This window comes from Sander lucioperca, chromosome 8 (genome assembly GCF_008315115.2).
Source record: "Sander lucioperca isolate FBNREF2018 chromosome 8, SLUC_FBN_1.2, whole genome shotgun sequence".
NCBI lineage: Eukaryota > Metazoa > Chordata > Actinopteri > Perciformes > Percidae > Sander > Sander lucioperca.
In genome coordinates, this window is record NC_050180.1 from 16,675,232 (window position 1) to 16,804,282 (window position 129,051).

General features: G+C 40.2%; 4 protein-coding genes and 1 long non-coding RNA gene across 9 annotated transcripts; 3 read left to right on the forward strand and 2 right to left on the reverse strand.

The window, feature by feature from the left end:
- The first annotated feature begins 13,760 nt into the window (after positions 1-13,760).
- On the forward strand, positions 13,761-34,419 carry dcbld2 (discoidin, CUB and LCCL domain containing 2). Its single transcript, XM_031293664.2, has 15 exons — positions 13,761-14,143; positions 16,378-16,602; positions 18,095-18,232; positions 24,780-24,831; positions 24,901-24,973; positions 27,108-27,241; positions 27,473-27,513; positions 27,872-28,087; positions 28,800-28,924; positions 29,409-29,556; positions 29,661-29,807; positions 29,899-29,992; positions 30,070-30,119; positions 30,208-30,342; positions 32,343-34,419. Exons 1-15 carry the CDS (start codon positions 14,041-14,043, stop codon positions 32,759-32,761), a joined length of 2,100 nt encoding a protein of 699 aa, XP_031149524.1. The 5' UTR covers positions 13,761-14,040; the 3' UTR covers positions 32,762-34,419.
- Positions 34,403-37,941, reverse strand: tmem30c (transmembrane protein 30C). 2 transcript variants are annotated; one of them, XR_004104008.2, is made up of 8 exons: positions 37,597-37,940; positions 37,215-37,331; positions 36,797-36,904; positions 36,064-36,154; positions 35,820-35,966; positions 35,517-35,729; positions 35,048-35,317; positions 34,403-35,015 (listed from the first exon to the last, which is right to left on the reverse strand). XR_004104008.2 is itself a non-coding variant. In XM_031293681.2 (7 exons), exons 1-7 carry the CDS (start codon positions 37,792-37,794, stop codon positions 35,130-35,132), a joined length of 1,062 nt encoding a protein of 353 aa, XP_031149541.1. In that variant the 5' UTR covers positions 37,795-37,941; the 3' UTR covers positions 34,403-35,129. The 2 variants fall into 2 exon arrangements, 1 of the variants encoding a protein (XP_031149541.1); XM_031293681.2 differs by having other exon boundaries at positions 34,403-35,317; positions 37,597-37,941.
- A 386-nt stretch (positions 37,942-38,327) lies between these two features.
- cmss1 (cms1 ribosomal small subunit homolog) lies at positions 38,328-79,988 on the reverse strand. 4 transcript variants are annotated; one of them, XM_036003987.1, is made up of 10 exons: positions 79,791-79,988; positions 41,591-41,727; positions 40,837-40,908; positions 40,147-40,276; positions 39,993-40,052; positions 39,804-39,906; positions 39,655-39,715; positions 39,459-39,546; positions 39,281-39,369; positions 38,328-38,651 (listed from the first exon to the last, which is right to left on the reverse strand). In XM_036003987.1, exons 1-10 carry the CDS (start codon positions 79,828-79,830, stop codon positions 38,568-38,570), a joined length of 864 nt encoding a protein of 287 aa, XP_035859880.1. In that variant the 5' UTR covers positions 79,831-79,988; the 3' UTR covers positions 38,328-38,567. The 4 variants fall into 4 exon arrangements, with proteins under 4 accessions (XP_035859880.1, XP_031149572.1, XP_031149563.1 ...); XM_031293712.2 differs by having other exon boundaries at positions 40,147-40,279; positions 79,791-79,986; XM_031293703.2 differs by having other exon boundaries at positions 41,591-41,732; positions 79,787-79,928.
- LOC118495540 lies at positions 64,550-74,610 on the forward strand. The gene is made up of 3 exons (XR_004897993.1): positions 64,550-64,608; positions 71,512-71,517; positions 74,600-74,610. It is a non-coding gene; the product is annotated as an uncharacterized LOC118495540 (long non-coding RNA).
- On the forward strand, positions 67,286-71,857 carry LOC116045789 (filamin A-interacting protein 1-like). The gene is made up of 3 exons (XM_036003985.1): positions 67,286-67,454; positions 68,945-71,519; positions 71,605-71,857. The coding sequence occupies exon 2, from the start codon at positions 69,247-69,249 to the stop codon at positions 71,482-71,484; it is 2,238 nt and encodes a 745-aa protein (XP_035859878.1). The 5' UTR covers positions 67,286-67,454; positions 68,945-69,246; the 3' UTR covers positions 71,485-71,519; positions 71,605-71,857.
- Positions 79,989-129,051: the final 49,063 nt, after the last annotated feature.

Sequence of the window (129,051 nt, forward strand, 5' to 3'; positions counted from 1 at the left end):
TGTTATTTTCTTTGATTTGGGCTCACCAAGAACTTTTTTCATGATGACCTTGGTATGAGTAATAGTTTTCATAGCTTTGTTCCAAATCTTGCACACTGTGTGCAGGTGAGAATTGATTTTAACTCTAACAATCTACACTCTGATTTATGAACTGTTTGCCTAAGTGTATCTCTTGTCCTGTCGAAGGAGAATTTAAAGGCTGGAGGATGTTCCAACATAGAGATGAGCCTCCCAGGCAACACTTCCTGTGTACAAATCCCACCTTCTCTCTAGGATTAACAGACGCTCCCTAACCCAAACCATGGTCCTGATCTTAAGTCAGTGGTACAGTCAAACTGAACACAGAGAGCCGGCTGCCATCTCCCATTTATTTCTATGAGCAGCAACATATCACTCAGCTTATAAGTGATCAGTGACCTAGAATTGTTGGAAGCTTACAGAACAGTAACCAATTGCACCCAAAATCTGTCATATTTCTATTGTAAAAACATGAATATCGCAGCCGTTTTCTTGCTAAAATCAACTCCAAACTATTGATTGCATGGGAAATGTAGGATCCATTATTTTTGGAGCTTAATCCTAAAAGACAGGATAGCTCAGCCCCTGATGCTTTGATTTTTACAATTCTATAGCTTCCTTCTATATTAAGTGCACATTTGAACCGAATTCGCAAAAACCTGGCAAAAGAAAATGTGAATAAATGCGCATTTCCACCCATTACTGTTATGAGAATATTAGGAGTTGGTTGCTCTAGTTCTCAAGTTGGTTGCCATTAAACCACAGCTGAAGAAAAGGGTGTAACAAGATGAAGTAATTAAAAGAGTGGTAAACACTCCTGTGAGTCCTTCAACTTTAAGGAGGAAAAGTTCGACATTTTGGGAAATATGCTTGTTTTTTTTGCTGAGAGTTAGATGAGAAGATTGATACTACTCTAATTGTGTTTGTCTGTTCAATATTAAGCTACAGTCAGCACCTGGTTAGCTTAGCTTAGCATTAAGACTAGAAACAGCTAGACTGGCTCTGTCTGATGGTAACATTGGACTGCAGCTCCTCATCTTATCCCTTTAAACAATGACGAGGCTCTGCAGCTCTGAAGAGTTGTCTCTCACTGTATTTTCAGTCACACTATCATTGTCACTGATTTGAGCTAATTCCATAGGTTGATGTCAATCATATTGATAGTGGTTTTGGGAGGAGCGGGAAGGTCAGGGTAAATGCATGCTGTCAGAGCACATAGCAAACACGATGCACAAGCATTCCAGAATTTAGGTACTGAAAGGTCAGAGGTCAAAAGACAATTTTGACTTGCCATATAGCATATGTTAGAGATGTAGCTGTGCACAAAATGTATACATCTCCACATACATGTTCGGGTCTTGTAAACATGTTGAAGCACTTTCAGTTTGGTCTTAAGATACATGCTATTCTTATCATGCTGACTCTTTTAACTAAAATATATATTCCTATATTTCCCACAGGGTAAAAGGGTAAGGTATTGGGCCATAAACACAGGTGCTTGCTGAAATGCATTATGGGTAGGGTATTCTGCAGTGAGGTGTTAGTATGTGTGGAATGCTCAAGGGACTCAGTGTTGACCTGAGACAAACAGATAGCATGCTGGGATGCAGCATATTGGGACAGGACAATTTTTGCTTCAGCAGTTTGTCTTCCTATGTGGTACTCACCGGCCAATTTAAGCCAGAAACCATTCCGTTTTTAAAGAGAGTGGGGTCACTACATAAAGAAAAAACAAGCATTTATGCATTTAGTACACTCTAAAGACGAGAAACATCATGTGACAAATTCATGGAAAATAACACATACAATCTTTGATGTATGATACAAACATCAAAGTAACTGAAGTGTGTGCTTGCCGTATCATCGATCTTACGTTTAATACTTAATGGCAATGACAAATGACTTAATCGATATGATAGATCCAAGTGAAATTCTGTCCCCAAAAACAAAAAGTATTCCACTGTTGACTTTTACTCTGCAAACTTACAGCCAGAAAGAGTGCCACATGCTGACAACATAACCAAACTGCACACAAAAAGTGAATTTACAGTCTGCTTCACTTTATTTTATACTCTGAAACCAACCCACCCTTCATGGTTTCTGTCAACCAGTAGGCTTACACAAAAGCACTATTTAATGTCTGCCTTGTGACTGAAAGCACACTGAAACAATCTGTATAATGACTGTAAATGTTGGCACTCCTGGTAGCTGGGGAGAACAGTTAATGTACAGTCCATAGTCCCAAATGGCCCATATATTAGGCAGGCCTCTGCACTACACTCTTTTGTTCCACCCTACACACACTGTTGCCATCATTAAATGTCAAACTAAGGGCTCCGACATGGCAGGCAACACATGCCAGGTATAATGTGTTTGAAAGAAACGCAGCTCCAAACTGTATTTTCAAAATTGTGACATGGAACAATTGTTTTTGTTCATGCCAATTTGTTTGTTTGCATTTTATGCACACAAACTTTACATGACATTTCATGACAGAGGTCTGTATGAAGGAAAAGGATGGCCAATGAGTTTAAAGATGATAGTAACTTAGATTGTCTGTACATTTTAAAAACAGAGAATAAGTTGATATTTGTTTGGTTTCATTGTACTAGATCTAAAACAGGGTGGCAACAACAGCAATAAACTATCAATAATATGTTAGTCAGATGACTAAGTTGTTGAGCAAAAAGACACCTCAGGATTTTCAGTTGAGTGCATGTGCATCCGTTTTAGACTTTTTGAAATATTTGTGGTGTTGGTTATTATAACAAAAGAACACATTGAACAAAAAAAGGTTTTGGGAAAACCAAACCAAGCCCAACTGTGCTGATGTCTATGCCAAAACCTCTCTAGTCCCCAGGTTCTGTAAACAGTTGTAACTGTCCTCTTCTCAGTTAGAGTGCAATCTCACCACCAAAACCAAACTATCTCTACGGTCTGACTCTGCTTCTCATGGAGAGGTATCAACAGATGAACCACTACATTCATACAGAGGTAAACCACATTACTACGATACATGATGGATAGATTAAGTTGGACAACATGAGGCCTGATTTATTTTCTATAAACTATTTAGCTTGGAGAAACCAAGTTAGAAAAGATGGATAGTTGTGATAGTATAGTTTCACATATAGTGAAACATAACTAAGTACATTTACTCAAGTACTGTACTTAAGTATAATTTTAGGTACTTGTACTTGTTTTCTGCTTCCTTCTACTGCCCACTACATTTCAGAGGCAAATATTGCACTTGTTACTACACTAAATGTATTTGATAACTTTAATTACTTTGCATGTTTAGAGTGATAATACAAAATACGATCAACAAATAACGAATGAAGTAACATTATAGATTAATATAAAAGGCTTTACCAGCTTCAACATTAAAATAATATGATATACATTATTCTGAAATTGGCCATTTAGCATTTTTTTTTCTTTAAGTATATATTCAGTTCAATTCAATTCAATTTTATTTATAGTATCAAATCATAACAAGAGGTATCTCAAGACACTTTACAGTTAGAGTAGGTCTAGACCACACTCTATAATTTACAAAGACCCAACAATTCCAGTAACTCCCCCAAGGAAAAACTCCCTTTTAGGCAGAAACCTCAAGTGGTGAGGAAAACTGCCTTTTAGGGAGAAACCTCGGACAAACCCAGGCTCTTGGTAGGCAGTGTCTGATGGTGCCGGTTGGGGGTGTGATGAACAGTGGCAATTATAGTCATACTAAAGATAATTGAACTATGACTAGAAATAGTAGTTGTAGTAGTTCATGGCGTAGCAGGGCACTGCAGGGTGTTACAGGGTGTAGCAGGGTGTAACAGGGCAATGCAGGGCATTACATGACTGCTAAATTCGCTGTAAGTTATTTATAGAGAACTATGTATAGATGAGTTATGTTATTGGGCAAAATATACCACTATACCAGGAGGAGCAGGCTACTTTCTGACTTCTCGCCACAATTTATCTGTCTGTTTTGTCATTCTCTATCAATCACTTATGTATTCTTGGACTGCTATTTGCTACTTGGGATACTTTACAATATAATCTGCTTTGTAAACAATGTGTAGTAGAGCTTCTGTGAAATACATATGCAAACATTAGACCACACACACATACACATGCAAACATGTTCCATATATACAGTAGAAGGGAGTCAAGTGTGGCCAGACGGACCTCCTACAAGTTGACCTTTGAACCTCAGAAAAGTATAGATATTGCAGTTTATTTGCTCTGTCTTGGAAGATGAAACACCCAAAAACAATGTTTCTCTTCCCCCATTAAAAACTGGTACCAGAACAAATAATAACACCTCAAAATGTTAGCTGTGTTTGTCTGTAAATTAAATATGACCAGCTACCTTTTTCATAGGAAAACTGTTTCTTATTATTTGCGTTAAGATTTTTGAAAAAATTGATTTATTCTGTTCTTCTTCTAAAGCTGGTTAAATGGAGTTAGACCAGCTTTTTAAGTAGTCTTGGGCTGCTTGCCAGGGAGATGAAACCTTTTATTGTGTGTTTGAATAATGAGTGAATTTGGCCTGGAAAAGTTTATATGGGGTGCTCATGCAGAATGAAAAAGAAAATACACAGCACCTGGACAAGGAATGTGTCCAAAAAGCCAATATGTCAGACAGAGCTAGGCCACCAGAAAAAGCACTGGGGCTTAAACAAAGACTAGATATTGCACAACACTTTTAGCCCCAGTTTTAGAAGCTTCAAACTCAACTCACCTCCTGGATCCAAACCAGAACCACAGCTTTTAAAACGATAACACAATCACATACTGTAAATCTACGCATTACTGTAAACCTAGTGACCCCAAGAATAGGGTAACAGTAGTAATAGGTACAGTGTAATGTAATTTAATCTATTACAACAACACAAACTACAGCTTCAAAGATTACCATTAAGTTGAATCAACACCTCTCACAATGCGAACAACAAATAAAACATATACGCTTTACAAAAGATGTATAAATGACAGGACTGTTGGATTGTTGTGTTTTTCTGGCTGCTTATTGCACAACAATAATTTCACACAAAATAAGCTCCTACTAATTGATTTGAAGGGACTAATCTCTACATTTTACCATCAACACCCCCTAAAGTTAAAACAGGGTGCAGGTATAAGAAACACAGAAAAGCCGATTAAAGCATATTCATTCTATGCACACTGTTAGTTACAGTGACATTTACATATTAATAGTTGGATGCTAAGGGGGGACTAAAAACATTTATAAAATAATCTTTAAAAAAATGTTTTCATTATTGATTAATCTATGGATCCTTTCTTTGATTAATTGATTACTTGTTTGTCAGAAAGTAGTCTAAAACATATAGTCCATAAAGTCCAAGTTACTGTGATATTTAATTAGCAATAATATATATCAGAGAAAAGCCACACATCCTCACATTTGAGAAGCAGGAACTAGAGAATGTATGGTTGATAATTGACTGAAGTGATTCATTGATTATCAAAATTGTTTCCAATTAATTACTATTACTAATGACTAATCGATTAAACAAAGCCACATGCTTGAGTGCTTATGACACGTGTGTGTGTGTGTGTGTGTGTGTGTGTGTGTGTGTGTGTGTGTGTTTGTGTGTGACATGTGGCACTGCCAACGCAAAAAAGGAGCACAGAACAGAAACACATTCCTCTTCCATTGGAATAAACACTGAGCCACATAAGAGGTCAGGGCTACAATTTAACAAGTCTACAAACTGCTCCTTTAGAAACATTGTATTTTTTTACATGTTAAAAGAAAGGTGTTTTAAGATCCATTTTCTAACTTTAGAAAGTTTTCAGAAAGCTATTCAGAGTGACATTTTTACCCTGTATGTTGTGGATTGAGCAACTGATTTGTGAGTTTTGGTCCTGTAGTGACTCTGAATGGCTGACGTACATTCTTTGGTATTTCTCTGCTGAAAAGGCACCAGTGTGTATAACCCTAACCCGGATGGACAAACACAATTCCACTGAGCTCACAATAAATACTAGAGGACAATCAGAGGTCAGAAAAGCAATTAAACAAGGAGAGAAATAGGAGGAAGAAAGATGGACTGAAGAGACGAGGGACTTTGAGTTAAACATGTTCCACGTGTGATTAAACCAGTGTAAACGAACAGTACTACTTCGTTCGGCAAATAATTCATTAATGTAGATTTAAATAAGTAAACAGATGCTTTTGTTTTTTCTTCAATTTGACATGTGATTGAGACCACAAGTTGTTTTTGTGAATGTTCTCACTGTCTGTGCACACTTGTATTAGCATGTGTGTGGCCTCTCTGTAAGAGTTTATAGAAGTTGGTTCTCTTCCACCTCCTCAAACTGTATGTTTTGTTTGAAGGCTGATTGGCACATTTAGTGAACGTACGCTCTATTACAAAACAAACCACAGAAATAAATGCAGATTAAACCTACACATGAACAAATAAACATCAAGATTATGTCAATGTGCGTCATGGAAGCCTGAAAGCAATACCAGAGGGACAATTACAAATAAATGTATTTCTGTGAATTGGTCATGTCTGGCTAATAACCAGATTCTATATTTGTATGTTAAACTATTCCTTTAATGCAAACAGTGGAACAGGAGACTTCTAAACCTGTTTAGATTTTAACATATTTTCTTACCAGGTTTATGGTACTTACATTTATCATTCTATAATGTCTTCTTTGTGTTTTTGCATGTGTTTGCGTCAGCATATAACATTGAATGGGCTCTTTGTTTCAGCTGTTTATTAGTGAGTATTCCCAGTGAAGATGAGATCCCAGTTGAGGCAAAATGACACCCATCATTTACAGTCACCCCTTGTTTGAAAGGGTCTGCTGCTGATTATTTAGTCTTCAGATAAAAAGAGCTTGTTCCCAAAGCTCCCATTAAAACTACAGCAATTTTTTTCAAGTTAAAAGACAACCATCTGTGCGCCTGGTCTGATTACTGCTGCATGTCTTCCATAAACTGTCTATTTGTGTGAGGAGGTATGTAGGAAGCTGAGTGTGTGATGTATGTATGTCGACTGTCCCACTGGAGGGTGCTGTAGTGTGGACAGACACTGTGGTTCATGGTTATACAGCGGTGGACCACCAGCCATGATCTCCCATAAGGCCATGCGCAGGAATGAGACTGACTCATCAAGTCACACATGTTTATTAAATGGAAAAAATATATATATGGAACAAACCGGTAGGTAGAAAACCATGTTTCCTTTCACATCACTAAGACCACAGACAACCGCAGACCCTTAGATACTTAAACTGTACTGTTCCTCTGTCTTACCTGTGTGATGATGGATGGAGGATGACACAAAACTCACATGCTGTCGTCTACTCAAACACATGCACACAAACAAAGGTACATGCATGGAAAACACTTGCTGATTTAGTCACTGGCTGAATCGAACACACGCACACACACTACTGTCTGAACTAAAGCTACATTGATTACGTTGAAAATAAATCTGAGGGGGGAAACAACCATGTGGCTCACACACATTGTGCTAACACATTTTTTACTTTTTTCTAAATTGTTTGTTTAATCTTTAGGAAATGCCTCATATTTATTAGTTTATCATAGAATATGAGGCTTTATATGTAAATCTTTCAGCTGCAGTAAGTAACACATACCTTTAAGAAGTATATCTGAAATAGAGATAGTATGTATATACTGGAAATGTATACACACACACACACACACACACACACACACACACACACACACACACACACACACACACACACACACACACAGACACACACACACACACACACACACACACACACACACACACACACACACACACACTGAAAAACTCTAATACTTTGAAGGCTCTTAACCTGACCTGTAACCCTGAGATATCCTCAAATTAACTGTATCAAAGAAATGACAGAAATGCCTATAGTGTTTTACTCTCAACCTGCTGCTGTTGGAAAGACAACTGGTTCTCACTTTGGTGACTGAAGGCCTTACTCTGACCAGAACACTGATATGAAACATTTACATATTGGCATATTAAATTCCAAACAGGAGGTTTGTCTCCTATTTTAAAAGGGCAAAGAAATCTAAGTCGCAACCTAAGGTTATTTTGCACATATTTGGGGACACATTTCTGGTGAGAAAGCTGGAGACAATAGTATTTTCTTTTTACAGTAAGAGAAGGGAAACAATGATTAACAGGTGACTGACGTGCACTTATCTGTGCCCTATACTGACTCCCAGTGGAGATAGTATTAAGTGCACAAATGTACTTCCAGGAACAGAACAGATAGTCTGTTAATAGACAACAATAATTATCATAGCAACACGATTTTTCAAATGTATTCCTAGTCACCGACTTTGTCAAATACTGCATGTCCAGATCATCCGATTTTGAGATTACTTTATTTGGATTAAACCAGTGAGAGTCCTGCGTTCACACAGCAGCCTCATGTTGGAGTCACCATGGAAACTCTTGACCCTGCGGTTACTGTCAGGACCTTGGCTGAATTTTTTTAAAGTCCAATCCTTTCTTTACAACTGAGTGTGTTAGAATACCAATCAGGTTTCCCCTGCATCTGTTGACCTTCTCAAGCTGACTGGTCAAGAACAAATGTTTGCAGGAAATTCCATTAATTTCCATGAACCATAGACCAATAATCTTTTATAACCTTGTGCCACATGATCTTTTGTTTATGTCCTTCAAAGGTGGCCATAATGTGTCCATTTCTAGAGGGAAGACCAGAGGTGTGATTGATTCTTGAAATATGTAATATTACATCTTGTATTTGCTGCTCAAACACAATGGTTATTTTTCAAGTGTTATCTAATCCCATCAGTGAGAAATAATGTTGTGATTAAATGGTCTGGACGAAATCAAAGAGAAACATTTATTTAGTTCCACAGAAATGTCTTTAAAAAGGCTAAAAAGTCTTAACATGAGAGAGGAAAAAGAGGAAAGTGCGAACACTCCTCTATGATCGTAGTTTTGAAGTATGTCATTGTACAAGGGGGTGGACTGATCAATACCTAAAGTATCAATACTACCTATATTAAGACTTGTTTTGAGTACCGATAGCAGTGTAAACTTGATAAATACAAAAATCTAGATCTGTTCAATCATATTCTGGGCACATGAATACTATGCTTAGTAGGGGTGGGGGAAAAAATCGATACAGCATAGTATTGCGATATTTTCCGTGGCAATACTGTATCGATACACAGACGCCAAGTATCGATCTATCATATTATTATTATTATTATTATTATTATATTATATATGTGTTGGTCAGTTTGTCTGCTTGACAATTCCATTTTGCAGCAATAAAATTGAAGTGAGATGAACAAACAGAGAAATTTATCTTTTTAGATAAAACAGATGTTAAAGTTTTCCTTTGGGGAAATAATTTGAAAAATTTGAAGGTGGAAAAAAGGTAATACATTGCAATACTATTGCAATATCTTTCAAATCGCAATAATATTGTATCATAAGGTAAGTATCGTGATAATATCATATCGTGAAGCCTCTGGTGATTCCCACCCCTATAGTGCATGCATTATTTGCTTCTCTGCTGCTGTTTTGCAGTGCAAGAGATTTAGTTGAGCAACACTGAGAAAGGAGAGAGCAGGCTCTGTTTCTTGAGGAAGCTCAGATCTTTAATGTGTGTAGCAACATGTTGCAAAGCCTTCTGTTGTTGTGGTAAGTGCCATATTCTTTGCTGAAAGAGGTGGTTTTCTTTTGCACTTCAGACCCTCAGTTAATGATCTACATTGTGTAAATGATTAATACATTTATATTATATGTTTAATAAACAGTGAATTTAGTTTGATATTAAAAGGAAAAATCTACATATTACTACACAGCTTTTAGCAAGACCTACTTGCCTTACACTAATGTACATTATATTACAGTATTTCTATTGTACAGTGCATATTCAGTACCAGTGACCAGTGGTGTAGTATACGTGATTCGCAGGTATATGCACTATATCCACTAAGAAAGATCCAGGATTTCCATATACCCACTTAAAAATGCCCAATGACACACAACAACATAGTTTCCATTATATTTTTGATGTACTTTGAATTGTCATCTGTGTTTTTCTTCTTTGCATAGGCTAAATAAAGGTATTTCCACCATAAATTGGCATAAAAGTCTATCCGAATGCAGTAAATGAAGTCTTTGACGCTCAAACTTTCCCTGGAGGAGGACACCCAGACCCCCTACTATGATATGCCCCATATCTCCTATTGACTATTTTTCTCAAAAGGCTTTGCCAAGCTTTTATCAAATCATCTAACAAGGGAAATGAAAGAAAACGTCTATTTATAGGCCTACTTAACTAACTGTCACTATTAGTTGAATTGAATTGATTAAACCCACACATTTTTAACTCATGCATAGTGTCAAGCGAGGCTTTGGCTTGCATTAAAATAAATACATGATATTAATTATGAGTTGCACTCAGTTGAGGTACAATATGGATTGTATATGCTGATGAAGGTGACATATTGTGAAATAAAGGCAATAACAATGGGTAGTGTGTAGTGTGAGTGTTAGACTATGAGGGAGTGATAATTTCAGATCTAAGTGTGCTCCTGTCACTGCTGTTGCCAACATGTTAATTTGTGACCAGCAAGTGGCACAATCTAGTTTCAGAAGTACTTTCTCACAAAAAATGCAGCTTCCCAGCAGAGGTCCTCACTGTAACAATTTATCACAATCTTAATAATGACAACCAGTTAATAATATGAATGTTTAATAGCTCTTTAGTATCTTTGGTATCATAAATTAACCACTTCAGAAATCCCCTGTGTAGCTCCAAAACACAGTCTTTGTAATGCCAAGGCTGAAAATGATGGCATCATTATAACAAAGTTACTGTAAGTGTGTGAAGAAGATAAAGCTGAAGATGTCTGAAGTAACAGATGAATTCTGACCACATCTATCCATCTGTTATTCCTCAATGTAATGCAATATAGTACAGTTGCCTTGTGACTATTTGTCTATGTGACTATTTTTGTTTATTTATTTTAACTTCTAAGCTTATAATGTTGAATATTTGCTGAGAAAGGTGCTGAGTAACTTCTGATTTTTACATTATAGAGTGATTGAGTCCAATACAAATACAATCATAAACTAAGGCCACATAAATTACCACATGTAAAGTTAGTTATATTGTAGTCCAGTATAACACCACCTTTAACTATGACCTCATATAAATTAATTTACACATTTCCATCAATGTCAACAAAATCTGAACATCATAAACTTTGTGAAGGTAGAATTTATGGCAGTTGCCAGTTGTTGCACTAAATTGCAACCGATTGTACAGGTGTACCTAATAAAGTCCAAGCACAGTCCATATAACATACAGAACGTGAAATATTTCCCTTATTTGGTGTAACAACAATACTTTATGCCTTATGCATTTGCACCTTCTTTAAATGTGCAAGCCAATTTGTCACCACTTCTATGTAGAAATATTTCAACAAAACAAAAAGTATCTTTAGAAGTATACAATTTGCTGCAGGCGTATTCCACTGGATTCCATTAGATTCAATGTGTATTTACCGTATATTGTCTTTCCAAACCTACATAATGGTATGTTATCAATATTGGACTTCCCTCAGGGGGGCATCCTGAAAAGCCTGCTGCTGTGGATATACTGTATTGGAGTTCCCCTTGTGCCCTGTTCAAATGTGTCATACAATTACAGATAGGGAATGTAAAAACAGGCAGAGGGTGTGTATGGGAGAGAAAGTAAAAGTGGACAATTTCAGCATGAGTGACTATTTGGCTGCTCCTCTGAACATTACACTTTCTTACACCCTCGTGAACATCAGCCCACAGTCGGCACACAGAGATGTAGAAACAGTCTCTCTCACACACACACTCTCACACACACACACACACACGCACACGCACACGCACACGCACACTCACACACACACACACACACACACACACACACACACACACACACACACACACACACACACACACACACACACACACACACACACACACACACACGAAAAACTCTGAATCATCCGGCATATTACTCACAGGTTACAGGCTAAAAACGGTGTTTGTTGCTACATGTTACTATTGGTTACTCTGGCAGTTGCATCACATTCAAGCTCTTTGGCAAGTGAGGGTATTGCAGAACAATAATAAGTGTCTATAATGCACTGCTTAGCTATCAAGGAATGTGCAGTTGAAGCCTGGGCATAATGATGATGTGTGCCACCCAGTTGTTAATCAGACAAAATCAACTTATTTCTGCACAACATCACTTAAATAACTACAGATTGGGTTGCCTTTTAACATCCCAGTATTTGTAGATTATCTTGTGCCAGATTTGGGTGTACAGCTCACAGCTGAAAGGACAACACATTAATGGAATAATAATAAAGGGTGCGTAGGACAATAAGTTTATTAGCTCACAGGGATCTTTATAAAACAGCTGCGTTCCAGGAACCAACAGGAGTCCTTACATAAGTCCCAGTGAACAACCTACAACACACTGGTTATGTTGATTTTACTGCTATGTTATTCACCAGAGATGAAAAGTAGCAACGCATATTTAAACAAGCACTGTACTTCGATTTTATAAGACTATATACTTTTACTTGTCTACTTTTGCTCCTTTGCATTTATCTGATGGCTGGATTCACTATTTATTTTGCAGATTTTATATACTGCATTGTAAGATTTCTATTGTAAGGAGCTCAAAGTACGCAGATAAGAAGAGAAAGCATAGGAACATATTGCATTGCAAATGCTCATTGTCTGTACACAATAAAATAACGATACTTTAGTATAAATATATACTATATAATATGATATATCTATGCAATATAGGTCTACCATATACTATTTATATATTTCATATGTCACATAATTGGTTTTAGAACATCTCAGCCTCTGTCTTGTGTGATTAAGATTGGTCCTCTCTATGAGTCCTACCTTTTAAAACTCAAGTACTCTCTGCAGGACTTTTACTTGTATTGGTGTATTTTCAATTACTTTCCAGGACTGGTATTAATAAGAATCTATCTATCTATCTATCTATCTAAGGCAGTGAATTGAAGACTTTTTTTAATATATGTAAGTACAAAACATTGCAACAAGTATTTAAGCAGTGGTACATATACTCAAGTAATGTACTTAAGTACAATTTGTGTGAGAGTGTTTCCATTTCCTGCTACTTTATACTTCTACTTCACCACAATTCAGAGGTAAATATTGTACTTTTTACTCCACTACATTTATTTGATACCTTCAGTTAGGCTACTTTGCAGATCCAGATTAATAATACAAAATTCTATCAACAAATAAATGATGATGTATTATTATGACTTTATTGATCTATTCACAAGCTACCTGTCAGTATAAGCTAGTGAAAAGCTGCAACAATAAAGTAATGTGTATTTCAATGCATCAATAATTATAATTCAATAATATAATTACAATATTTTGAAACGTGCCATTCTGCATCAGGAATAATTTGGTACTTTAAATTTGGATGCTAGTACTTTTGTACTTTTACTAAAGTAAAATTGTACTTGTAACAGAGTATTTCTACACTGTAGTGGTATTGCTACTTTTATTTAAGTAAAAATCTGAGTACTTCTTCCACCACTGTTTAAAAGTGACTTTGAATGGGGTGTAGGCATGGATGTATTAAGAGAAGGAGAAGAAGGGTGTAGGTGGATCTGGGATCATTCAGACCACTTGGGGGACTCGGGTATCCCAGTCCCAGATCAGGAGGAGGAGCCTCGGCGGAGGAAGTAGCTCCACAGCTTGGCTGTGCGTGTGTGTGTATATGCATGTGTGTGGAGCACTTCCATAGTGAGTGTCGCCAACCACTGGATTGTTAAAACGACAACCAAAAGACATCCTCGGGAGGAAACCACACGCGGACTCGCTCTCGAGGATTATTTTTTTGTATTTCTCCCACCATCGGTACAGGTTAAAGCCGTGCAACCGGTCCAGAAGCGAGCATTATGCATTCAGACTGCAGGCTGCTATGGGCAGAGCGGTAATGGTGGGCAGGGGACCGACAGGGGCCGGGGTTCTCGTCCTGTCGATTCTCATCATTCTCACCACGGAAGGCTGTCGAGCACAGAAAGGTTGGTGCCACACAGCTGCGGTGACAACTGGAGGAGCAGAGTGTGTAACAACCGCAGCGACATGCGGCCATGCTGGTTTTTAAAGCGTGAACACGGATGTTTTAAGTGTTTAGAGATGATCGTAAGGCAACGGTACATTGTTATTGTCCTCCAAACTTAAAACCTACCTTACATGGCCGTGTGTACGTGGAGTTCCGCTTAGTTTACACCGAAACGCCGCCGCCCGTCACTTTGAAAGACGGGTGTAGTAATACCAGACAAACCGGTTCTAAAAAAAATTTAGCTTGTGAAGGAATAACGGCTGCTTGGTTAATCAGTTGCCTGCTGAATTAACGTGTGGCTTTAAGTGATTTGTTAAACGTTTAAAGTCACAGTCTATCACTTATTTGCGTTTCCCGATAAGATAGCTACCTTTTAAATTGCCTGTTTTTTTTAATGGAGTCTGGGTTTAAGAGACAACAGCACACTTAGGAGCTTTAGGCCTTTTTTTCTCCTTCCAGGTAGCCCATGTATACCCAATATACCGTGAACGTACTACTACAATCACGGCAAGCTCAATGTGTTTGGTTGTTGTCGGTTTATTTTACACCACGTTGCACCTAAATACGAATATTTAGTAGTTTTTTTGGAGCCCACAGCCAACCTCAGGTGGTGAGAGATTGGGGGTTGGGGTAGCAGTGGGGGTATGACTGTAAACACGTGGACACAGTAACTAAATTCTACATGAATTATTACTGTTTTTCACATGAAGAATCTTGTGGTATTTTGTGTGATGACATAAATCTTTTGAGTAGGTCTGATTGATGATGAAACAGTAGGGTAGATTTTAGTTGTATTCTGGTTTGTTTTTCAACAACAACATCAGGAAGGTAATCTGAACTCCTGTGAATGCCATAAAGTTGCTCAGTATTTGTGAGTCAGAGTTGAGGGAAGCAGCTTTGTTTTTGTCCTGTCCATCTGGATAGTGTCCACTGAGAGGCTCTTGCATAACTCCAGGCCCACAGAACATCCACTTAGCACCATGAAGCGTGACTGAGTGTTATCTTCCACAGCATCAACACACACAATGTCTCAACTTTCTGACAGCTCAGAGGACACAAAAGCAAACGTAGCCTTTAAAAATGTCTGTGGTCATACTTTTTTTTGGTAAAATTGAATTTAAGATGCGTTCAATCATCTTAAACTTTAAGTATGTGGTATGACCATAGGTATGACTAATTATTTCAGCTCCAATCCAAAGCAATTTACAGTTGTCTCCCACCACATTCACAGTCAATTGGGGGTTGTGTCTTGCTCAAGGACTGCAAAACAAGAGTTGAACCACCAACTCCGATTTATGGCTGAAATCACTCTGATCATCATAATTATTTGTTGTATTAAGAAACATAAACAAATCTGCAAATATACAAAACTGTGTCAAAGAAAAGAAAGTAATGTTTGGATTTATTACACTGCCTAATCCCTGGCTGTGTGTGCTAAAGGAAACTAGTGTTGCTGATGTAACATTTATAGATGCACTAGGACAGGCACTGTTCTCTTAGATAGATCCCTCTTAACAGATGGTAGTCTTAGTGGAAAAATACAAGAACCTTATAGATATAGGTGGTGTTATTCTATATTTTTCTTAATTGTCAGCTAAACTTGCATGACAATAGTCTGTGTCTGGTATTCAGTATTGAAGACATACATCTTTTAAAATGTAACAAAAAAAAGGCTAAGTAATTTCTTAAAACAGCTTCATTGTATTATTAAGAACTTATTTGTTGGAGACTATTTTCAGCTGTGGATTACTACACATTTACCATAGCGGGACTGTGTATTTGGGATTCACTCAAAATAAACTACAGTGCCTACTGTATGTGTAGTTTGTTGTAATGAAGGAACATGTCCCCTAGTGTGACAGTGTGGCTCAGTGGTTGTTTTTGACAACAATGGAGGTCTGTGGCTACACATGGATCAATTAATTGTTGGTTTTGGTCTTTTCATGGGATCTGTTGACAATAAGAACAGCTCCAGCGGCATACTCAAACCGTCTGCTAGTAGACACACTAGGACACACACAGGCTAATGAACAGTGTTTCAATTTGCATATTTTTGGTGATTATTTGTCTCATAAATCTTGAGTCAAATGAAACTCTTCTGGTTCGTCTTTCCTGTTTCCACCCTGTGTGTGCATTTATTAGCGGTATCCTTTCCCCCCTCCCCTGAAACTCAGTGTTTGTGTTGTCCTGCAGGTGATGGCTGTGGCCCCAGTGTACTTGGCCCCAGCAGTGGGACTCTGTCCTCTCTGGGTTACCCGGGGACATACCCGAATAACACAGTGTGTGAGTGGGAGATCAGCGTGCCCCGTGGCAACAGGGTCCACTTTCACTTCGCCGAGCTGGACATAGAAGACAGTGACTGCCAGGTCAACTACCTCCGCCTCTACAATGGCATCGGACCCGAGAGGAGTGAGATTGGTGAGAGTGACGACCAGATACTAGACTGGACTTGAACTGAGGGGGGGGGTGCATTTCTTTCCAAAACTGACAAAATTCAACATTCACACTCTTCTTTTTTTTTATTTATTCTTTACACAAATACCAATTGCAACCCTCTCTAGGATGACTTACCTTTCACTCGGCCTTCAAGCATGGGCGCTCAGAACAACTATACACACAACCACAACCAACCTGGCCCATAGCCATCTCCCAATCTGTATGCATATCATTAGCTTCTTCACTGTCTATGTTTACATGCACAGAAGGAATTCGGTTATGTCAGGACGTATTACGATTTACTATTATACGTATTTACTGTGAAACCTGCATTACGTAGAGGCGTAAACAGACTTCCTCCATGACCCCAAACATGCTTTTGAACCAAGGTTGTAATATTTATAATTTTATTAAAGATATATGACTGTGCAGCCTGAAGAGATACTTAACAGATCTTAACAAATGGCTCCAGTTAAGCTGTGGAAGCAGACTTCCAGGAAGAGTTTATTATTATAATTTTCAGCATTAGTCCGACTGCATTTTTGAGTTAACCTAATTAATTGAGTTTCATAAGCTTATATTGCTTGCATAATTTTCAGATGCCATTGAGCAGGATGTGTGTTTTTTCTTTTTTAATTTACACTAAACATTGAAATATTTTGGATACAAGGGCAAAGAGAAAATCATCGCTTTCACCCCTTTGCACTGTTTTCACTGTAATACTTTCTCTGTCCAAAGTATTTGTTTACACAGTGATTTAAAAAAAAAATCAAGCGGCTGCAGAAAGTTGACAATACCGGGTTACTTGAGTGCATGTAAACGCAGTGAAAGACATAGGCCACATGATTAAGCCTACAGTCACAATTGGTCTCATGCCAGAGTGCTGCAGGGCACACTTCCAATAAGAGGTGCCCGTAATAAAGATTAAGCTAAATATTAGACCTACAGATGCACAGTTAATACAAAACAAGCTGTGGATGAGGAATTTACCTGGCCAGTTTAAAATTTGTATGGTGGAAAAAGATGTCCGCTTAAATAAATTGGGGAAAATGTTTGATCTGATTTCTTTTAGTTTGTTTCAGGTGATTTGAATGAATAAAATGGGACATGAGTCCAAAATTATTTCTTGAAATGCTCTAGGGGTAAAAGTACACTCTAGGGTATCTGCAGGATTTGAAAATTGAAAAAAACATTGAATTTAGGAATTAGTTTCCTCAAGAAAAGGCCTTACAAGGTATTAAAAAGTCATGCATTGGGACAAAAGTCTTGTAAATGTACTCTTGCCTGCCATTAGCCCAGTTAGTTACACCAACCACTAAACAAGGATTCTTTAGACACTAAAACCTAATATAGCGTTTTGTTTTGTTCGATTTGTTGTTGTTTATGTTAATAGGCTTAAACTAAATAGGCTTGTATAACCAGACGCTCTTCTCTGTCCTGTACTTCCTGTGTCTCATCCTGTGCTTTTTAATAGTGAAGTACTGCGGTTTGGGTCTGAAGGTAAAGGAGCTGATTGAGTCCACTGGCAACCAGGTCACTGTCCAGTTCATGAGTGGGACCCACCACACTGGACGTGGATTTTACCTGTCCTACTCCACCACCGAACACGCAGGTAACAAGTTCTTAGCTCACTCCACCTGTCTGTGTGTTTACTGTAGGTCCCAGCCTGCAGGGCCAGGGTAATGGTGAGCTTATTTACGTTTCTGTTTTGGCCCTTGGTATAAGAGCTGCTTTGGAAACTGTTTGTTTCATTCTGCACCACCTCCATAGTTTTGTCTCTCCATACGTCAGCTTTGGATTCAGTAAAAAACACTCTTGTCTGTAGCTTGCCCACTGTGCAGTTGGGGGTTTTCTGAAGGTTCATAGTCGAAGGATTTGTAGAAGTTCCTGCATCCATGTTTCAACCTGTGCTAGGATGTTTTTTTCAAGTTGAAACCTCTACCATGTGCGCTTATTTGGTAACATAAGTGTACTTTAGGTCTTAGTTCTTATATGTGTGGTGGTATTACAGTGGCCTGAGGTGAAACATAAAAGAAATCATGCTGACATGTAGCAGGTATTGTTTATAATCCTGACAGAAATGTGTTTTTTTTTTTAGGTGAGATGGAGAGTGAAAACTGTAAACTACTCTCTCTGTTTGGGATCTGTTTGTGTTGACTGCATCTTGGATCAGGTCTAGTTATTCTTGGGTAAATTAGGATCAGGTCTGACTGTCCTCAAGTTCCCTTTAGATGAATTCAATGCAATTCCATTCAATGCAACTTTATTAATCACAAAGGCAATTTGATTTAGGCATCTTTTTTTTCATTTAGGCAATTACTTAATGCATGTTGGTTTTAAGTAAGTTTTCCATTGGTCCGTTTTGACCCCTGAGAATTTCTAACCCACATTTCAGGAAACGCAGCATGATGTGTTTTAATAAAATGCTTTTGTATTTTTGTTTAGTTAATGTTTTGTCCAGTGTTGCTGTTCTTACATGCCGGGGCCAACATAAACTACTGGAGCCAAGATGATATACATTTCCAATTATCTTGTTAGCAAACAGTGTCTGCAGCTCATAAAAAAGAGTAACAGTTTTTAAAGATTACTTAAAAATGGAGAATTGTGTCTGCAGCTCTGTGATAACAGTGCTTGTGGCCAAATAAGAGGAGCATTTACAACGTGGTGTCTGCTCACCATTGCAGAGTGTATTTAAACACAGAAGAGATAAAGAGCTGGTCTGATGTGAATGGTATTTTCTAATCAGTCTCATATCTGGAAGTCCAGCTGCAGTGTGCAGGGTCGTCATGCGAGTGGGCATCGGCCATCCTCTCAAATTATCGTTTCCCCCCCTTTTAATGTGGGAACAGATGGTATTAAATACAGACGGGTGGCACCAGCAGATGTGTTTATATAACCTTGACTCAACCGTCAATGTGTCTGAGTCTGAGTTTTGTCACATTGCAGTTTTACAGTTCTACATGTCTAGGTGAAAATGGTGAATTGTTGTTTTATTGTTACTGTATTTGTGGTTTTAGTAGTTTTTTTTACTTTTGGTAAAAGATAGCAGAGAGGGATAGAGGAGAACAAGGACAGCATGAAGCCATTTGAAAGGAACAGTAACAAGAAGAAGTGAAAGTAATTGAGAGAAATGGAAAGTAATAATATTTTGTGGTTTTATATTAAGACTAGAAACTGTTAACCTTTCTTTATTGTGATATCATAGTATCGAAGGAGTGTGTGATGAAGCCCCTTTCAGACACACATCCCCCTGTTGATCTGATGGCAAATGAACTTGTTTGTCTCGTCTGTATCAGCGCCTTTTACCTAGAAGTCACAATGGCAATCTTACCAGTTCGGTAGAAACATTTCCCTATCACTTTCAACACGTCTTAAGTCTGAATTGAATGTCGTCAGATTAACACCTTGTTGCGCCTTCTAAGATCACTGTAGTACATTTATTATCTCACTCACTATCTCTTATGCACAAAGAAAATAAAACAATACATTTTGATAAACTAACAGTGAATGAGACAATTTAAAGTTCTTTAGGAGGAAATTCTCATATCAGATCAGTCCTATAATAAAAAGCAGTGTTTCCTTTAGGATTTTATTTAGCAGTGGGGGCAGGTCTGTCCGAACAACAACCCAACTGGACGGGCCCAATAACCTCTGAATAGTTATACTTGTTATTAAATTGCAATGTGAGCGGCAGGATCATTTAAAAGGCAACCGCGGCTACATTTTTTTGTACAGCCCTATTTCTGATACCGTGGTGGCAGAAATTTTGCCATGGTGGGCCGCCACTACAAAATCAACATAGAGGACACACTGAAAAGATATTACATTTACAAAAAAATAGACCAGAGAAAAGCAGCAAATTTTCACGTTTTGATATGCTGGACCGAGAAAATCTGGGCATTTGTTTTCTTGAGTAATCACTGGAATGAATAATCAGCCATCAAACTGGGACATACAGTACAGATGACACAGAGATCTCTCTGAAGCCACAATACACTGTGCCAATGCATCATCTGAGTTTTGGTACGTTTTACAAAGACAAACGGCAGACTTCTCTAATCAGTGTTTCATGTCTTTACACAGATGACCTCAGAGGACCTTTGCATAAATAAAACACAGTGGAGAAAATGGTTGATGTCAGATATGATCAAACTATAAGTCAAGTCTCTTTCTTGTCGCCACCAAACTTTTGTACATGGCAGCTTCATAATTGATGTTTAGACATAAATCCGCAGGCACAAGAATATTGTAGCTACTGTATGTTATAGTCTGAACCAGATTCTTGAATGCATTTTATCTTAAATAAGAATGTTGTTGTAACTGTGTGATTGTAATTTTAGAAGGACGTGCTTTGTCATGTGGAACATTTTCAGATAAACAGATAATTGAAGCCACAAGAAGAGGGAGGGCAGTGACGTGTGTGCAGGAGAGTAATATTTCTGTCTGTGTGGTCATCTCAGTATGACTGAATTACATTGAAAACAACAAACAACTGATGTGTGTTTTTTGACGAGCGTAGGAGGACAGTTTGCACAGCTAAGTAAATCCGTCACCATGGCGACATGCGGTGGTTAGGGGGGTATTAGTCAGTTTGACTCACTGGTTGGTTTCCTAGATAAATGGGCCTTTTGATAATGTGGCGGAGACTCACCGAGACTGACCACCACCGCAGGGGTTACATAGAGTTTCCAGCAGTCCACATCATCCTGTTGGACATATGTGGTGTGTCTCATCACTGACTACGTTTACATGCACATAATATTCCGGTTTTTGCCCTTACTCCAAAAAAGACGATATTCCGACTAAGCTTTAGATGCCTAATGAAAATGAATATTCCACTAATATTTCCTGTTTATGTGCGGGCGTGCAAAATAGAATTATTTCAGATTTTTAAAACTGGCAGCGGACACATTTGAACTGTGCGAACACAGGCTCCCTCTTTCATTTCTTTAAAGGAACACGCCGACTTATTTGGACTTTAGCTTATTCACTGTAACCCCCAGAGTTAGACAAGTCGATACATACCCTTCTCATCTCCGTGCGTGCTGTAACGCTGTCTGACGCCCCCAGCATTAGCTTAGCCTAGCACAGATCATGCAGGTAACTGGTTCCAACTAGCCGACTGCTCCGAATAAGTGACAAAATAACGCAAACATGTTCCTATTTACATGTTGTGATTTGTATAGTCACAGGGTGTACAAATAATGCCATGATCACCAGTCACGTTCGCTACTAACTAGCTATTCACATTGGTTTTGTTGACTGAAGTAACTGTGCTTTTCGGTGTTGCGCTAATCACACCGCCCAAGTAGCAGTGCTTCCACTTTCTGAGAATATAGTTCCCACTTAGTATACGGTTAGAATATGGCTGTGTCTCATGTGACCTTATTATTTGTACACCCTGTGACTATACAAATCACAACATGTAAATAGGAACATGTTTGCGTTATTTTGTCACTTATTCGGAGCAGTCGGCTAGTTGGAACCAGTTACCTGCATGATCTGTGCTAGGCTAAGCTAATGCTGGGGGCGTCAGACAGCGTTACAGCACGCACGGAGATGAGAAGGGTATGTATCGACTTCTCTAACTCTGGGGGTTACGGTGAATAAGCTAAAGTCCCAATAAGTCGGCGTGTTCCTTTAACCACCTTCTTGAAAAGTTTGGTGATGCAATGTTTGCGCATATCCAAAAACCTGTTGATATCCAAATCTTTCATAATGATTAAAAGTAACCGTTTCTCCTACCGAACAGAAATGTCGGCTTTTCTTTTGGGCATGCATCTCTACTGCAGTCTTGCAAACTGTTGGCTAGTTGGTTTGTGTACAACAACCATAGCAACGCACAGAGCTGACCATAAGCTTTAAACAGGCAAAAGGCTGTAAACTGTTGCAAACTTCGGTAAAACCCATAATTGAGATGCATATTCCGAATGCGCTGTATACATGTCCAAAGAATGCTTCTAAAACCTGAACAATACCGGCATACACCCACATGTCTTACTAAAATGCTATATTCAGAAAAAGGCCTTATTCGGAATATCCAAACGGAATATGCTGTTTACATGACCCGTTTCAAATTCGGAATAATGTCTTATTTGGAATAATAGTGGAATATTAGTTTGCATGTAAACATACTCACTGAAACACTCATGTCATTTAGTAAGGAACCCCCAAACACACACCCACACACATGTTTGTGTTGTCGGACTTTAGGACATGTGTTTGATGTTGAGCTGAACAAAAAGTCAATTGTGAATATTTTCATGTATGATACTAAACTTAATATATCATCGGGTTTTTAACTGTTGGTCAGTTTGAATGTGTCAACGTGGGCTTGTTTTCTGACATTTTATCAACCAAATGGATTCAGATAAACTTGATCGATCACTTCAGCTTTAGAAAATAATTAGAGCTGAAAGGATTAGTCGAACAATCGATTAGAAAAACAATCAGCAACTATTTTGAGAATTGATGAATCGTAAAGGTGCAATATGTAATACTGACAGCTAGTGTTTAAAATAGTTACTGCAGTACAAATTCAAAATACTGGAGAGAGTTGTCTCCCCCGCCCCCTCCTCCCCAGACTCGAAGTTCACGGAGATTGCCAGGCTGAGACCGCAGCATCCACAACAATGTTGCTAGACAATTGTCTCACATAGCCAGACATGACTTCACAGCACACTGGAGTAGCTAACGTTAGATGCTGGCTACATTGACAGTCATAGAAGCCAGTGCTCATGCAGAGCTCTGTACCCAACTGACAGAGACACTTTTTTGGCTTAGAATTACGGTAGGAACTACTAAAAACACAACAACCTTGCCGTCCTCTCCACCCAACGGACAGACACACTTCCTGGGCTTAGAATTATGGTAGGAACCACTAAAAATAACACTACCTTGCCGTCTTCTCCACCTGACTGAACACACTTTATTGGCTTAGAATTACGCCAACAATCGCTAAACACACTGCAAACTCATGGCCCTCTCTTCCCAATTTATAGTCCCCCTCTCTTGGCTTAAAATAACTTGTGCCCCGCTTGCCTGGTCCTCCGGTAACGTTAGCAGTTAACAGGGTTAGCATGGCGGCGTTAGCCAGGACCAGTCGGGATCACTTTACTGGCTGTGTCTCAATTTGTTTTTGCGAGTAACCAACTCGGGTACTCTAGCAATACAATTCAATGTGAGTACACAAATGATGAAATTGCATAAAATGCCCGTCCCTTGTAGCCGGAATTAGCCTGAAGCTAATGCTTACCTGTTCAGGAGGAAATTAGCCAACTCAGTGTCCTTTTGGGCTCGAAGCTGTCTCCATCTTTCAAATACATCTCCAATATTTACCCGGGGTTTGTAACGTCTCTGTTCACGCAATTGTTAGAAACATGCTGTTTTGTTTTAGGTTGGGTAGAATCTATCTACGTTGATCTCATTTGTTTGTTTGCTGCTTTCATGGCTGTACTAACATTACAGCTGTAGCACGCTGGGTTTACGTTTTTACAGGTATATCTGGCAACCTGGCCTGGCTGTCAAACTGGGCAGTTGATAACAAAACACAAACAGAAATTCCGTCACGGAACGGAAATTTCAAAAGGACAAAATACTGGCATTTGCATTGTTGCCAGAAAAGATAGTATTTCAATTTAGCATGTTACCTTAATATCTGATGACGCATTGGGGTCATTTTTTGATTTATTACAGTAAATAAATTAGACATTGCACAAGCAAAAATGGTAAAAATAAATAAATTAAAAGCCAAACCTTTTTTTCAAATGTGAGGACTTTCTGCATTTCTCTGATTTATGTTGAATATTTTTGTGTTTTGGTTTTTCCCTATTTTGTGACATTTTATAGTCACCAGATTAATTTATAATTTAATCAATAATGAAAATAATTGTTAGTTGCTGCCCTAGTTGGAAGAATTACTTTCAGTCAAGCTAATTGTAAAATCCTTCTGTGGGACAATCTGCCCAATTTTGACAACTACTCTTCATTACTTTAAATACTTTAAATACCAGATAATTAAATACAATTAATTACCTGGAAGGGTTGGAGGTTGTTGTGCTGCCAGAGAGAGAGAGAGAAACGGATAGAGAAAGGCGGGGAGGGGTTAGCAGGAGCGTGCAGAGAAACTTGTTCTGACATTCTTTGTTTGTCTTTTGCAGATCTAATCACCTGCCTGGACAAAGGGACTGATTTCCCCGAGGCAGAGTTCAGGTAAATAACGTTTTCATTTGTGCAGTTATCTTAGTCCGATATATTGATTGTGTGTCTCTTTCTTCTTAGTAAATACTGTCCAGCAGGCTGCTTGACATCTACCGAGGAGATTTCTGGAACTATACCTAATGGATACAGAGAGGTGAGCACATACAGTATGCATGTGTTTTTCTTTTTGTGGTGTCCTCTGCATTAAATTTCCAGGTGAGTCATGGTGCCCTGTGGTCTCGTGCTGTTTGGTCACGGTTACCCCACAGGATCCACCAGACTGTCAGCATTTGCTTACTCATGTTTTCATGGCTTTGCTCCATTATTTTTCTCTTTTTGCCGCCATCCATTACTTTGCTGCAAGTCTGCACATCTTTCCGTTTGATTCCTCTTTTTCTTCCTTGTGTAAACGTGCCTCTGGTCCATGGTATGCGAGTCCTGGACTGATGACCTCACAGCACCCCCGCTGCGCGTGAGGTCACGGGCGCCGAGTCTCTGGCTGATGACTTCATGCTCGGAGCTCTGGGTTTTGTTGAAGGGAAAGAGGGAGGGAGGGGTGTTGCTGGCTGATGGGAGGACAGGGAGGAGTGTTGGGGTGTGCTTCAGGGAGTGAGGTGCCCCACAGGAACAGAGGAGGGGCAGGGTCAGCGGGTGAAAGGGAGGTGAGATAATAGTTTGGCCGAAAATAATAAGCCTCTAATCCAGTCCAGCTGCAAGAGGGCGCTGAGCAGAGCTGTGTGTTGAGTGTGCGAGACAAAAAGCTGGAGAATGAGTCAGTGTGAGGGATAAGCTGCATCTCACTTTGTTTTGTTTTTTTAATCTGGTGTTTCTTACTGTGATCCATGTACTGGTTTCTATATTTCCACATCCCACATATCATACGTTTCATGTGTGTTAGTGTGGTTTCCTCTGTTGGAGGCAGGGTGCGGCGGTTTTGGGGCAAAGCTTTGTGTTAGTGGTTTGGTATGGCGCTCTTTAGGAAGTGGTGTGTGTTTTTGGGAAGTTTAAGAGTCACAGGGCATGTGTTGATTGCTTGTGGCAGCATTTGACTGCTGTGCATGTGTGTGCGTGAATACATGTGCTTGTCACTCCATTGGTCACCAGAGTTTTCCCACAATCTTGTCCACTGTGAATTCCAGTGTGGGTATTTTCCAGTAATAAAATTCCACCTCACTCAACCAGCTGTTCACGGGAAGAAAATCATGACCAGAGTGGAATCAGAGTTTTTTTTTTGTCCATTTTTCAGTGATGTGGCAGCAGGTTTGGACAGGAATGCAGCCAGCAGTGAATCATTACAGTCAGTACCCCTCAGTATCTTCTCTACAGAGAAGTGACCTCATGCTGACTCATCTTTTTTCTTTTTTTTATCTGCCACTGTCTGAAGGTTAAGAGCTTGTTCTTTGTAATCACACTGACAGCACTGTCTGTTCCCGCACGAACTCCCCTGCAAACGCTCCTAGTGTTTTAGGAACTCTGCAGCTTCACCTGCATTTCCACCACAGATACTTAGCTCCAGTTTTGATTTCCACAAAAAATCTTTATGTGCCAAATATTTTAACTCAAAAAATCCAGAGGTATCACTCCTGAAGGGTTAGGGGTGGACGATGAATATATCGATATTGGATATATATGCCATGGTACATTTTCTGTAAAATAGTTTGGCTGTACTGCAATTACTTGTTAGTTATTGTCAACATACATCTATTATCTGCAAGCTAATATAGCTGGCAGATTTATTGGTCTAGCTCTGAAGATAACCAGACAAGAATGATTGGTTCAGCAAATTTTAGCTCATTGAATTCAAATCAAGCTACTGTAGTTAATGCAAAAATGGTATGGGATCCAATATGACCATTAAGCAATCCTGACCATTGATTTACAACTTTGCCCACAATGGTCTTAACACCCACCCACGCGCATGTTTAGCATTCACTCAGGCTGCGAAAGTAAGCACTGGTATCAACATTTGGACTTGGGGTGGGACTTTCTTGTAATGTTGTTGATGTTAAAGCAAAGTTAAGCTTTTGGCGATGTCCCTTCCTACTCCGGTACGTCTTACACAAAAGTATATTACAAAGAGTAACACAGTGACCGTGTTGTTTTGTCTCGTGCAAAAAGTGTTTTAATCAAAGTCGTGACTTTTAATCTGTTATCAGTCTAATTTGCCTAATATTCCCAGTTCGTCAGATGTGGGGGGAAATAATTGGCTTTAGTTTGTTGTAATGGAAATAGAAAAGTGCATAACCAGCATACCTTAATCTCATCTCATCTTTCCGTTCATTCTGCAGTCCTCTCCTGTGTGTGTGGCAGCCGTCCATGCAGGTGTGGTGTCCAACGCTGTGGGAGGGAGGATCAGCGTGGTCAGCAGCAAAGGCATCCCTCACTACGAGGCCACACTGGCTAACAATGTCACTTCCACTGGGTAGGAGAGTGTTCGTTGTGAATCTTAGATCAATTAGAATCATATGTTTATAAAAAAAAAAAAAAACACACACAATGCAAGAAATGGTTGAAAATCATATTGTGAAAAATACTTGTGGTTTATTGTTTTTTTTATTATTTTAAAGGAGTCAAAATCCAGGCAATTTTCAACGATTATCAATATAAAGTCTCAGATGTGATCTATGTTCCTCTTATTCACTTCTCTCCTCAGAGGAACTTTGTCCAACAGCCTCTTCACCTTCAAGACCAAAGGTGAGTTTTCTTTTTTTCTGGAGCTGTAATAATTTTATCCTGTAAATGTAATTATTATGTCAGCATCTGTAATTTCGAATTGAGTGTAAATCTGGCTGTAATGTCCTAATGTCCGTTATTTTTATTAGTCTGCAGCACAAAATCTGGAGTAAATTACTTGCTGTTTTTTTTTTTTTTTTTTTTTTTTCAAATGCTCACAGTTCAAATTTGATTGATGTTATAATCTGACTCTACATTTCTAATGCTGCTAAAGGAATTACATACAAACTTTTAAAATATATTAATTAAGGCCTTTTTAAATCTTTCAGTTTCCTAAACATTTTCTAGTGTTATAATGATGGCCTCTCTGTGCTTGCAGGCTGCTATGGAACGCTTGGTTTAGAGTCTGGTGGCGTTGCGGATACTCAGCTGTCTGCTTCGTCTGTGTGGGAGTGGAACAACATCATTGGTCAGCACAGTGAGTGGGCGCCATCAGGGGCACGTCTTAAAAAGATGGGGCTGCCATGGGCATCTTCTCAGAATGACCAGCAGCAGTGGCTGCAGGTCGATCTCAAGAGGGAGAAGAGGATCAAAGGTACACGACTACATACTGTACATTCATATTCAAACAAACACTCTCGCTGAAATTACTAAACACTAAAACCACTTTATTTTAAATTGACTGTAAGCCTAGAATAAGGCTCTCTAGCAAATGCTCCCTTATGTTATACCACACCTATAATGATTTTTAGTTGTGTTAGCAGCATGACTCTAGGGATGGAAAGGTCAGTAGGTCAGGCCACTACTTTGGTCCAGACTGAACTATCTCAACAACTATGAGATGGATTGTCATGAAATGAACAGACATTGATGGTGCCCAGAGGAAAAATTCTTATGAATCTGGTCACCCCCTGACTTTTCCTCTAGTGCCAGCAGCGGGTTATTTTTGGCTTTTAGTGCAACATATGGATGGCATGGACTGGCATTACATTTGGTACAGACGATCATGCTCCCCTCAGGATGAATAATAATCACTTAGTGGATCCCCTGACTTCTCATCACCATGATCTGGTCAAAAATGATAATTTGTCTAATGCTTGACCAAACACCTTGGCTTTGTGTTAAGTGCTAATAAACACATGTTAGCATGCTAACATGCCAAACTAAGATAGTACAATGGCAAACATGCATGCTGACATTAGCATTTAGCACTGTTGCTGAAGTACAGCCTCACAGATTTACAAGCAAAGCGTTTAAACTTTAAGTGGAGCCAATTGTGCATTATCTTAATGTTCCTACTCATCTAGGTATCATCACCACTGGCTCCACCCTACGAGAATACCAGTACTATGTTACAGCCTACCGGGTCGTGCACAGTAACGATGGCCAGCAGTGGTACATCTACAGGGAAGCAAATTCTACACAAGACAAGGTAATACATGCAATCAATAAACCCCATTGGCGCAACAATTACGTCATGGGCTTTTAGTTTGTTTTCCTTCAAATTAGTGCAAATGGACTAAAATATGTCGCTTTAGAAGGCTGCAGGGGCTCCTACTTGGACTGTTTCCATAGCAACTGGTATTGACTAAGAGATGTTTATGGCAGGAAATGATAGCAGTCAGTGCTTTGAGTTAAGTGCTGTGGTAGACAAGCCAGGACACTTGGGTATTAATAATAAATGGATATGGATTTAGTGGCTGGGTTGTTGGGATGGAACTGCTGTCTATGAGCTGCTTTCTGCTGGGATTGTCACAGGCTCTTATTGTGTGGAGGAAAGTAGTTATTAGCTTGCCAAGTTGGAAAATAATCACCTTTTTATAGTGCATTTGTTTGTTTGGAACTACTACTACTGGGCTACAGTTTGGTTTAAATCTTTGGTACAATTAAGATAGTTTGTTCTCATTTTATGTTAGATTTTCCAAGGCAACATCAACTACCTGCATGAGGTGAGGAATAACTTCATTCCCCCAATTGAGGCCCGGTATGTGAGGATAAAACCAACCCTATGGCACCAGAGAATTGCTCTTAAGTTGGAGTTGCTTGGCTGCCCAATAAATGCAGGTAGGTGGAAAGGGTTGCTTCGTAGATAAACAAATATCCCTACAAAGAGAATTATAAGTTCCTACTCAATTCTAACTTTTCTGTCCTAAAAATGTTTTTGACAGGTTGGCCGAAACCAGAGCCGAGGTCAAGGTTGCCCACCTCTCGTCATACTCCACCTCCTGTGGGTACAAAACGCCCCCCTCATCTTGGCCAAACCACACACACCCCAGACATCAGAAACACCACTATGCCTCCTCACACTGGCAAAGGTGCGTCATATTTTTTATTTATAAAAAGCTTGTTTGATCCCTAATAGAGACATTTGTCATCTGATGTTTATCGTCATATTTCTGCTACTAGATGTGGCGATGGCAGCAGTTCTGGTGCCTGTTTTGGTCATGGTTCTGACTGCTCTCATCTTGATTGTGGTTTGTGCTTGGCACTGGAGGAACAGGTATGCATTTTCATTATCATGCAATAAAAAAATCCCTTTGAAAACTTTAGTTTGACATTATTTTTCTCTCTTCGTAGGAAAAAAAGTTCTGAAGGAACATATGATCTCCCTCACTGGGACCGCACAGGTATGTAATCTGGCTGCAGCACAGGCCGATAGGTCTGTATGAGTTTCGGTGGTGCAACTCAGTGTATCTCATTGTGCTTCTGCTGCAGACTGGTGGAAAAGCATGAAGCAGCTGTTGCCCTCCAAGATGGTGGAGACCGAGGATTCAGTTCGGTACAGCAGCAGTGAGGTGGGCCGGCTAACAGGGAGAGGTGCTGTACCCAGACTACATGCTGAACCTGCAGGTAAATACTGTACATTGTGACTGTTCAAGTCACAGTGTTCGCCTTTGGCTCTTTTCCTGCTTCCAACGTTAGCTACATGATTGCTGGATATACCAAACTAACTTTTCTTCACTTTCCTGGAGCATCGCGACTGTTGTGTGGAATAAGGTTGGTTGGCGAAGAAAAGGCCCTACGCCTTTCAGTGTCTATTATTTCGTTAAGAGGAAACTCAATAAAAAGCCATTTGCCAATACTATATAGTATTAAGTTGCTGTGAGCTGTAGCCTACATTCAGCACTTCTAAACGGAGGCAGAACATAACATCGGGTTAATTAAGTCTACTGCTAACTTACAACACAAATAACATTACCGTCGCCAAACCTCTCTCTCTCTACATACACATATATATATACACACACACACACACACACACACACACACACACACACACACACACAGTGCATGGCACTATCTTTGTGGGGACCCGTCATTGACATAATGCATTTCCTAGCCCCTTACCCTAACCTTAACCATCACAACTAAATGCCTAACCTTAACCCTTACCCTCACCCTAACCATAACCTAATTTTAATTCTAACCCTAATCCTAAAACCAAGTCTTAACCCTCAAACAGCCCTTTAAAGTCGTGGGGTCCAGCATTTTGGCCCCACAAAGCTGTCCGGACCCCACAAGTATACTGTATTCCCGGTTTTTGGACCCCACAATTATAGTTAATCAAGAACACACACACACACACAGTCCGGTTCTGGTGGTTGATGAACGCAGATATGTGCCGATTAGCTCTCTTATGGGCTGGATGGCTAGCGCACTGCCATGATTGACGCCAATGTCTGATTACTCCACATTTTCATTGTGATATTTTGTGATTACATTCTGAATCTGCAGCGTTCCCTGTCAGGTAAGTCAGTAGTATGCTATACAGTGGAGTTGCATATGAAGTGGTTTGGGGTCCTTCTGTAACTAATTTTGGGGTACAATTTGGTTTTGAAGAATTCTACAAGCAGCAATACCACAGGCCAAGCAATCGGCCCGTTCCAAACAGGCACATTTTCAACGGGCACTGTACTAGTTAATTTAATATGACATTACAGCCATCAATTGTTGCACAGTCTCGCATTGCCAGACCTTCCTACACAACGCTGCAGAGGAGGGTCTGGCTAGTCCACAAAGCATTCCGGGATTGGTAGAAAAACGTGCTGTGGTTTATTGGCATTTCTTTAAACCAATCACAATCGTTATGGGCGGTGCTAAGCGCCGTACAGAGCCCCAGTTCCACTGCAAAATAGCCTCAGGAAGGAACCTGTTTTGGTGTAACATTCAAAAGTTGTTTTAGTCGTGGAACAGAAAACTCAGATTGGACAGATTAGTCTAGCTAGCTGTCTGGATTTATCCTGCAGAGATCTGTTAACCATTAGTCCTCATAAATCCACTGGAGTTTAAAATTCCAACACAAAGAAAGCGGAACGAAACGGACATCCGGCCGAAAAGAGCATAGACTAGAACTGTTATGCATACAAAATTGCGTGAAAACAAGGAATACAACTGTTTTCATGTATTTAACATGGCTAGTCTATGAGGTAAACACCAGTAATATTTATGTTGACTGAAAATCTTCTATAAGGAAGGAAATGCAAAGTAATGTTTCTCCACAGAGTTTTGCAGGCCTAACTAGTAACTGATGAGCAAAGGTCAGAATTCTCTAAAAAGAGCTAGCTTTGACATTACAACCCAACACTAGCTTAAGTTTATTGTTTACTGTTATATGTTATGGCGTGATTTAAAAAATAAATAAAAACCTGGATATATGTTAAGTTTGGCATCTGTGATACAAACAATACAGGGACCTGTTCATCAAAACATTGCTTTGCAGTGCAGGAGTAGCCACAACCTCAATAAGGTACCTTCTTTATGGTAAGATCATGGATGTTTTTGAGTGTTTGTAACCTATAAACTGTTAGATTATTAATTATTAATACACTATGACATGCTCTTTTTTTCAGAATATGCTCAGCCCCTGGTGAGTGGTGTTACGACTTTAGGTGCCCGGTCAACCTTTAAACCAGATGAAGGGCCCGATCCAGGATACTCAGATCCTGACCTGTACGACGCTCCCATCTCACCAGATGTGTACCACGCTTATGCAGAACCCTTACCAGCCTCGGGATCTGAATACGCCACACCCATAGTGGTTGATATGGGATGCCACCCATCAGGGGGCTCCTCTTTGAACCAGCCTTCCACGGTGTGTAGTTTCATGGGTGCCAGGCCGGCCTCCCTGCTCACGCAGACAGACAGTAGCCATTCAGGGAGGACGGCTTATGATACACCCAAGAATGCCACTGGACAGGTCACACCCACTGAGGATCTGACCTATCAGGTACCTCAGAGTAGCACTCAGAAGCCAATGGGAAAGAGCTGAAGAGCCTGAATGCACATAGCCTTAATCTGCCCCAACACAACCCAACATACAAAGATAAAGGGTTGTTAACGGAGGAGGTGGAGGTGTGAACCTGTGAGCCCTGGAGCTTGGGCTCCATTCTTGAATGAACACTACCTTAGCTTTAGATTCATCTGGAGATGTCTGTATTGCTTAAACGATTCTGCATGGCCACAATCTGCTTGTGTAGTGCCATTACAGTCCTATCACTGAAACCACATAGATGAATGTGTTAGCGCCAGGTGTGAGAGGCGGGAGGTTGGAGGGATGGATTGACGGAGGGAGGATGAAAAGGAGAAAGCTGACTACTAATTGATAAAGACTTTGTCCCTGTTCTGTGATCCTAAGTAGTTCTTGCATTTTGTTAAACTGTGATTTCCATTATTTTTCTGTTACATACTGAACTAACTGAAATGTACCTGATGATTTACATTCATCAACTCTAAAGGGTTCTCTTACGGAATGAACTGCATGTTGCATTAAGTACCCCACATCCACAGTCAATGAATTCCTCCTTTCTAGAGAAACTCTAGTTTTCCATGGTACGTTTGTGTCTTACTTTGTATAAAAAGCATGACTTGAAATTGTGTATAGTTCTAGTAATCCCATTACTGCAAACCTCTCAGATGATTTACTGATATTTATTTTTATTTCACATCCTGCTGATGAGGAGAAACTCTTATTGAAACTAGCCCACCACTACCCTTACTGATTACACATCAAAGAATTGTGGTTGCACTGTTGTGGACACCTTAATGACAATAAGTAGTTTTTGTTTTTAACCTTGTCAGAGATGTTGTATGTTAACTTGAAAAGGCTGATCGGGAAGATCAATCCATTGAACTTCACAAAGAGAAGATACTTTTTGTAATATCGAAGACCAAATGTTGCCTCTTTCTGTTTATGCAATGTTAATTCACAACAGAAGCAACTTTCACAATTGTGACAACAGCGCAAGTTTAGCCAAATAAACATTAAAGCAGTTTTAATGTAGGGAAAAAAAACCATTTGTTGATATCCTAGCAAACAAAAAGGTACAGAGAAAAGAGGCAAATGGGTTAAATCTGTTACAGCTGATAATTTCATAGTTTACTGCGTGTTTGTCCTGAACTTTAAGATGTTATGCGTGCATCATGGTGATTGTCTCGTGTTTAATGAGCGTTTGATCTGTCCTAACTGCATTTGAGTGTTCCTTTCTTGTATCAATGTGCATCAACATCTGTATGTGTAGTAAGCTGTTTCGATATTTCAGTCCTGTGTGTTTTAGTTTTGTTTAGTTTTCGGACAGGTTTTGATGCGGCTTATAGTTGTATTATAGGATGTGTTCAGTCATTGTCTGGAGCACCAGTTAGACTGCATTCCTCTCCTGTCCCACCTGTGGTACTAATCTGACCAAACACTCTGCCACACTGTGGCAGCAGTGCAGATGGAGAAAAATGGAACAAGCTGCTTTTATAACTTTACAGAATAGCAACCTCACCTGGTTGAAGGTGTTATTCACACAGCTGTGCCACCGATTGTGCTCAATAACCCAAGGCGATCTACATCAGAGTTTTGGTGCTCCCTGGTCACAGAGGGATTGTGTTTATGTGGCTCTCACTGATTGTATATAGAGAAATAAAAAGTTTTTAAAAAGGAAATGTTTTATTACTATCTTCAGCTGTTGTCATAACAATATTACAGACATGTTAACATACATATGTTAGCATGGCTGTAGACTCTTGTATTGTGCTATTAAACATTCATTTTCAGCATTGGCACTGGCTCACCATTGTGCTGTAATAACCTGTATCCACAAATTACAATTTAGCTTAATCAGAATTACAGGGTTTGTCTGACAGTTGGCGTTCTGCATTTTATTTTTATAAAAAGTTTAGTTTTTCCACTTACCATTCACTGAAACAGGAAATGCAGCCTTAACACCACAGTGACTGGATTTTAATTCATTCTTAATGTAATAATTATAATATATCATGTTAAATTACAGTACATGAACAAAATGGTGTGTATTTAAAGAATGCAAAGGTTCAAGTAAAATTATCACAAAGAAAGCTTGAAGCCTGTGCTAACACCCCTAGCTTTCAGTGTGTTCTTTAGAGCAACATAAAAAAAAACGTGGGTCATTTAAATGCCAGGGAAGGTCATTTTCCAGATGTCAAACTTAATTCTTCATTGGTTCTCCAACACATGAATTTGCTTTAACCATTCTCCTTCATGTGCTTGTATCAATGTTCTTGTCATTTCAGATTAGTTGTCTCTTTAACACAACTCCAAAGTAGCACGACAATTATCATTTTCAGGTGCTTGTGAGATTTTCACTCCTCAGCCTCCGAGTGCACGTCTTACTCCTTCATTCTTCCAATCTTTTTCCATTTTTCCCAAACTTCCACCATACCACAGTGAGAATGATGGCTATCAATAGGATCAGGCAGCTGGTTACGAGGTAAGCAATGGGCAGGAAATGGTTCTGACCTCCAAACCAGGTCAGCGTGGTCAGCACCACTTCCTTTCTGCCTCGGAAGTACTGCACAGGGAAGTCTGGAAAGGCAGATGTCAAGGCTGAAAATAGGTGATCACAAAGAGAAGCTCAATGGCAAATAGCCGGCCTGTTGTCTTAAAGTCCCTGTGTTAAACTGTTTATTAGCAGATAAGACAAAGGAAACTAATGCACACAATAGGACATGTGCCCACGCCAAAGTTCCCATGAAAGACATCTCTGATAGCAGTGAAAGGATACTGTACGATATGTTGATGGTGTAATTCCCTGCAGGCAGACCCTTAGTAAAGGGCTGTTTGGCTCTGTATAAAACCCCATAGAGCTTCTTGAAGTTGGGGAAGGCTGCCTCTCTCATCCATATGATCAGGTCATCATTGATGAAGCCGTTGTTGGTCGGGTCGAGGAGATCAAGCTCGTACACAGGCTTTTGCCAGTACAGAGGCCGTGCTGTGCCTATGTAGTAATCACAAATCAGACATTATGAATGATACTGGTTTTTATACTGTTTTTGTGTTTCATTAAAAGGTTTTATCCTTCATTTACCTTCAAATACTTGAGCCAGGGTCATGTTGTCATTCTTTGGGTTGCGGTACTTGACATTTTTGTCCGTGTACCAGGTGATGCCCTTCCGTAACAGAGGGACCGGAATTGAAGGACCACTGGAACCATGATAGGTCAGAGTGAAGGTGTCTGGGAGAAAAGATGCGAGTTAAGAGGCCAGTGTGAGTGGGAAATAAAGTTGAGGATGGATGTGATGATTGATGTGTGTGTTATGAGTGGTGCGTACCATTGAAGATGCTGTTGGCCACAGCCCCACAGGGGGCAATGGGGAGACCATTTGGGTCTTTCATAAATGGCTCGCAGTATGAACTCGGGTTCTAGTCAGGAAACAAGGTTAATGGTGAAACTCGGGAAGATAATTTTGCAATACAATTTTACATTTAATCATGTACTGTACTTCAGTACAGTTTTAAGGTACTTGTGCTTGGGTATTTTTTTTAATACTTTTTACTTCACTATATTTCAAAGAGAAAAATGGTACTCTTTACTCCACATTTAGGACAGCTGTAGTTTGTAATTACATTCAAGATTCAGGTTTTACATGCAAAACGTGATCAGTTTACAATATATGATTTTTTTTATATATATTATACTACAACAGTATATAAAGTTGGTAAAATTAGCTTCATCTCCTCCAACTACAAGTTGAACAAGCTATTAGCACAATCATTTATCAGTAATAATTAAACAATATTAACACTAGGGGGCCATTCTGTTGCATAAATGCTACTTTTACTTCTGATACTCCAAGTACACCTTGCTGTTAATACTTATGTACTTTTACTTAAGTAAAATACTTCCTCCACCACAACATCAAAAGGCAAACAAATCAGTGTACTATTTCAGTTTCAAACAAGCTATCTGAGGGCATTTATTGTCGGTATTTTATGTCGACATAAAATACTGACTAATAATAAATAATGAGTCTAAACAATGTTATTGTGATAAAATAAAGCTACCTTTAAGTTTGTCTTCCTACCAACCATCTGTGCATCATCTCTGGAGTCCATGTATCTGCGGAGGTTCTGATGGAAGTTTTGGAGGCCATAGTAGAAAAAGACATCTCCCTGGAACAGCAGCAGGACACATATCATCAGCAGAGATGTGCTTGTCAGGCTGAATTCTGTATTTGACTGACTTTAATATTTACAGGATGGACCAGAAATAAAAGCACTGCAAATGGAGCTTGGATATCGAGTGTGAAAGTTAATACTTGACCTTGGAATATAGCAGTTTTACAGAATAATCTTAACTTACGGTCCTCTTAGAAGCTTTTTCAGAGCTTTCAACCATACTTACATTACTAGGTGTCTAGCAAAGGCTTGCAAGTGAACCAAAAGTTGATATTGCTTTGTCACGCTATGTTGTCAAACTTACCTTCAATGCTTTCTTAATGGGAAACACAACTGTGCAGGTGCAGATTTGGGCTGCATTGCTCACATTTTTACGCTTTTCAAAACACATGTCACATGTCCCCGCCTCGGTGTAGTCCAACTGAAAAGACAGGAGTAAGTTAATTAGAGTAGAATAAATTGCAAATAAACTGTTACTGTTTACTGAACTCAAAACACACCCGTGGATCTTTCCTCTCTTTGTCACTCCCTTTTTTTATTGCACAAGAGGGCATTCGGTCTCTCACACACACACAGTATTAAACTACAAATATTTCCACATATTAAAAAAAATAAATAAATACTATACTACTATATTTAGCAATACTAAATAAGCAAGTGCAATTTTCAGAAACAACCACACTCACCTTTATTTCCTGTGTGCTCTGCACTGTAAGAAGCAGCCATACTCCCAGCAGCATACATATCAAAGCCATTAAGTAGAAGAAGGGCAGCACAGTGGTAGCTGTTAGCATGGGAGACCATGCAGGTAACCTCTGCTGTTTGAAAGCTGAGTTGTCTGGCCTCCGAGCCAAGGGCCCAGACTTGCCCTTCACTTTGCCCATGAGAAGGACCTTCGGTTACGAACAGAAGAGGAACTCAAACAGCTGGAGATCCAGAAAGTGTGTCAGAGAATGCGCTGCTCTATCTTCTCTTCCGGTTCTTTTTTTCAGTGATATCTCCCTGCGCACACACACAAACACTCTGCTTGCCAAGAGATTTTCCCAGCAGGCCTTGCAAGGCGGGGGAGACTGTTGTGGCCTGTTACTTATTAACCACAGTCCTTTACTTAACTACCTCTTTCTGTTTTCTGATGCTTCCATTTTTCTTTGTGGTTACATTGTGCTTCCTTCCTACGGCAAACACAGGTTCCTTTTTATTCACGTTAACATGACACAGACGTGTATTTTATACCTTTATTTTAATTTGCTGTCAGAGATAAACTGTTGGTTTTGATCCCCCTTTGTGCTGCATCCCATCCTTTATCAAAGGATGTGATGATAAATGGGACTTCCTAGTGGGCAAGTAAACTCATGACCTCACATTCTCAGTAGGAGGGACTTCCCAGAGTCAGACTAAACAAACAAAAGGATGCTGGTTTCATTCTGAGTCGGTTTATTCAATCCATTACACTGGGACATCGCGTTGGACAACAGCGAACAAACAACACCATACATTTGACACGGCCTGTGAAAATAGTAAAAACGCACAGCACAGATTTCCCACTGACACAAAGGAAAAACAAACAGGATGAGGCCCCTCAGCATGTAGTGAGGAACATCATGTAGCTTTAAACATCAAGGTGTCATGTGGATTATCAGCACACAGCAATGTGCAGTTAAAATAGTCCAATTTTGATTTTGTCTTCCTTACAACCATTCAGGATACCACTCTCCAGCAGCTTCATAAAGTCCAGTTTGACCTGAAATAGACATATAGACAAATATGACGTATAACATGTTCCCTTCAGACATAATTTAAAACCTATAAAAAGATACTCTTATATATAATACTCTAATATTCTGCTTTGAATAATAGTTTGCGTTGGATAGAAATTCTTAAAATTACATCTACCCCTCCTCCCTCATTGAATAATCCAAATTATATGAATATGCAAATATAGGTCATTTCAAAAATGTAACTACTGGACACAAGACATGCTTTACTTAACTGTAAAGTCCATTTTCAGTGTATGTGTGGTGGAAGTTTGCATATTGGACCACGGTTGGCCTCTAAAGTACATAAGTATAAGTAAAGTATAAAGTAGTATAACATGGAATTACCCAAGTGAAGTACAAGAACTTAAAAATTGTACTTCAGTACAGTACTTGAGTAAATGTATTTAGTTACATTCCACCACTGATTAAAAAAGAAAAACTTTCTCCCTTTAGCAGCCTTTTAGTGCACATACAGTACATCATTCTGCACAGCGAAGGTTTACCATCCAAGTGAAGTAACAATAAGAAAAACACGTTACTTGTATACTTTATAAAACCATGCAGTCAAAACAAGCTTATTATCTTTTCAGCCCAGAAGGGGGCAGTAGCTCACCTCAGGAACATCCAACATCCTTCGGAGCTTCTGGTCCCTCCAGTTCCAGTCCAGAACCACGTATCTCAATGCCTGCAAGCCCAAACCCTCTGGAGAAAAATAAACAAGAGGTTCTACATATTAACTTCAAAGCGCTTGAGGTCTTAAACAACAGAAGGACTATCGTGTCTACACTTACCTTTCTCTATAAGAGCGCTGATCCTGCCAGGTGTCCCCACTCCGATGTGGGTGACGCCCTTTTGCAGCAGCTTCACCTGCTCCTCTATCTGGACAGACAAAAGACAGACATAAAGAGAACTGTTAATATCGTTCGGACGAAACATCGTCATTGTACACACACCACATGCATCATATTGAACTGTCATCTCTACTACCTTTATGTGTTTTGCAAAAAGTTTTAATGCTTTGGCTTCTCCCTTGAAGGCTGTCAGTTGCCTGGGAATAACACAAAGTGAATCATGTAAATATCATTAAAAAGTTGTGATGTAAGAAATTCAGCAAACACCTCTGTTGCGTGACTTACTTGATGAGCTCAATGGTTCGGAGAGCGGAGCTACAGACGATGAGCAGAACCACAGAACTCTTTTCTTTGTGCTGCTTTTGAATTTTCGACCACTTGGGACAAACTAACGGGAAAAGGAGGAAATAAAAGTGACATGTGTGTTTAAAAGTAAACAGCTAATAGCAGATTTTAGTTTAGAAGACCACTCACCCTGTTTCAGATATGAGGAGAGGGTGTGCGTCAAGTCATTACTGGACAGAAATGAGGAGTCTGGAAGATGCGAGAGGGCAGACGGTGACCTTAGTGAATCAATAGATCAGCAGATATTGACTTCCAAGTTAAAAGGGGACTTGCCCTGACTCACCCAGCAATTTGAGCTCCTCCTGCTCGATCACAGAGAGCTTGTCTGAGAAGTACTGTGTAACCAGGCTCTGCAGGTCGGCCGGGCAGCCTGGTTTTGGCTCCGACGAGGACAAGACATCTGTAATCGTCTTCTTCTGATAAAACAAAATATAGTTATTTACAGTAATACTAACAGAGCGGTGGTGGAATGTAACTAAGTACATTTACTCAAGTACTGTACTTAAGTACAAATTTGAGGTACTGGTACTTTACTTGAGTCTTTTCTTTTCATGCCACTATCTACTTGTACTCCGCTACATTTCAGAGAGAAATACTTTACGTTTTACTCCACTACATTAATCTGACAGCTTTAGTTACTAGTTACTTTACAAATTAAGATTTTTGCACACAAAACACATGTAAAATATGATGTTTTATTATAAATGAAACTGTACAGCTAAAAGTATTTGCCAATTAAACATTTAGTTGATTGGCAGAACTGTTTGGCTTGTTTCCAGCTTCTAAAATGTGAGGATTTTTCTGCATTGAGTACTTTTACTTAAATACTTTAAGTAAATTTTTCTGATGATACTTAAATACTTCTACTTAGGTAACATTTTCAATGCACTTTTACTTGTAAGAGTATTTTTACAGTGTGGTATTACTGTCCACTGTTGTCCCTCTTTGCAACAGCAGGTGTCACCACACTCACCTTTCTCTTTCTTTTGGGTTTTGTTGACTTTTCATCCTCAGTCTCTTTCTTCTGAGGAATAATACACTCTTTCTGTGAAAACAATACATGTAGAACAATTCAGGCAAAGTACTTATATTATATATTGATAATATGATAGATATTAATCAGTGTTTTAATGCATTTTAAATTATAATCTCAAGAAATTTATCCTGAATAATCCTTAAGGGTAAAAAGTTCATGATAGCATAAATAAAAAGTACAAATATGTTAAATTATATATACAAGTTTGTGTAATATGTATTATATTATACCATACTCCAATACATAGGCTGCAATTAATGATTCGTTCCACTAGCAACAATCTTATGTTTACTTTCTTAATTAATAGATATAATAAAAAATAGGTCTATTTGATGTTTCCAATTTTCCCAAAGCACAAGGTGACACCTACAAATGTTTTGTCCAACCAACAGTCCAAAGATCAAATGCATTCTATTTACAGATGATAAAAAAAAACAGAAAAAAAACACCAATTTCTCACAATGCAGCCCAAAGTCCAATACATCACATTGGCATATTTAACACTGGTTGACATGTACTATAACACTACTCAGATCTAAACAGACTACCAAATGAAAGATGTTCTGATATCTATTCAATCTAACAGAATAACATCCTGACAATTTCAATTTAGTGGGTTGGAAGAAAACAGTTCTTTATCAAGTGTTAAATCTTCTGGTTTTACACAGGAAGGGTATTCACATGATAATACCTGTTCATTCTTTTTCGTCTTCTTGGCCTTAACAGTTTTCTCTGTTACACTCTTCCTCTTCTCTGGTTTTGTCTTTGGGTTTGGTTTTTCTGTTGGCTGCTTCTCTAGTTGTGTCTCCTCCTCTGCCTCAGACGCACCTGAAAAAAAAGAGGGAGACATTTCCTCATTACACTACTAAATATATGGGTTAACTTGCAACTGGGAGTAGGTGAAGATAAAAAAAAAAACTATTAAGATGAAGCAACACAGTGCTGAGAACACATTTCAGGTTAGACAAAATCAGGTTTTGCTATTAGACATACTGAATACAAGCTTATGGAGTTAGAATCTGGTTCAGTTTTTCCCCTGAACCAGAGATGTCTCAAACGGTTCAGGTTGCTTATTAGGTGTAAGTATTCTCCAGGAAGCACATTTCAGTCACAACAGAAAAGCAGAAATACAAAAACTTTCCCCAAGATAACAACAATGCAGCAGACCTAAATCCAAGCATGTGGTTATATTTACCTTCTCTGTTTCTACCACTTCTCTGTGCATACCTCTCGTCTCATGCTATGAAGTCATGCTCAGACCCTCTGGCATAATATGTGCATGCTTGTTCAAAATACTTTTAAAAAGACAGATGCCAGAGTGAACTCTGCAATAAATCTGTTTCACTGCAGTGGCCTTCCTGAATGTACATTTTTAAAATACCTACTTTTGCTTTGTAGTTCTCCCTGTCAATATTGACTCTTTTTTCTCTAAATGGACATGGATCAAAGTTATCAAGTATCTGTAAGAGCCAAAGTTTGAGTGCGGTGAGGTCTGTCTACTTAACGTTGACGACATTAGAGAAATTTGCTTATGCGTGGCTGTAAATTTCAAGCATGTACTTCTTGCAAAAACCCAATCAGTAGCATAAATAACAGGTATTATTATATCATTAACCACGAATGGAAAACAAATGCCGTGACCTCACTGATTGAGGTGTGGCCAGAGGTGCAACAATATTTAGTGTCTCAACTGAGTATAATGCAACAACAGTTGTCTATAGCCGTTTTCACATACGAACTCTGGACAATGTCCGCACCCGATTTGTCGGACACTGAAGTTTTCCCTTTCACACATGTAGCCCATTACAGGAGACGCATTCTCACTTACTGGAAATACTCTGGTTTATTCGTACATTTGTGTTCTCCCATACCGCCAGGTAACAGGTCTACGGGTCTAGATAATTTCAGGTTTGCAGTGCATGTGTAAACGGGGCTTATCTTAGGTGATTGAGTGTTGAATTGTCCTTTAAAGCCTTAACGCCACTGCAAAAACCAAGTTGAAAAAATCCTTCATGTCAGCCTCAATAATTTTATTACCAACTTTTCAACCACACTCAAGGCCAGTTCCATAAGTGTCAGATACAGATTTATATATAACTAAGGGTGACGAGACACTCAGCTCACGAGACGATAATGGGTTCATGAGAACAGGACTAGATTTTAACACTATTTTAAAGAAAACGTTGATGACAAAATATGACTGGAAAAATAGTCTTTTATTCAATCGTAAGTCACAAAATGAAAAATGAGCACAGTGAAAGTTCAAATTACTGGCTTCTCTCCTGTATACAGCAACTAACCTCTTCAGGCCTAATAACTGCATTGTTTGCACCAGGAAGCCACAAACAATTTAAAAATCGTGGTAGGTAGGGTTGGGTATTGTTTTTCCCGGTACTTTCCCTATGTATAACAAAAAATATATTTCAGTTGTAAAAATATTTCCAAACCTATTTACTTGTCATTTATTTAGAACATTTTACACTCCACACAAAATAAAACACATCTGTCTCCTCTCCAAAATCCAAGCCCAGGTCCACCTGTCCTGCAGCAGGTATGTGTATTCTTCCCTGCTGGTGCTGGTATTTACCAGTAGGATCTGGCTTTGCGTTACTTGTGTGTGGATGCAGCTCTGAGTGTGAGAGGAAAAAAAAAAATTGTAACCAATTAGAAAATATTTTACAGAAAGGCAGGCAGCTGGGTAAACGTTCTAGCTTGTGAGATCAAATCTTGCAATTAGTTCACCTTTCTAATATGATACAGGCACAATTTATGTGCTTGAGTTGACAACACAAAATACAATCACCTGCTATGGCTGTTTTGTGGTCAATGAGCTGTGAAATACTCATCAGTACAATAAGCCTGTGAGGTCAGAAGTTAACCAAAACCCTCAGATGATTGAGATGATCAGCTGCTGACTCGGCAGCCACGTTGATGTTAAGCCTGAAACACTGGTTCAGCATGCATTTGATTTGGTATTATGTAGGGATGAGTTATCTGGATAATTTATCAACTATATGGTGCTTCTACTCACTTAGTACGATGGACATAATGCAAATATTTTTGTACCAACAATTTAAGATCATAGAAGTTATGAGGCGTCAAGAGGGCTAGTGGTTTCCCCCTGTAGGAGAGTACTGAAATATACACTGACAACTAACCATATTTAAAAAAATTTTTGAACCAAAGAGTATTGTACAGTAACATAATTAGGTCAACACTCATTTTTGCAGGAAAGTGAATGTAAGATTTCAATCATCAATCTGTATAGTATATTTGGTACAAAAACACAGAATTAAAACCAAAAAACAAAGAGAAGGAACATAAGAAGAGACCTTCATTTCCCCATACCCTTCTCACTAACCAACCATATATCTGGCTAATTTTTCCCTAAACTTCTAAAATCAATCCCAAATCGCATCACAAAGTGACATATGGCATATTCAGAGGTTGGTAATAAACTGAAAATTAGCTTTCGTTTTCTCCATCTTTGTAAATGCTGTCAAACACAACATTTATTAGGGGAGCTCTAAATGTATAGGGGCCTAGGGGCCCGATTAATGTTAAGTCATTCAATTTGCACATCCAATCTGTCTGTAATAAGCACCTGACTCATTAGATAGATAGATACTTTATTGATCCCCAAGGGGAAATTCAATTAAAGCCTCAAAAAACGAATGGTGAGAGGCACATATCACTGATAATACTGTAGTATTGTAGTAGTTAAGTGAGAGGGCAAGAAAATCTATCTTCTGTACATTGTAATTAGGGCTGGGACGATATGCCTCTGTCCCGATATGATTCTTTCACAATACATGATTTGTATTCGTGCCGATTTTTTTTGTATTGTGATTTTCATTTATTGCAATTCTAGAGGTATTGCGATTCGATAGTATTGAGTATTGCGATTTTCTTTTCCTAATAATACAATTCTGGAGCCAATATATCATGAGACATTTCTAAAAACTAATTGTTTTCTAAGAAGAATGCACATCACATTTATTTAATTTGTAAAGAAGTACATAACATGTATTTTGAGAATTTTCTGTTTTGCTGGAAATTATGTAGTCGCCATCAGCAGTACTGTATAAACAGAACATATTTAGGTGAATCATTGGTAAAAAGTATCGATTCTAGGGAAAAGAATCAATTTAAAAAAAAAAAAATTAAGTCTAAAATGCTCCAGGAAAAAAAGGGACTGCAGCACACTAATTGCACTGGTCTTTGTCCATTTTGACTTCGATAAAGAACCAGAAATGTCATAACATTTTTCACTATTAAAAGGCCTCGAATGTCCTCAAACTGAGAAGCACATGATTCAGTCCCCAATATCCTCCATGCCATACTCGCTCCAGATGGTGGAGTCAGTAGGAGGAAACATTGAGACACATACAGGTCGATAAACTTACAGCTCAGATAACCATAGATCAATGAAAGTCAATAGCTGCAGAGAGGGCTCAGATGCAGGGAAATGGGGCTGCTCAGTCATCTATAATGGGTGATCAATAGATGTGACTGGTTTTAATGGATGGTCATTGGTGCTGACTGAATGTAAAGAGGATCAATCGACTAGTTCCAGGAAACGGTTGATTGTTTCAGTTTCAGACAAATAGCACTCAGATTTATTAGTTTTTAAGGGTGATGTGCTCACTTGTGTAAACTGGCAGCCAACCTCAGAAAAGCTTTTAATAATCAACACAGTTTACTGTAAATTAGTCTGATTAAAGATAACACTTTGGCCTGTACAGAGGAGTAAGACAAAACCTTTAACCTCCTGCACCCAAACACGTCCCATTATATACAGATTTGGCCACCTCCACCCCCAAAAGATACTGATTTATGTTGTGTGCTTCTATAAAACCAATGATACTTTCCATGAAATCAATTCAGCACTTGTTTAAACAATCAATAACTCATCTCAAGACATGTAGTATTGACAGATCTTGCGATCAGTGGTCCTGGTGGGTGAAGCAGTTATTGGGTTAAGAAGCCTGCAGCTTCCTCTCTAAAGCCACAATTTGAGCATGTGTTATTGTTAAATCAATGGGGACTTTAGGCTGCATGCACAAAATTAACAAGCAGGCTGTAGTGGAATAGCAGAGAGGCAGAGTAGAATACTAGAGTGGTTACACATTCATTGGCTTCCAACACTTTGCTGTCCAACACATTCAGTCCACTGTCTTAACATTTTTACTTTTATTCAATTACCTGTTGCCCTGTTGGTTGTTCTGACACTAATCCAGGGACTTCTTAATGGTAAATCTTGTACACTGCCTAACTGAAGTTGAAATAAAGATAAAATTAAGACAATGGAGGATTTACACTGTTTTGCTTGATCTACAAGCTTGTCAAATGAGGGGTAGGAGTTGCTGTTATTTGGCTATCTCTGCTCTTTTTTAGTGTGGGTGAACGAAAGTAAATTTCCAGGTAAATTGCCTGACATCCCTCACCTTCTGCGCTGTGTGTGTTGCAGTTCTCAAAATCCCTTAACTTTGGGAAACAACAACAAACTTTGAGCTAGCAAGCTACACGGAAACATTTAAAAGAAAATTTGGATTGTGCAATAAAGGTAGGCCCGCTTGGTTATTTCTGGGAATGATTGTAAAGATTTACAAAGAATATGTTTACGGCATTTACTATCTAACTGGGACATTTTGGGACCGATTGGTGGGGATTGCTATGGACTAAGTACACACATTGATACACTAGTTCAAAGCAAATTAGGTTTAACCATGTATCCAGCTAATTTAAATAGCTCACATTACTGTACAGTTAAGCAGTAGCGAGACTACTGTGACCTGAGCTTAACGCCGCCCAAGACGATTGTGATTAGTTTAAAGAAATGCAAACAACCCTGAGGTTTTTTTTTCACCTATCTTAGATGCATCTTTGGTGTAGCCAGACCTTACTCCACAGAACTGTGGAGATATTTCTGGCAATGCGAGACTAGGGTTTGTTAGGACATTTAACCAAAGCTTAAACATGATACAGTGCAGGGAAGGAGTTTCACCAGCAGGAGTATTAGATGCACAGTAAAGCCAACACTGATTAGCTTACCTACGTGTATTTAAGATTCTTACAACCATATTATATTCAAAAGCAGGACATCCTGCAAAACTCCTGTGACAGGCGTGGTGTACTATACACACACTCGCACCTTATTCATTAATGAAATCTGGATCAGTAAATCAAATGCTTTTTTTGCTTGAAAACAATACACACCCCAAACTACATACTTTATGTAGCATGTTTTATCAACACAAGAACAGTTAAATGGTAATTATTTCCTTCATAAGAAACAGGTGTTCAACAGTAAGTTTTGATTTAAGACAGGCAACTCTAATTGACCTAAGTCCACCAAAGTAAAACAAAGTTTAATGTTCAAGGACAGTGCATACCTTGGTCCCCATTTCAATTCCCCCATCAATTGTTTTACATGAATATAAAGTGTTCAGTAAGGAGTAGGGCTGAACGATACATCGAATTTTCATTGTCATCGCGATATGAACTAGCGTGATGAACACATCGCAACAGACAGCCTGACACGATGAATAAGGGAAAACAGTTTACACACTGAGACGACGCGAAGCGTAATACGTCTCCATAGCAGCAGGTGGCGCTGCTCTGTATTGTTTCCATTAACAGTCTGATTATTTCACAGAAAATGAAAACCGGCAGCTGATTGGACGAACGCGTCACGTGGTTCTTTTTTCTCCGGAAATTCACAGCCAGACTGTCATGGCGTCTCGTTCAGAATACGATCTCATATTGTACTAAAATAGTTCACCGAAACGTGTTTCTGAAAACATTTTAAGCGAGAAATAGGCCATGCAGTTGCTGAATCTGTCTTCATTTCAGATCAACAAAGGGCAGTTTAAAAGATTTTCGTCGAACGTTAATTTCTTATAGTTATAATGCCTCATTTATGTGTAATTTGTTCAATAAAAGCATGTCAAAAATTATCTATTTGATTTCTTTATTCAGCGGGAATAGGCTATTCAATGTTTAGGTTCGCAAAGAACCTATTAAAGCAGTGGTTCCCAACCTTTTTCCTTGGCGCCCCCACTACTTATGTTTATGGCTGGGCCCCCCCTCCGAAACCGAAGTTGAGGTAACTCTCGAGATAGAGCCTTATTTTCTTTTTTGATACAGAGGAGGTATCAGCACTTTTACGTTTCTCCGCCATGTTTCATTCATAAAATAGTGATGCCGTGGCGGCAGGAAAAACGAGGATGATAGCAGCTAGCAGCTGACCTGATGACAGCAAGGGTCACAGATTAAGAGGTCCCGGAGGTTTAGCCTACTAAGTAGCCTGCCTACAATTTTAAGCGAGAACAAAAATATATAGTTTTTTAACAGACTTTTGTATGCATTATCTATTCTGGTGTATTATCGTAATTTGTTTAACGTGCAAATATATATTTTTTTTTACCTCAACCTCAAACCAGATAAAGACTTGCGCACCCCCTGTGATCTTTGCTGCCCCCCTGAGGGGTCCCCGGACCCCAGGTTGGGAACCACTGTATTAAAGCACTAAGACATGGGAACAGTATAACTAACATTCACATTTGAATATTTATCGCAAGTCATATCGTCATCGCAATATTAAACAATGTTATCGCACATCGCAGCTTTTCCTCATATCGTGCAACCCTAGTAAGGAGAGACCTTGAATGTGTGCATATCTATGTGATATGTGTAAGTAAATTTATGTTTCAGTGGGTCTTCTTTTCTGTTACAGTTAAACCAAAGGTCTGGCTTATTGTATTATGCTGTATAGTCCCCTAACACATATTGGGACACTGACATGATGTTTGAGTCAAGCCAATCCTGGCTGGCAGAGTGTGATAGGAGCTCCTGATGATGTTGCACAGGAGGTGCTAATCAGAGACATCAGGTAATGTAAATAACCCAAAGCTTTTAAACTTCCACAAGAACCAAAATGAGGAAACCCCTTTCTCACCTTGCCTTGACAGCATTTTGCAACTTATGTAATGTGGATACTGTTGTTGGCCAAAACTAATTTAGGCTGCCAAACTTAATAGTAACTAGGCCTTCGACACTAATCTTCCTATTACCATTACAGCTCTGCCTCCCTTCCCCTTTGCTTTTTACCAACACACCTAATCCTTATCTATGAATCTATTCCTCTCTTGCTCTTTTCTAAATCCCCCAACAGTTGGTATCATATGGATGATATTTGTAACACGGTCGCCTTTCGTTCTTTATCGCCAACGCAAGACTCTGATGCAATACATGTGGAATCTAGCATCTGATATCAGAGTGAGGATAGGGGTTAAATGTGTTAGTGTGAAAAGTGCATGCCTGTCCCACAGCAGACACCAGCGCACACAAAATCAACGGTAAATGGTAGAATTTCACATCTTCATTATTCAATGAGCATCTGTCAAGGAAGTCTTGCTCAACAAAAATAACATCTAGAGGACAAACCATTACAAAAACAATGTAGACCATATTTCATTACATCACTGACCGCCAGTTGGTCATTATTTTGCTTTCCACAGCTATGTTTACCATTTGATTAATAGACCTTAGTCATTATAATGTAGAAGACCACCTACAAGCATACAAACAACAACCAAATGCTTCAACTTAGAAAGACAAGAAAAACAACATTTATTAAAATGGTAATTATAATTTCAACTGTCTAGTTACTATAAAAAAACTGGACTGACCCTAACCAAACTTTATAAATCAGAAAAGTGACAAGTTTTTAATATGTTATTTAAAAATCACAGCACCGTACTGGATTACCTCATACTGTTAGAACTGTTTGGCTCAAGCTCATTATTTTGATTTAGTTCAACTACCAATACCATCATAATCTAGACTTCTAAGATCACTTGAAGATTGACAGTTATACAGCTGTTAACTGATGGCACTGAAGTGTGCTCTTCTTTGACAGATATTGAGAGTAGGAAAATATTTGATTTCAAGTACAGCTCAGGGTTCAGATCATAGGAATCTATATCCTAAGAAAATGTTTATACTCTTTCATCAACCCCACACATTCAGTAGCGTGAAAGCCTTGAGCACTTGAAATAGCACAGACGGCAGGAACACTGCCACATCTGGCACTTAAAACTTATCCATGGCAATAAAAGGGGAATGGAAGACATACTCAAATACTTAACATCTGTCAGGCGCATCAAACAAAACACACCCAAATAATGACAGGGAATTATGTTTAAGGCAGAAAATAACTATGTTCAGAAATCACCCTTGCTTTGTAAGACCTAGAGATTGGCATGGTTTTATTTCAGTTAGCCTAATAGCTAACTGAGATAAGTTCCATATCAATGCAAATCAAACCAGCCATTTGGCTAACTGAAATAAAACCATGCCAATCTCTAGGTATGGTGAAGGGTATGTGATGATGTGGGGCAACTTTAATTCCAAAGGCCAAGGGAACTTTATCAGGATGCATAGTATCCTGGATCCATGAAATAACTGGCCTTTAAAAATAAACATCTGCCTGCCTCTATGGGAATTTAACATAGGGATATGTATAATTACGGCCCCTGTATTTTAAGGAAGAACATTTATTTATTTACAATACATTATTCATTCACAAAAAAAATTGGTGTCCTTAAAAGGTTGGATTTTTCCTCATTTTTTAAATTAAGGCATTAAGATCAATTTCCAAAAGATGATTTTTTTATTCCTCTTTTTAGTCAACTTTAGCATGGGTATGAATACTTATGAGCAGCACTGTACATCTAATATATTTTTGTCATCCTGATTGTCGATACAGTAATTTTTCTACATTGGTTGGGAAACACATTATCATATTGTCAGTCATTTTTTTGTCCCGATTTTGGAGCTTTAATTGACAATTAAATGATTACCATAAAATAAAAGCCTGGAGAAAAAAAACTCAAAATGGAAAAAGAAAAAAATAATTTGCAAGCTGGACTTCGCAATAAAATCTAAACGTGTGTGTGTCTGTGTTTGTAAAGGTGATAACCCTGAACTTGGGTTTACTGCCGATTACAGAGCGGGTTTTAAAATTTCAAGGAATTGGTGTGATAATTTAATGGTCACAGCCTATGACCATAGTTCACCTCACTTTGATGTTAGGATACCACCTGTGTCCATTTGTAGGCCAGTTTTTGGTTAGGAAGGAGTGCAGTAAGTAAGGTTATTCTTTGGAAGCAGACAGGAGGGATGCATGCATGCTGCCCTGGGTGGTGTTCAGATAAATAAACAGAGGTGGCCAGCCACATGTGCAGCTGCCAACCTGCTTGCCAGCGGACAGTCCTCAGTGGGGCATCCCTGGCAACCATTATTAAGGCAGACTCTGGCTCTGAGCCAGAACTTAAGTTTAGAGGTGTTTTCACATGCCTGACATTGTGTGGGAGTGTGTGCATGTGCTTGTCTAGACGCTGTGAGCACAATACAGAACACAGTCTGACTAATGAGTGTGTGTGTGAGACTGAGACAGAGACAGAGAGAGAGAGAGAGAGAGAGAGAGAGAGAGAGAGAGAGAGAGAGAGAGAGAGAGAGAGAGAGAGAGAGAGAGGGGATTGTGAGGTCACCATCACAATTAGTCAATTGAAGGCCAAGAGCAAGGACACAGAGGCACGTGTCTTGGCTTGAAAAAAAAAAAAGCCAAGACACACAAAGATATTTTTTTCCCTCTACACACACACACACACACACACACACACACATTCAAGGAAAAACCAGAGAATATGCGCCAAAAATCACCAACTCACATCAGCTCCACTACATGTCGTCATCTTGATCTGTACCAACCCTGGCCTGAACATATTTAAGTTGACTGATGAAGGTTCTCTTTAATCCTAAACCTCAACCAAATCCTTTTTTTTTTTTTTTTTTTAAATCAGGGACTAGACAAAAAGAACACCAACTTAATTGAATATATGATCATTATGAGTTAATGTAATAAATTAATTATTTTTTTAAGAAGTACTGTATGTTGTGGGGACTCAGTTTTGTGATTGTGATTCCTTTAAGTCGTAAAAGTGACCTAATGAAAACTCATCAGCAATTGTGTCAACCCTTCCTGTCGCTGAAAACAAGTGGACTAAAGGAATGCAGGGACAGCTAAGACAGCTTCATCTGTCTTCCTGATTGATACTGAGAGGGTATCAAGAGGAAGGGAGGGAGGCTGAGATCGTCACTTATTCTTTCCACAGTATGCACACACACCATTTATTAAGTGAGCCAACACTCTAAGGCTGGGCGATAAAACAATCTTGAATCGCGATAAAATTCAGGTCAATAACGATGATAAGCTTTGGACATATTTACCCAATAACACAACTGTCAGAGTCTGCCTTTTCAGCTTGGATGCCAGACATGCCCACTTTCTATTGTGAGTATTTGAGTTGCCGGTGTTGTGTCAAAGTGTGTTCCCCCCTGTTAAAATGTGTAGCGACCCCATCCATTATTATGGTTAGAGATAAGGTTTGGTTTAGGTATAGGTAGGGGGAAACACATATATCGACGGGGGAACAGTCTTCGACAGCGAAACTGGAGCCAAGGGCAACGGAAGTGATGGTGTTAATTAGGGGTGTAACGGTATGCAAAAATCACGGTTCGGTACGTACCTCGGTTTTAAAGTCACGGTTCGGTTCATTTTCGGTACAATAAGGGAAAGAAATGCAAACATTAAACTGCAGGTTGTTTATTACTATAAACTTTTTTTTAACAATTTGTTTACACTTTTTAAAACACTTTTTAATAAAATATAATAAATAAAATATATATAAAATAAAAAAAGAATAAGAAAAATACTGCTGCAAAGTTCTCCACTAAATAAAATACTCTGTCTCAAACCAATATCACATAATAAAATATAATGAAAAATATAAATAAATAACTATGGATTACAGTGCAGCATTATCAATCCCAGCTTGTCAACAACATCAGCTGCTATAAAAACACCAATTGCTTTCGTTATTGCGTTGGCCTGATCGGAATTACCAGCAAAGGTCTGTTTAAATGCCAACGGGAGCTGCGTTTGAATTACGGTCGTTTTTTTCCTTGTAGTAGTGATGTTCACACTCGTGTGATGCCTTTTCAAGTGCGTTAGCAACGTCGGCACACTGCTTTCATCTTATCGACTAGTCTTTGTCCGTTGACGTATTTCACTGGGAAACCGAAGTGTTCCCAAACAGGAGACCTTAATGATATGGGTGACTCTTCAAGCTCCAGCTTGTCCGTACTGTCTATGGGCTTGTCTGCATTGGCCATGACGCTAGCTAGCGAGAGGCTGGGCTAAAGCGTGCCGTGTATGTTGTTGTACAGCACGCGGTGTGTGATTTTTATTTTTTTCCCCCAAACCACTTCAGCAGAAATCCCGCCCTGCAGTCGATTTCATTGGTTTAGGTTACAGTGACGGCTGGTAGGTTTAGAAATCAGTGTTTGGTGTAGGCAATCTGTACAGTGATTGACATATTGACATGACCAATGAAAACTTTAGAATCAGCTGCGGGGTGGGATTTGCGCTGAACGCGGAGACTTCCGCCACTTAATATGTTCGTGTGGAAACATGAAAATTGACTTATGTTCCGCACACAAAAGATTGCGTTTGGCCGTTCGGTGCACACGTGCACCTTACCAAACGCCCTGTACCGAAACGGTCCGGTACGAATACACGTACCGTTACACCCCTAGTGTTAATGAACGTGAACTCACGTTATGCTCTCAAGCTGAAGACATGTTGACAAAAAGGCTTACACAACATCAGTTGTGTGGAAATTGTTCGGATTTCACAGAAGCAACAAGGAGCATATTAAGCCTGAAAGTTTGGTCCAAAGTAGTACTTTGTCTGCTGTTAAGTGCGCTAGCATTAGCTGTGCTGTAGCTGCTATACCAAAACAACAATCAAAGGAGCAAAAATATAACAAATGCTATTTCTTATTATATAGTGAAAGACACTTGTTTACACATGAACTTGTTTACTTCGTTTTTTTGCTACCACTACAACATTTTGAGATGCCGTCTTGGCTAGGGTTGTGCCGATGGATGATATCATCCATCGTGATGGCTGACCGACATCACGATGGAGAGCCACCATTTGTTGTTGCCAACAACTGGAAACTTTATACATTATTCGTCTGCAATTTCATCACTAAATTAACTTCTGACACTTTTTTTATGCGAAAAATCAACTATGTAGAGCTCAAATATGGGCCGTTTTACAAAGATTGATAGCTTATTGCAAATTTGGTCCGACTGCGTCGGATTTCAGAAGCTCCACAGTCTGACGTGACAGCCGGCCGGCCTGTCCACCTTCACAGACTCGCTGTGAGCTGGCTGGAGCTCTATCAGGAGACTCACGGACAAGAGACATTTAGTTCCCCGATCGTTTGTTTAAATAACACAACACATATCCATTATAAGATTAACTGGAACTGGAAGAGATTGCGTAACGTAACAAGCTCACTGACCGGGCTGTCACTCACACACCGGTCACGGAGCAGGCAGAAGCGATGGAGAGCAGCGTCTGACAGGGCAGAGAGATACCCGTCTCCCTTGACAGTCGTGTAAATAAATTATAATATGTATATTAGAGCTGTCAGTCTTCCTCTATCATAGGCGCCGATTTATGTTTTCCTCCGTGGGTGCTCACGGGCGCACGCCCTTTTAAAAAAAAAAAAAAAAGTAGTCAAAATTTTTTTGCATTTCATAGGAAATGGACAGCGGCCGACACAAATACACACGCCTATTAATTCGATAACAAAGCCGTAAAAAATATTTTATATTCTGAATACAATGTTGTCATTGTGCTAATGTTGGAGTCCCGACCCGACTCTTAGCAAACAAGCGATTGTGCCTGCTTTAGAAAATTAACTAGTCGCAAGTTTGCGGTAAAATGCAGTTGGGTTGTCGAGGTCAAAACACTATATAGCAGCTGTGAATCAAATAAATGTATTGTAAATAATGTTATGTCATTTTTTTACTCTTACACTGAATGTTTGCTGCTTCAATCCAGAGGAGTATTGAAAAGTATTTTCTGCGACTGAAAAAGGCACGTGTTGAGGATGAGGACCAGCCTGAACCGGAGGTACCAGTCTGAAACAGAGCTGAACAGTCCGACCAGTGTAATTAGTTATGTTATTAATTTGTTTACAACATTTTCAGGCTTCAACCAGTGCTGCTCAAGCAGAAAGACACACTGGGAGAGAAAGAGATAGATTTGTTAGGCATTGAAGAAAGAGTAGGAGAGGAGGACAGCATCCAACAGCGTGTCCTCCTCAGTTTTTGATACTTGTTACGAAAATAAGTATCCCCCCCCCGCGCCACAAATTGCTTTCTAATCTGTGGGAAACACTGAAATCGTAAATCAGATTTTGTGAAAAGATGTGGGCTTTTCTTTTGAGGCCATATCGCCCAGCCCTATGGGCAGTATCAACAAAAGAATTATATCTCGAAAAACACTCTCACAATGATTCAATAGCTTAGTATCGGCTACCGTTCGAACCAGTTTTTTTGCACGTTTGTCCCTTATGTACCAGTGTTCATCTTGTTTAGAGAGGCGAGGTTGCTCTTAGGCCGTGTGGACAACAAGCAGATGCTGCCTGTCTGTGTGTATGTATAGTGCTTGTGTAAGAAAGAATAACAGACAAATAGAGGGGGGGGGGGGAGCAAGAAAGAGTCTCATTGCTTTTCTGTTCAGTAACAGAGTTGTTATCAAAACCAGTAAAAGGTCTGAGGAGGTCTTAAAACAACTGCAGTGAAATTACAGACCTCCAGACATTTTTATACTTTACCTAATTGCTTTTCACAATTTCCACAAGATGGGGGGGAAACAAGGGCCTTTAGTAACTTATCTAAAGAAACTTGACCAACAACTAGGGAATAAAAGGCGTTCCCAGCCACTGGTAGAGTTTGGACTAAAGAAGCAGAGCTGAAGAGCAGAGAGATTACATCATCTTTCACTAATATGAACCTGCTTGCTTTCTGTCTCGAAATATGGGATGAGGCCACCAAGTCAGAGAAAGCTGGCTGGCTAATACTGTTTAGCTGATGTGATTTGCTTCACACACACACACACACACACACACACACACACACACGTTAAGTAGTCATGGTCCTACTTTCTGGCAACCTTCAGTCCTTTTGTCTGCCAAGCTGATATTGATTGCTGTAAATGTGCTAAGAGTAAGACTATGAGATGACATAAGCCTCAGACAAAGTAATGCCAGGCGCAGGCCTATCCGTTTCAGTAACACTAACCATGATGACAAGAAGCCTTCTGACTTTGGATTAGCCCAAAAAGGCTTATATAATTTGCATTAGCCGTCACTTATTAAAGCCACACAACCACTTGTACTGTAAAGACACCATGTATGACCATGTTTAACCTCTTTGATCGAAAGCACACATTTCTTTTTGTGTTAGCTGCCACCATCAATCATTTATCATTCTCCAGTTTCTTATTGGGTGGACCTAAAGCCATATACCCACTTGGCAAAATGGTTTCTTTGAATCAAGAAGACCTAAAGAAACCTCACTCAGAGCCTTCCTTCCACCCCATGCAGCCCCCCCAAAAAAACACAAGAGAAGACCTGTCCCGTGATGACTTGTTGTTTGTGCTCAGTATTCTGGAGGTAGAACTACAGGTAGGATCATTTGTTCACATCCAGCATACACATTTGTTCTGTAGTTGAATCTAGCTCATGTGACACTCAAAAGTCACATAAACTGTGTGAGTGTGACTGCAGCTATCATAAGATACTGGAATTAAAGCCAGTGTTCTACTGCAATGTTTGTCACACTAGGCAAGAGATGAGGTAATCGCTGTGTTGAAATCCGAGAACACAGATTCTGCTCTGCTGGGGGACAAATATGGTTTCAGCAGACCGGAGAAGGTGCTCCGTGCCCTGCAGAGAGACTCCCTCTGGGCCCAGCAAGACCACCTGCAGGATGTGTACAAAAAAAACAATTGCTGAGGTTCCAATAGCCAATAGAAATTAGACACCATATGGAGCAGGTGATCACATTTAATGAGGGGAATGCATTACTGTCTGACAAAAGAGCATCTATTACTGCCATATCATTGCACACGTTTTTACAGTGCAGGAGTTACATGCACTAGGGGTGGAACGGTACATGTATTCGTATTGAACCGAAACGGTACGGGCGTCTCGGTTCGGTACATGAATTTACACGGAGAATACACAGTATAAAAATAAATAAAACTTGCGTGCAAATTAATTAATGTAACGCGGAACTACTGTTAGATACGCGGGTTCTAGGGACACCTAATCTGTAGCCCCGCCTTAGCTCTGAAGCTAGTCGAGCTCCGCCTACATGCAGGTCGACGGTCCAGTGAGTGAGTCAGAGATAGCAGCACTAAAGGACGAGTATGGCGAGTGGTGGCGATCCGCATGAGTTAGAGGACCCGCCGGCCTCTTTAGATTGCAAGTTTGGGAACACTTTGAGACTGTATGGATGAAGCCTGGAGCCTCCCGTGTCATGCCATCCCGCCTGGTGCCTTCCTGGCTTCGAAAACTTTGGTCTTCGGGTCAGTTACAGTAGTACAGGCGAGAGAGTGGTGGAAAAGACGAGGACTGTGTGTCGGCGTTGTTCAGCAGTTGTTGTGTATGTAAGTGGAAATACATCTAACATGCTAACGCATATCCGACGCCATCACCCAGCTGTACCAATCGCTGGAACGAGACAAATGAAAACTGTCCAACTTCTCCTCCCTACACTGCTTAACCAGCCTTTAAATACAAATAGAGCTTCAAGTATTTGCTGCATGTGCTTGAACCTCGTTACAACATGCCATCCCGTCCACATATTTGTTGTTGTTGTTATTATTGTTTATATATGCAATTTGCACTTTCATAAATAAGAGATGCTGTATTTCCAGTTTTATAGCTGATTGTCTTATTTTGTTTACAAGTTACAGATGGAGTGGAGTCTTTGTTTACTGTTAACATCTTACTTTACACACTAAAGGCTGTTGCAGCTAGCTCAGGGGATAGACTGTATGACACTAGGTGGTACAGCCTGAGACATGCACAATAAAAAAAAATTTGCCTTCTGCATTTTTGTTATGCTTTTCCCTCCATTGTATTGAACCAAACCGTGACTTCTGTGTACCGTTCCACCCCTAACATGCACTGGATTTATTCTCCTGCAACGGTTATACTGTAAATCTGTCAATTGAAGGATTCTTTCACTGATTGGTACCGGTTTTTTTTTTCTTCCAATTGAAACTATTATCCTAAATAACCAGTACAATGTTTCAATACAAATTCCAATACTGCGCAGAAGGAAATCCTAAATCTTAAAAGCTCATGAAAGTCCCCCAAAAATTTGGGATGGCTACATACCCCTAGGGCTAAGTGGGAAAAAGGATTTTATTGTAATTTGGGTGTAATGATCCCTTCACTTGCCAAATGTACATATTATGTAGACACTCCTTCCTCATACTTGGCAACCCTTCCACCAGTGAAGGTACACCAACATCTTCCTCATCACATCCATGTGTCCCCCCCCCTAAGCTCAACCACTTGGTGGAGGCCCAGAAGCGCTCATCTGAATGGATGCAGGAGCAGCTCCTGGAGGTGTCCCACTCTCGAAGTGGCACCCTACACAGGCTTGAGGAGCAAGAGAGGAGCCACAGGCCTTTTATCCATAAGAGCAACTGCCTTACCACTCTACTGGAGGAGGACAGAGAGAGGTTGGTGCACCAAACCCTAGTGGTTCAGATGAATGCCGAAGCAAAGACAACATTGATATTTCCTATTTCCTACTAAATCGGTAGTCTGCCTTGAAGGTAGACTTGTAGAAACATCCATGCCTTTCAGATTCCCTCCCAATATAAAAGAGATAAGGATTTATAGCTAGTGTAGAAGAGGCTAAGGAATTAAAATATTTCAGCGCACTGGAACAAGCCAGGTCTGAGCTCTGTGATGTACACTTGTGCAGGCTTAGATTATTTAAGTCTTGTGTTGGTCTGTAATGCTCTTCATGGCTGAGTGAGAGAGCAAAGGCACTGTTGGCTGCTGCATTTCTACCACCCCCAGTGTATGTGACCTCAAGAGTGTACTTAGAGTTACTCCACTCAGACACAGTCCATTACATCCTGGACTTGGTTAGCCCTTGCGGCCAACCTGGCTCTGTTCACTCTCCCTTGTAAACACACAATCATGCACTCACATGCAATTACATGTACAGTCCAAATTGGCACCCTCCTGCCCAATTCAACAATACCACACAGCCTTCTTCTAAACCAAGTAAATGAGCTGATGGTGTGGTTGTGGGTAGAACGATTCCCTTCAGAAATAGAGAGCACATTTAGATGTGGCCTACGGGTATAGCTACATCTAACATGAAGGTAGTCACTCGTTCTCCTATGCAATTTGATGCCCACAACGGGGCTGTTGTGTTGAAGTCCTGGGTTGTCTCGGCTCATGTACCACCAGTCCACTCTGTAATCTAGCTGTGCAGAGACTGGGCCCGCACTAGTTTTGCAGCCTTGGGAGGAGACTAGTTGTCTGCATCTGTGTGCCAAACTGAAAACGTTTACTGATCCACCACAGGCACACACGCAATTAAAGACCAAAAATAGCCATGCCAGTAGAGTGATTAAGTTTACTAGAATTCAGTCTATTCAAATACAATGTGGAAACCCTAAACATGCACACATAAAGGCTTTGTGGTTCATCTTGGCCTAATGATGATTAATACATGAGTAGACACCATGTCTGTGGTGCAGTGTGAACCCTGCGTGGCTTATACATTTCTGACTGTTTGAACACAGAGGATTTTCATCTCCCTGCCTGCCCTCCTTTATAAATTCCTTTTAAGAACACACGCCTAAAAGATCACACTTGAATTTATCACATAATCTGAAGTTGCAATGTTAGGTTGGGCTGCGGGGTATATCAACAGGTTTTTGTCTCAGACCAAAGTAACTTCTTCTTACTCAACTTTTAACCCTTTCTCCCCTTTCAAAAAAGTTTGAGCTGAGTCAATGCTTGCATTTATCCACAGGGTAAACAACACACGGCACATGGTGAGACAGCCTATCCCTTTCATCTCCCTCTATGACCTGTCCTTACATCTTGCTCTGCAGTAGCCTAAATATTTAACAGAACGAATTTCCACTCTTACTTCAAGTCCTCTTCAACTATCTTTCAATCTCCCTCGCCGTTTCTTTTCAAAGTGTATGCTCTGAGCCAAGAGAGCCACTCAGCCTAGCTTAAAATCAGCACCCCTCTCTCTTTTCATTTCCCTACAAAAGTAGCTTCACAAGGTGCCATGTGCACAGCAGATGACCTGTTTTAGCAGTGAACTATACGGGATATTCCAGTCACGGCATATAATCACTTTATGCCATAGTATGAGCCCCTTGCGTGTCAAAGGATGATTACATCTGCACATCACAATGCAGCAATCTGGTTGTTCCAAACTCAGCTATCAGAGCATGCTCTAAGTATGTGTGTGTTTCCTATGGTCTGTCACTGGGCTGACAGCATCTCAACATTAACTGCACACACATGTTCAACACACCGAAGAAATCCATGCTCTCATCTGTTCACTTCTGAATCACAAACCTTTCACAGGCTCTACCCTACACCCACAAACCACTTTTAAACTAGATCATGTTTTCACACGTCAACTGATGTGGCCTTCTCATCAATACATCATCAATAAGTCCTACAGATGTAGGAAAGGGAGGCAGATGATGTAGAAAATATTATTTAAAAGACTAAGACAAGGCTACAGCCATGCTAGCAGCTTTGTGAGGCTGTACTTAGGCTCTGCAGTGCTTCGGGCTAAATGCTAAAGTCAGCATGCTAAAATTCTCAGTGACAGATGCTGACATGCTGATCCAAAGTAGGTATAATGGTTAGGATGTTCATCATCTTAGTTTAGTGTGTTAGCATGCTAACATTTGATAATTAGCACTAAACACAAAGTACAGCTGGGACTGATGGGAATGCCATTAGTTTCGCAAGTAGGTCTATTTAATTATGAACAAAAGTATTGGAAAAATTGAAATTTTTACCGATTGACCAAAGGCCAGGGGATCAATAAACAATTAATTCTAAGGGGAATCTGAATGTCTATACCACATTTCATGGCAATTCATCCAGTAGTAGTTGTCATGACATTTCACTCAAAACCCCAAATGCCGAGCTCATGGAGGTGCTAGAGGAAAAGTCAGGGGACCACGAACATCATTAGAATTTATCCTCTAGGACCATTAATGAATGGATACATAATTTCATGGCAATTAATACAATAGTGGTTAAACATTTCACTAAAATGTCAACCTGCTGGTGGTGCTAGAGGTCAGGGGATCTCGAAAGTCAGTAGGATTTCTCTTCTGGGGACCATTAATTTTGCTACAAAAGTACCAATCCATTAGCTAAATATCCTAATTGTTGAGATATTTCAGTCTGCACCAAAGTGGTGGACCGACCGACCAACAGATGGACAGACTGACATTGCGACACGTAGAACCACGCAACTAGCATTGCTAGCAAGCAATCGATGAAAAACAAAAGCTATCTGGCTTGGTTAAACATTGTGAAGGAACATTTTTATACATTTTCCTCAAGGGAAAAAGACAAAGTAAACTTGGCTGTGTCGTAGCGGAAACCAACAGCTGTTCTGTCCATTCCTCACACGCAAACACACATCCACCATCTGCTGGCTCAGCCAAAAATGTGTCAGGAGAAGATGTGCATAAATTACCATGGAGTCTGGCAGTGCATCACTTCAGAGCAGAACCACTGTTCTGATCGCAAGCTGTTGGGCCCATTTATTAGCTAGCTATACCAAGCATATGAGGTCAATTTAGTCTTTCCCTCAATTTTATTAAACTGCTGATTAATGAAAAGAAGAAAGCCTGCCTGAGCAGCTGCTTTTCTTTTTGCATTTTCAATATTTTTTCTGTGACCCTGTACAGCATAATGCTTAGTACAACTGGAGGATTTGTCAAAAATACGGCAGCTAAATTACACCCCTGGATGAAAATACGAACTATGATGAGCTAGAATGCTCCTCTCATATGGGGCAATGTTTGAGGGTTTTCTTGGAAATGCCTTTGAGGGATCGGCTCATGCTTGTAATTGAGGAAAAGCGCTGCAGATTGCCAACCCCTCCTCTAAGCAAAACAGGACCTCATGAACTCTGGTTTGGGAGTTGATCTGTGGAAAGGAATTGCAAGGAATGAGGAGGATTTTTTCTCACATTCCACAACCAGAGACATATCTCATCTTACTTACCTTTCTTTGCAACAAAAAAAGAGTCAAGGCAGAATAATCAATCAGGTTGATTACCCTTGTGTGATCTGCTACACTGTGGGGCCCATAGGTGATAATGAATTTGCAAGCGCTTAGGATGAAAAGCGGCAAGACTTTTCCTAATGTTTCAACAACACATTATAACCTAACCTCACAAAAGCCAACAGCTAAGTGCATTCAAAATCAAGTTATCACCATTGCAAACCAAAAACAGGTAAAGATGAAATGTTATTAACCCCAGTGACTTTGAAAGACACAGCCAGTCGTAATCAATCAATTAAGGGATTAAATAAAATGCCAACAAGGAGCAGAATGCAGGCCTTGCATAATTTACTCACACAACTGGCATAGTCAATAACTCAATGGGCACAGCCTGGGAGGAATTCATGTTAGTCTACAACACAGTTGATTTGGGATATATGCTGAAGACCTACTTGGGATGTCACAATACCAAATATCTAGTAGTCAGTACCGACACCACCAAACGTCCATGATACTCGATACCAAAACCGATACCACGGTGTGTAAAAAGAAAAAGAAAAAACAATAATACGTAGACCATGGTTTTCCCTGGGTTTTTAGAGCACTTAAGTGCACATGACGCCACACGAACATTTGCATATTAGTGAGGACATCGCGCAATTATTTGCATCTAACTTAGTGATTGTTGGTTGCAGCGAAGGAGAAATAACTAAAGCAAAACTTGGAGGAGCAGTTTTGTCACTTAAAATGAGAATAGCTGTTCCACCTTAAAGCCAGGTCATCTTAAGTTAGTGAGCCTGTGCTGAAGTTGTCGCTAGCTCCGGGGCTAACCCGTTCACTTTAACCAGCAGGTAGCAAGAAAGGCACGGAGATGTGGCTTGGGTCTTGAGTTGTAGAATTTATTCACTGACAGCGACAAATAAACTGTACATAGACTGCACTGCTACGTTCACAGCTATAACACATTCCGATCAGTTTCGGTATTGCAGGAGGATCTAATTACGCTGGACTACACCCAGGACAACCAGAGAAAATACCATGCAGCAAGTCACCATGTCAGCATAATTCATTTGGATACAAGCATTTTATTTTGGAAGATAGACGGGATTCTGAACGCCAATGTCCGCACTCCACACACACACAGCAGAGCCGAGTGGTATTTGTGTTACAACACGCAACCCATGTACCCAGGGTTCAAAATTATTTTTTTTTGTCTACCAGCTAAATGGCTAGTGAATGTTCAAATAGATTACCATTGTTTTTTCGGCTGGTGAGTAAAGCCAATCTACCAGCCACTTGCATATTTTACCAGCATCTGGCTGTTAGATGGTGCCTATGTACCTAACTGGGAAAGATACTAGAGATGTTCCGATACCGATACTGCCTAAAACGCTGGTATCGGTATCGGGAAGTACTGGAGTTTATGCACCGATCCGATACCAATGGTATCGGGCCATCTCTAAAAGATACAGAGAGGATTATCAACGGCCGCTGGTGCAGATGAACTAATGCTACACCGGTCACTGTAAGTGTCATAAAACCTTTGTGGGTAAAAAGTCAACACTTATCAATACTTACCTGTTTAACAGGCATTAACATGCAGGAAGTGATATTTCAATCTGCTGCGTCTGCATGCGGCTTCTCTCATCGCCGCGCTGTTACACAAACACAGCATGCTGCTCTGCAAATAGCAAATCTTTACAGTCTAAAACGAAAGCTGTCGTTTCGTAGTCGGTTTGCCACAAATCTTAACATTTGGACAAGTTCTTGTAAACTTGGCTGCTGCTGTAAACAAACCATCCTCTCTATATGCATGTGAATGCGGTCATTGTTATGTTTGCGTTCTTCATTCTTTGTAAACTTCACTTAGTATTTTATTAACAGGAATAATGTGATTTATTTTATTGACAATAGCTTAGGCAAATGTCCAGGCCCCATGCACTGAGCTTTCTTTGTCCCCCCGTATGAACAGAACAGTTGAATAGCCCTGCTAGGCTTTCTGCAGTCCCATTCACCTGGGATAAGCTGCGAACAGTCCTTTTGCATGTTCAGTGAAACGAGCGATTGACCCTGCCACTTTAACTCTTGGTTTACAAAACAATAGCCATACTTTTTTTAGATTGCAAATTAGTTGTATAAAACAATGGAGCAGATGAAAGTGGTTGTGCTTGTTACATACCTAAGACTTTACACAATCACCTCAAGTGGCCAAAACAGCTCGTCACAATGGGTAAGGTAATGTTGTTTCACAACTTCTAAAACTACTTTTTACAAAAAAAAAAAAAAAAAAGTACAATCATAAAATACAATCTACTCAGATATGTATATTATTGTAGCTGAACTTGTGCTGAAGAGAAAAAAAGGCATGGTACTTTGAAAATACTGCTTAGCTTTGTTAAAATTGACAATATCAGAGGAGGCCAAAATCATCTGTGTGTCTGAAAACACCCTCAGACCCCAGAGGGTTGAAAGGGTTGACTTGAAACTCTATCACCTTTAATTCTATGAAGAGATTGGGGTGCCGTCTTTCAGGTGCTTCACCAAATTTGAGGCGTTTCCTCCCTTTGTTTGAAATGAACGATGGCATCGTTTGCACACCGGCTTCAGAGCATCAATTATTTGTCCGTTGTAATCTGCCTCGAATGCGAAGTATTTCCATATTAGACTAAACTTCGCTATCTTCTCTAGTTTTTCCCGTGTGCTTGTAGGCGTTTTTCATAGGGATGTCCCGATCCAAATTTTTTAATTATCGAATATCTGCCGTTACCGAGTACAGAGTACCGATCCGATACTTGTATTTGCTCAGATAATAGAGCTGCACACCGTTTTTTTTTGTTTACGATAGTAAGTAAACAAAGTAACTAAAATATGTCTTAAGCTTAAAACATTTAACTTGGTTCAGCAAATGAGTCTTTTCTCTCAACACGAAAACAGTTCTCTTTAGGATCCCAGCAAACCCCAAACCAAAAAAATAAAAACAGATTCAAGTTCCCCGCCGGACAACGAAAACTACACTTAGTGGCGGCTCTTGGGCTTCTTTTCGATGCCGGCTCCAGGGAATAACAGCCTGTAAGCATGGCTAAGAAGTGTGGAGAATTGGAGTAACCCACTTCTGTAAAAAACGATGACTAAGAAAGACCAACTTTTTTTTACTTGGTGCCAAGGGCTGGCAAGCTACGAGACACTCTGGACAGACACTGGTGAATGGCCGTGCGCCATCTTGGTTTAAAAGTGCCGGCATCCAAGCAGTCTGACGGTGTGTCTGTGGCATGGAATGGCATGATTAAAGGTGGCGATTACTACAAGTGTAAATGATGAGTAAGGTTATCAGGGTAAATGCTGATCCCCGATCAGTTAAAAAAATTCCCATCTTGGCTGCGACCCGATGCTTGCGATCGGGGCATCCCTAGTTCTTCTTTACCACTTGTAGACCGACTAAAACACATAGGCCTCTATGCTGCCCCATCAGTTCTGGAAGACTTGCGATCTTGGTACCAGCATTACCAACGGTACCAATGCTACTGCAGAAAAACAAGTACTGTCACGTTTTAAGAATGTTGGTACCGACTTGGTACCGAAATACCATATCCATTTTATTTCTACATAAACAGCTGGTCGAAATGGCAGAGTTTTAGACGGAGCCTCAACGACCACCCAAAAACTTTATATGGATAAGCGAGATAGAGAGAGAATGAAGAGAGAGAGCGCCCAGCGGCGTTAGAACAAGGCAGTGAATCAGAGAAATAAAACGTGTTTTCACCGATTCATCACTAGAAATGCAACTGTAGCAAGAGATGACAGAGTATCTTAATGCTTAGAAATGATTCTCCTCCTATAAAATGTGTTGTGTTAGCACAGAGCTGCTGAATCTGGAGCTGACAGAAACTTTAAATAACTATGGAAACATTGTTTGCACATATATAGGACTACAGTCAGTCTTTTCTGCGGCACAAATGTTGGACACTGTTATTCAACCTTTCATTGCTTTATTTAAATATATAAGCAGTCTCTAGATTTCCATGACCATGATGGTGTAAAAATGCTTGAGAATTTAATGTCTAAATGTGAAGTTTAAGTGTCTTTTAGGCTGTATTGTAAATTCTTGTGTGATGACAACATAACACAGAGGAAATAGCTCTCCTTTAATTGGGGAGTAGATGGTTTTGCTTGACAGAAAAAAAAATACCAACAGAGGTACATTTCCCAGTGAAAGCTGGAACTAGGAGCCATAGAGCGAGTAAGTGCTACGGTAGGGTAACGTGCATCACACACAGGCCTATATGTTTATTTTCTCCTGCAGCGCTGGTGGTACAATCATCAGGCGAGATTAAATATAATTTAGTTTCCCATTATGACTTCTGCCTTGCGTGTTGTGACAGACGAGACTAGCAGTGAGAGTAATGAGAGTATAATCTGTCATCCCTCCCTGCTCCACTGAGCTCATACATTTGACTTGAGTAATACCATAGGAGAGGGATACAGAAGAAATTGATGATGGCAAGAGAATGATAAATTGCAGTTGCTAAAACAAAATTGCAATTCATTCCTATAAGTGTGGAAGTAAATGAGAGAAAGAGATAGAGAGGCGGTGGGGGAGGGGGAGAGAGAGAGAGAGAGAGAGAGAGAGAGAGAGAGAGACACACACACATATGGATGTAATTGAGGGCCTATGAACTGATGATGTCATCTCAGTCAGGTTATCAGGCCCCAGGCAAAGCAGCTACAACTCACAAAACATGTCTCTCTTTTTAAAATACATGAGAACACGCAACAGTTCCTAGGACATGCCAAGTTAGGCCTACCACTTATGCATCATGGTTAACATGTTTGCTCAGGCTAATTCTGCAAACAGAGCGTTAGCCTTTCTAGTTTGAATTGTGATTAAAGCTTTAGTTTTCTTCACAACACTCACACACAAATACATTCTGTCCTTCCCATTAGCCTCTTTGGCATGGCTACACAATGACCTCATCTAGAATGGGCTGAACTCCAGTTACACACACCCAGTTACACACACACATACACCCAAGTTACACACAGTTACACACACACACCCAAGTTACACAGTTACACACACACACACACACACACACACACACACACACAGAGTACAGTCCCATATAAGGACTTGCTGATGATGTAACAGGCGCCACTGACTGAGACTCAGTGTGCAGAGCACTTCTCATAATGTTTGGTTTTCCGGATGGAATGTCCACATCACTGGGATCTCCGGGAAAGGGAGAGATGAAAGAGTAGGGACGATTTATTCTCTGAGGATTTTAAAGGACAGAGGCCAACGGCAAAGCACAGGTAGGAACAGTCAAACGCCTTGTGAACAGGGAAAAAAAAAAAAAAAAAGATATAATGTGCATTTAAAAATGTCCCTTACAAACTTTTTAACTGCAAGATGAGTTACAGGCAAAGTATGGTCTAGTTCTGCATATAGATTCGATTGGACGTCTTACAATACAAAGTTGGTATCAAATAACAAAAGTGCACTTTAAAAAAGGTGTCTAAGTTGATTATTTAAAGACAATAAATTAAGTCTCACTGAATCTTTTACACTGAAAATTTAAATTTTAAGTTATCACTGTGTACAATTTTGCTTTTTGAATCATTATTGACAAGACAATACTCAACTAAAAGTAAGACCATTTAAAAACAATCTCAAAGTTAGGCTACCCTATCTATGTATTGGGGCAATATACGATCAATATTTAAACCAGCGATCAATTCAATTCGGAACATTAGATCTTTGTTAATTTAACCCATCCACATTATAGGTGATATCTATAGCAAAAGTACAGATGCTCTAAATGTTAAATTTACAGATCATGTTCTCCTAAAAAAACCTAAACACAATGTGCAGTCATATTTTACACATTACATTGGCTGCCTTCAAAATCTCACCACAAATTAATACTTTTCCACAAAACTCTCCACATAATACATTTTTAAATGTTAAAAAAAAAGAAGAAGAAAAAAAAAAGGCCTTTTTAATTAGGACACATAGGAAAACATGCATTTAAACATGTAGACTTTGACCATAAATGCAAGTAGACCAATGTCGGCACCCTGGATATCTCCATTATGTAACACTAGCAGCAAACAGTCCACGCTTATATGCCATTTATTCCAAATAGTACAAATCGACTGGTGAGAGATCAGATTGAAGCGTGCCTCACTTGCAATAACACATGACAGAAAATGTACAGTGTGTATTAAATGCATGTGTACATTGCTGGTATGCATCTGGGGAAATGTAGGAAGTGACAGCACTAATAAATGTAGCCAGTCTGTCATTACTTATGGAACAGGGGGGAATTCCTGCCTCTCCTAGCTGGAAATGGGAAGGCATTCGAGGTGCCCAGGAGGAGGGTACTCAAGGGTAGAGGAACTTCCTAATTAACAAACACTCCCTGCCAAGGGACCATCTGCCACGATAGTCTAAACATCCTACAGAACGCATGCTGCCTGGAGAAAAGTGCAAAACTACATGGACATATCTACATGTTTTAGGGTTTACAAGTATGGACACACACAGATAGATGTACAAAAGAGAAAATAAAGTATTACTAGCTTCTGTAGAAGTTATGGAGGAAGAGTAGGGAGGAAATTGTGATTTAAATTATGAAAATTGAAATAAATGTTTATGCTTGAAATACACAACTTAGGAAATTATTTGGGTCTAAAAGTTGTGGCCAAGAGGTTCTTGGGAGGCTGAAATAGGAGTCAATTACACAATAAAACCAGGCCACAACATTCAGATTGACATCAGCGGCATTTGTTTTTCTTTACAGACTCAAGCTCCTGATTTTAAAGGAGAGAATACCAGGAGCTAAAGGAGAAGAAAAGTAAAGAGGAGGTTTCAACTCTAAAGGACGAGCTGACCAAGCTGAAGGCTTTTGCACTGCTGGTTGTAAGTGAACAACAGTGTCTGAGCGAGCTGCTGGAGGAGCAGCAGAGGTGTCGCGTCAAAGAACTGACCGCCATCACTGACAACATCAAGCAGGTCAGTGCCGCTTACCCCAGCGCAAAGAAGGAGGAGCTCAAATCCCTGCACCATAATCAGGTTTCCATCTTCCACCAAAGCCAGAACACCATGACAGCCCCAAGCATGCTGTCAGAGGTCGAGTTACTGAGGAGAAGGGTCGTGGAAATGGAGGGAAAGGACGAGGAGCTGATACGCATGTGGGACCAGTGTCGAGACCTGGACTGCAAACTGGCGAGGGAGACAAGCCACTGTCGTAGCTTGAAAGTTGAGGTGGATACACTCAATGGCAGAATCAATGAATTGGACAGGATAGAGGAAGCTTTAGGTAAGAGCAAACAAGACTGCAGTATTTTGATGGGCAGCTTGGAGCGAGAGAGAGAGGTTAGCAAGATGCTGTATGGTGAGCTTGACACTCTGAAAGTGAGAGTGAGAGAGCTGGAGGCCGTTGAGGGCCAACTGGAAAAGAGTGAGGCGGTGATTAGGCAGGACCTGGCCAAGCTCAGGTCACTGACTGTAGCTTTGGTGGAGGACAGAAAGAACATGGCCGAGAGGCTCCAACAGGCTGAGGAAAAACTCAACAGGAAGGAGGGCAAAAGAAATGAGCAAAGTAATTTGACAACAATAACAGAAAGACTAAGAGAGGAGAGGCACCAGGCACTGAGGTCTAAGGCAGATTTAGAGGAAAAGATTAAAGGCATAGCAAAGGAAAAACATGAGCTCCAAGACAGACTAAAAACAGAGCAGGAGAGGAGCGGAGAGCTACAGAGTAAAATAACCATCATGAGAAAAAGGTTACAAATCTTGGAAAACAGGAAAGAAAAAGAGGAGAAGTACACACACAGCTCTTATCCAAACAACGCTAACCATCAGTGCCAAGCAGGGGACAACAAAGTCAAGGAATTGACCCGGGAGCTAGATAGGTTGCAAAAGAGACTACAGGACAAGGAGGTGTTGGAGGGAGAACTGATGAAGGTGGAAGAGGACTTTGAGTCCCTGCAAAAGAGGTTCAAAGATGAGCAGAAGCGGTCCCAGGCACTAACAGAAGAGCTAGAAGTGGCAAAGAGAGAGCTTTCCAGGTACGAGCAGGCAGAGAAGCAGGAGGTCAACCAGGAACATCTTCTCCTTTGCCGTCTTCAGAAGGAGCAGGTTAAGTCCAGACTATTAGGCAGAGAGGTAGACACCCTGAAGGAGAAACTCCAGAAGCTGATGGGGACTGAGGAGTCCATCTGCAGGGTTCAGGCGGATCACTCCACGCTGCAGAGGAAACTGACCCAGCAGGAAGCCAGTAACAGAGAGCTGGCCAGAGAGATGAAGGAACTGAGTAGTGAGCTAGACAGGCAGAGACTAATAAAAAATCTTACACCTGGTGCTAACAGACAACACTTCTCAGACCTCCGTCAGACCACCAAAGAGGTTCAGACTGAGCCAACAGGCCGCCTGCCGCCTGACTACAGCAATAAACTAGATGAAGAAAACGAGGATGAGGACCCAAACCAAAACACAGAAATCATAAACAGAAGCTCTCTTGTCAACAACCTTAATAGCTTGAACTGTGCAAATAACAACATATGCCAATATAGCAGCCATTCAGCCAATAGCGTAGATATGCACCAAACGGTTAATGGAGAGGTGATGATGTTAACACACACACCAGGGCAGCCCTTGCACATCAAAGTAACGCCACATCATATGCTCAACACAGCCACACTCGAGATTAGCAGCCCCACTGGAGACGCAACTACATCCTACACTAGCACAGCTGTCATTCCAACAAGCGGAGCCTCACCTAAACAGAGAATAACCATCATCCAGAATTCAGCTCTGTCCGCAGTTAATACCAAAACCCCACCGTCGAGCCCTGACCGCACCGTCTCCCCACTTAACAGTACATCAATCTCTCGGGTGTTAAGTCCAAATTCATCACGCTCAGCGACACCCGATCACAGCAACTCCCCCATTCAGATCGTAACAGTCAGGACCTGTTCTCCAGAGCCAACGGAGGCTGCAAATCAGACCGTCTTCTGCAAGACAACGGTGCGGCAGAATAGCTGGCAACATCAGAGGTCCAAGAGCACCGACACAGGCCCAAGTATCATCGCCACAGAGGATAACAAGATTCATATCCATGTGGGGAGCCCATATATCCAGTCTCTTAATAGTATGGCCCACAGCATCCCACAGCCTGTTGGGCCATACTATCTCCGACATGAGCAAAGGACTCAAGTGCTCGCCAATGACTATCATGTCAAAGGTGTTGGCAAGATTACAAGTAGCATCACTATATCCCCAGCTACCTCCTCAACTTCACATTCTCCAAATAGAATAGTGAGTGGCCTTTGTGATTAGGTGAAAATGTATATTCTGAACAAACAGTATTATGTTCTGTGACATTCCAGGACTAGACAACTAAAACACCTCACTTTCTCTAGAACCTCGAGAGAACCCAGTTTATTGTATTTTGTAACAATCATGAAATAGATGCTTTGTGGTATTTGTCCTATTAGAGCCTATGTAAACCCTACTCGGTCTAGTAAGTGTGTCCTTAGACTTACTGACTTCAACAATCCTTTATAGCCTGTATGACATGTGTGTATAGTGCCTGTATGAGAGCTAAGTGAGACATCATCGCAACCAAATGTTTGATGTGCTTTTACAATTTTCTGTTTCATTCATGTTTTTTCTTACTGTTCATTAAAAGTGTTTGTGTTGATTTTATTAATTCACCGTGAATACTTGGCATCAACACAGCTAATAGGTTGACAGACAGTTTAAATGCAAAACAGTTGGAATCAGAAAATACAAAAAAAAAAGCTGGTTTGATTTTTTTTTTTTCTCCTCTAGGGCCAAGTCCACACTGCAAAGCACAACACATCAAGCACAGATGTATTCATTTGAAACATTTTAAAATGAATTGAAGGGAGGAAACTACAATTACTGGGAAAGTAAAGGTTTATGCGTTTGCTAAGTCTGATTAAACGGTTCACCCACTATCTCAACCACAGCAAAATTCCTCACAACTCTGTGTGTGTGCACACTGAAAAACTCAGCTCATGTTATTCTGACACAATAAAACTTGGAACACCTAGTGGTGATGGGTCTGTTCTGGTTTTATGGTGGATGGACTGTTAAAAGCCTTTTTCTATTCTGAGCACAAATTATAAAAAAGGTAAATTGTTATTATCAAAGTCTTAACACATTTAAAACTGACAACTGATATACGATTAAATCCCTTTTCAACTTTTGCATTAATCCATTAACTCCTTCACTGTCAAAAAATTGGTTCAAGTTGCAAGCAAAGAGCAGCCTATAGTAAGCTATTGCTGGTCAGTCTTGTTTGGTTAGCCACTTATGTTGCTACAACAGGCAAAGCATTCTGCACAGGTCATCTCCTGCCAGCTTAGCCTCCCAATGCAGACACATGATACAGTTTATTTCATGGCTGTGCTGATATGCCTTCTTTATAAACATTTCCTGTTTTCTTTATCAGATTTTCCTGTTTGTAAAATGCATGTGGGACATGAAAGTACACCAGAGTCAAAACTGGTTAGTGGTCTGAGTGTCACTTAAATGATAATCTGATACAAAAAAACACTAGACTTAAACCAATTTTTACAACTTTGTTGTTAAACAAGGTTTAAGCTTTAATTGAGCAAACTGCTCTGTAAGGCACGCAGGTAAAGGAGGCAGGAGATCTATCCAGAATATTAAAGGTAAGATGGATATGGTTGCCAAATATAATGGAAAATAAAAAGATTTAGCACACTAATAAGCAGTATACATAATTGTTTTTAAAATATATTATCAGTGTTTCCAAAATAACCCTCATACACGAGGCAAGGGGGTGACTTTCCAAATTGTAAAAGCATCCTGAAAAAAAAGTTAACGGGAACCAATTTATTAATAATTTTGAATTATTCAGTATTATCTATTCTACGCTTGTATGCTACATATCCTCTTTGTTGATTGTAATCATCAGTTAGGTCTACATAATATTGTCTCTCTGCAAAGCACTTGAGTCAATCTTTGTTGTTTTTAAATGTGCTCTATAAATAAACGGCTTGGCGATTATCTGTCTTTAGGTCAGCCAATTCATTTTATACACTGGAGACTAGTATCAACCCTAAAACCTTAATCACAGCATTCATGGTTTTAACTTTTTTTTTAAAGCTCAACACCACAAAATAAATGGTTACATAGTGTGGCAAAAATAAATAGCCTATTAAATAGCTTTAATAAAATTGGGATGAGCCATTTAATCTAAGAATCTAGCTGACAGTACTGGGGGACATTTTGGTAGCAGAGGCTGGCAGAGAGCCGGCATAGCAGGTGTATGATGACAAACACGGATACACAGCCACACTGACATCACCAGTTGGCAAGGTGGAAACCAGATGAGGCATTTGATGATACTTTAGGTCAGATTGGAGCTGCACAAATCTCTCAATATAAAAGAGTCCACGGATTTATATAATTATGGTATTGTTCTTTTATATGAATTTGACAAAAGGGCAAAATGCATAGTGATCAAAGCTCATTACACCGTGGTGTTGTTGGGCAAACATTCCTTAATAATAATTCAATATACATAATAATTAAAGTGGTCTGAGAGAAAACTTCTGCACCTCATCCTTCGCTCTATACAGGCTTTAGTAAATCTAACCGTTGCCGGAGACTTTGACCAATCACAGGTCATTTCAGAGATAGAGAGCGTTCCTATTGACTGTTCTGCTAATGCAGATATGCGGGGCACCCTCCTTTGGTTAAATGTATGTTTACTATAGCCAAAAACTCAGGGCTGCAGCTAAATCAGGGCTGAACAATTGGATAAAAGACTTTATTGTGATCAATTTATATACAGTACACATAGGAATGCAATTGTGTATAAAAGTAGCCCAGTTTATTGTCATGGGAGCAGACATTCGCTGTGAAAACAGTCAGGAGAGCTGGTCTGCTGTCACTGTATGAAGCCAGCGCATGGCCACTCATCTGATGTGAGGGGCTAGACAGAGGGGGCAGAGGGAGAGCTGCAGGAAGAGGTCTCACTACTTCAAATGTTGGCTTTTTCTTATTCTACCTTCTGCAGCTAGGACATGTGTTACAAATGAGTTATCTTGTATTAAAAGAAAGTGGTGCCACACACAAGTTAGAAATCTGTCAATTTGCTCACCTGTAAAGGTAAACGGCTACACGGCTGTCAACAGGTAATGTACAAACATCTTACCATCATTAAAACTGGGAACTTGTAAGGCATAAACGTTCCTGTAAAGTTTGATTGAGGAAGATTGGAGAAAAAAGGAAGTAGACCTTAATTTACATGTTATATTATTATGCATATGGCTTAGTGCGGTTGGGGCCAATAAGGGTAAATAAAAAGAATTGCTAAACATTACCTTAAAATTAATCATGCTTTCTATTTACCAGAATGTGTGAATTTGTAACACTTTACTCTTCTACATTAAAGTACACAAGTACAGAACTTGGTGAGTATTGTTTGTACGTGTGTGTTAGTGTTGCAAGAAGTGTTTTGGTCACTCTGTAAAAATACTAGAACAAAAAGTTCTGCATTTAAAATGAACACATTGACTGGCCTAATAATAGTAAAAGGGTTAGTAAAAGCAACAAAAGTGCTGAAAATATCAAAAGTAAAAGTACTCATTATGCAGCAGAACAGCCCCTGTCATTATGATGTTACAATATCATATACAACAATATGATCTGATTATTACTGTAACATCACTTTTACCTTTAAAGCAGCCATATTATGCTCATTTTCAGGTTCATAATTGTATTTTAAGGTTGTACCAGAATAGGTTTACATGGTTTAATTTTCAAAAAACACCATATTTTTGTTGTACTGCACTGCTCTCTCTCACTGCTGCAGATCCTCTTTTCAGCTGGTCTCTGTTTTAGCTACAGAGTGAGACCTCTTTTCTTCTTCTTCTGTACTATCTTTGATTGCACTGCACATGCGCAGTAGCTCAGATGTAGATCATGTCAGCTAGCTAGCTCCATAGACAGTAAAAGAAAGGCTGTTTCTACAACTTTGGTCAGTTACAAGGCAGGATTAGCTGGGAGACTTCTAAATGAGGGCGCACATGTAAGTAGTTCTTTCGTAGATTATGGTGAACTTGTGTGTGTTGTAGCAGTGCTTTGCTATTGAGGATGAGGTAGCATGCTAGCGTTAGCATTAGCGTTAATGCTAAAGCTACGAGCTAATGGTTGCGGTTAGCCTGCTCGTTTCGGCTTGTGACGTCACAAGCCGTGCCGATTTTGAACAGCTCACCCAGAGACTGAAGGCAGGACACATTCAGAAACCGTATCTCACTCTAAACAGCATGGATGGATTTTTTTCAAAGTTTGTATGTGTGTGGAAGCACCAGAGACACAACATAACACCCCAAATCCCAGAAAAAGTGATTTTTTTCATAATATGGGCACTTTAACTACCATACTTTACACATTACTATTTGGTAGGTCAATCCTTAACAATGTCGTTTTAGAAACACGTTTTCTGTGTAAAATTGTATTCTGAAAATTGAAACTAAAGCTGTCAAATAAATATATATCATATATATAATGAAGTAAAAAGTACAACATTGTCCCAGAAATTATTGCGATAAACGATAATATTGTCGTTCTGAGACCATTTTCATCTAATATAATGATAATGACATAATAATGCAGGTACACCTTTTCAAAGATCAATAAACTTTTATTTCTAAAGAATATTTAACACTGGAACTGGAAGACATTTTAAATATCCACAATATGTCTTTGATCTCCTTTAGTATGTCATCTTTCACGCTGTTGTACAGTTGTGGAATTGCCGTTTCTGACACGTATATGGTCTCCCAGGTAATTAGTCGAGTGTGATAGACTACAGACTCTGTACTGCATTTAACAATTATTTATTAAACACTAAATATTAAATTTAAATAATACATTATATCTATCTATTTCTATGTGACTATCTGCCACATGGCGAGTAAATGTTTGTACCAAAATAGTTCTGTTTTTCAGTGTTTATTTTGGCGAAGGTGCAGCTATACTTTCTTCTGCTCCTCTGCAGGTCGGAGCTTCGCAGGGGGGCCAACACACACACACACACACACACACAAACACACACACACACACACACACACACACACACACACAGCGTTTACCTTAGGCTAATTTATTAGCTAGTAATTGGCGATTTTTGACAAGCAGGTAACGGAGTCTCAGTTCACCGTCCGGGAGCCTTTGACACACTGACAGCTGTAGGCTTGTACCGGTTAATGTTCTGTGCATTGTCGGACACGTACAGCAACTTTCCTGAAACCGCTTGCAAGACTGACAAGTCCACAGCGGCATTTATGTCCGTGCCTGTCTCCACCGCCTCCACCTGCAGGTTGTCAACTGCGTGGTTTGGAATGAAAGGGAGAAAACCGGACGCCGAGTAACAAGGCGGATATCGCTCATATACGTCTTCTTTTTTTGACGGCGCCTTAACGGCAAAGTGCTGCGGAAAACCCTGCTCCAACTACTCGCATTTTCTGTCTCTCTCTCTCTCTCCGCCAGGAGTCCCGCCTCCACACAAAGACCATGCGACTCACAAGAGGGTTCACTCCTCGTCACGCTAAGGAACCAAGAGTGGTCCTCCAGTCTCTTTCGTAGAGAGAGAGAGAGAGAGAGAGAGAGAGAGAGAGAGAGAGAGAGAGAGAGAGAGAGAGAGAGAGAGAGAATGAAAACAAACAAGCATGCAAATGGAAATTATCGCAGCCGGAAAATTATCGAGCTAATTTTTTTTATCATGCGATTAATTGATTTATTGACTATCGCGACAGGCCTAAGTAGAAATATAATGTAGTGGAGTAGATGTATAAGTATAAAATGGTAAAACTCAAGTATAGTAAAAGTCATGCACGTGCAGAGGGGTGGGCTCTGCCCCTTTTGCCCCTCAAGCCCAAAGTGCCCTTTTTTTGTCCAGATTTTTTTTTCACCTTTTTTCTTTGACGATGGCCCACAAGTGGTCCGTTTAAGAATAATATTTAACAATAATAATTAGCTAGATAAAACGACCTAAACCTTCATATCACATGATGACCAGGCTTCCTGCCAGGCGCGCCACTTAGATACAAGTGAGTCCATGCCATCCGTCGGCGGCACGGCCAGCAAGAGCGAGAGAAAGTTGAAGTGCAGGTAAGTGTGCTTTTGAAGTGAATGTTTGTTATAGAGGCTGTCGGTACACGATCCGTTCTGCCTGCACAATCCGTTCTGCACATGCGCAAGATAATACTGTTTTACGTATCCATACGACCTGCACGATCTGTTCCACGCTAGCCTATGGCTAGCCTCCACCGGGAAGCTAACGTTAGTTTAGCTAACAGCTAATTCGGCTAACCGCTAGCTGACAGCTAGATTCAGTCTAAAATAACGTTAACTCAAACGTAATGGGAAAAGCAGGCTACAGCTAAATTAAGACTTCACAGTAATAACAATAAAGACAAGTATTGAGTGATTGTATTTTAAATGAGCACAAGTAAAGTAGAACTGACGTAACAGCTGTTATATATGTTAGGTGTTTGTTATATATGTCAACGTTTATTTTCAAGTTTTATTTTGAGGGTCTTTTAAAGTTATTACATGCTGTCTCAGCTAGCAGTTAGCCGAATTAGCTGTTAGCTAAACTAACGTTAGCTTGGCTGTCGACCGGAAGCGTGGAACAGATCGTGCAGTGTCGTAAATCCTCGTACAACCGCGCATGCGCGAACATTTTGCGCATGTGCAGAACGGATCGTGCAGGCAGAACGGATCGTGTACCGACAGAGGCCTCTAGCCGCTGCCACTACATAACGAGTCTCCTCCAGGATTAAAACAGCCAGCAGGCAGCTAACTTTGAAGTAGTAACATTTCGTGGTAACTGCACGAGCTGCTGCGGCCACAATTACTCAACGTGTGATAGCCTTATGGCGTCACCGTTTCATTCTCTGATACACAAGAGAAGACAGCAGCAGTTCTCTGTAGGTTAACAGAAGTGTGTGTGTATGTGTGTGTGCAGCAGCAGCAGTTCTCTGTAGGTTAACAGAAGTGTGTGTGTGTGTGTGTGTGTAGCAGTAGTTCTCTGTAGGTTAACAGAAGTGTGTGTGTGTGTGTGTGTGTGTGCAGCAGCAGCAGTTCTCTGTAGGTTAACAGAAGTGTGTGTGTGTGTGTGTGTGTGTGTGTGTGTGTGTGTGTGTGTGTGTGTGTGTGTGCTTTCTGCCTCTCAACCAGCAGCCCACTTAAAAGAACATGTCACTTCTTTGGGAAATTAGCTTAGGTTATTTGTAGTCTGCGGTGTAGGTTGGTGGTCTATACATTTTGACTTAATAAAGGACATCCTTATATTTTAAGAAAATAATCTGAAACATGCTGCATACCTTTGCAAATCCTTTTCTGATTCAAATCCTACTAGCCCACTGCTACAGAAATCTGATTCAGGTTGCAGTTATAGGCTACAGTTAAACTGTTTCTGGTTTGATATCTCGTTATCTTGTATTTGTGTGAATGTAGTCTAATGTAAGGCTCTATATTTCATTTTGAGGTATACAGTATTGTGGATTTAGTATTATGTAACATTTCATATTGCACTTTCTATATACAGTTTGGATACTGTATGTAAGATTACATTTTGCTTGGACAACGGTTGCATTTTTTGGATATATTTGTGTGAATGTAGATTAAGGCTCCATATTTCATTTTGAGGTGTACAGTATGTTAAAATGTAAAATATACAGTTTTTAAAATAAAGATGACATACTGTATATTGTTAGCAAATCTTGTTCCATATGCCCTTTTTTGAATTTGAGCCCCTGCCCCTCAAAAGGTCTCTGAACGGCCCTGGTAAAAGTACATCAAGATTGTACTTAGTTACTCTCCACCACTGGTTTGCGTGTGTATGCAAGTAAGAGATAGAGTGAGTAGGCTATGTCTGCTAAATATGAACATTTATTTTTAAAACTTCCTGAAAATACACTAACATATTTTGCTCGGCAACGCAGCAGCACTGCTGTCCAAAGCAATTAGGCCAGTAACGTCCATCCCTAAAGTACAGGACTGCCCTCTATTGGTATGCAGAGTGCATAAGTTATGCAAGGAATAGCCGCAGGGAGCTTTCTCTCTTGATGTATGGAGATGAGGATGAATAAATGCAATAAGTTATGTATAGAGGAGAGATAGCTGTGAGGTTCAAGGGAAGGTAACTTACAGGGCATGGCAGACAACGTTAGAGCAACATTAACGTTACCATAATCCTTTTCTGTCATGATCCACACACAGACATACTAACACACGTGTTTACACACCTTCTGCTCGTAACAACTCTACCAACTCTAACATTCACTGTCTTAACAACTCACAGGTAAGCTATACAAAAACTCGCTGGTACTTTGTGTGGCACACTTGTCACTACCTTTATCTATGGTAACTGACGTTAACGGTTCACAGAATGAAGCTAAAGTTAACAGCGCTGCGGCTTAGCTAACGTTAGCTTACAGTTAGCAACTGACATTTCTCGAGACAGCTGCAAGCTAAAGTCAAGAGCTCGCTTACCAGGAGGACACACCAAAATCTCCCGGACCACACGTTTCAGAAAAAAAACAAGATACTAAAGTTAAGCAAGATAGCTGAATTACCCTCGTGCGTCCACCACTCGTCACCCAAGTCGTCTCCCATTTTCCTCAAGCTAGAAGTCTGTCCAATCCAAATCTACCGCTGAGAGAGCATGCTGGGGTGTGTTCAAAAGCAGCACGTTTAAAACATGCAGTGTGTGGCTTAAAACGTCAACCAAACGGGACACCACGCGGACTAAACAAACATGGTACGTATGTGATGGGTTTGGCCATATAAAACTTTATAAGAACATAACGTTACCTTCGTTTTTGTGGTAAGTAACTCCACCTTTCCACCTTACTGTAACATTTAGGCCTATTTGAAATGTCACATTATTTCCTTTTCTGATAAGCTCATCGTGAGTGCAATTCCCTCTCTTTGAACTGGTCTATTTTTCATTTTGAGCCCTTTTCCCTAATGGCATTCAAATCGTCAGGCTAATATCTTATTTAAATAAATACCAGGTAAACTTTAATAACCGTTTGACCAAAAACAACTGTAATAATAAAGAGTATGGCTTCTACTCACACACTCATATGGTGCCAATGCTGCAAATCTTTTTTTTTTTAATCTTCATCATGAGATGAGCAAGCACAGTAACCCTAAATTGGGTTTGTAGCGTCAAAGCTGCTACATGGTTGATTTGAAAAAACTAAACTCTGTATGTATTTTTTCATAAAGAAAAGAAAGCTTGGGGCCTAGGCAATAGTCTTTCTAAATATGCTTTGACAAAACCATAGACTGTTAGGATTTAATATTAATATTTATAGTCTAAGGACAAAACATGTCAATTTAGCAAAACTGTTGACTGAGTACCTTAATGAGGATTATCTATTATCTGTTTGGGCTACAGACACATGGTTGCAAAAAGTCAAAATATTTACGAAGGCGTATTAGTGCACAAATCAACAGTAGCTTACACAAAGTAAAATATAACATATAGTAACTGTTACATTATCAACAGGGAGACAATGTCTAAGCTTCTCTTTCAGGCAGTGAGAGCACTTTAAGCCACACGTGCAGTGCCTGCCTCTTTATACATGTGTCTTCTGCTCTGTGTGCCGTTTATGTTTTAGCTATAAAAATAAAAAATAAAAAAAAGTTTGAATTTTCTAGGTCTTTGTTGTTTTTCTATCTGGGTCAGTTGGAAGCCCCACTGTATTTGATGTCGAAAGTAATGAGGACATGTTTTAGGAGAGGCCAATTTATTTTAAAGACCATTATGATGCGGTTTGTTACCATCAAATCAGACACGTTCTATGAGTTTCCTTTTTGCCAATATAGTTGCCTTGAAATGAGCTATACACATGACTGGTCAATAATTTTGGTTTTGCATGTATAACGCCCCCTCTCTACCATACCCTACCATACCATAAAACCTTTTTTCCGGAAATTAAGAGGAATAAAGGCACAGCCTTTTGCTTCAGTTACTTTTGTTCTCTCTGACACTTAATTAGTAGATGCCAAATAAAGGATATCTATAATTACATTTAGTTTATAAACCTCAAATGTTAACCTTTTTACAAATGACGTGCAATTATAAGATACACCCTCATTATAAGGTGAAGTTTCCATAGAGGAGGAGAGTAGTGACCTACTGTTCTGAGTGTTTCTACATAATGTACAGTACAAAACACATCTTTACATCATTTGTCATTATGACTTGGGAAGGGTGGTCTTAGAACAAAGGAAAGAGAAGAGAAAAGAGGAGGAGGCGAATGATGTGTTTGGAATAGTGCCCTCTTTTCTGCAGCTGTAGCGGAGAGGAGGGATAGGTCCTCTGGGAATAATTGCATGCTTTTTTGTGTTTCTGTCATAATAACACATTTCTGGCTGGTAGAGGCTATGAGACGTTTGATTAAAGTTTTGCCACAAAAAAAGAACAGACTGATTACTGGGGAAATTATAAAGGCTATGCTGTATAACCCTGAAAATGGGGAAAGAAAACAAATCAAGAAAGAGAAGGGAAGGATGCAGTCTACACATTGTGTTGAGGGCTGCCAACATTCAGGGAGGACAATGGGCTCTAAATGGCAGCTTTGTATGTAATTAAGCATCATTCCTGTAAAACACAGGCCTCTTCCTCATTTGTCATTCTCTCTGTTCTTCATTTGGCTGCATTTTTACTTGGAACAATATGCTGTACAGAATCCCAATCCTTTTCTCTAGACCCCAGGGGAACTTGGGGAACTTTAAAGTAAGCTTTCATCTGCCAACCTGTATGTACAAGAGAAATTGCACTTTAAAAAGGGTAAACTGCACAGGGGCTTCACTATCTTAAAATCTTCAAAATTATCTCAGAAAAACATTTTTTAACATGAAAAGATTGGAAAGTATTCTTTAGGACTTTTGAAGAGTGTGTAGTAGAAGATTGCGATGGTGTACATTTTCTGATGGGAAGTAGAATATGGAAAATATCTATGCTTTCAAAGTTTGACATTTTGGGAAATACACATATTTGCTTTCTTGACAAAAGTTAGATAAGATCAAAACCACAACTTGTTATTTTTACACTTCCATTTTTGCATACTATACTATAGCGCCTACCGAGGATTTTGTGACTAGCTGTTTCCCCTGTTTTTTTGTTTTTATGCTAAGCTAAGTTAAACAGCCGCTGTCTGCAGCTTCAAATGTAACGGACAGCTTTTGAGAGTGGTATTGATCTTCACATTTAGGATGAAAGTATTACAGTTAGAGTAATAATGTAGCAACACAGGACAAAAGAAATGAAGATGCAAAGATATCTAAAATAAGGCAAGGAAGTCCAGTAAGTTGTGAGAATGCTGTAAAAGAGTGATAGAGAAGATGAGCATCATTGTAATTAAAGGCGGACAGCTGTCTCCTTGGGCCTCTGTGATTGCACACTGTGGAGCATTGGTGTTAATGTGTTTATTTTGTTGTAAGCAGCTGTTCCTCCGCTTTCTCATTTTAATGATCACAAGAACATGTTTTATTTTTGGTTTCCATTCTCTTCTTGTTACTGTTTTTTTTTTTTTCTCCCACTGAACGTGGAGAAAGAGAGGGAGGATAATGGAAGGGACAACGGACACAGACTAATTATGGCTTTGAAAAAAGTTCAGTGCTGATTACTATACTTACACAAAGGCATCTATTTCCTACCTACAGTATTCTCATGTCATCCATTTCCACTGTGATAAAAGTACACTTCTTATTTACCTTAGATCAGTACAGCGAGTCTTTTGAATTCTTCTCCATTGAAGAACATACAATTTGGTTATGTTCTTTTGTATTTGCTAGCTTGAGCTACACTGAAAGTGTCTGCCTTTTTCTTTCCAAACCAGCTAACAAATTGTTGAGGGGCTGAGAACATGAGATAAGGGTTACATGATTTAGATTATTTTATTACCTGCCTAATTGTGGTATAACCTTGTGTAATTAGTGGTCAACAATCCAAGGAGAATAAAGTATGTACGTTTACTAAAATAGCCCTCTCAGTTTTAATGAGGCTTGGAAAAACAAATTGATGATTCAAATGAATTTAAAATGAAATACAGTAACTGTCATGTTGATATGCCACAGCTAGAACTGTGGGTCAGCAAGCTAGTCAGCGGCTTGACAGCAAGTATGTGACCAAGTGCAAATAAACAGGAAGTGACCTTGAGCTTTCCAAAACTTCACCACGCATAACTTCCCATGCAGGTCTCCAAGTTACAACTGTATTCATGAGCATCTGGCTGAGCCTGACCTGCATGGAGATGTGCTGCATTCTAAACACTATACACAAACATTTATTTGTTGCTGTTGCTTTCTGACATGTGTTTTGGTTTTCAAGGCTAAAAGATATTAAAATCAAAGATATTAAAAACACATCGACTAAAAATGTATTATGCATACTTTACATTAGGGCTGGGCAATATATCGATAATATATCGACATTGATATATGAGACTGGCTATCGTCTTAAATTTTGGATATCGTAATATGACAAGTGTTGTCTTTTCCTGGTTTTAAAGGCTGCATTACAGTAAAGTGATGTAACTTTCTGAACTCACCAGACTTACTAGCTGTTTTATTATTTGCCTTTGGGCACCTGGGTAGCTCACCTGGTAGAGCGTGTGCCCATAAATAGGGGTTTACTCCTCGACAGGGCAGCTGCGGGTTTGACTCCGACCTGCGGCCTGCTGCATGTCATTCCCCCTCTCTCTCCCCTTTCATGTCTTCAGCTGTCCTATAAAAATAAAGGCCTAAAATGCCCCCCAAAAAATAAATAATCTTTATTATTTGCCTTTACCCACTGTAACCCACTCATTGTATCCACATTATTGGTGATAATTGATCAAAAATCTCCTTGTGTAAATGTTTTGTGAAAGCACCAATAGTCAACCCTACAATATCGCCGCAATATCGACATCAGTGTATTTGGTCAAAAATATCATGATATTTGATTTTTTTTCATATCGCCCCGCTCTACTTTACATATATTGGAATTTATTTCAAATATTACAATATCCATATAATATATTTTGATATGATAGTAGAGTTTTGCCTGTAAGCATCAGTGTGTTGTCACGTGTACACTGCACAGGCAAAATGTGTTTGTGGCTACAGATGAGATTAACATGCCTTCCTGTTGATGTGTCAGGGGGTTAGAGGTAGGACAGAAGGTATCTCAGAGCAGGCATCGTTATGGCGAAGGTCCCAGTTGCTGTCAACCTTACCAACTGTCTAACCACATGGGTCAGACTGCACCTGATGGAAGTTTTAAGGCCACACATTGCAAAGTGTGCTGAATAAGAAATGACAGCTTAGAGGTTACATCATGACACGTTGTCCGGTCGAATCTTCAAGTTACGTGCTGGCTTTTACAAACACCATAGGGTCAGTTTTGTTTGAGTTCTACTCCTTTTCAAACATATGAAGCCACCACTGATGCAATGTTGTCACCTGTTTCTGTAGCTGAGATGTTGCTGGTGTGACCAAGTGCAATCATTGAAAAACACTGAGCAGGCTGAGGTTTTCTGCCCAGGGACTGCATACGTTAAGCAGTTAGTAGCTAAACCTGGTACAATTGTTGTTATCAAATTTGACCTTAGTTCTCAAGAGATCATACATTTGAATGCCAAATTTGTCTTCTTATTCAAACTTTTTGTTTCCAGCAGATGGATCAGAATAGAAGTTCCCATGTGTGAGTCCTTTGAATGTATGGACACAGCTTGTTGATGCTGCAGACAACAGAGAAGTGTGAGCAGAGTGACATGACATAGTGTCCCCTCTCTAATTATGGTAAGTGACAAAAGTGATTGTTGTTAGCTGCAGAAGTGACAGCATTAAAGGGCAGAGGCCCCCCCACACAGCTGGGAGCTTAGCGACACGTACACATTTTGCCTCAACACGTACATCACCGAAGGGACACAGAGACACAAAACAAGGTGAGAGGAGATTTCTGGGTAATGCACCTGTCAAATAGGACCTTGCTGCCTGTGTACTGTTATGTGACCCAGCAGAGGAACGCCAGGACAGTTGGAAAATAAACAAACACCTGTAAATGAGATGTGACTTCCAGAATCTCTACAGAATCTACATCTATCTATCTACAGAAAAGGTTAATGTAAATGTAGACTCTCATCCTCAAATCTGAAATCCCACACCTGAACATTTTCTGTTGACATTTGAGAGTCCTGCTGCAGTGCAATAAAATCCTGAATGACATAAAAATGATGACTATGATAAACTCGCAAAACCCTTATTATTAATCGCAATTTCTGGAGAAAGTAATCAAATATCACTCAGTAAACAATGCCATGATCTTAGAGTTATTTGGATCTTGTGAGTGTTTGCTCAAAATAACCTTAATAAATCTTTAAATTGTGGGGCGCCTGGATGGCTCACCTGGTTGAGTGTGCATGCCATGTACTAAGGCTCAGTCCTTGACGTGGCGGCAGCAGGTTCGGTTCCGACCTGCTGCCCTTTTCTGCATGTCATTCCCGCTCTCTCTCCCCTTTCACATATTCAGCTGTCCTGTATAATAAAGGCCTAAAATACCCAAAAATGATGTTAAAAATAAATATATATATATATATATCTCACACACACACACACACACACACACACACACACACACACACACACATATATACATACATAAGGATAAAATACACTGCATTTATAGAACCTGATGCACACACTTATCATCCAGTGACCTCCACATTCAAATCAAACACTACCAAATTGTATTGAAAAATTGCCAGCCACTTGACGCACTTCAGAAGCAACAACAGAACAGTTTGTGCAAACTCATTGTCAGGCTATCAGTAGTTATCAATAGCAATTGCTCAGGAACTGAGTGTAAATATTATTGAATTAGATTTAGGCCTTGAAAAGACCAAATGCCTCAAATGTCTGCCTTTATCGATTGTAAGTCAACAATAGAGGGTTGACATTTACCCAAATCTGGTTCACTCCATTTTATCTGATTTTCCATGGTAACAGACCTCTGAATTCATGTTCTCTGTTAGTAAACTACTCACCCATCAGTTACAGCAGGATAGATGGGACATACTGTATTAGTGTTGACAAACTGACCAAAGAGCCGGTTAATTAACCTGACTCGTGTTACTGAACCGGGAGAATCAAGTGCCATACGTCAATGAACCGACTCACTCCTGTTGTTTTCTTTTACCTCATTTGTGCCGTTGTGTGTAGCTGGTATTCTTCTGCTACTATGTGTGTAGTAATCTAGCTCATTAGCGCCTCCACTGGAGAGGTGGTGGTAGAATCAATCAGGAAATGAGCTACCTAGAACCAAGGGGGTAAGTGTCTCCTCACAACCCGAACCTCCTATGGCGCCATTTTGAATAAGCACTCGCCCCGTTAGCATTCCATTGACTGCCATTCACTTTGACGTCACTTTGACGTCACTTTGACAGCGAATAACTTTACATCTAAAGCATTTAAAGACTTTATTTGTCCATTGTTTATTTCTAAAGAAACACGACAATATATAAAAGGCTCCATTACCTTGTATCTCACGTTATGGCTCCATAGCAGACGTTTTTGTAAAAATAGGCTAACGATTGTGTCATAACCACGGGACTTACTGTCGCGTAGTAGAGGAATTACCGTATAGTACAGGAGAAGCTCGCAGACAGTTTTGAGTTACATTAGCTGTTTAAGTTTAATTACTAATGTTAACTAGCATTTTAGTTAGCAATAATTAGCCTGTGTCCATGTTATCTCCTTATATATACCTACGCTCTCCGTCTCTGCAAGATTGGGAATGATTGAGATTTCTCTTGGCACAGCTACCAGAAGGCTTACAACTTTCAGACAGGTTGCTCACGTCACATTTACGTCGTCTCTCTCAGTTGGAGGCTGCGCAGTAACTCTTGGCGCTCACCGGAAAAGTGCTTCTAATGGCCTTCACTGGTCTCCGTCCAGAGCAACGGGATCTGTTGGTCCATTCTTATATACTGTCTATGCCTAGAACGCGCACCAGGCAAATACGCGTCATGATATCTTGGTAGTTATGTTAAGTTAAAAGTTAGAGAAGTGAATGTTGCGCGCCATGATGGACGGCAAAATCACCGGCAATAACAAGCTAAACAGTGTAGTAGACGAGCGGAAAGTTTCATAGTTTCAATCAGTTTGAAATACATAACACTAAATAAACTGTATTTATGGCTTTATGGCTTCCTCTATTGAACAACAAGTTGTCGTGCCGTTATCGGTTGAGGTAGGGCATCTGGTAGGTGCTCACAAAGAGCAGTATTTGGAGAAGTTGGAGATAGCAGGATTGGATACCGACCCTTAATTCTTCCTCCCTCCGTTTTCACGGACCTCATTAAATCACAGAGTCTGCCTGACTTCAGTCCACATGATCTGTAACACTATGTGGTAAACAGGGTATCCCCATATACTGGTGCTGATCTCAAAGCTTTTAAAAGTCTGGATGCTTACCAGTTCTTTGTAGCTGGCTGGGTTACAGGTACGCGATGCTACGCTAACGGCAGGGGGAGGTACCTCATAATGGCAAAGATAAGACATCAACCTAGGGTTTATTTTGTATTAACATCTATTCTTTACTTAAGTAAAGATTTATATAACATGTAGACTATTGTTTTTAGAGGACATGGTCGGTCGTGGCTACCCACATACCATTGTTCACTGGGTGTGCCAATGCAACTATCTAATGAATGCCTGAGCACATCCCAACTCTGGGAAGTGCAGTCATTAATTATCTATCACACGTTAATCCATGCAGTAAATCACGCAGTGTCTATGATCAGTAGTAACCACACATAATTGTAACATCTAGCCATTTTCTTATCTGTGATTATATTCGCTGTGTAGCCTATGTTAAGATTTGACCGGTGGATATTACGACGCGATGCAGCTAGCGAGCAGTCCAAAGTTAGCTGCAGCTAGCTCGTCAGCTAGCCGGGGTAGGATCTCCGCAGACCCGCATTTAACTCGTTTTTTTGGCCTTTTTGAAGCTAGTTTCCATGCCATGTCATCTTTAATTTAACCAATATTTTTTGTATGTGTGTTAAGTTAAATGATCAAGGGAACGGCTTTCTTTTTGGATATGTAGCTAGGTCAGTGAATAACCAATGTTAGTTATGTGGGTCATCATCGGGTTGCACCTGTTAGCAGGAACAGCTGGTTAGCACGGCAGCTAACTAGCTGGTTGAGGATAATTTTATTTATCACTCATTTAAAACAGAAAGGCAACATACACATGATTGTGTTGGTGAGGATTACTCTGCAGATTGTGAATGTGAGAACACAAACATGAACGAAAACGTACGCGTTTAGCTTGCCGTCCGTCTACAGCATAGCTCTTCCGCCATCTGTCATGGCGTTCATAATTTGCGCGAGTGGAGCGTGACGTAACGTGCAAAGGGTCTATAGGACAGCAAATTTATTTTATAGCAAGAAAATTAAATAATTAGCATTTTCTAGAAAATAAAGTTCTCTATCAGTTGGATTTTGCTACTTAGTTTGTACAAGTGACATAAGAGTCTCCATATACTGAAAACATTGTTTCAATATCTTTAGATTGGCTGTCTGCCCCTCTTGTAGTTTTAATATATACATTTCTGTGTCTGTTTTTTATTTTTTTTATTTATGTGATATTTAAAGTTACTATGAGGCTTCAGCCATGGGTTAAAGTTTACTATTAGCTTTATTTTACTTGCAGTACATTTAAAAACACATATGTTGACTGGAATACTGTGCAAATACTAAAAAAAGATATGAGTTTCAGATTTTAGGTACACAACGTGTCAAAATGTGATACATTTGACATGTACTGGAAACTGACTCGTGTTCACAGAGCAGCAATAAAGAGGAACCTTCAGGGAGGAACACTGTGTTTCATTCTGGCAGACTGATTATAATATTGGTTCAGCCTGAGGTAAAGCTAAGACTGAAAACTAACCTGACTGAGACCGGAGATAACTTTCCATGGTAATGTAGGTCAGGCTGTTTAAACCTCCTTTATGAAACATAATTATGGCCACATACATGATTTACTGTACTGAAATAAATCCAGCTTAACTGGTAGTCTATAATGAAACACCTCTCAGGTGACATTGTTTTCTTAACTGCTGTTTTTAGTAAACATGGATGAGAAGTCTTTAAAGTGCTCAGAACATTTTGGACAAATTTTGACAATTCCATGTAAACTCCATCTGCTCATAACGATTATGTAATATAATTGAAAACTCCAGAACAGCTGCTAAATAGACTTTGTGGTGACATCAATAAAGTCTCATTTATAAAACTTGAAAGACTTCATTCAAAATGTCCTTTTCATTTATTAAAAAAAGCAGATGACCATAAGCAATAATCAAAAATGAACCATGTACATTACATTAAGTGACTCTATTAAACTTTTATGCGAGTGCATTTGAAGAAATCTTCATGTATCTAAATTTCTGTATACTGTTGTGTAATTTTGACCACACGGTGGGTTACTGGACATTGAGGCAAACAAAATAGCATAAACCATTCACACTGCTGTCACTGTACAAAAAGATGCAGAACACTGAACATTTTTACTTGACCACTTTTTCTAGTCAATAGGAACATAGCCAGGAGATAAACCATCTATAACACATGGCAATCTGAATGGAATACACCTATGGCTTATACAATAGAGAATTGGTGAAATGTTCTAACTCATTTTTTGGATAATCAATTTGTAAATAACTTGATCAAACATACAGTATTTTCAGCCTTCCTCTGACTGAGCTTGGGATTGCCCTCCACACGACTCTCACAGACTCAACTGGTGAAATACCCACGCTTTGTCACGGCCCTCGGCTCCAGATACCAATGCACATGGCCCTCACAAGCACTAACATGGGGCCGGACCGGCCATCAAAACAAAGAACACAGAAGCTCAAATTACAACATACACCAATGGAGTGTGACTTCATTCTCTGCTCAGGACGCCATTACTCCACTACATCTTTATATAGCAAATAGTTGTTTACTGCTATAATAATGTTCTGAATATTGAGTACAGCCCCTTTAAAGTGCCCATATTATGAAAAAATCACTTTTTCTGGGATTTGGGGTGTTATGTTGTGTCTCTGGTGCTTCCACACACATACAAACTTTGAAAAAAATCCATCCATGCTGTTTTGAGTGAGATACAGTTTCTGAATGTGTCCTGCCTTCAGTCTCTGGGTGAGCTGTTCAAAATCGGCACGGCTTGTGACGTCACAAGCCGAAACGAGCAGGCTAACCGCAACCTTTAGCTCGTAGCGTTAGCATGCTAACGCTAACGCTAGCATGCTACCTCATTCTCAATAGCAAAGCACTGCTACAACACACACAAGTTCACCATAATCTACAAAAGAACTACTTACATGTGCGCCTTCATTTAGAAGTCTCCCAGCTAATCCTGCCTTGTAACTGACCAAAGTTGTAGAAACAGCCTTTCTTTTACTGTCTATGGAGCTAGCTAGCTGACATGATCTACATCTGAGCTACTGCACATGTGCAAGTGCAATCAAAGATAGTACAGAAGAAGAAGAAGAAAAGAGGTCTCACTCTGTATCTAAAACAGAGACCAGCGGAAAAGAGGATCTGCAGCAGTGAGAGAGAGCGGTACAGTACAACTAAAATATGGTGTTTTTTGAAAATTAAACCATGTAAACTTATTCTTGTACAACCTTAAAATACAATTATGAACCTGAAAATGAGCATAATATGGCTGCTTTAAGATAGTAAGGGACCGTTCGGTATTTATGGAATGGACCACCGGAGAAAAATAGGGGAGGGTCATGTCTTTTTATTTTTTGCTGAGGGGAGGGTCATCCAACATATTTTAGTCTGGGTGGGGGGTGTCACCCAACTTTTTTATTCATGAAAAGAGCAAAATTTCAAAGTGGCTTGTTTGGTGCATATTTATCCATGTAGCTCTCAGTCTCGGCCCCCTAGCAGATGGTCTGACTGCATACGCGGAGTTTGCTGGGTGGCTCAAATGGGTAATTGCATTGTTTAAAAAATTTGTGGAATAATTACATCTGGCATGAAAAGATATTTTATAAATATCTTAAATAACACAAAACAACTAAATGGTGATAGGTAATACATCTGATTTCATATACTGCTTTGGTAAAAAAAATTATTACCTGGCTGACAATGGGAGCAGCAGGACGCAAAAAAACGAAAATTACTGTTGCACTAGTCAGGACATCTTGCCGTGCCAACCTTGCAATAAAGGTTTCCTAAATGCCATGTATATAAATGTGATGTCAGCTTACTAATTGATTGCGGGTTTTGTGTAGATTTGGACTTTTTTTGTTTAAACGGCGAAGTGGAGAGGCCTCGTATGTGACGCTCATATCGGCCTTGCTGGATACACCGTATCATTTACCTTTTTGTGGATCTACTGATTACTTTTTTTTGTGTCATTGGATTACGGCAAAATGCGGATCTTTTTTCTCAACGTGTCTTAACGTTTTATGGTGTGACTGCGCTTGGTTTCTACGTTTGGAGAGGCATCTCAACAGACTGTAGGTCCAATACTGATTGTTCACTGTTACATTTTAGTTGAATTTAAGCGTCTGTCTATTGCGTTCCAAAACAGCCGTGCCGCGATTGGATTTCATAAGGGCGAATTGTTAAATTGTTACAATGTAACTTAAAAACTTTAAAAATAAACATATGTGTTTTGGAATATAATGTTCAGCTTCGGCAGCTTTACCTATGTGCTAAAATATACAATGACGATAGTGACAAGTCCATAGCAACCCGTGTTGAATTGGTTATATCCCAACGTCCTTTGCTGAATGGTCTCAATGTTTTATTGTTTTATTTCATATGAATACTAGTTTACTAGAGGAGTAACTTAGTATTTGAAGTAATGCAGGAAGTGTGCATTTAGTTTCCATGCTTTTTGTGTTTCCACAACTATGTTAGTGAGTAAATCTACTGAAATGGCCACCACACCATAACAGAGGAGTGTGATGTGTAAGATGAGAATGCAGGTTAACTCCTGTACATCATGGCTGTAAAAATCAAATGGTATCTGTACTTCTTTGCTAAGTGCAAACTTGCACGTGAGGGGAGGGTCATGCCTTTTTTTCAAATCGTTTTGGAGGGTCATAGGAAAATTAATACTGATGAGGGGAGGGTCACGTCTTTTTAGGTTAGAGGCCACAAAACTTTTCCGGTGGCCCCTTAATTAAATAACGAACAGTCCCTAACCGGCAATTTCCACTGGATGCGGAACGTCGACGGAGTCATTAGGTTTCCATTAAAGTCAATGTGTGTATTTCCACTGATTGTGGAACGTCTGCGTCCCTACTCCGTCCCAGTTCCGTCAGTCCGCAGCCCTCTGAGCAGATACGCAGAGCTTCTATTTTTGACGGACGACGGAGAGCTCCGCAGCAATTCAGCACAATTCAAATTGTGCGGGACAGGAAGTCGAGCACAGAAACAAAATAAAACATCCGGTTACTTTTCAAAATAAAATACACCGTGCTCACGGCGGGTCATATTTTCCTGCACTAACACCTTGAAAACACAGCACAGAGTTGTTTCCCCTCTACTCCTCTGGATGGAAACAAACGGTTGTTGGTTTTGTAGTTCTGTTTATAGAAACTACATCCTGTTATATCGCGCGAACATATGTGAACTCGCGAGATCTCGTGGTCGGCTGGGCGCAGCCGTTACGCAACAAATCCGGACCTGGTGGGTATTGACGGACGGCGGAGCACGCAGCCGTTCCGCAGCGGAGCCGGTCCGCAGACGTTCTGCATCCTGTGGAAATCCACGGTAAGTATACCTTTTAAACTAATTGGCCTTATGTAAGGTAATGACTGCAACCCATTTACGAGCCATGAAATAAAAATATCTGCATAGTTAATTTCTCAAATGGACGTTACTTACATCAATGTATAATTACCGGTAATTAAAATAATGAAAAAACATACATGCTAATGCTCTTAGGGTTTCCCCTTTATCCCACTGGACCAATACTGCACTATATACTTTATGCAAAAAAATCATCAAAAACGATGAATGCATGAGCTTGGTGATATGTTACACATGGGGATGATAAGATGGGAAATGAAAGAATGAGGAGAAATGCAATAGAGGAGCAGAGAGAGAGAGTGGGGAGGTTGAGTTTGACTCGGAGCAAAGCAGTAAGAGGGTAAGTCAGGATGTCCCTCAGGTCATGAATAAAAGACGAAAAGAATAATTCGGGCGTTTCTCAGTCTGGTACAGAACGTCACAGTGTGGATATCAAAGAGATTAGTAACATTGAATCACGTCTTCCCCTTTTTCACTCTCTCTCTCTTCTCTTTCTGTCCCTGAGAGCAACATACATACACTGTACATTTTTCCATGAGACCCACAGACGCACACTGAACCTTAATATGGTTATCTTGGAGGTGCAGTCACCACGGGGAATTTGCATGGTGCAAATTAGGTTGGATCTCATCCTTAGAGAAGCTATTAGCCCCTCACTACCACCCTCTGTAACTGTGTGTGAGTGTGATGTTATCATGGAAATCTCTGCTCCACCAGTACATCATGTTCTCTTCATCAGAAAAGGAAAATACTGGCTCTCATATGCACAAAAATTAACTAACTTTCTTGACAAAACAAATACTGGCATGAACAACATTATTAGAGCTTTTTGTGTTATTGCTCTGTATCATGTAGAATAAAGAAGACCAGCGTGTTGCTGAAGGACTGTTGGAGAAAGCAGGGAATCCTTTACACGAGCAGCAGCAATTCATTTTCTGATCTAGGTGGAGATAGTGACTGTGAGGGACCACGCTGTGGTTTCTAAAAAGATGTTCCTTAGAGGAAGATTTGTCTTGTCACTGTTCTCTGCAGGTCCTTGCAGCTTACCATTTTTACAATCAGTTCTTGAGCAGCTGTTTCCATTGATAACAAATTGATGTATTTGTCTGAATGAGGGGAGGACCTTAACACATGCATACATACTCAGACTCTTAACTGCTATACAGTATGCTGATTCAGAGAGACAGTTATCTAGTCCCCACTTTACCTGTGTAAATATTCCGCGAATGTTATCTGAAACCCCTGCAATGAAATGTTGAATGTCATGTAATATTTCCACGTCCAATAAAAACTTAATCGCACAAAATGTCCCACAAGCTCTTGCTGTTGGGAGTAGCATTTTACAAGTAGCTACACAATAGATTTTATTATTCTGCTGTTCTGCTGTCGTCGGTGATAAGAATAGGAAAAGCACACTGCCAGCAGAATCTAACTAGAAATAGCGATACTGCTACATCTACATAGCGTTGTCAAAATAATTGAGATACCAGCTACAAGCCTCCCCCAGTGGCTGTAGCTGTGTAACAACTGTTTTGTCTGTTGTGCATTTACAACACAAATCTTCTACAAGTCAATCATTACTTTATATGACCTCAGATGCCATTTAAATATCTCTTTTAGTAACCAAAATACTCCCACCATCAAGAAATAATGCATTGTGGTATCAAGCTTATGATGTAAATTTGTCATGTTAACAAATATTTAGAAAGCACCTTAAATGTAGAGATGACTTATTGTTTATTCATATTAAAGGGGCACCTCACCAATTTTAAACATTACAAATTCTGTTTAACTTTGTCACAGAGAGTACTGCTTTGCCTCCAATATCCCACTGTGCACTACCTGCCCAGCACCATACTGCAGACTAGCAACTAGCTAGTGTACAAAGTGGAGCATTTAGCAGCTAAAGAGAGAGATATTTCCTTAAGGAGCTATAAATAGAGACCAAAAACACAGCTAATAGATAGTGAATATTAGCCAAGTGGCACATGCTCAAATGAATGATAATGTTGCTCAGTAACTGCTGGATGTGTAAATACGCAACTGTTTGCCATTTAAACTTAAAAGGTGATGATATGTGAATGTTGTGTCCACAACTTCTTTACACTGCCCTCATGTCAGGTTTCAAGGTCCCATATTGTAAAAGTGAGATTTCCATGTCTTCTTGGATTATAAAGCAGGTCGAAATTATATGAAAATACTGTGTAGGTATCAAAACGCTTAATCCAGAAAAATGCACACAACCTGTACTCAGAAACAGTGCCTTTAAACGAGCTGACAGGACTTCCGTACAGTTGTCATGTCACAAATATACTAAAATATACATGTAGGTAGAAAGTGCTGCTACAGTGCTGTCACAGTCATTCCCCGGCTGCAATGATGATGCAGAGCAGGGGCGTTTCTAGGACTTGAGTAGATTCGGGGCTTAGCCTGGACCCATTTAAATAAACTGAACGCAATGCAAAATGGCGATTGCCCAGCTTGTTAATAACCAGTGTATGCTCATTTTAGCTGCCCAGTTTGTAGATGTTATTGAGATGGCACCACTATTTAGCCTAATCATAACTGGCCTGGCAACCCAAAGGCCAAGGTTTTGTTTCCAGATTTGTTTGGTGACTTATGATGCATTTCCTGCATTCTGGTGAATTTGTATGCACCTATTTATACCTTTTTCTGAATCAATTTATGCTGGAAATATCTTTATGTAAAAAAACATAGATTACAATCCAAATATAAAAACATGTTGGAAAATATTGCAGTAAGGCTATCAGGCATTCTGTATTGCGTTCATCTATTTATTTTCCTGTAGATCGACTTTTCTAATTATATCTGAGTCAGCACACATGTAGCTTAGGCATAATTTACTCTTCCCTCCTCTTTTGTATCTTTTGTTGAGGAAGTAACCTGCTTAAATGTGCGTATGACAATTATTCACCTCAATGATACATGAATTAATTTTAATGAATTAATAAACCCGTGGACTGTAATATTTCAGAGGTGTTTGAGCAAGATTTCTGCTCATGTTCAAAACTTTGTGCACATTTAAAATATATGTGTTCTCTGAGATTTGGAGGAGTTGTGATAGTTTGAGAAAAATAAAGTTATAATAGGCTATTACAAGAATAAAGTCACTATATTTCGGGAAATAATCTACCTGCACCATACTGTAGTCTGCTGTGCAGCGGAGCACGTCCATTATAAACTTGAAGCTGCACAAACCACGGAAGGCGCGCTGCTCATCTCTATTTTTACAGGGAGAGTGGACACAAGCGATGCACAGGTCTGCTTCAAAGCTCCGTGTGTTTGAGTCTGAACCAATAGACTGTAAACGTCACGTCACAGGAACTTCAAACTAAATCATTAGTATTGGCCTCCTAAACTTTGTGTTGATGGCATCAATGTATTAGATTTGGCTTTCATTTCTCCGGAAATTACACCTTTCACAGCTTTCCTCACTTAGAGACGGTGATAGCAACAAATACTGCCCGTTCTATCTACCTCGGAAAAATAAACTGGACAGGACTTCCTCATCCTATGATATAAAAGGTCTTTATGGATGATAAAAGATACCATACTGTTGCACTGGCAAAGTGTAACTAATCATGTCAGATTAGTTTCTTGGCTTGAAGGAGGTGTAAATGGAAAGAGGGAAGCTGGGCAAAGATGGTGGAGAAAATGATTTTAAGGAACTAAGTTGGTGTTTATTTTCCCTCAGCCACAGTGGAGGAGCAGCTTATTCACAATGCCACCAGTAGATGGTGCTGAGATCCTCTCAATGCTCCAGTGGTAGCCCTGCATCGTGTGTGTGTGTGTGTGTGTGTGTGTGTGTGTGTGTGTGTGTGTGTGTGTGTGTGTGTGTGTGTGTGTGTGTGTGTGTGTGTGTGTGTGTGTGTGTGTGTGTGTGTGTGTGTGTGTGTGTGTGTGTGTGTGTGTGTGTGTGTGTGTGTGTGTGTGGCTGCTGCATGCGTGTGATTATGAACATTGATATTTTTGAAGGGATAGATGAAAATTATGTCTGTGTTCTTGTAGAGTTTCTCTGTTTCACTCCCGTGAGGTCTGTCTCATCACTTGCTTGGGGTGCTGAAGTTTCCCTCTTTGAGCTGTTTACTTTTGTTGGAGGTCAGAGTAGGACAGGACCTAATACTCAGAGGCAGACTTCTTAAAGCATTGTGGCGCCTGTGGTGAACTGGCACTTCAGACGCTGGGTCCGAGGGCTGAGTTAAGGGGTTAGTTCTGCACAGTGGGACTTTTGAGGCAGGGTAAGCATGTCTCTATTTGCCTCTCTGCCTTTACCTCATATTCTATATTCCTCTCTCATGCTCGCCCCAGAGTCTCCTCTCCCCTCTCTGTGTCCCTCTTAACTTTGCATCAGCCCTCTGGCCCCGAGGAGCATCTGTGGCCCCCCTTGTTCCCCATATGCCCCATGCCTTTAAGCCTGGCCCCCAACACTGGAGCCAATCACTTATTCATCAGTGACATGAATTAACAATCGTCTATTTTCCATCACACCAACAACCTGATGGTTGATTTCACTCCTGACCTGGTTCTGGTTTTACTTGTACATCACGCAAATGCACAGATGGCACATGAGAAGTGGGAACCTCAACATTTCAACATGCAGACAAAGAAAGAGGTTATCAACAGGCAACACAATGAACTGTGCATCCCAGGCTGCAACATGTAAGAACACAGTCCTAATACTGCTGCACTATACAGTGTACCTACATCTACAATTCAACGTGAGGACACCAACTAAAAATTTAATTATTTGCAGAAAAAGACTATTGGCATAAACACTGGCACTGGCTAAAAAATGTCAGTATCTTTGCGGCGATGAGTGTGTGGGTGGTGGTGGTGGGGATAATGTGGGTGAGCAGATTAAATTGAAGATGATCGAGGCTTCTGATGCTCTGCCACAGTGAGCCAGTCGTCTTGTTGCTGTCAAATTTTCAAATTTTTGCTTTTTCTGCTGCTGTCAGCTGTCATTCCACTGCCACATTTCTGGGACCCAAATCGATCAGAACCAGCTGTCCAGTGGGCCCTTCCTATCGGCTCATGAGAAATCCCGCTTCACATCCATCCAGACCTTCAGCTGTCATACTTCACTTATAGGGTTTGTGTAAGGTGTTCTGGGAGAGGTAGTTGAATTTTAGATTGCGAATTTTGAGTTATTGAAAAAGTGCACACAAGCAGAATTGAATCCTCTTACCCAGCCCTGTTTGAGATGTCATAAAAGTAAAAAGGGTTAAAGGAAAGAAGATCAATACCACTCCAGGAAACAAGATGACAACTGTAAAAACGACTTGCAGTAACTTCCTGGAGTCTTGTCGTCATTGTCAAGGGCAATCAGCAGAGGCTCTGGGAAGTTACTGCAAGAAACGGGAATAGTCTGGCCCATAACCCCTCCGTAAAACCACAACATTTTAGCACTTCATTATGTCAAACAACCCAACTAATATGTTAATTAGTGAGCTTTAGAGGTGCTAGCACGCGGATATTGTTAGCTTTGGACACAGTCAGGCTAGCTGTTTCCCTCTATTTCCAGTCTTTGTCCAGTCTTTCCAATGATTCTGCCGACAACTGCAACATGTTGCCAGTAGGAGCTTATTGCTCATTTGGAGAAAGGTAAGATCCTTGCTACTCCCATCGGTCCCTCACTGAACTTGCAGCAGAGAGCACTTTGTGTGTGTACTGTACATGTGTGATAGGCTAGGAATGAGGCTATGCTGAGATGGTACTATCATAGTACATCTTTTTTCATCTGTTTGTAAGTGGATGATTAAAGGAGTGTCTGTCTTTATATATGACAGTCCAAGGACATAGTTCAAAGCATTACTAGGTGTCAATAGAGCCCTTTGAAGCCTCCTCTCTTACCCCTCTCAAAGGGTAGATGGGGGAGTATAGGAGGCGCTAGCTTGAGTGTTTTCACATTTTGCCATGCATCAAGCAGTGTTTACCTTACTGGGAATTAGACTGCTCTCAGCTATAAGAGGAACTGCTCCCTTGTTGTAAGCTTCTTTACAGGCCTCTCCATCCCTTCCTCCTTACATTCACTGCCTCGGTCAAGAAGCCCTGCATTGTGCTATTTAACCTCTCCAAACAACCCCAGCGTTCCCTCCATCACCCACAAAACACTCCATACACCTCAATCACAGTATTTTAAGGGCAGGCTAGTGGTGCTTAGAACCACATTTGCATGGCAAAGTCAGCGTGACAGCAGTTTTGCTACAGTGCTGTTATGATGGAGTGAATATGCTCACAGTTTGGGCTGCTCTGGGGGGAAGTGGTTCCCTCCAAAGTGTGTTATCATGTAGTAAGATTGGGAGGAGAGTGGGGATGGGAAAGTGGAAAGCGGCTGTGGTGTAGAGACTGGAGGTGAGCTAAATTCAAGTTCAAAGCAGCAGAACGTGACTGTGAGCCGAGAGTGAGCTGGGGAGGAGCTGTGATCCAGACAGAGCTCAGGGAGTTTGGATGTGGTGTGTGCTGGAGTGAATGGGCCTTGGCGGGTTGACAGTCACTCCACACATAAGTTTGAGTCAAAGAGGAGTCGACAGTGCCTGGCTTATTGAAAAAGACAGGGAGAACACTGCAATCAGCTCTTCCCCTCCTGCGAGGAGGGAGTGCGAAATCACATGAAATAAATGGAGAGTGCACAGAACGCTCACACATAATGGCTGTTATAAGGATCATTCAAATGTCCCCTTGTTAAATCATTACTTACAACTTATCTACTTTAAAATACTCATTTATAATAATCAGAGAGGAGTACCAGGAAGGCAATAAAAGATCAAGAATTAAGAGGAAAGTCTTCTGCAGCATAATATAAATTCTTTAGCATAATTGACATAAATGCATCCATGTTTTTAATAGCTTCTTAGGAGATGACTAATTGGATTTCATCCTTGGAAGAGCAACTATACCTGGACAATCATAGTGAAATTATATTTTTCTTCAAGTCTATTCTTTTGTTCTAAAAGTGAGGTTTTAAAGTGGGCAAGACATTATTATTGGACGCCAACGATGCTTCATCCACCACTTTCCAGCAGTGGTGGATAAAGCATTTAGTTAAGTAAAAGTAGTGATGCTCGAAACTTGAACAAATTGTTATATTGTTTTTGGGACAATGACATTGCTGATAGCTAACTTGTCTTGTTGTTAAACATACTGTCAACTTATATTTACTGATTGCCAACTGTACACAATGATATTGACTTTGAATCTTGCTAGCATAGTGTTAGCTTTCTGGCTCGTGGCAGTCTGAGCTGAAGAGTTCCATGAGCTGAGCGGCCTATATAAATATCTCCCGTTGCTAAGCGTGGCAAGTCGTATCTAAGGTCCGTCCTATTTACTGGAGTAGTAAACAACATTTGCATTGCATATGAACCTTATAGGATGGGAATGATTGTTCCAGGTATCAGTCAAACCCTCTGGCTTAACCAGGGAAACTGAGTTATTGTTTTGAAAAACTTTAGATTTTGATTGTAAAATGCATTAAAATAAATAATGGTTTAAAAAAAAATGTATCTGGCAAGTGACCATGGTATAAGCAGGCTAATGCCCTTCGAGGTGTCATTGTGAAGCACTTTGGTCAACTATGGTTGTTTTGAAACGTGCTATATAAATAAAATTGAGCTGAACTGAACATTGTCAGGTATTAATAAACTTCGGCGAACTCTGCAGATGGTTCACGCCTTGCCGTTGTCCATTAATACCTGACAATGGACACCTCATTGGGCATTAACACTTACATATAACACAGTGTCATATTTTCTGAAAAGTAACTTGTAACTATATCAGTATTAAGTATAAAGTAGCATAAAATATAAAAAAAAATTAAAGTACCTCACCATTTAAAGTACAGTACTTGAGTAGGCCTACTTAGTTACATTCCACAACTGGTGTCCAGCAGGCAAAAAGATGTCCATCAGGAAAACATTATTCTGTAGAATTCCTGCAATAGACGATAGTGTAAATATGCAAAGAAAGATCTGTCATTCCCCCATTTTCCCTCTGAAGTACCGCAGCATAAAATATTCCTCCTCTGTGTTTGTCTGTGATCACACCAGCAGAAACCAAAAGCATAATTTGGATTTGTATTAGTTACTGTGAGCACAGACATATAACACACAACACAATTTTAACAAATATTGTATGTTGAATTTATTTTTGCATCCCCAGTTTTAATTTAGGCAGGCTCATTTTCATTTCAAATTTTCCTTTGGATTTTGTCTCCCTACCATAGTAGAAATATGGCAGGGCTGTAATTGCCACCTAAAATAACCTCTGTTGTTTCCTTAATTATGTTATAATTGCATATCATGCAGGAGATTTACATACGATTATAAAGAGTCTACCAAAGGGCAGATTATAATGAAGAATCATGGGAACTTTATCCAACGTGCTATTATTGCCACCTTCTTACCCCCATTAACTATGTCCCATGTACTGTAGTTCACTTAGACCACTCAGTTGTCCAATCCTCAGATAATGACATTTTCTCCCCCAGCTTACTGATAGTATTCATTTACTTTTCTCATTACTCTGTTCTGTAATTATTTTCTCGATGGAGAAGTGTGGGAAAAGAAAATTACATCTTCTTGCAGATGGGAGAAGACGAAGGAGACACATCCGATAAAATGTCTAATCAATTTCAGCAATTAAAGGCAGTTTTAGCCTGTAGAAGATATTTATTAATTTACAGGCTAAATACAACTATAGCACAGCTGCAGTTTTTTTTTCACCCACTTGATTATTATAGCAACAAGCCAGGAGCCAGGTGTTCGTTCTGGCAGGGAACTGAAGTACAAGTCATCACACAAATAGAGAACAATTACTAGCAGCTCCGCTCAACTTCAAAGTTCTCTCTACATTATTAAAAACAGGTACTGCAACCTGTAGCTAATATTGTGCTACCCAGATGAAGATTATCCTTTTTTTATCTTCAATTTACATTACCCAACTACATTCAGTGCTGGTTCTGCAACAGTAGTCTGGCTCAACGGACGTACATTGCTGGGATAAAGCTGATGCCTCTCCCCTTCAGCTATTTCCGCTATGTATTTAGCAAGGGCACCGTTGCTGCATCTGGGGCGCAGTGCCGCCCAGCACTAGGGATGCACCAATCAGACTTTTCCAGCCCCAATACGATAAATGGGCTTTGGGTATAGGACGATACCGAGTACCGATCCGATACCAGTGAATAATTACCTGTATGCCCCACTGTGTGGAAGTGACTGAAATCATTTGTTTGTGTGTAAGGCAACATCATTACGAGGGGCACCGGAACGCACTATGCGTTTACAAGGGGTTCCTGAACGCACCATGATTTTTCGAGCGGCACCTAAACGCACCATGAAGTCCATTGGAGCCCATAGGCTTTAACGTTTGTAGTCTGTTTACATAACTTACAAAGGAGGCAAAATGTTGACACTGGTGACTTCAAGGAAGCAGGAGGATTTTCTGCTGCTGTTTTGGTCAGTGTCAGCGCGATATCCAATGTCAGTATCGGATCGGTGCATCCCTACCCAGGACAGTTGTGATTGGTTTAAAGATACATACAAACTAGAGTGTTTTTTCCCCTATCTCAGAATAGATAAGCGGTGGAGCCAGACCATACTCCAGTGCTGACACATCACTGTGGAGATTTCTTTAACTTTAACAGTAGATTACACTGATTTAGAGGAAACTGATGTCAGACAAGGTTTTGTGCTAGCAGATAAACACTTTAAGACTGGTTGACTGTGGCTGTGATGCTGAGGTTAGTTTGTCTTTCAGCTGGCACTTTGCCCATTCACTTCATGTAGAAGAGCGAGGAGGCCTCACCCCCCACTCCTAAGACTGAAGCCCACTTGTTTACAAAGCAGCACACAATGATCTTCCTGCAGGTCCTGGAGGGTTCACTTAATAATAATAATAATAATAATAATAATAATAATAATAATAATAATAATAATAATAATAATAAATTGAATTTATATAGCGCTTTTCAGATTACAAAAACAGAACAAAATAAAACAAAAAACAAGATTTAGGCACAGATGAAAAGGGGAGGGGGGCGGGGGGCTACGGATAGGCAGAGGTGAAGAGATGGGTCTTGAGGTGGGACTGGAAGATGGAGAGGGACTCAGAGGTGCGGATCTCTTGGGGTAGGGAGTTCCAGAGCCTGGGAGCTGCTCTGGAGAAGGCTCTGTCCCCAAAACTGCGGAGGTTGGACTTTTGGATACAGAGGAGACCAGCTGAGGTGGATCTGAGGGACAGTGAGGGTTGGTACGGGGAGAGGAGGTCAGTGAGGTATGAGGGGGCCAGATGGTGGAGGGCTTTGTAGGTGAGGACCAGGATTTTGTAGGTGATCCGGTGGGAGATAGGAAGCCAGTGGAGTTGTTTTAGGACTGGAGTATGTGGTGCCAGGATTTGGAGCGGATGATGAGTCGGGCGGCTGAGTTCTGGACCAGTTGGAGTTGGTTGATGTTGGTAGAGCTGATGCCGAGGAGAAGTGAGTTGCAGTAGTCCAGTCGGGAGGAGGTGAAGGCGTGAATGAGTCTTTCAGCAGCGGGGGGGTGTGAGAGAGGGTCTGATTTTGGCGATGTTGCGGTGGTGAAAGAAGGAGGTTTTAATGACATGACGGATGTGGGGCTCAAGGGAGAGGGTAGAATCAAAGATAACGCCAAGGTTGTGGGCCTGGGGAGATGGGGAGACAATGGTGCCGTCGATGGTGAGAGTGGGGTTATTGGTTTTGCTGAGTGTGGATTTGGAGCCTATGAGGAAGAATTCTGTTTTGTCGCTGTTGAGTTTGAGGAAGTTGTGTTGCATCCAGGTTTTAATAGCTGACAGACAGGAGTTGATGTGGGAGAGGGGAGGATTGTGGGGGGATTTGGTGCTGAGGTAGATCTGGGTGTCATCGGCATAGCAGTGGAAGTCCAGGTTGAAGTGGCGGAGTATCTGACCAAGAGGGAGGATGTAGATGATGAAGAGGAGGGGGCCAAGTACGGAGCCTTGGGGAACGCCTTGAGTGACTGTGACTGTGGCAGAGGTGTGGTTATGGAGAGAGATGAAGTGGGATCTGTTGGAGAGGTAGGAGTGGAGCCAGCTGAGTGCAGTACCTTTGATACCGAGGTCTTTGAGTCTGGTGAGCAGGATAATGGCTCACGGTATCGAAGGCTGCACTCAGGTCGAGGAGGATGAGGATGTTGAGGGAACCGGTGTCAGCAGAGGTGAGGAGGTTGTTGAGGACTTTGAGGAGAGCAGTTTCTGTGCTGTGGAGGGGGCGAAAACCAGATTGGAGAGGTTTGAATTGGTTATTGGCATGAAGATGGGTTTGTAGTTGTGCGGCGACTATACGTTCCAGGGTTTTAGACAGAAAGGGGAGGTTGGATATTGGGCGGTAGTTGTTGAGGGAGGAGGGATCCAGACCAGGTTTTTTAAGGATTGGGGTGACGGCAGCAGTTTTGAAGGCAGAGGGGACAGTTCCAAGGGACAGTGAGGAGTTGAAGAGGTTAGTGAGATAGGGGCATAGGACGGGGAGGCAGGACTTCAGGAGTGGAGTAGGGAGGGGGTCAAGGGAGCAGGTAGTGGGTTTGGAAGAGCTGATGAGTTTGGAGATTTCAAGAGGAGTGACCGGGTCAAACTGGGAGAGGAAGCAGTGAGGAGGCGGGGTCGGGAGGTCAGGAGAGATGGGGAGAGGAGGGGTCATGGTGGGTGCTGGAGTAGATACTGAGAGGTGAGATACAGGGGATAGAGATTGGTAAATGATGTTGATTTTGTCAGCAAAAAAGTGGAGGAGTGAGTTGCAGAGATCCGGAGTAGAGGTTGTTCATTGTGGAGAAGAGGGTTCTGGGGTTTTGGCAGGGGTCGGTGGTGGAGAGGTAGGCAGATTTGGCAGCAATGAGGGCGTCTTTGTAGGCAGTGAGATGGAGTTTATAGGCTTCATGATGGACTGTGAGGGATGATTTCTTTGTTAGACGTTCAAGTTGGCGGTCAGTTTGTTTCATTTTCCGGAGTGCAGGTGTGTACCAGGGTGAAGAGGTGTTAAAAGTGACGTTTTTTGTTTTGAGGGGGGCCAGGGTGTTGAGGGAGGTAGACAAGGTTGAATTGAGGTGGTTTGTGACATCATCAGGTGAGGTGAGGGTTGAGTCCAGGTGGAGAGTGGTGGAGAGCAGGTCAGAGAGATGGTGGGGATCGATTGATTTTAAAGCAGCCATATTATGCTCATTTCCAGGTTCATATTGTATTTTAAGGTTGTACCAGAATAGGTTTACATGGTTTAATTTTCAAAAAACACCATATTTTTGTTGTACTGCAGTGCTCTCTCTCACTGCTGCAGATCCTCTTTTCACCTGGTCTCTGTTTTAGCTACAGAGTGAGACCTCTTTTCTTCTTCTTCTTCTGTACTATCTTTGATTGCACTGCACATGCCCAGTAGCTCAGATGTAGATCATGTCAGCTAGCTAGCTCCATAGACAGTAAAAGAAAGGCTGTTTCTACAACTTCGGTCAGTTACAAGGCAGGATTAGCTGGGAGACTTCTAAATGAAGGCGCACATGTAAGTAGTTCTTTTGTAGATTATTGTGAACTTGTGGGTGTTGTAGCAGTGCTTTGCTATTGAGAACGAGGTAGCATGCTAGCGTTAGCATGCTAGCGTTAGCATTAGCGTTAGCATTAGCGTTAGCATGCTAACGCTACGAGCTAATGGTTGCGGTTAGCCTGCTCGTTTCGGCTTGTGACGTCACAAGCCGTGCAGATTTTGAACAGCTCACCCAGAGACTGAAGGCAGGACACATTCAGAAACCGTATCTCACTCTAAACAGCATGGATGGATTTTTTTCAAAGTTTGTATGTGTATGGAAGCACCAGAGACACAACATAACACCCCAAATCCCAGATTTGGAGCCTATGAGGAAGAATTCTGTTTTGTCGCTGTTGAGTTTGAGGAAGTTGTGTTGCATCCAGGTTTTAATAGCTGACAGACAGGAGTTGATGTGGGAGAGGGGAGGATTGTGGGGGGATTTGGTGCTGAGGTAGATCTGGGTGTCATCGGCATAGCAGTGGAAGTCCAGGTTGAAGTGGCGGAGTATCTGACCAAGAGGGAGGATGTAGATGATGAAGAGGAGGGGGCCAAGTACGGAGCCTTGGGGAACGCCTTGAGTGACTGTGACTGTGGCAGAGGTGTGGTTATGGAGAGAGATGAAGTGGGATCTGTTGGAGAGGTAGGAGTGGAGCCAGCTGAGTGCAGTACCTTTGATACCGAGGTCTTTGAGTCTGGTGAGCAGGATAATGGCTCACGGTATCGAAGGCTGCACTCAGGTCGAGGAGGATGAGGATGTTGAGGGAACCGGTGTCAGCAGAGGTGAGGAGGTTGTTGAGGACTTTGAGGAGAGCAGTTTCTGTGCTGTGGAGGGGGCGAAAACCAGATTGGAGAGGTTTGAATTGGTTATTGGCATGAAGATGGGTTTGTAGTTGTGCGGCGACTATACGTTCCAGGGTTTTAGACAGAAAGGGGAGGTTGGATATTGGGCGGTAGTTGTTGAGGGAGGAGGGATCCAGACCAGGTTTTTTAAGGATTGGGGTGACGGCAGCAGTTTTGAAGGCAGAGGGGACAGTTCCAAGGGACAGTGAGGAGTTGAAGAGGTTAGTGAGATAGGGGCATAGGACGGGGAGGCAGGACTTCAGGAGTGGAGTAGGGAGGGGGTCAAGGGAGCAGGTAGTGGGTTTGGAAGAGCTGATGAGTTTGGAGATTTCAAGAGGAGTGACCGGGTCAAACTGGGAGAGGAAGCAGTGAGGAGGCGGGGTCGGGAGGTCAGGAGAGATGGGGAGAGGAGGGGTCATGGTGGGTGCTGGAGTAGATACTGAGAGGTGAGATACAGGGGATAGAGATTGGTAAATGATGTTGATTTTGTCAGCAAAAAAGTGGAGGAGTGAGTTGCAGAGATCCGGAGTAGAGGTTGTTCATTGTGGAGAAGAGGGTTCTGGGGTTTTGGCAGGGGTCGGTGGTGGAGAGGTAGGCAGATTTGGCAGCAATGAGGGCGTCTTTGTAGGCAGTGAGATGGAGTTTATAGGCTTCATGATGGACTGTGAGGGATGATTTCTTTGTTAGACGTTCAAGTTGGCGGTCAGTTTGTTTCATTTTCCGGAGTGCAGGTGTGTACCAGGGTGAAGAGGTGTTAAAAGTGACGTTTTTTGTTTTGAGGGGGGCCAGGGTGTTGAGGGAGGTAGACAAGGTTGAATTGAGGTGGTTTGTGACATCATCAGGTGAGGTGAGGGTTGAGTCCAGGTGGAGAGTGGTGGAGAGCAGGTCAGAGAGATGGTGGGGATCGATTGATTTTAAAGCAGCCATATTATGCTCATTTCCAGGTTCATATTGTATTTTAAGGTTGTACCAGAATAGGTTTACATGGTTTAATTTTCAAAAAACACCATATTTTTGTTGTACTGCAGTGCTCTCTCTCACTGCTGCAGATCCTCTTTTCACCTGGTCTCTGTTTTAGCTACAGAGTGAGACCTCTTTTCTTCTTCTTCTTCTGTACTATCTTTGATTGCACTGCACATGCCCAGTAGCTCAGATGTAGATCATGTCAGCTAGCTAGCTCCATAGACAGTAAAAGAAAGGCTGTTTCTACAACTTCGGTCAGTTACAAGGCAGGATTAGCTGGGAGACTTCTAAATGAAGGCGCACATGTAAGTAGTTCTTTTGTAGATTATTGTGAACTTGTGGGTGTTGTAGCAGTGCTTTGCTATTGAGAACGAGGTAGCATGCTAGCGTTAGCATGCTAGCGTTAGCATTAGCGTTAGCATTAGCGTTAGCATGCTAACGCTACGAGCTAATGGTTGCGGTTAGCCTGCTCGTTTCGGCTTGTGACGTCACAAGCCGTGCAGATTTTGAACAGCTCACCCAGAGACTGAAGGCAGGACACATTCAGAAACCGTATCTCACTCTAAACAGCATGGATGGATTTTTTTCAAAGTTTGTATGTGTATGGAAGCACCAGAGACACAACATAACACCCCAAATCCCAGAAAAAGTGTTTTTTTCATAATATGGGCACTTTAAGGTTGCGGAAGGTGATTTCTCTTAGGAGGCGGGGGCGTGGGGTTGGAGAAGGGATGGTGAACCGTATCAGTTTGTGATCAGAGAGGGGAAAGAGGCATGGATGGAGGTTGAGCACCGGTTGGTTTGTGGAGCAGACCAGGTCGAGGATGTGTCCTTTTTCATGGGTGGGGAATGTGACATGTTGGGTGAGAGTGAAGTTGTCCTTAGTCTGCATCTGAAATCCTTCAATATTTCATCGAGTTGTCAGATTCTCTAGAGGCAATTATCATACCCTTTATGGTGGAATCAAATGATCTCACATCGTACAGTAATATAAAAAGAAGTAACTTGGAGCTTACTCACTAAATACCAACAAATCATGCATTGCACATAATCTGAATCTGTATAGCATTAACTATATACTTAATATGTGTGATTTATGCTTCTGCATAAAATCTACGCTGTGGCTGCCTATGTAGTTAAGTGGAGACAAACCTACGCCGGACCCTACGCCGTAGCCTGACGTGCACTTCTCGAAAAATGTAACTACACGTCGCGGTGGCGCGCGTTGCTCGGCCGCGGCTTGGTAGCATTACATTTTCCCCTACTCATTTCCTGGTTCTCCTTCATAAACAACATAAAATCAAGGAGAGTGGTAACTTTTCCTGCTACAGATTTCCCATCATGGTCAGAAAGCACAGGGGAGACACTTTGTTTCTCTCACTATGGCTCTAGATCTGTACTTGCTTCGAAGCTAATCACATCACTCTCTCACTCGCTCCACCACACCGCACCACACACACACACACACACGCCGGCCCTGCTATTAGATTGACACACACACCAACGCACAAATATAAACTTCAGGCCATTTACGTAGGCTACAGTGAAAACCAGTCAGTATCTGGTGTTATGGTTAGGATTAGGGTTATGGTTCATCCATCTCTCTCTCTCTCTCTCTCTCTCTCTCTCTCTTTCTCTCTCTCTCTCTCTCTCTCTCTCCCTCTCTCTCTCTCGACCTGACTGCAGTTCATCGTCGTAACTGACTTAGTGGGCACATTCGATGGCGTCTGGCACTTTGGAGAGGTGTTCTCTTCACGGATGAACCCTAACCCTAACCACACTGACTGGTTTTCGGACCCCCCCGGACCCCACCCAATACAGTAAAACTGCACATTTTAGAACCTTTTATTGTGGCCAGCCTAAGGCACACCTGTGCAATAATCATGCTGTCTTATCAGCATCTTGATATGCCACACCTGTGAGGTGGATGAATTTTCTCGGCAAAGGAGAAGTGCTCACTAACACAGATTTAGACAGATTTGTAAACAATATTTGAGAGAAATAGGCCTTTTGTGTACATAGAAAAAGTCTTAGATCTTTGAGTTCAGCTCATGAAAAATGTGGGCAAAAACAAAAGTGTTGTGTTTATAATTTTGTTCAATATAGATTTGGGTGCTGATAAGACATAAAATGACAATGAAGGATTACTGATGGATGGTGTATGTGTACCTCCTCTCTCTATCCCAACCCTCGTCCCCCATGGACCCACATAACACACACACACACACACACACTCACTCCACTACAGTTATTAAGTAGCCTTTAGGGGGTCACATCATCTGTCCTTCAATATATTGTATTTGTTTATTGCGTCCATTGATGTAAAAATTAAAATAAAGTCATAAAGTACCAGACAGACAGATGGAAAGAAAATATAAAGTTTAGATAGGCTCAAATCTGGAACTTCAAAGAGCTCTTTTTTTCATCACCGGTTTTAATGAAGCCTTCTCAGAAGGGAGCAAGCAGTGAGACTCTCTTTATTAAAGCCCAGCCACTAAGGGCCCCCTATGGACCAACATAACAAAGTGTGTCATTAAAAATTAACTTTGGCTGGAAGAGACTTAGTCACAGAGGAGAGAAGGAGCATAAGTTGAGATCAGCCAGGCCTGTAGCTCTGAGGCCTGGGGAGTGACCACAATGTGGCATGAGCAAACCTGTGGGAATATGGTATACCGTATGCTCTCTCACAGGACTTTCTGTGGCCAAGATGACCCTGGATGCAGTGAATAATAGTTGGTGGCTTTCAAAACCAAATGAATGAACAATATATCTACTCTGGTGTTCTGGAATAGACAAAAAGAACAACAGAACATTGTTTTGTATTTTTTTTTTTTTATGGCTCAGCAGGTAGGTTGGCCACTAATTGCAATCTTACAGTAATGGTTCGATCCCTGGCTCCTCCTGTCCACATGTCGAAGTGTCCTTGAGCAAGACACCTAACCCTCAAGTTGCTCCCAATGGTCGGGCCTGTGTGTGTAGTGATTTCTAACAAACAGAGTGTAAATTGTAATTTTCCCACTGGAGAACAATAAAAAGAATAAAATAAAAAAAGGGGAGGCAGGCACTTGGAAAAAAGTGATATACAGTAAATACAAAATATTTGGTTTGTGCTACTTTTCCTTATTAAGTGGGTGCAATGTGTACAATTACTGTAAGATAAAAGATAAATAATATATTACAATAAATTAATTCTATATAGTGCAAAAGTAAGGCAAAGCCAAACTGTATAGAATACTAAAGAAATCGAAAATGTGCAATATAATGGAAAAATATTTAAAAGAAATTCTACAATAAAACTTTTATGTTCCTTTCAAAAACAAACAAAAAAATCTTATTTAGAACATGAAAATGATCCTCTAGATTTAAGTCTCTTGTGAGGTCCAAAATAAGTGTCCAACTTACATTTGTGGACCATTCACATGTTTATGTTCACAACTTCAGAACATGAATGACACAATATACAGACGTGGGGTGATAGAGAGACAGAGAGAGAGAACTTTTTTTATTTAATCTGACAAATGAAAGAAAGAAGACCAGGTACAGTTTTGAGTACATTCTACTAAATACGGTATAGCACTAACCAGATGTATCTGGTATCAGTTGAACTACACAAACTGCACAAATAATTTTTTGGAGCCACCTTTCCTCCTTGCTGTCTGCTCCCTTTGACACAGCTGCTTTTACACTTACTCATCGAAGCTCAGGCCTTTCATCCATTGCTTTAAGACAGCCCTTTCAACTACAGGTGTCCAGCCTGAGGCGGAAACATGCCCTCCTGTGGCTCACTCACTGTAGGTACAAGGTTACCCGCAACCACAGATCTGGAGTCAGCTCTTTCTGATCCCACTGCAAGATTTTCAGCTATGAGTAAGAGACGACTTGACAAAGACCTGAACTCAGATCCTGTATCTTTCTTTTAATTAACCTGCTCTCACTTTGACCAGACAGACAAAATTAACAATGAGCTGGTGAACATAGTGGAACATTTAAATAGCAAGATTTTTGAGTTGGTGAAGACCAAACACAGAGTTTAAAGGCGAGTGAATATATAATATAACGCTAGACTGATAATGTTGCTTCATATCTGTTGGAAGTGTAAATAGAGCCAATTTTTAATTATTAAGTTTGCCATATCAACTTTAAGGATCATAATATGTTATTGTGTTCACAGATTTATTTCCGCTGCCCCCAAGTGGCCAAAAAAAATAATTTTTTGCAGGTTTAACTTTACATGGTCACAATAATCAAAGAAAGGTGTTGTTTTAAGTGTTGTTAATATGTATTTACAATAGCTTGTACAGGTGTGTCAATCACATCCAAATTTGTCTCCATTTAGTATCACTATTTTCCATAAATCAAGCATTTTCTATGCTATGTAGGAAGATGATTCTTATTGCGGTCAACTAAGCTCTGATTGGTCAATTGTTTCTCCAACCAACGAGAACAGGCATCAATTGGCTTCAGACATGGGACCTATTCGACTTGTTGCACAAATCTAATATGTTGGTGGCGATTTAGAGGTCTGAACTAGGCTATATCGACACCACCAGGGGGCATTATCACCGGTTAATTCTCTGCACTTCGGTATGTATATGGACTGAGACAGTACTCAGGCTAGCAGACATGTCAACTCTTACTAATCAAAGTCAGTCATTGCCTCTTATTCTGTCTTTTCAGACAGACCGCAGATGTCTGCAGAGGACAAGAAAAGAGCCACTCCGCTGGATGGAGGCCATGCAGAGGTAAAGGATGATTATAATCAGCTTGCTCTGTCTCTGCTGTCATCTTCTAACATTTCTCTTCCACACAATGACCATGAGGAGGACGTGTTAGAACACCCGTCATCCTAATGTCTCCCTGCCTTATCATGAGGAGCTCATAAAGATCCACTCTCTTCCCTTCAAGTAGGCCAATCTCTGTGTCAGCCACATGAGGGAAAGGTACAGCACACACACACTAAGTGCCAGCCTCAGTGGTGGATCACCAAAACTGAAGTTAGTGTTTCACCCCAAAAAACTTGAACTGCGAATTGTACTGCAAAGGGTCATTTTTCATAGGCCCCTTGCATGCATATTCATAAACATATATTACATTTTATATGGATTTTTTACTCTTCTCCCCTTAAATACCATCTGAGCATTTAGAAAGAATTAAGTGAGTGGGATGGATGATGCAGTGATTTGATTTCTTAACAAACTGCTATTAGGATAAAAATGATCCTTGTCCCCTGTGGTTTTAACGGGAGTCAAGAGTTGAAAGGTCATCCATTTAACCCATTGTTGCCCTGTAACCTCTGCCCTCTAGAGTCAGGCAGTCAATCAGAGTGATCCTCTTGACATGACGAGACTGATAATCAGGTTAACATGGTAGCATTTTTTAATCAGGTCTTTTTCAATTCTTTTCATCAGCTACACTCCTCTGGATCTCTGCACATTTTCCACTGCAGTCAAATAAAAACCTGATTTTATGTGCAGCATACGGGCCATTGAAGCAAGCAACTATAAGCCTAAAGTATTTCCTAAATTCTGACTGCCAGATCCACCTGTGCTTGAGTGCGAGTATTAATATGTTTCTGCTGTATGGCTTTTTTGCTCTATAACAGACAGAGACAGCATTGGGTTGTCACAAATACATGATTTGAAGGGGAGAGAAAGAGGCAATTTGGATCCTCATTAAATTTTCAAAAGTCCTGATGGTCCTCTGAAAATTGAACCAACTGTTCCAACGCAACCTTCATTTTATGCTACAGTAAGTGCAAATTAGTTTCACAAAAATTATTTTTAATCACACTGTGCTGGGTTAATTTGCTGTGTGGTAATTTTCCATGCTCCCTCTTAGTATCACACTCAGTCATGAACCATAATGACATATATGATCTGTGCTCAGCCCAGGCCCGCCTCTGGGTCAGACTCAATGTTTCTCTAGTTACCAATCTACCAATCTGCTACCTACTTCATAAACACAATATAAAGTGTACCTTCAGCAATACTGTAGGCCAAAGAAAGTAAATGAATTACATTACATTCATTTGAAAGAGACTTGTCAGAACAACTTTTTATTTCCTTTTTACATCTCAGAGATCTCATGATTCAGAACATGTGTTTTCCTGATGAAGATGCATCTACCACATTAAGGTGTTTTGCCGGGTAGATAATTGTATTTATTTGCTAACAGAGTAGTCCCATATTTATTTCAAACCATTTACCTAAAGGCGCTTCTCTTTATTCTGAACGGCTCCAGTTCCATTTGATTTTAAACCCTGTTGATTCATGCACTTTAGAGATTTACAGTCACACTTACCTTATATGACTCACTGCATACATATTATGGTAAATGTGCAGTCATTTGTTTGTAGCATAGTTATACATTAGACAAAATGACATAGTCAGTCATGAACATGTACAGATGCATGTATAGATAGAGTCCACATTTGTCATAACACATGTCAATTATAGACAATAGGCGTATCAATTACATTATATTGTGCTCCAACAAACTGCATTTTATATTGGATTGTAATTGTTCAACCTGATCTCACAGAATTCCGTGAAATGAACACGGCCCCTTAACTCAAAATCTGTGGCAGTTTCACAGAATCGCAAAAAATTCCGTGATGGGCCCACGGAAGAATTCCGTGAAATGAACACGGCCCCTTAAGTTAAGGAAAAGGTCGTGGGTGGGCTTACGTTTCCATGACACGCGGGACAACAACGGGACGGTTGGGTTTAGGAAAACAATAACGGGACGCGGGACAACAATAGGACGGTTGGGTTTAGGAAAAGAAGAATGGGACGGTTATGGTTGGGTTTAGGAAACGTGACACGCGGGACACGATCCCCAGTCTCCTGGGTGAAAGTCCTGTGTTTGACCCCTACGCGTATTTTCAGGCTCACTACCGTAGTTGTTCCTAATGCTACGTCATCTTCTCATTGACTTTACATTGGCATTGTTTTCCGTGGTGGCCACATGGAATTTTCACACATTCCGTGCCACCACCACGTAATGCGGTGTAAACAGTTTGTGATCATTTCACAGAATTCTGTGAGACCAGGCTGAATTGTTGAATGAGCCTTATCTATCAGTCTCTTCTGGGTATCACTTAAGTAGATCTAGTTACAGTATGTCTTACTACAACTACAATTGTGATAAATACCGCCATATTTATCAGCAACATGGACACAAAGGATTCTGTACATTCTGATGCCGGCTATTATCTTAATCGTGTTCATACTCCCAAGTTCCTTCAAATGCAACGTCAAAGAACCGTCTTACCTTGACATTTAAATAAAAATGTCAACATTTGACCTTTTTGTGGCTTGAAGTACTGTAGAAAATGCTTTTCAATGTCATATTTGTGAAGATCAGTACAATTACTGTTGCATAAGCCCTATAAAAACATGAATGCACTTCATCACAGTTTAATCCATTGCAGTAGAGTAGAACTCAACACTAAGTCTTGGTCTTGGCCATGTAGTTGCTTTTTCTTTACCACAATATGACCTCTTAAATACCACGTTGATGCTTTGGCTCATAATCAAGACGTTACAATGCACTTTACATAAAACAAGGTTCAGTTAGAGTTGTGTTTCTGATGTGAAAAAAGTTCCCAGGGCATTTTTTTCCCTGATTGGTTGGAACAGGAAGCTATACAACTGCAGACTTCTAATAATCTCCTTATTACTGAAGAACTCAAGAACATGAATTACACAATGTTCACATTTTCACAGATTTGCAGCCTGATGGTTTTGGAGATTTGGTGTCTAGTTTTGCTTTTTCAGTGAGAGGTTTCAAAAATCATGTGACATGTAAAGATTTTGTGTGTAAGCAGTTGTAAAACCCTGTAATAGCCCACTACATGGATTAAAATAGCATTTAATCATCCTCAGAGGTTGTAAAAGTAAAATTGGATGAAGTAATTGGCTTTCAACACCAATCCGAAAGGGCCACCAACTTGCATGATGCTCACCCGGGCGGAACAATGTTGCCTCATCTGCTGACAGAAAGACAATACTGTTCATAGCCTTTTCGCTGAGTTGTGCTAATCCTCCAGTTTGACTGTGCCCACATATACTTTAACTTGGAGTTTGGCACCACAGAAGAGGCCACTGTGTCCTGTGATACATTGGCATTGAATTCAAGCCTGTCCATCAAAACAGAAGGTCCAACAGAACAATAAAAAGCCCCTTGGGAAATATGCCAGGTCAAACATTTGGCAAGTATATGAGATTTTGCACTTCCTCCTAGAAGCAGCACATATGTTCCCGGTGGCAGGATGAATGGCTCCGCCTGGAAGAATAGAGAGAGAAGGGGGAGGAGTAAAGATGAGTGTCTCTCCATCTGTGTGTAGATCTGGGGGGCTTACAGAAGGTTACATCTCCCCCTGGAAAAGTAGTGAGTCTTGGGCAGCTATCATCAAACACAAACTCAGTTTCTTGGTCTTGTGCTCTACGGCTGCCATGTTACAGCCAGTGTTTGCCAACAATGGGATGGACAACTAAACTGCATATGTGCCACAGAAAACATGTTCAAGCATCTTAATGCCTTTTACTGATGTACAGCTTGTATTACTTGTGGCTTCAACTGACATGGAAACTCCAATCTGCTGATATTTAAACAATACAGTTTGCATACCTCCGTGTGACTACTTTACTTTTGCGATTAACATATAATACATTAGCATTATATTGCAGTGGAATACTTTTTTTGTGTGTGCGTGTGCGTGTGCGTGTGTGTGTGTAGAGCCGGATTAAATGGAAAAATTACTCTAGACATACTGCATTTTTTCGGGCCCATCAAAATGGATACTTACTTAATTTATTTGAGAACAAGATTACTTTTAACTGCCACATGATTATTACCATAATTTATTTATTTAGGTAATTTATTGCATCTAATTTAGGCTTTTTGAAGGGCCTGAGAGAAACTTGTTTAAAGCCTCTCTCTTTGTCGTTTTCTTTCTTCTTCTTCATTTTCTTTTTTTCTGCTTTGCTGCACCCGAAAGCATCCCAGAAAAGTGGTATTGTAACCGTTATGACTCATTAACATACGGAACCGGAAACACATTTTTTCCACAATTGGAGTGAATGTTTTTTTACTTTATTGTACTTTTTATTAAAACAATATAATAATATTAGGGCTGTCAATCGATTAAAAAATTTAATCTAATTAATTACATACTCTGTGATTAATTAATCAAAATGAATCGCATACATAATTAACGGGGCCTGAACCGATACTTTTTAAGAAAGTAAAAAAAGAAAAGAAAAAAAAGGGTACTAAACAACAGTTGGTGACATTAAAGAATGGCTTGTGTATTGCTAAGACCATATGGTCAAAATTAAATGATTTAATAATAATGTATAACAATAACTTATTTCACTAGTGAATTGCTGTTAAACGACAAAAACAACCACCAGATGGGAAAAGGACATTTACAATAACTTTAAATGCACCACGAGGCTGTAGTTTACCAGTTTCATTGAACGCACCGTCTGTGTTGTTTTTCCGACGGCAGCTGCAGATTGTTACATACCGGTGTTGAATCCTCTACAGTAAAACACAGTCAAACTTTACACCGTTTAGCGTTAGCTGTCAGCATTTTAACCGTTTTTAATCCAGCTACTAGCTAGCGGTAGGCTAACGTTAGTTGCTGTCGAGTATAGTGTTAACTAGCGTCACGTGCAGCGGTGTTTGTGTTGCCTGTTTCAGAGCACCAGAGAGAAGCGCAGACATATCAGTGGCACCAGATTTCAGTAGCCAGGGTTGGCAGGAAGAAGATTTTTACAAGTAAATGTTCCAATTAATGATCCAGGCAGCACATTCTCATCGCCCTCCTTCATTTTACAGTCGAATGGTGGCTAGAATGGCTCCGGGTCAAACGTCAATATGGAATGAATTAATCTGCGTTATTTTTTTTAACGTGTTATTTTTTCTCAGATTAATTAATCGAAATGAACGTGTTATTTTGACAGCCCTAAATCATATATATACTTCAAAGTATATATACAAGGTTAGATGAAGTGTGTGATTGGAAATTAACATTTAAAAATTATTTTTAAAACTATAAACAAATATATTATGACTTTTCCCTCTTACTGGCAGTGTGTGTGAATTTGCATGTGTGGTCCAGGGGGATTGGCCATTTCCCTGGCAGACAGTGGCCATCTGGCTGAGGGGTTTGGAGACAGACGCTGTCTGTTGAGCACTATAACCCTTATCTCCATGCCACGTCTCAAATGCCCCTGCCACTCTCTTGGGTCTCCCTTCACACCGGAAGAGACACTCTGACATGGATGAGAGAAGACAGACGGGATATCTGAAATGGTTGGGACTAAAGAGAGAGCTAAGAGAGGAGGAAAAAAAAAACAACACTGTCAGCTGGCCAAACCAAGCAGACACATATCATCATTCTATTGGGCACAGATCCAAATCAATATCTTGTTACTGACAAAGCTAGTAGGTTTGATGTATGCTGTTGTTCTGCCTCAGGTTTATCACACAGATCATCAGTCCTGAGGTGTGAACGTCTACAGAAACATCAGTTATGATGGTGTGTGGCAGTAGCTCATGGATAGGGAAGTGTGTTGGTTCACTGACGGTGGCTCATCACACATTTTCATGTCCGTCTCAGTTCTGTTCTTGATAGATGAAAGGCCTTTTAACTATAAATCGGGGCATGCAGTAATTTCTTCTTTGGGCTCAAAACAGGGCAGCTTGTGTTAAAGATGTGAAGATATGCACACACAGTACACATACTGTCAACACAATGGAGCACTATGTGAAGACAATAGAGAGACGACAAGGGCCTCACTAAAAGCATTTAAAACTCAGAGTTATAATCAGATAAGTGTCACCAGTACCAAGGTTACTGGATCATATACTAATGAAGTGTGGAAGCAAATTGCCATAAAAGCTATAAAAGTAAAGGTTACATAATTCAAATAAATTCTGGCAAACAAAGATGATGTTGCGTATTTTCTCAGTGAAAATCTCATTTCCGCAAGTCACACTGCTACACTGTTTGGTAGCACAGCTGGCTGGCAGGGTTAGAGTAGATTCTTTTTTACAGAGATATTTTACAGAGCTTAACATTGTCCATACAATGCCAAGCGTCCATGGCACTACATCAACAGTAGAACATGGTTATCGTAACCTGCACCCACTCGTTAGAGAGGTCGCTCTTACAGTACAGCATCAGTTTACTGTAGCACACAGCTCTCGCTCTAAGTCCATCACATGCTTGTTCTTAACTGGCTAGCTAGTCACTGGTAAGCCTTCATTCAGGATCTGGGTTTTGTTCAGAGTTGGAGGGTGTGTGAGTCGGGCAGCTTCAATTTAAGGACCGAGCTTCTGGAGTGCAATGTGCTGTCACCAGAGCTAGTATTAGTTGGTCATTAAACATATTGAACTGTAGGCGGACTACTTGTTAAACCACAATGTCTTGTTTTCTATTTATTTAGATGTTAAATATAGAAGATGTATTGGTTCCTCCGTCGGCTCACTGTGATTAATGGCCCCATTGATGTAAACAAGACTATTGTCTTGCACAAAGTCATACACATACTTATTCCCCTGGAATATTGGCCACATGAAGAGTTCAGCATGGCTTCACACAGAGGACTGGTAGTCACCTTCAGATTTTCTGCATACATCATGCTGGGCTCAGCTTTCATGAAGTATTTTAACACAAAGCAATGCATTTATGTGAGAGCAGCTTCCCTATTCTTAATTTCATCATCAGTTTCATAAAGCTGCACTCAATGCACACCTATGCTTGAATCCATATGTTCTGATGCTCAACAGAGTATATATTAGTAAGTATAATATAGTATATCCTGCAGTGTGGTGCTTCGTTGAGAAGTGGCCATACTGCAGCTGGTGTCCGGTCCACACTTTTTACTTATATAATAAATGTGTTTCATGTGAGTTGACTGATTGAACTACAACAACTGAAATAAGGAGCGCATCTTTTGCTGTGTTAAGCAGCATCAGTGTGTGAGGATTCGGCAACCTGACAAATACGATTAGAGATCAGGTCAATCCAAATGACAAATAGAAATGAAAAGCTTAAACCATAATCCAATATTGTGATGCCAATATGTTTAGAACACCACTTCAAACCTGCCTGGAATTTATATATATATATATATATATATATATATATATATATATATCTCTTCTGCTTTCAGTCCTCTGTGTCCTAATATTGTTTGGCACAGATATAATTTGCTGTAATCCTGTTGTAAATTCAATTCTAGACATAATGCCTCGTTTGCTGACATGTTCTCTGTCACCTTCAGGATTCTTCTCTCCATCTCCTCCAAAATCCTAAACTCAAAAATAGACTTTTACACAGTTTAATTAATGTTATTGTGCTCTTTAGGCAATGTGTCTTCTTTACAACAGGGCAGTATTTCCAAAGTGCATGATCCATGAGATATAAGTTAAAGATAAAACTTATTTAATGTCAACAGCTGACTTTCCTGCATCCCTTATATAACCTTCCCCTTCACCATCTTTCTGTCTCGTTCTTGCTTCTCTTTCCTCACATTCTGTTTCTGTCTTGGGTGGTGTGAGGGATCAGAAATTGCCCAGAGGGTCCACCCACACATCATCCCCAGCGCTGAGTAAGGCAGCTGCAGAATTCTTACTGTTTGTGCATAAATGTGAATGCATAAGCACAGCTGTGCGAACTTTTAGATGGGATAGGATGAAAATAACGCTCAACTGAGAACAGTTCTGCACACTGTGTTGTGTCTCCCCATTTCCCAACGCTTTTTACGCTGAGAAGTTAATAAAGTAGCAATTAAGTTAGGCTTGCATTTTGTAAACACACAGTGAGAGTGAAGTGAGATATGAGATGAAGGACAGACGGAAGGTATTAGTGTGGATGCTTGATGACTCAGGAAAAAATAGGTCATGTCATCTCCTTCCTTTCAAATCACATATTTTATCTGAGTCGCACATTGGACGTGATTTCCTGGGCCTGACTGTGACGGAACTCATAAAACTCAGGCGTTGCCGTGCTTTCAATTTAGACAACGTTGCACAGGAACAAGACATTGTGCAGCTGCGGTGTCAGCCGTCGAGAGCTGAGCGAGTGAGCATCAAGAGCACGCTGTTATTAATAACTCATGCGCACAAGTATGGCATTATTGAGCTGTGCCGCTTACAAACAATGAATGTCACTCGCTCATAACAGATGAGAGGAGGGAGACAATGATTGTGGCTCAGTATACAGAACCTTATCTTAGTGAATGACCCTGAGCAGGCTTCAGGGTCTCAGGTTGATCCTCTCAAAAAGGGCATTACTTTGTTTAAGGAGGGATTGTATGGAGATTTTCATCTAATGAATACACTTGCATTGTTGATAGAGTAATGTGAGGTACTTGCTCTTGCATCATTGACTGATTAGTGTTATTTGATCTCTGCGCGTTGTCTCCACACACACACACACACACACACACACACACACACACACACACACACACAAAGGGAAGTTTGAGAGTATCATGCTGAAGTGAATAGTCTATTCCAGTGTGATCTCTAGCTACAGTATAGATCACCTATCACTCTGTGTGGGTGGAGAACAAGCAAAGCTATACACTCTGCTGTGGAACTCATCTGGGGGCTTGAGTCTATGGAAACTGAATCTTCATGTTGTAAATATAACTGAGAATCTGATTCTAACATAAAGCTTGTGTGTAGGTTTTTAATACAGTAGGCCTTTTGTTCAGCTAATAAAGTTGTTTTTAAATACCAGAGTTGATTGTTTGGATGTGGGTCAACATGTAAACCTTTCTACTGGAAAAGATGCTTATATACAACTAAATTAGAACTGTTTACATATGTTTTGAGGGCAACTTAATTTCTGCCCCTATTATGTGCTGTGGGTATGGAACAGGTAGAATAGGTGTTGGTTGGATACCTTGGGGTGTCGGTCAGAACACACAGGAGGCAGCCTATAGGCTTAAGGCTCGGACATACCAACCCGACGGCCGACCGTCGGCAGAAAAGGCAGATCAGTCGGCTTCCCGAGGTCAAGCAAGTTCCTCAGAACACACCGAAGCGACGCCGACTTGAGCGTACGTTCTGCGTGTGCGTGAGACGTAATACGTCTCCATAACAGCAGGCGGCGTTAATCTGTAATGTCGCCCAAAAATGAAAACCGTAAATGACGAACGTGTCATGTGGTTCTGGCTTCTCCCGAATTTCAAAACCAGAACATGGATTCTGGTATTTGGAATACGATCTTGTATTTTATGAAAATAGTTCACCAAAACGTGTTTCTGAAAACATTTTAAGCGAGAAATAGACCATACAGTTGCTGAATCTGTCTGTTTTTTTGATCGACAAAGGTCAGTTTGAAAGATTTTCGTCAGATTTTGAGAAGCGTTCGTTACGCTCATCACGCTCGTCATTTCCGGTAAGTGTTTTAACATAAGTGCACTGATTCACTCCACCAATCAGATTGGTATAATACAAACAAAGTCCTCTATGATATGAACATATTCTTCATATATGCCTAATCAACAATAAACCGTTCAATTTTATTAAGCCATTTTTAAAATGCACACAGATTATTAGAGTTGGGAACAGTTTTAGCAGGTAGGAGCAGTTAAGCTAGCATGCTACATGTAGAGTAGATTAGCTTGATGTGAAGGAAGCTAACGTGTTAGTAAAATAAACCAGCATAATGTGAAAGTCTCATTAAATGTCAGAGATGCACACAACTCACACAACTTTGATGCAGAAGTCCACTTTGTACTCCAGTGTGCCGCAAACAAAAGCAAGGTTGGAAAAATATTGTGGTACTTGATAATGTGAACATGTCATGTCTCGTGCTTCAAATAACTTTTAACTCTTTTCACAATCATTCATTAACCTTAACCAAGTGTTGTGAGTGCTTAGACAGCCATAGAGAGTTGTATCATGCTTTGCATACTACAAGCTATTATTGTTGGAAAACAAATTAAATGCATTGTGAAACAACATTTTCCAGATATGACAAGTAAAAACATTTTGGCTGAGATGTTAATTAAAAACATTTCCTCATTTTGTTGATAAAAAAAAATTTAATTGGAGCAGCATTACTCTCTCATCGTGTATTAGCTTTTAGTATGATAAAAGGAGACATGGTTGGACATGGATTGGTATATGCTATATCTCCTACTGTGTAGAGCTGCAATGCAGTATAGACGCCCTGCTTCCTTATTCTATCGCAATTAATTATTAGTGGTTCTGGGTCCTTTGGGCGAACAACACTATCAATACTGCATCTACTTGCTACGATCAATGAACAAGTTATTTAGAGAATTGGCCACCCTCTCCTCATACACCAACTCCTTCCTGCTCACACACTCTAATGTTCAAGTTTCTCTTCATTACAGTCGCCTCAAATAGCACTTATACTTGTGGCCTTAGTGTATACAGATGTCCCCCTCCTCGTCTCCATTGCAATGAGCAGTCCATTAGCAAATGCCAATAAGCCCTCTGTAGCGTGACAGCATGTTCTCAAACAAATTAGAGCCCTAAAGACAACAGGAATATTATTATTTTCAATCCTCCATCATGTGTTCATTAATCTTCATTTAGACTTGATGAGTGTGGCAATCAAATGAAATTATATCCCTGTTTTGGCCCCTTGTGGATTCCCCCTCACACACACTCCTATCTGATGCATTCCCGCAAGCTATTGCAATGCAACAAAATTTCCAAATTAATTTAGATGAATTTTGTCTGATTAGCAGCTAAATATATCACCAAGCTCCTTCAAAGTCATTAACAGCGACAATAACGGCAGCCCAAGCAAACACACCACAGACCAAATGCACAATCAAGCACAAGCAGAATCAAGACCTTTAAATATTGAAAGATAAACATCATACAGAAGCCTTTGTTTGAATATGCAAACATGCCAAATCTGCCGTGCTCACTGGGAGATCTGAGATCTTGCCTGGTAATTAGAAGGTGTGTGTTCAGGGCCTGGCTCCATTGCTTTAAATCACTATAATTGCCCCTGATCTCCTCTTAGAACATCACCATTCATTCCCCCATAATTACCGGCACATCTGCGGGAGCACATGTGCCTCCGTCCTCTCTGACATCAATGTGCAGTCTGTGCTGCTATCGGTTGGTGGTCTGCCTGATGAAGTAAAGACACAGCAGCATTATGTGTAACTGTACAGACAGAAACATTGTATTATGGCATTATAACTTTGCTTTACAAAAGTCCTACATTTCACTCCTTCCAAGCATCCCTATGTCTCTGCGTATTACTGATCAGCAGTGGCGTTACCTTTTCAAAAAAGCCAACAAGGCATCCGGCTGGTTTGTGTCTGCAGGCACATTTCAAAGCAATTTTTATTAAACGTGACAAAACATGTAGAGAGGGTAATGACAATGTATTGTAAGTATGGTACTTTGAAAAGGCAAATTGTCAGCCACTAGAGCAAGGAAACTATATAGCATGAAAATGGCCAGCCTGAAGGCTACAATCACACTCATAGGTCTGCACTTTATAGGGTAAAATATAAAATATTATAAACTGAAGAAGCTTTTGTGCCACTTATATTTTGTCCTTTTCCTTTCCATAATTCCTGGCATGTTGTGGCTCAGTTTCCTGCTTTCACAACAACTCATTAATTGTATTTACGGTTTGAAAAAATGACTTTGCTGGATAATCCATCATTGCAAATATGATTTCTTTTCATAGTGCCAAAGTTTTGTTGTTGTTATAAAAGTGTTTGTATCCACCCCAACAGTTTTATTGTACCAATGACTATTTCTTCGGATAAACAAGTTGGAGACAAACTTTTACCACTACAATCCCTGACATCTTCTTCCCAGATGCCTAAGCAGAGCTTAATGTAATCACTGAGGATGGCAGCAATTGCTTTATGCTCTGTTTACTTCTACCTCAAGGACACCCTACACATGTTACTATCACAATTATGTCTTCTATTTAGTGTATTTGTCATGTGAGACATAATTTAGTTTGTCACTGTGAAGTTTGTATTTAAACAAAACTAAGATTCTGCCATGCTAGCATCTCTATGAGGCTGTACTTAGGCACAGCAGTTCTTTGAGCTAAATGCTAAACTTCAGCATGCTTACATGTCCACAATGACAATGCTAACATGCTGATGTTGAGGAGGTATAATGTTCACCATCTTAGTTTAACATGTTAGTATGCTGACATTTACCAATTAGCACTAAACACAAAGTACAAGTGAGGCTGATGGGAATTATTGTCATTAGTTTTGCAGGTACTTAGTCAAACTGAAGTATGATGGCACTAGATGATAGGTCAAGGGGTCACCACAGTTATTACAGTTCATCCTGATGGGATTATGAATGTGTGTACCAAATTCCATGGCAATCCATCCGATAGTTGTTGAGACATTTCACTCAAAAGCATAAATGTCAATCTGCTGGTGGCGCTAGAGGAAATATCAGGGGATCACCAACGTCAGTAGGATTTATCCTCTGGACACCATGAATGTCTGTACAGAATTTCATGTTAATCCATCTGATATTTGTTGAGATATTTCAGTTTGGACCAAAGTGGTGCACCCACCGACCGACACTTCATGGATCGTTGTGCATGCTTCACTGAGCGGTGGTCAGTCAGTGTCCTCCGTGTCCCCTGACCCCCGGCATCACAAACTATGTAGCCACAAAGCCACACTTCCTACAGTTCTTGCTCCATAACTCCTCTGTTGCATTTTTAAACATGCAGAGAGAGAGGGTTGTTGCAGAATTTGAGGGTGTAGTTACTCTGTAAATCACTGTAATCTCCTTTGCAGTTGGCCCGCTGCCACGCCATTGATTTAAATAGCGTGAAAGTACAGAGCATTATGCAAGACATCTGTCTTTTATTGTGCTCTCACCTTGACACTTGGCCAGGCATTTGCATCCATTTTGCCGAGTCATTGTTGACAAACTTGGACACAGTAGAGCAGGGGTGGCCAACCAGTTCAGCATAAAGAGCCACAAAAAAACCCGCACCATAGCAAAAAGCCACACAACACATGCACGTCCACACTACAACAGCAACAACAGTGACTTCCAGATCTGATGACAGTCATAATACATAGCAGTTTTCATAGTTTTTTTTCTCACTTAGATTGACTTAGTGGGAAATCTGACGGTCTTTGTTATCCACAATCCTTTTCAGGTCTTGCTAGAACTCGGTTGTGGCCACTCGAAGCGACTCTTTCACTCGTTTGTCATTAGAGGGGCTTTCAAACAATCTGATTCAGCAGTGAAAGGGTTAATGAGGAAGGTGATCTGTGGCAGCTTTTTTTTCCTCGGGTTGCAGAATTTGTCCTCAAAACTCTGCTGCATTATTTTTTATTTTAAAATAATTGGCAAATGTATTGACAAGTGTATTCAATTTTTTTTTGTACTTATCTGAAATGTTTCAAAAAGTAAAAAAAAAAAAAAAAATCACAAAACACAGCCCCCAGCCACACAGTAAGAGCCTCAAAGGAGAAGGCAAAGAGCCGCATATGGCTCAAGAGCCACAGGTTCGCCACCCCTGCAGTAGAGAGAGACAATTGTGAGGAAACTTTGAGGTAGCGCCCATGTGGGCCTAGGGCAGCAGAAAACATGTGCGACCTAATTCTCAGCTGTCCTAGATATAAACACTTGGCTTCCAGTAGATTACTGTCCTCCTCAGCTCATGATCAAAGACAGCCAGAAACAAATGACTGCAACGCACGAGATGGAGAGACACTCAGGGAGGAATGTTGAATGAAGAAGAAGGATGCGTTAAGAAAAAAGGATTTAGAGAAAGAAAGATGTAAGAGCTGGATGATGGAGGCATGCATGTGGTGAATAATATTTCAACGTCCTCCCTTCTTCTAGTTCCTATGTTGTTGACATCAATAGTTCTGGATACCCTCTGGATACCTTGTCCCTCTTTGTCAGGAGCTTGCAGCTATAACCGATATTTTTTTTAATAACAATGTATCAATAATAATGTGAAAAGGGTCACTCATGAACTCTTGTCACACAATCCACTCGGCTTTACATACTGTAGCTTTTTTGTGAGTTTCAGCTAACTGTTTAGCTCTCTGGGCCGCAACTTTACTATTTTGGTTGGAGTCTCACCGCTCTCATCGTTTCCGGCCATCTGAAAATGCTAAATCATATAAGACTAAAGCAGTGATATTAATGGAAGTAGTTTCTGGGACGTCAACCATAGGTTCTGAAGAGCCAAAATGAAGTTTAATAGTGGGCGGCTCCCAGTGGCTCCAGCCATTGCCTGATGTCGGCTAATCCAAAAATGGGCAAAGAGTTGGAGCGTGAATGAAGTTGAGGCCGGCTGAATGAAGTTTACAGTTTATAGGCTACTTGTTTCCTTTGACGGCAGCCCACCCCTTACGGTTGTCATGGAGGGTGAACTTAGCTATAGGCTGTAAACATGTTTATTTCTGCTGTAGAGTTGGGCATTTTAACATGGGGGTCTATTGGGATTTTCTCCCTTTTGGAGCCAGCCTCAAGTGGCCACTCGATGAACTGCAGTTTTTGGCAGTTCCACATTGGCTTCGTTTTTTTAGCACTGGAGGTTGCCGCTTGAGTCAAACACACTAACATTTTTATTAAACATATTACAGTACAGTGTATAAAGAAATATTTTTTATCCCTGGTCCTGTGGCCACTGGTGGACAAAGTAATATGTTTTTTTTTCTTAAGTAAAAGTACTGTAGCAGTACCACATTGTAGAAATACTTTGTTACAAGCAAAGGTTGTGCATAAGTATTACCATCAAAATATACTTGAAGTACCATCAGGAGTATATATTATAAGTGTTGTTAGTGTAATGATTTTTGAAGTGCTGTTGACAGCAATAAGGTGATGGTGTCTAAAGAAGAGGACGCAGCATTGTTCATCTTAAAAACTTGTTATCTTCTCTTCTCTTTATCAATACTTTAACTTTTCCACTTTAGCCATTCCATTCAGTTTTTTTTTTGTGCTTTACAACTATGTATTTTAGTTTGTGTACTGTATAAGTTAACAATCAAAACCCTACAATATAAGTGCATAACACTCACTCCTGGTGCAACATACAGTATTTGACAGAAGAAGGGGGAAACCTGGACAACAATGCACTGGACAGGCCTATTAGCCTGTTAGTTACCATTTATATTCGTTCTCTGTCACAACCTGTGTGACTGCATGGTTAACTAGTGCTGACGTGCAGTGGAAAATTCACGGCCTGTCCTTGTCTCTCTATTTCCCAAGCTCCATCACTCAAGGCTCATGCAGAAGCAATATTAATCATCATAGCCTCCCTCCATGCACAGACCTCAGTAATGAAAATAAAACACACACTGGTGCTCATTCAGCAAAGCAAAATCTATCAATAACTGTTGCATTTATTTCATAATCAGCACAGGATCCTCTGGGTCTTTGCAATGGGTTTTCTCTTTTGGTGTGCCTTTTGTAGATCATTTTAAAATGTTTTTTGTTTCACTGTTTGTTAATTTAAAATCAAAGAAGAGGCATACAATACATTTACGTTAAAACACTCCCAGCTTCTCAGATGTAAGAATGTGCATTTCTTTGTCTTAGAATATCTTTGGGTTTACACTTTATACACTTTTGGGTTATGCATTTATACAGCAAATAATTAGTCAAAAACAAGCAATAATAGAAATAGTTAGTTTCAGCGATATAATTTATAAGATATAACAAAACATATAATAGGCTTATGAAAAACGATGCATTGTTACAGATGACACCACCCAACAGCGTACACCTCAACCAGCTACAACATTAAAATGCTGCTTGCATGTTAAGGAATTAGTAGTAATATATGGAATGCCGTTTTATTCAATATTAAATAAATGAATAAATACATAAATACATGAATAAATAAATAAATATGCCTTTGAAATACATAATGAAATAAATAAATGAGGCAATAAATACATAAATAATTAAATAGATGTAAATAGTCATATATAAATTAATCAATTAGTTAAATAAATATATTAAAAGGTCTTTTATTTATTTCATGGTACTTTTATTTCACAAGTCCACGTTTATTTATTTCAAGAGACTTTTATTTTTTAAATCCACATTTATTTATATCCCTCTCTATTTAGTTCCAGTTCTTATATGCAAATCAGGGGGTGTGGCTATCTCTCACATTCACAACAGAGCCGTGCAAGTGTATCTCGCTGCAGCCTGCGGGAAGGCGGGGCTTGACATCAAGTTTTCATGTAGTTACTGTAATTGGGCCGGTGTAATTTTTCATTCATTTCATTTCCAATTTTGAAACGATATCCAAATTTGAAAAATGGGTCATTTTAAAGCTTGTTAATATTGATGACAATGTGTTCAAATGGAAAACGAGCCATATTTCATTTAATTTAGCCCTCAAAAGTACAATGGTGTGTTGTTTCGTTGTGGACTTTCCTATTAACAGCAATAATTCAGTGTCCATTACAACCAAATGTACAAAGGGGCGATTTTGCTTTATTAACAGGTGAACCAGAAGCATACGGTGAAACTCGAAAAATTTGAATATCGTGCAAAAGTTCATTTATTTCAGTAATTCAACATAAAAGGTAAAACTAATATATTATATAGACTTATTACATGCAAAGCGATGC

Coding starts and splice junctions, on each gene's coding strand:
- dcbld2 (XM_031293664.2), top strand. CDS start 14,041: ATGGGCAGAGCGGTAATGGTGGGCAGGGGACCGACAGGGGCCGGGGTT. Junction 18,233..24,779: donor CTCCACCACCGAACACGCAG/GTAACAAGTTCT, acceptor TGTCTTTTGCAG/ATCTAATCACCTGCCTGGAC. Junction 24,974..27,107: donor TACCTAATGGATACAGAGAG/GTGAGCACATAC, acceptor TTCATTCTGCAG/TCCTCTCCTGTGTGTGTGGC.
- LOC116045789 (XM_036003985.1), top strand. CDS start 69,247: ATGACAGCCCCAAGCATGCTGTCAGAGGTCGAGTTACTGAGGAGAAGG.
- cmss1 (XM_031293694.2), bottom strand. CDS start 79,830: ATGGGAGACGACTTGGGTGACGAGTGGTGGACGCACGAGGGTAA. Junction 41,733..79,786: donor TGGTGGACGCACGAGGGTAA/TTCAGCTATCTT, acceptor TCCCTCTTTTTT/TTCAGGTGCGTCTGAGGCAG. Junction 38,652..39,280: donor GGATGTTGGATGTTCCTGAG/GTGAGCTACTGC, acceptor TGTCTATTTCAG/GTCAAACTGGACTTTATGAA.
- tmem30c (XM_031293681.2), bottom strand. CDS start 37,794: ATGGGCAAAGTGAAGGGCAAGTCTGGGCCCTTGGCTCGGAGGCCAGAC. Junction 36,155..36,796: donor GTAGGAAGACAAACTTAAAG/GTAGCTTTATTT, acceptor TTTCCTGACTAG/AACCCGAGTTCATACTGCGA. Junction 35,318..35,516: donor CACCATCAACATATCGTACA/GTATCCTTTCAC, acceptor CTGCCTTTCCAG/ACTTCCCTGTGCAGTACTTC.